Below are 144,179 nucleotides of genomic sequence, written 5' to 3' on the forward strand. Positions count from 1 at the left end.
TTGCCTCATTTTCCTTAACAGTAAAATGGAGATAATAACAGTATCTACTTCACAGAGTTGTTGTGAGGTTCAAATGACAGAATATTTATAAAATATTTAGTACAATGTCTGGCATGTAGTAGGCACTAACTAAATGCCTATTAACCCTTTCCTCCCCCTTCCCTTTAGAATACCTTGAACCTTGAATAGTTATCACTGGGGCCCTAGGTATAAGAGGGGGATGCCTCAACTGCTGCACTAATAGGAACCCATTCTGAAACCTGCATAGCTTTGTGCTCTTTCATGGGAATTGGTCCACATGAAAGGCTACCAAAGTGTAGAAAGAACATCTTTGGAGTATGCTGAAAATTATATTATACAGATTTTATGCCATGATGAGAACACATTTCAGGGCAGTAAAGTATTGACCTGGAATGTGGGAAAAGAGGAACAACAATGGTGTTAAAGACACTGTCTGGAACAGGGCTGCGTTTTGCATTCCCAAAGTAATAATTGTTAATGGGACTGCCTGGGAGTTAATCAGCAAGTCCCTTAATGATGACAATAATTGGGAACCAGTGAGAAAGTCTGGAGCCTTCCTGGCAAAAGTAGAAATGTCTGAAGGCAAAGTGAGTAGCATGCTAGTAGACAGGGAGGGCCTCACTTAGAGCAGCTCCCAAACCATCTTCGTTGGGTCATGATGTAGTAAGGGCATTGACCTGAGACTCCAAATGCAGCAGAACTACTAAAGGGGAGAGGGCAGGTTGTTAGCCCTAGGGCTTGTTGGCTACTACCCTGTTTGCCTCAGTTTCCTCATCTGTAAAATAAGCTGGAGAGACAATATAGGGGAGGCAATATAGAAAGAAGAATTCCTTTTTGGGTGCAATCTCATCCATCAAATGAGGATCTCTGAAGCCTGGCTGGACGAGGCCTGAAATAACAATCATCATCTTGATGACCAATCTGCTCGTGTCACAGAAAATCTGGGTTTTAGTCATTACTCTGCTGCTTACTCTGTGTGACACTGGGCTGGTATCATATACTTGAGCCAATATAATAATGATAATGATAATATTGGCCCACAGTGTAGACTAGAGCCCAGATCTTCTGAGAGTTGAGCAGATTGTTATTTATATCTATACAGACATAGAAATCGATATATTTATATCTGCATGTATATTGCTTTAAGATTTACAAGGCTTTTACGTAAATTATCTCTCTTCCCCTTTCTGGGCCTCAGTTTCCTCTTTTGAGGGAATTGCACTCAATGGTCTTTAAAGTCCCTTCCAGATCAAATAATCTATTGCCTTGTGGTTTGTTGTGTGCTTAATCCTCCATATTCCCAGAGACTTTGGAAATGCCCTCTCCCAAGCTCCATCCCTAAGAATATAATGGAAAGAATGAAGCAACCAGCAGCACCTACTGGATCATAGAGTTTAGAGCAGGGAAGTTCTTTAGAAACCATCTAGTAACTAGTTCAAAGACTTTGTTTCACAAATAAGGAAACTGACACTAGAGAGGGAAAGTGACTTTCCCAGAGTTACACAGATTGTAAATGTCAGAGACAGGATTCAAACCCAGATTCTTAGATTTCAAATCTGGATCTCTTACTAACACGTTCCTTAATTCTTGAGAACAAAGCTAGGTGGGGTCACATTACATCTTTCTGTCTCTCTCTCTGGCTCTCTCTGGCTCTCTGTCTCTCTCTCTCTCTGTTTTGGTCTCTCTGTCTCTGTCTCTGTCTCTTTCTCTCTCTCTCTTTCTGTCTCTGTCTTTTCTCCCTCTCCCTTACCTCAGTCTCTCTGTCTCTGCCTCTCCAGGAGAAGTACAGACTTGAAGGTGCAGGTCAAATGATGAGAAGTAGCTAAAAGTGGGTTTTTACTCTCACCAGCTGACATGCTGTCCTCTCTCTACAATTTCCTCAGAGGTAATTAATCTGTAATAAGAACTAGCTGCAGGCACTCAGCATACTCTGCCACTTGATCTGATCTGGCTCTTTGCTTATGCTTTGGCCAGATAGGAAATTATTTAATGAAACATTGTTGGGTTCCATGATTGGAATGCTCACAGCTCCTGTGACCTGGAGGGGTATGCATCTTATCAGCTCAAGCATTGGGCTACTACCCCTTATTGTCCGCACAGTAGTGGGGGTTGACATGTTTCCCTGGAACCGGCCCATTTGGGTTTGAATTTCAGTGGGAGCAGTGTCTTGTCTATATGTTCTCAGAGGAATGGAAACCTCTGAGAAGGGGGCCTGCTGATTTCTGTCTTTCTGTGGGCTGGCCTGAGCTCGTCAAATCATTAGGGAATTGCTGCTGCTGCTGCCAAGACTAGGCTCCACAGTAGGCTCTTGCTTGAGAGTTTAGCTCTCAGGCTTTCTGCTCTTGCCATCCTCTCTCTCCCCAAATGCTTTTAGTATAGGATGTGGGATAGAAGAAAATACTCTCATGAAATTCAAAATGTAGAATGAGAGCCAGTTTGATCTCTCCTCTCCTGGGCCCCTGTTTTCAATAGGAAAGGCAGAGACAGAGAAGAAAGTCTTTTGCTACTTTTAACAGCTTCCTGGATGACCTCTCTGACTCTACTCTCTCCTTCCATCCTTTGGTATTTTACTCCATCCCCCAGTTTCTTTGCCCACCTACCAGCCCATTAGTACTACAGGGAGAACGGTTCAGAGGTAGAGGAAAGAATGGAGAAAGCCTTGCGTGGCATTTAGGAGATTCCACTAGGACTCCCTAACTGTATGAATGGGGTTGCTACCATCAGCTGAATCAAGAGGAGGTTACCCAACAAAACTTCCATCAGGGTATTGAGGAGATCCAGAAAATGGGAAGGGAGCTGGTATCATGGTGGTGAATGACATAGTGTAGCTGTCTTATTCATGATATTGGGTCCTGCCTCTTTCTCCATTTGTGATTTCATTGTAGTAAGTGGAGGGATTCATGCATATCTGCTATTGCATGGGATCGTGCCATGGGACCATGGCATCGTGCCATGGGACCATGGCATGGATTTCTTCAGAGACGCATAGACAGCAGGTACCAGAATTAGAGATCCAGCGTAGCGCTACCTATTAGGAATGGTATCATTAGAGATTATTCCTGATTACCTTTCTCTCTAGAAAGAGGTCTGGTGATTGTCATCAGGCTTTTAAAAGATCAGTTTGCTTAGATCACCAGGTTAAACATCCCTTCCTTCTTAAACCAAATCTCATGTGACATGATGTCAAGGCCCTTTACTATCTAGCTGTCCTATTCTGGTCACAATTTCTGGCTTATCATTTCCTTCCTAAACTGTAGGGCTCATAATTGAACACAATAATTCAGTTTGTGATCTGACTAGGGCAGAGTAAGTATTATTACCTGTTTATTCCTTAGACCACCCCCAATGTAGATAGCCTAGGACCCCTGAATCCAAGAGTCTTAGGAATAGCAGTACCCTCCTCCCACCCCCAGACCATCAACCCTGTCTCCAGTCTGGCCCCCATAGCCATTGTTGAGAGGAGCAATCCCTATGGAGAAGGGGCCCACCTTCCTCACTATCACCAACACTAACCACTGATCAACTGCCACCAGCAGTTAGGCAAGTCCAAGAGCCTGGAGGATGTCAATACCTCTAGATCTCTTTCCAGACTAGCCCTTACATCCATTATCCTTAGAAGCTGTTTATATGGAAATACAATCTGGCAACTGCTTGTGCAGGTGCTGCCACCCCACCTCACTGAAACCATACCTACTGAAGACCAACAAAAGGAAGTTTTTGACACTACAGTTCTTGGTTAGTCAGTCAGTCACCAAGCATTTATGAAGTATTTAGTATGTGCCAGGCATTATGCTTAGCACCGTCAAATAGTTCAAAATTAGAATTAGATGTGATTTTTATCAGTGGAATCAACATTAAAGATTCATTACCATCCACTTTGCCATCGTACCCCAAGCACTATGGGACCTTTCCATCTGACATACAGCTGAAATCTTGTATATGTGCTATCTCCCCCATTAGAATGTAAGCCCCTTGAGAGCAGGGCCTGCCTGTGCTTGTCTATTTATATCACCAGAGCTTAGTACAATGCTTTGAACATAATAAGACAAATAGTTTTTAATTTTTCATTCATTCATTTATTATTACTGGAAGTATGTCTTTCTTAATCCAGCCAAGATTACATTAGGTTTTTGGCTGCCACATCATCCTGATAATTTATATTAACCTTGAAATTCACTAAAACCCCCAGGTATTTTTCAGAAAGACTAATTTTTAGTTATGACTTCCTTATCTTGAAAGTGTGAACTTGATTTTTTTCCCAAGTTAAAGATGTTATGTTTAATGAATTTCCTCATTTCAAGCTCTTTTAGGATCTTGACTCCCTCATCCATTGTATTAACTATCCCTCCAAGCTTTATGCCCTCTTCAGATCTGATCAGTACAATCATCTATGTCCTTATCCAAATCACTGATAAAAATTTTAAAGAGCTCAGGGCCAAAGACAGATATCTGGGTCACTCCTCTGAAGACTTCTTACCAAGGTGATATTGAACCATTAATGATCACTCTTTGAGTTTGTCCATTCAGCCAGTTCCAAATCAATCTAATTGTATTTTTTGTTTAGTCCACATAACTCTATCTTTTGCACAAGAATAGTATGAGATACTATATGAAATGCTTTGCTAAACAGCATCAACTTGATCTATCAGTTTAGTAACTATGAAAAAAGGAAATAAGATTAGTATGGAGTGATCTGTTCTTGATAAAGCCGTGCTGCCTTTTTGTAATCATTGCTTACTTTTCTACAGGTTTACAACCATTCTTTTAATGATCTATTCTTGAATTTCCTCAGGAGTCAAGTCAATCTCACTGACTTATAGGTTACAGACTTCATTTGAGGGAGAGGGGGTGGAGATTGAGACAAAAGTGTCCTTTTTCAGGCATGCAGTGATTCTCCTTTTCTGTATCATCTTTCTGATATCACTGACAACGGCCCAGAAATCACATCCACCACTTCTTTCAGGTACCTATCCTGTTTCTTTTTAACAAAATATACCCATCTAGAATCATATTCCAGTTTGAGTTTTTATTCTATCAAGCTTCAGTGAAGACTTTGTGATCACACTTTTTTTTTCCTTTTCCCACCTTAATTTTGGGCATTTGGGGTATTTTTAATATAGATGTTTGAGGCTGTGGTTTTTTTATTTGCTCCTTTTTGTCAACTTAGTGTCCTGTGAACTTCTGGTGTCTCATCTACTGTTCTTTCATCGCCACTACTTTCTGTGGTATTTAGTTTGGTGGATATTCATAGGTAGTTTTGTCCCTCCCTCACTCATTTTATTTCCTAGATCTTTAGATTAGATTTGCAAGACAACAGGTAAAATATATTCTTTTCTATGCTAGGTACACTCCATCCCTGACTGGTGATCTGTCATTCCTATATTATAAATAGTGCTCTTGAAATCCAAATTCCATTCTCAGATACCATTTTCATAGCCAGTTAATCACTTCTTAATTTTTTTTCCTCTTCTGCATCAAAACTACAATGCGTAGTTTTGAGGAAAGCACAGCCTTGGTCCTTCTGGTCTTATTTCTTGCCCAATACTTCATGATCTTTGGCAATACTTTCTAGGTTCATTTAATACTGCCTTTTTTTTTTTAACTGATGTGACTCACCAGAAGCAGATTTTGACACATCTTGGGAGATTCTCTGTTATGTCTTGGCCACATTTCCCTGAAAGATAACTTTCTCAATTATTATCACATTGACAAAGAGCTGCCTCAGTAACCTGGACTGGAAAGTGACCAACCATCACCACTCTCCTATTCTTTCATCCTTGTTGTTTCATCCCTCACTTGATAGTTTCTGTGGTTCTACTGTATCATTTCTTGGAGGATAAATAGCTGCTTCTTCCTCAGATCATCCATCTCTCTCCCTTTCAGGCAGTCTCAAATTTATTTTTTAGTTCCAAGTGTGTAATTGTCCTTTCCTCCCACTTCCTTCTCCATGTGACAGTTTTCCAATATCCAACTTCCTGACAAAGGTCAACTTTCTCCTTTGCCTGTTCAGATCCTTTTTTTACCCATTAAAGTCTCATTTCCTATTTCTTTTTAAAAGGAACACACTATTATCCCTGTTTAATTGGAATTTGGAGAGGTGTTCGTCAAGCTCCTCTCTTCCAGAGGAGAAACCAACCTATATTTGGAATAAAGATAGCAGTCATTTGTCTGTGGCACTAATACAAAAGCTGACTGTCTATACTTACTAAGAAATTCAGTCTTCCTTTTATACTGCTTGTGGGTGTTTAAATCTCACTTCCCAAGAACTTAATTAAAACCTTCACAACATTTTAATCACACAATAACTTGAAAGCCACACAACTTCTTTTCCTTTCCTACAACCTCCTTTAATTTGCCGTAACAACTTTATAGCCAAATCCAAGTTGTTTTATTTACTATTTGCTTTACTAAGTTTTATTTACCTTTAAAAAAAAGCTTGTCTTGCTATGCAAAGTGCCTTTTCCCATTCCTTTTCCATTAGTCCTTCTCCCCAAATTCTTTCTTCTTAGTCCTTTTCTTCCTTCAGATTGAGCCTTTCTTTTCCTGCAGCTGGAAATATTCTTCAGTTTATCCTCAAATTCTCACAAATTTCTCCTCCTCCTCTCCCACCTCTGACTTTTCACAAATCCAGATCACATCAGAAGTTCATTCTCCTTTATCAGGTTAAGTCCTGGTCTCCCCTTCCTTCTTGCAACTTTTTCTTACTGAAGCTAGAAGTAGAATCTGACCATGGACTTTGTTCTCCTTAAACTCTTACCTGGTTTCTCCCAGTATTCTCAATCTCTGGCCCAGATTCAATCTCCAATCTTTTTTTTTCTCTCATAATTCTAGGTCCCTCAAAACCACCTTCACAATTCCTTTTTTTTTATTCTTCTCAAATTCTTCTCTCTCCTCTTGATTCTTCTCCCACAACATTTTCCCATGGAGAGTGAAATGAGTACCCTCAACATTCTCCACATGTAACTTGCCTCCACATCTTCGCTCATGTGCATCCTCTTGCCTGTCAGGGTCTTCAGCCTTCATTTCCACCTGTTGTTATTCCACCCAACCTGTAAGTGCATGTTGAATGCTACCTCCACCATGAAGCCTTTCATGATTTCCCCTGGATGGATCTGACCATTCCCTTCTCCAAATGCTCATAGCACCTTGTATCTTTCTACTGTCACTTGCCACACTGTGCTTTAGGTTATGATCATTTGTGCATCTTATCTCCCTGTTAGACCCCAGCAGGGCAGGAACCTTATCTTCCATCTAGCATTTGGTGTCAAATAATAAATGTTTGTTGAATTGAACTGTATCCAGAGTCTATGTAGTTGCTGGGGCCCAGAGAAATTTTATTACCAACTTCTACAGTCATTTTCTGAGGGTCTTGAATAAGCCCTTTGAGCAAAGAGAATTTGGAGAAGTGAATTTGGAGTGAGAATGACTTGGTTCAAATCCCTCTTACTGCCTATGTAACCTTAGGTAAGTTCTTTTAGTCAGTCAATAGCCATTTATTAAACACTATATGGCAAGCATGGTGTGAAGCTCTCCCTGTGTGTACAAAGAAGAGCAAAAACATTGTCTCTATTCTCAAAGTCATATCATAATAGCAGAGAAAACATGCAAATGTGTAAATGCTAGATAATCTCAGAGGGAAGGCACTGGTTGCTTCCTTCTCAGAGCATCCATCTCCCTTACTTTCAGGCAGTCTTAAATTTATTTTTCAGCTCCAAGTGTATAATTGTCCTTTCCCCTCACTTCCTTCTCCATGTGCCAGTTTTCCGACATCTAAACTTCCTGACAAAAGTCAAAGTTCAGGAAAGAGGTAGAGACCAGGAAAGGCTTCCTGTAGAAGGTCAGATTTTAGCTAGGACTTGAAGGAAGCCAAAGAAGCCAGGAGATGGAGATGAGGAGTGAGAGAGTTCCAGGCATGGGAATATACAGTACAAAAGCAGTTGGGGGTGAAGTGTCAAGCTCAAGGAACTGCAAGAGCTCCAGTGTTGCTAAACACCCCAGTTTTCTCCTCTGTAACATAGAGGGTTGCATTAGATGACCTCTATAGTCTCTTCCAGATCTATGAGTCTTATAGAATCATAGTGTCTTGCCCAAGGTGAGATAGTGATGAAGCCACAACTCGAACTCAGATTTAGGTTCCTCACCTCCTGCCCTTCCCACTATTCCACCCTCTCCCTAGGGAGGGAAGAGGAGAAATTATCTGCTGTGACATGATCAACTTGCTTCTTGCTTTCATAGAAGTAATTCCATAATAGCTTATCAGGACAACTGCCAGGTGTGAACCCAAAGCAGCCCAGAGTGGGAGACAGCTGCTGCTGGACAGCATTGTATCACTCAGTCTCTATCACATCAGATGTGATTCTAGTGTCACTGGAACCTGCACTTGGACAAGCATGGAAATGTTAGCCCACGGCATCTGGGAGCTGGTCTTCACTGCAGATAGCCCCAAGAGCAGAGATGAAAGGGGATGTCACATGCTGCATGACATGGCAGAGCCTTGGATACAAGTGATGCTTTGTGGAGTCCTGCTGCCAAAAGTCAGCCATAATTGAAATGTAATCTAGACCCTGTCAAGTTCCTAGTGGGTATTGAGGGGAATCATATATAATAGCAAATATAAAAGGATCATGAGAACTGTAAAATGCAACAGAAATCAGAGACTCTTTGACCTGGAAATCACATTAAAGGTCATCTGGTCCAAATCACACATTATATAGGATTCTTTTTTATAGTATGTCTGAGTTTCAACCTCTGTGTAAATACTTTCATTGCTGAGGGGCATATTATATAGACAGTGGGATGTGGTAGAAAAAATATTGGATTTAAAGTCAAAGGGGCCAACTAGGTGGTGCAGTGGATAAAGCACTGGGCCTGGAGTTGGGAAGACCTCAGTTAAAACCTGGCCTTGGAAATTTACTAAGCTGTGTGACCCTGGGCAAGTCACTTGACCCTGTTTGCCTCCATTTCCTCACCTGTGAAATGATCTGGAGAAGAAAATGGCAAACCACTCCAGTGTCTTTGCCAAGAAAACCCCAAATGGAGTCATGAGGAACTGTGTGTGACTGAAGTCACTGAACAGTAACAATAACAAAGTCAAAGGATCTTCATCTTCAACATACATTTATGAGGCCTCTGATATAGGAAAGGCACTGTGCTGAGCACTGAGGCTATGGAAATAAAAGGGAAGCAAGGCCTGTCCTCAAGGAGCATACTTTCTATTGGAAGGATATAGCATGAACTCAAATTAGAAATACAAGGTAATACAAATTAAGTTAGGAATCACTAACAACAGGGGAAACCAAGTAAGGACTCCTTCGGAGGCGACATCTGCATCTTGAAGGAAAGCAGAGATTTTATAGGGGAGAGGTGAGGGTTCAGAGAATTCCATACAGGGGGTCAACCTGTGTAAGACAGTGATAAAGGAGAATAAATGCTGGGAGTAGTGACCAAGCTCAAATGAAGATTACACGAGGGCAAATAAATGACCTGGGTTTGAACCTCAACACTGTTATTTACTATTGGTGTGACCTTGAACAAGTCATTTCTCTCTAAGTCTGTAATCTGTAAAATCTATAGGTCCTAATCTGTAAAATAAGGCAGTTGGAACAAATGATCTTTAAGGTCTCTTCTGCTTCTGGATCCTGTGATTTCCTTCCATTTTGAATCAGCTCGTCATTAGGAAATTCTTCCTTACACAGTTCCCAAATCTGTCTCCTTCCCAGTGATCTCCTCTCTGAGGATAAAGGAATAGATCTAATCCCTCTTGCCCATGATAGCCCTTCAAATACTTTGATAGCTATTACGTGTCCCTTTATTCTTCCCTAGGCTAAAATGTCCCCACATCTGTCAACCCCATCTCTTGTGAGATGGTTTTGAGCCCCTTCTCTGGATTCTCAGAAGTTTGTCAATGTCTTTCTTAAAGCATGGTAGTCAGAACTGAATACAATATTCCATACGATGTCATCTAACCTAATTTTACTATTGAAAAAACTGAGGCTGGAACTAGGGGAGTAATTTAAAATCATATAGCTAGTAAGTGGAAGATCCAAGACTGGAAAACTAGGACCTCCTAACTTCCCAGTACAGTGCTCTCTCTGTTATAATATACTTCTTTCCCATTTTCTCACTAATTTTTTATTTGGACTAGTCAGCACAGAGATTAAGTCTGTATGAGTTGCTGGCTTGGGTTTTCTGGGTTGCTTTCATTTTGTGGTATGTTCTATAAAGTAGTCTAAACCTAATTTCCTTCAGACTGCTTCCCAGTTTTTGTTTGTTTTTTGGGTTTTTTTTTGAGTAGTTTTGTCACATAGTGAATCCCTTTTCCAGAAGTTGGGGTCTTTGGGTCTATTGAACATGATTTTGTTACTATTTGTTACTTGTTTCTTTATGTTGTGTACCTAATTTATTCCATTGATAGACTTTTCTGTTTTTTAAATGGTAATAAATAACTTTGATGATTATTGCCTTGTCATATAATTTGAGATATGATATTGCTAGGCCCCTTCACTTTTTAAAAAATTAGTTCCCTTGAGAATATTCCTCCAGATGAATTCTATTATTTTTAGCTTGCTAAAGTAATTATTTGGTTGTTTAGTTGGTATAGTACTGAATACGTAAGTTATTTTAGGTAGCACTGTCATTTTTACCAAAATGACATGGCCCAAACATTAACAATTAATATCTTTCCATTTATTTGGGTCTGTCTTTATTTCTGCAAAGCCTGTTTTGTGGTTATGTTCAGAAAATTCCTCCATGTCTCAGTAGGTGGATTCCTTAATATTTCATGCATTCCGTTGTTATTTTGAATGGAATTTTCCTTTCTCTCTATTCCTAGGTTTGTTGGTAATATATAGAAAGTTTGATGATTTGTATGGGTTTATTGTATTTCCTGTTACTTTGCTGAACTTATCATTTCAATTTTTTAAATAGATTCTCAAGGGTTCTCTATACAGACCATCATATCATTTGCAAAAAATTTTTTCCCATGCTTATTCTCAATTTTTTTTACCTTATCTTATTGTTATCACTAGTATTTCTAGAACTGTCAAATAATCATGTGATAATGGACATATTGCTTTGAGATTTTGATAGATGTTCCCACTCATGTTGTCTGATGCTTAGAGAGTAGAGTATTAAACCTTGGGTATTCTCCATGATTCTGATTGGAGCTCCACCTCCAAACAACAAGGGCAGGGATTGTTCTTAATTTGTGGAGCATTCTGTGACATCTGATGCAGGATTCTAATATGCCAGTAATGAGAGAAATTCGTGGTTGGAGAGTAAGGGTAATCCTCATGGGGATAAGTCAAGGCTTGAGATGGGGGGAAGTTGATATAATCCAAAGGTTGAGTGTTCTATTATCAAAGTGACTATTAGATATTGATAGCCAAGGAACTGAGATAAGGAAGCAAATCAGTTACCAGTCTGATTTCAAAGCAGAGGGGAATTTGTCAAAGATGGGGGAGCTGATATGCAGGAAGCACAGAAAGCTAACTCTTTGTCTCAACTTGAACTGCTTCGAGAAAACGTAGGTCTTTTTATTCAGGAAGACGGTGTGCCTTGCAAAAACCGATTCTGATGCCCTGTATGGCCGATGGCAAACTATTCCCTTTTTCTGACTTGGCTACCTCCCACAGAATTGAGGATCTGTGTATTAGGGATATTCATAGGCCATAACATAAATATTTGTCTCTGAAAATGTGTAAAGTATTTGGAATTACCTGTAGGAAGGGGCTCTGCCTGTCCTATGGATAATGATGTGAGTATTTGAAATCTGGTCTTTTGTACTGGGCTGGAATTAGGATGAAGGCATGATGGCCATAGGGCTGTGTGTGTGTGTGTGTTGTATGTGTGTTTATAAAAAATATCTATTTGTGTGTTTGTATATATGAATATGAATGTACATGAGTGTGAGTATATTTGTGCATATATGAGTGCATAAGCAGGTGTGCTTATGTATGACTTTTTCATATATGTGTGTGTATGTATGTGTGTGTTTAAATGACTGTTGGTAAGTCTATCTATTGTACATGTAAGCATAAATGTGCATGAGTAGAAGTAGGTTTGTATGTATATTAGTATGTGTGTGCATGTGGGCAGTGAAGAAGGGTCTTAGACTTAGAGGAATACAGCTACCTGTGTATCATATTTGACATCTGTTTCTCTTTCCTCCCTCCTCAAGCCTAGTTATAATTTGGGGTGGGGGGAAAGGTGGGGAGGGAGCATAAAAGCAATGGTTTGTCAAAGAGAAATGTGACAGGCAAAGGAACATCTTGTTAGCCAACTCATATCAAGTCAATCCTGGTCAAGAAGAGGGGCCTTCCTTGATGAGGTGAATTATTTAAAAAAAAAAAAAAGGACTGGGAAGGGGAAGAAGAAGGCTAATTGGCCTCTTGGGACTCTAGCTGTTCTGACTGGTCATTTTAATTAACATCTATCTTTAGCAGAAATTCCTTTGTAGGTTTCCTTCACCCAGGCAAGATTGACCATTGATTAGGCCATTTGCAGGCAGTCATGGACTGGCAGGATGACTCCTTTGAGTGTCTTGAATCAATCTTTTATGAAGATTGTTTGTCTCTGCTCTAAGTCCTTGGGAAAGAGCTTCTCAGAGTGAAAATCTATTCATTAGAATCTAGCTTGACTAGGTTCAGAATTTATTACTATATATATTTAAGGCTTCCACAAAAGGACTTTTTTTTTTTTACAAACTTTAATTCAACTCAACAAAGTTTTGAGCTTCTTATGCACCGAGTCCTGTGCTGTGCTACAATATAGCTTGAAATACAGTCTCTATTCTTGATGGGACATCTTGATGTATGGAATAAACCTTGTATTCAGGGCCAGAAGTCCTGGATTTGAGTGCCAATTCTGCCGCTTACTACTTGGACAAGTGACACCATCTCCCTGGACTTAGTTTCCTCCTCCATAAGATAAGGGGTTTAGACTAGATTAGTGGTTTTTATCCTTATTTTGTGTCATAATAATAGTAAGCATTTATACAGCATTTTAGTATTTACTAAGCACTTTACATATGTCATCTCATTTGATACCTTGTTATTTCATCAACCTCCTTGGCATTCTGTTAATGCCTACAAACTCCCTTCTTATGATAATATTTTTAAATGCATAAAATAAAATACATAGGATTACAAAGGAAATAAATTATATTGAAACAGTTATCAAATATTTTTAAAAATACAAGTACTAAGACTCCTGGTTAAGATTACCTGGACTAGATGATTTCCAAGGACCTGTCCAGCTCTGAAATTCTGTGATCCTAATCTACTTATACAGATAGTATATATATCAGAAACGACACACTTGTTCCAACTACATGTTGCCTTGATATTTCTGGAGCCCTCATTGGGAACTGCCTTCAGATACTGTGTTAAAAATGGCTCTTCCGATTTGGCAGTGGGAAAAAATAATAATTCCCATTTCTGTTGCATGTTATGGTTCACAAAGTATTTTCTTTACTGCAACCTCATAAGGAAGATTGTGCAAGCATTATATCCTCATTTCATAGATGAGATTACCTGAAGTAATGTTTCTAGGAAATCCTAAATAAATGAAACTATTCCATCGTATCGTTGTAATAAAAACATTATTAGGATGTAAATAAAAGTTTATGAGACACAGTAATTAAAATTAACCACTGAAAGTAACATTATTGCTGTATACAGAAATTAGTTTTTCTACCATAATGATGCAAATAAAAGGAGTAAGTATATTTCCATTTATTTGGCATTTTTTCCTTATGAATTTACTTCAGGCAAACATAATTGTCAAATTGTGTTAATAATAATCATCATCATCTTACATCATATAACTCTAATTTGCATCCTAATACATTTACTTAATTACAAAACACAGTCATCTTGTCCACCTATACAATAGTCCTAGCTGAGGTTCTGCCTTTGACACATTCTGGTTATGTGACCTTGTGTACATCATTAATCTCTCACTTCCCAAGGTGACCTTCTAAGATCATCAATTGCAAAGTAAGTTTCAACTTATAGTGGTAAAGAGAATCTCCCCACCAGGAGCTCCACACAGGAGTGAAATCCTAGGTTTGGTTCAAAAAAAGGATTTCTTATATTTATATATATATATATATATATATATATATATATATATATATATATATATATATATATATATATATATATATTTTGCTTTTAGGCAATTGGAGTTAAGTGACTTGCCCAGGGTCACACAGCTAGTAAGTGTCAAGTGTTTGGTCTGAGGCCAGATTTGAACTCAGGTCCTTCAGGGCCGGTGCTCTATCCACTGTGCCACCTCGCTGCCCCCAAAAAGGATTATATTTTAATAGTTCTTTAAGGTATAAAGGGAGTCTGATATATGTTCAAACCCCATCGGCTTGCTAAGATGGCATCTCCATCTGTAGGAGAGTTCCTTCACATGGAGACATCATCTTAGCAATCTGATAGGATCTGTACCTGTGCCAGACCCTCATTATGCTGTTGGCCTCTGAGAAACAGGCCTGGGTTCTTGGTATTTTTGTTGATGCTATTCTAGGTGCAGGGCACATAGTTTCTGACCTTAGGAGTTTCAAAGACTGGGAGCATGAGTTACAAGAATCTGGGAATCCATGAATATAGTTTAGGTGTTACAGCCAGTCTAGCATGGAGTGATCATCTATCTGGAGGGACCTTCAAGACTCCAGTCCAGCAGAAGCAGGCAGTGATACTTTCTTTGGATAGGATCTTGGCAGTGCCAACTCTATGTAGGAACTGAGATAAATCATGAATGTAATCTTACATCTCTGAGGCATCAGGGAAAATGTTTGTTCTTGATATATCTGTGAAGTAAATATATCTTTGCAAAAGCTCCTGACCTGCCAGTCTCTTGGCCCATAAAATATAAGGAACACAATTGTTGGGAAGATCAAGCCAATGGCAGAGAACAGAGGCAGCCCCCCCCCCCAATAACTTATGGTACCCAAGAATTCTGAGGGAAACGGGCCTGACTCTGAGAATGGGCCAGAGCATACATATTACAGAGGTTTACAAAGTGATTTTATATGCTTGCTTGGTTTCCCTTATGGGGAAGGATTTGATTCTAATCCAAAGAAAAGAAGTAGAATGGTGTAATGGATAGGGCACTCAATTTCAATTCACGAAGACTTCAGAGGAAGACTGGGATTCAGGTTCTGCCTTTGATAATTACTGGCTATGTAAACCAGTCACTTTACCTTTGTTCCTCAGTTTCCTCATCTGTAAAATGAAAGTGCTGGCTTATCTCAAAGGTCCCTTAATATCCTAAATCTACTATCCTGTGGTCCTAAATGGAGCCATGTTAAGGTGGAAAATTATGGATCTATTCTTTATGGGATCATAGATTTAGAATTGGAAGGTTAATTCAAGGTAATTAAGCCCAATTCCCTTTATCTTATTAAAAATATTGCATTTCCTCTTTTATAAGAATTCTTCTTATAGGTGGCAATATGATATGAATTGAAATTCTCCATTGATCTTGAATGAAGAAGAGAATTGGATTTAAAAATATTGTTTCCTAGTTCTAATATACCATCCCTTTAGATTAAAATAGAGCTATCCCATTGATTAAGAAAAATATAAACTCAGTAGGAGGCAAGTTGGAGGACTGAAGATCATTTATTTTGCTCCAGTTAGGTACCACATTACTAGTTCTTTATCACTGGCTCTAATTATAGTGTGTGTTATTTGCTGGATTTTCTGGAATTCTGTAGGCCAGGGGTGGGGAACCCATGGCCTTGAGGCCACATGTGGCCTTCTTGGTCCTTTGGTACTGCCTTTTAACTGAGTCCAAGTTTTACAGAACAAATCCTTTTATTAAGAGAATTTGTTCTGAGAAATTTGGATTCAGTCAAAGGGCTGTACTTGAGCACCTAGAGGGCCACATGTGGCCTTGAGGCCACAGGTTCCCCATCCCTTCTATAGTCAGTACTCTGACAGCAGGGAAGATTTCATTCTCTTTGATTTATTCTCTTCGTTTTATAAATAAGTAAGCTTAGGCTTAAAGAGGGGAAATACCTTGCTTAGACTTAGATGGGGCACATGTGACAGAGCCCAGATTCTCTGTCTACAGGTTATCTGTCTTCTTTCCATCCAATAAACTGAAATCTTACTTAGGTAGTAGTGGGCATGAAGATTAGTTGATTTTTCTAACATGTATTTGAACAGTGACACCTGTGAGAAATCCCTGAGGCTTATTCAAAGATTATTAGGGTTGAAGAATGATAGGAAAGAGAAGGAGAAATCCTGAGATAGGAAGAGGAATTCCAAAAGGAATTATTGATTATATAGGTAATGAACAAAGATCCCAGGATCCATTCTTTTAGTTAAAACATGAGTCAAATTCTATTTCAATTATCTCCAAGAGACTGGTACTTTGATTGCATTCTAATTTTGTTATATTTAATATTGGTTAATATAAGGAGTGATTAAGCAAAAGTTTGGTAGTGTGGACCTCTTTATAAAATGAGGTGATTTATAAGGTTCTTCCTGGTTCTAGATAATTTGATCCCATGACTCATGAGAGAATCTTGACATCATGGTGGTCTTGGAGCATTTGGGGATCCTGGCCCTAAAGATTGGCTAGAAGAGCTAGAATTTATCCAATGTTTTATGGGAAACCATGGGTTTCCAGGAACTGGATGGTAATTAAGCTACTGGACATATTCTGTCATCTCTCCTGAGATAGAATGGTTGCCACATATGAGCACTGAACTGGATTATAGGAACATAGATTTAAAGTTGGAAGGGGCCTCAGAGACCATCTAGTTGCATGCCCCCTCATTTTATAGATGAGGAAACTGAGGGCCGGAGAGGTTAAGTGATTTTTTTATGGTGATGCAGCTTGGAAATGTCACGGACAAGATTTTAACTCAAATGTTCCTGACTCTAAGTCTAGAACTCTATCCATTATGTCATTCTGGGGAGGCAAGGTGACATAGAGGCAGATGTGCTAGACTTGGGAATCAGGGATACTTAGACTGTACTGCTGCCCCTGACCCTTACTGTATGAGTTGGGTAAGTCACTCAACTTCTTAACTTCAGTTTCTTTATCTGTAAAATGGAAATAGTAATAACACTCACCTCACAGGTTTGTAGTGAGGATCAAAGGTGACAATGTTTATAAAATGCTTTATGAATCTTAAATCACTTTAAAAATGCAAACTGTTATTTTTACTGTTGTTATTGCTGCTGTTGTTTGTTCAAAAGCAAAGGCAGGATATGACCCTTTGAAACTCTGGCACTGAATCTCAGGTCAGAATGGAGTCTAACCCATCTAGAGGCCTGACTGAGGTGTTCATTTTCTCACACAGCTTATGGTCTATGCTTTTAATATACTCAGTGATAATAAATTCATTCCTTGAGAGTAGAGTTGATTTTTGGAAACAACCAAAAGTAATTCAGCTTTATATATGTTAAGTGAGGTGAGGAGGGTAAAGATGAGCAAACTAAACCTACAAATTTCATTTATGGCTTAAAAAATGAAGCATACCTCTAATGTAATAAAATTTATTCACTTCTGTAACTTCTAATGAGGAAGTTTCCAAAGTGGTCCAGATGTCAGCACCATGGCCAGGGGCAACAGAGCCTCTCAGAACAGTGCGAGGAATCAGCATTGTAAAGCAGGGACAGTTCTAAACTACTTACTGGGGAGCTGACTTGTGTCCCTGTTAAGGACATGTAGGGGAAGTGAGCAGTATAGGATTTCAGATGGAGGAAGAGTAGGCTTTACTATTGGCAATGGCAGATTGCCTTTTGTTCTGCATCTTTGTTGCAGAGATAAGCCACATCACAGGGTTTAGGAAGGTTTTGGTTTTGTTGCCAAGATCACCAGTAGCATTTCCTGATGTGGTGGCATCTCTCCTGGTATGTCAATCCTCGGAAAGTCAGTTGGGGAAGCCTTGTATGTGTGGATGTTTTCTATCTCTCTTGGGCATCTTATATACTCTGGCTGTCCTTGAACTTCCCTGTTAGCTGGGCAAGTGCCATCTCCTTCAAGAAGCTTATCCTGATTCTAGTTGTTAGTGTCCTTATTGCTTATTTATTTTGTGTATATTACTTATCTTTACACATGTTATATTCTGTTATTGGGAAGGAAGGAAATACACTTTTATATAGCACCTATTGCATACCAGGCACTGTGATAAGCACTTTATAAATATTATCTCATTTGATCCTCACAACAACCCTGGGAGATAGGTGCTATTATTATCCTCATTTTAGAGAGGAGGAAACTGAGGCAGATAGAAGTCAAGTGACTTGTTCACGGTCATACCTAATAAGTATTTGAGGCTGGATTTGAACTCAGGTCTTCTGACTCTAGGCCTAGCATTCTATTCACTATACTGTCCAGCTGCCTTGCATAACATAAGTTCTTTGAGGGCAAGGATTTTCTCAGTTTTGCGCTTGTATCTCCAACGCCAAGCCACTTAGCTTGGCATTGGGGAAATATTGACCCCTGAGGTAATGGTACAGTGAATGAGCACTGGCTCTAAGAGTCAGAAAACCTGGGTTCTAATCCCACCTCACTTGACTACCACCTGTGTGACCTTGAGCAAACTACTGAACTCCCTGGATCTTTGTTTTCTCATTTTTAAAATGAGGGAGTTGATTGGATGTCCTTGGAGATTCTTCCCAACCCCATATGCTTTTAGCTGTGCCTGCCATGTAGTAGGTGTCCATTGTACTGCTCAGCTTTTTTTCCCTTGGATGTGTAGTTAAGGAAATCAGAATCAAGGAATTCAAGAACTGGAAGGGATCCCAGCAGTCATCTCACCTGACCTATATAATGAGTATGAGTATGTATGCCCAGGAATGCCTATATTTATGCACATATGTATATATTATATATAAAATATATATTATGTATGTATATTATATATATATATATATATATATATATATATATATATATATGAAAGCTACTCCCTTTCCTCTCACCCAGAGATGCTGCCCAGTGAAGCAGGCATTACAGAATTTCACTAGTAGGCACAGTGGACATTTTGCTGACTTTAGTTCTGTGCTTCTGAACCTGCTCAATAAGTTTTTCCCTAATTTTGACAGGTTTATTTTTTTAATTTTGAACTTAAGAAACACCAATTACAACGAGCATTTCATATACAAAATAGAACAGAAAAAGAATGTTGAATATAAAACTGTGAATCTCCTTTCCCCTTTAAGTTGCACAGTAGACATTAATCAATAATAAATTGATGGTGTTCTGTTTCCTTGTCAAGGGATGAATAAGTAGTGGCCATGATCAAATTGTTGAAAGTTGTTTTCTTGTCTAGGGAATATTTTTTCAGGCTCTGTGGTTTAGGAAAATCCGGCTAGTACCATAGTTGTGAAAACAAACTTGGAACAATGTTATTATATACCAACCCTTCTCCCTCCCTGAAAGGCTAGTAAACCCATTCAAGCAGCTTGTTATTGGTGATAGTACAACATTCCTTAAGATAAAAAGCTAAATGAGGGCAGCTGGTGGTGCAGTGGATAGAGTTCTGGGCCTGGAATCAGGAAGACCTGAGTTCAGATATGGTCTCAGACACTAGCTATGTGACCCTAGGCAAGGCACTTAACCTTTGATTTCCTCATTTTCTCAACTACTGTCTCAACTTCTCGCTCTTCCTTGCAGAGTTGTTATGAACAACACATGAGATAATACTTGCAAAAGCATTTTAGCACAGTGCCTGGCCCAGAGTAGGCACTATATAAAGCTTATCCAACCCCTTCTCTCTTGATATGTAAGTCATTTGATAATTGATATAATTTTATCAGCTGCTGAGGGAGCTAGGTGGTACAGTGGATAGAGTGCCAGGCCTGGAGTTAGGAAGAGCTAAATCCGGACTCAGGTACTTACTAGCTGTGTGACCCTAGGCAAGTCACTTCACCCTGTTTGCCTCATTTTCCTCATCTGCAAAATGAGGTGGAGAAGGAAATGGCAAACCACTCTAGTATTTTTGCCAAGAAAACTCCGAATGGGTCACAAAGAGTCAAACATGATTGAGCAACAATAATAATTTATTGAAAGAGGTTTGAGAGCCCTTCTACCCTTAGGAATAGGAAACAGAAAGTGGTGTGGTAGAAAATAGACTCCTACCCCACCCTAGTCTTTCTAACTTTGGTATCCAGAATGATATGGTGGAGAGAAGAGGGGATTTGAAGTCTGAGGATCTGGATTCAAATCCTAGCTGTGCCATTTATTTCCTTTACCTCGGGGGTAAGTCACTTAACCTCTCTGGGCCTCAGTTTCTCTACCTGTACAATGACATTGGACTTAATGACTTCTAAGGTCACTTCTAGATCTAAATCTATGAGCCCATGAGTCAGTGCAGTGGAGAGGAAATTGTAGGAGTTGGAAAATCTGAGTCTGAGTTCTAGATCCAACACTTAGTTGTGTAGTTCTGGCCAAAGCACTTAAGTGCCCTGAGCTTCAAAGTCCTCCTGTGCTAACTGATATCATAATGCTGGTCCCCTCACATAATCACTATGAGCAAAACACTATGAGTAAACCTATTACCCAGAATATAAATGTAAGCCACGGGCTTTACTTCCAGGGCCCACCTTCTTCTACTATACCAGACTGACTGTTCACCTGTAGAGGAGCAGAGGGAATACTGTAGCCAAACTCAGTGCCACTAATCAATGGTTCTTATCATTTTTCTTCTGCATTATAGAACCCACTGGCAGTATGAGGAACCCCATGAACTCTGTCTCAGAATAATATTTTTATATTCCTATATTAAATTCCTATATTAAATATATAGGACTACAAAGAGATCATGTTATAAAGAAACAGTTATCAAAATATTAAAAATAAAGGAAATTCTTGGGCATCAGGTTAAGAACCAATAGGTTCATTTTTGGGTCAATGTGGCTGGAAGTTTCTGGATTAAAGTCAAGCACCTTTGGTTCAAATGCCTGCCCTGTTACTTATTAGTTTATGTGAACAGCAACAAGTCAATGAACTTCTCAACTTTAGTTTCCTCTTCTATAAAATAGGGATAAATCCACTTGCAGTGCTTGACTCCCCAAACACGGTCATGATGAAAGCGTTTCATAAACTTTAAAGTGATATGTGAGTGTTATTAATATTACACAATCTGCTTATAGTGTGGCCATATCTGGCCTTATATCTGGATAAATTGCTGTAGGATAGCAGGGGGCAGGGAAGATTTCTCCCTGACCAGGGAGACATTCCTACCATAGGGTCTAAAATTTGGCCCTTAATCCTTTCTTTGAATGAAGTTTTGAAGGTCCTGATTAAAATGCATGTCTATTAGGGAAGGGTTACTATTTTCAGGTATTAACAATAACAATTAACAATAACAATTCATGAAGCAGAATTTTGGTGGTGTAGGGTAAAGGACAGATCAGCCTGTGGGAAGGGGGTTGAAAAAATTTTGTTTGTCATGATTATTTGATTTTAACCTTATCTTTCAAAAAACAAAAGAAAACAAACAGTTTTGGCATTTCTGATATGGAAGGAGCACTGGCCTGGGAGTTGGAATATATGGGTTTTTATCCCAGAATTTTAAGTAACCTGCTAGGTGACCTTAGACAAGTCATGTACTTTCTCTGGGTCTCAGTTTCTTACTCTATAAAAGGAAGGGATTGGACTAAGCAATCTCAGAGGCTCCCCTTCAGCTCTAAGATCTATGATTATAAACCAGATGCACTGAACAGCTATATCTGGTATATTCTCCCCTTTCTTATTGTGAATGCCCCTGGAGGAGAGAGCCAAGAGAACCCAAAATCCACTTCCGTCTTCCCTCAGGGCTGCTGCAGCATACAACTGCCTCCTCCTCAGCCAACAAAAGGCTTGGTAGAAAGATCAATCTGAAGCTAATTTTAATTACTGACAACTGCAGCCTGAGTTGTCATAGAAACCAAGAGAGAGCTGCTCTGTTTATGGGATTGAATCAGTCACACATTAACAACGAGAGGAAACTGCATACTTTTTCCACATGCCAAAACCTGGCTTTTCAGCCATTCCCTAGTGATGTCCCCGAGAGTCACTTTTTTTTTCTTCCTTTTTGGAAGGTAGTCAACAAAACAAGACCACAAGCTGAGTTATTTGTAAATGGAAGGAAACTAGGGACCCTGTAAGACAAAGAAATCTTTGTCTACTTCCAAATATTTGTCTGTAATCTATAGTTTTCATGAAATTATGTGAATGCCTGTTGAGTAAGATCATTGCTACTAAGGACATGATGGATGACCTCTTTGGCAGAGATCCTGTATGTTCAGTATGTCTAGGTAGTGCCCACTATTTCATTATTACTGAGTTGTTTCAGTCATGTCCAACTCTCCATGGCCCCATTTTGGGGTTTTCTTGGCAAAGATAATGGAGTGGTTCACCATTTCCTTCTCCAGCTCATTTTATAGATGAAAAACGGAGGCAAACAGAGTTAAATGATTTGCCCAGGGTCATACAACAAATAAGTGAGTAAGGGTGATTTTGAACTCAGGTCCTCCTGACTCCAGGGCCAGTGCTCTATCCACCGTGCCACCTAGCTGCCACTAAATGGTGCAGTGGAAAGAGTATTCAACTTGCAATTAGGAGAGTTGTTGTTGTGTATTGTTCAACTCTCTGTGACCTCATTTTGGGATTTTCTTGGCAAGGATACCATCATGGTTTGCCATTTCCTTTTCAAGCTCATTTTACAGATAGGAAACTGAGGCAAACAGGGTTAAGTGGTTTACCCAGGGTCACATAGCTAGAACATGTATGAGGCCAGATTTGTACTCATGAAGATGAGTCCTCCTGATTCTAAGCCCAGTACTCTATCCACTGTGCCACCTTGCTGCCCCCACTATCACGTGGCATAATGCAAAGAGCACCAAATTTGGGGTAAAAGGCCTGAACTTTTAGTCTCCACTTTCTGACAGTGTCCATTATTCTGTTTAAGAAGCTTCCAATAATGCCATTACTACCTCTAGGCCAAAATACAAGCTGTTAAAACTCTTCACATTCCAACCTCAATTTCCAGATTGTTTTCATTTGATGCCACCTTTTTATACTAGTCCCGTAGAACCCACACATGACACTCTAGCTCCTCACTCCAGGACTTTGCTCAGGCTATCTCCTTTATCTAGAATGCTCTCCTTCCTCACTTCTGCCTCTGGGAATCACTATTTCCTTTCAAAGCTCAAGTTAGATGCCATTTTCTACTCACGATCTTTCCCAGTTGCTTGTGCTCTCTTCCCTCCCCAAGTAACTTTTATTTATGTATTTGCATACATGTCTATATCTGTGTACATCTGTCCTAGTAGAATGTAAGCTTCTTGAGGCCAGGGACACTTTTGTTTTTAAGTTTTACCACCCCCCTCCCCGCCCAGGGCCTTGCACAGTTCCTTCTCCATAATAGGAGCTTAATAAATGCTTGTTGAATTGAATTTAATTGAATTAAAATACAATGGATGATATTGAACATGACATGCTGTGGGAAGAGTATCTAGTCAATAAAAATGACAAAAATGAATAGCGCAGTCATGACAAAATGAATAAAATATCTTTATTTAAGTGGAAGAAAATGTAAGACAAACTTTCGCGGAACATTTTTTAAAAAAATACTGTGCTTAATTACTACTTCAAGGCTCAGTGATTTCATTAAGTGGGCACTCCCTCCATCAACGCAGATTTCAACTCCTTCTTCTCATAAGAAGGACATTAGAAGTCATTTAGTCCAACTCTCTTTTTTCAGAGAAGGAAATTGAGCCCTTAGGCACAAGCAACATGCTACCTGTGTAACCTTGGACCAATCACTTTCTCTCTGCTTCAATTTCCTCTGTAAAATAAGGGGTTTGGATTAGATAATCTCTAAGGTCCTTTCCAGTTTAACAGAGTGTGAAATGAGATAGTGTAGAGTTCTATTCTTACTCCCAGGTTGCTGTGGAAATTATTAACTCTGGGCCCATGACTAAGGATGAAGTCTTGTGTGCTGACCTAAAGCAGATGCTTTTTTAGGATTGCTTTCCACAGCTTGACTCAGTGCTACTAATTTCTCTACTGATCTATGGATAAAATGGCTTGTTAAGCAGTAGGCTTTTTGTTTCAGACAAGAAAGAGCATAAATTCTTTATCTGTTGTCCTGGCATCCTTCTGGATATGCAGCATCCAATTCCACCTCTTATAGGTATAATGATAGTGCCCTAGGGGCTTCAAAACCCAGTCACATTTCTCTAAGGCTCTATCTTTCTCTAAGCAATTGCTAAGATAGGTCTGGTTCTCATATCATACTCTTATTAATCTATCTGGTACCTCGGTTTCCTCTGCATTCCCCTGGTTCCTCTAAATGTTTTCTCAACTCACTCTGACTAGTTGGCCTTTGAATCTTTTCTCCTGACTCCAAGCCCAGCATCTGGTTTGATTTATTTTATTGTTTCAAAGTAGTGAAACTGACATGAAAAAAATTCCCATAAATCTAGCATTTTTCTCATTCCTGCCTTGTCTCTAGTTTGTGCAGTTGCTATCCAGTGAGCATGTAAAAATTCATGCATCAGTGCCAAAGCTTATGTGGAGATCCTATTGGGACTGGATTGACACCCTTGAGTAAGTAACTCACTAGCACTGTTATTGGAAAAGTCATCATGATGGTCAGGCACTGTGTGAAATGCTAAGAGTACAAATGGAAGCAAAAAAAAAAATCCTACCTTCCTTCAAAGAGCTTACATTCTAATTGGGAAGGCAATATATAAAAAGGAAGTAGAAAAGCATGGGTAGGAGGGGGAAATTTAGGAGTGGAGCCCAAAGAAGAGTGGAGGCCATGGCTGGCCTGGGTCTTTTCTTAAAATGGAGATTCTGTAAGGAACTGATGAAGGAAACCATTACAGAGGTGCATCTTTCAGAGAGAGAGAAGGCTGCCGAAGAATGCTGGCAAATGAATCTTTCAGGGCAAGGAGTTAGCTGCGGGATTATAGAGAAATGACTCCAGAGAGTCAGGAGCAGAGCCTCAGGAAGAAAGAAATGAGAAGAGTTAGTAAGTTAGTTTGGGTTTTTTAAGGAGAAGGAAGGCTTTTTTATATATGCTGATTAATTTAGTAGGCTGACCAACTTTTATGCCTTTAGAATTGTTTGCACATTGCAAAGTAGATACAGATGAGTTTCTGGGGGCTCAGGAGGCCTAATTTCTAGAGGAGAGACTCCTTTGACTTGGATATCTCTTTCCTGATGCACCGATCAGTAGGGAAGTACTTGGGAAAGAATACATGTGTCTGTGTGTTCTTTCTTGAGCATCTCATGCCCCATAACAATGTTTACTACATCTCCTTGTGCTGCTGGTGGTAGGGGCATCATTTTTCTAACATAGGCTGAGTCTATGATGAGATCCAGTTGCACTTCTAATACAGTAAATTATTCTGAGATTCTGCCATATGACAGTAAGGACATGTTTAAGAGACCCCTGCAAATGCATGGTGCAAGCTAAATATTCTCTGATCCAGTAGGATTATCAGTGAGCATTGGCCTGTATTTATTGCTGACTCAGCATCTCCACTGCATTTACTGACTAATGATGTAGGACCCTTCTGGTTTTGATATCAGGCTCTTCCTGCTGGATTTCTGCCAGGTTGCCTCTTAGCATTTCCTCATTAGTGGCCCTGTACTGGACATTATTGATCCGGGTTCAAATCCTAATTCTGCTACCTGTGTAATCTTAAGCAAGTTACTTAATTTCTTTAGGTCTCAGTTTCCTTCTTTGTAAAATGAGAAGATTGGGCTTGATGATATCTAAGTTTTTATTTAGTGCTAAATCCTGTGCTCCTATTATCTCACACTCCAGAACAGCTTGGAAACCTGAAGCCTAAAAGGTCTTTTGTGACTCTGAGTATGTCCTTAATTCTAAATGGATAGTTGCCTAAATTTCAATCAATACTCAGAAAAATATAAAATGGGAAGTAAATTTGATAACATTTCTTACATAATTACAAAGTCTTCAACCTAATGAAGACTCCTAGGAGCATCTTTTGGCCTTCTAATGTAAAAAGGTTCCTTATCTATGGTTTTACATTTGATTTATTACATACTTCTGTAGTCTTTGATGTGCTTGTCTCCTAAGGCCCTTATGCTTATTTTGAATTACTGAGGTCTAGCTCTTTTGAGTTATATTTATCCATGATCTCTTTCTGGCCTCTGAACCAGGAAGACCTAGGTTCAAGTCTTGTCTCTGACAAATATTGGCTGTGACTCTGGGCAAGTCAGTTAATCTCTGTGATCTAGGCCAGCAATTTTAAATCTTTTTTAATGGAACACTCTTAACAGTAAGATTTCTTTTGTCCTGGTATGTATGTGGGGTGAGGTGGGAGGGGAGGGAATGATTTTTTGAATGGCATTTTCATAGCTGTTATGATAGGGCTGATTGCCTTGAGGGACAGATGTCTAGCTCAGAAGGGGAAAAGTTGGGAGCTTGCACAACTGTGGAAGGGGTTGTCTTAGGGAAACATTGGGCTCTAATAAGTGATGAGTAAGTGTGGTTATGACAGAGACAGACCCAAAAATTGGCCATCTCAGGAAAGGTAGTATACAGCTCATCTTTCCATCTTCTGATTGGTCAATCACATAGCCTTTGGGGTCAAGCCACGGCACTCACCTTGGAGACCATCACTTTAGCTAATGCTGGAGATAACTACAGCATACTGGAGCTAACTATAACATTTAATAATATGAGTTACAGAGAAGGTGCTGACCTGGATATGAAGAGGACATTTTCTTTTCTAATAGTTCCCTATCTCAATGAAATCACAGGTTCAGTCCCAATCTCCATTATTGCTTGACTCTTCCCAACTTTATTATGGAAAATTGAGAGAGAAATCTAGTATTATTTGGGATTTGGCCTATTAAAGTAGGTCAGAAGTTGAACTTCTGTTGGAGAAAATTGGAAAATATTTTGAGAAATTGAAAAAAAATGTGAAGAACAATCTCCAGGCCAAGTACTGATCCAAATACTTTTTCCTGGTTTTAAGAGAAGTAGGATCAGGGACAATTAATGATATGAAAGAATTAAGTAGGATTTAGAAGGATTAGGGAATAGAATATGAGGTAGACTCAAGAAGGATAAAGAGAAAGTAATTGGCATGACAAGGCAAGTAAGGAAAGGTAAGTGGAACAATTAGAAGGTTAAAAAATAGAGTGGGTTGATGGGTGGGGAAAATTGTCAGACAGGGAAGTTGGTAGAGGGCTGAAGGAGAAGTGAGTGCAGCTGTGGTTTTAATATTGTTCTTGAGATAAGGAGAAAAAAGTTGGAGTAGAGTTGTCAAGTTATTAAGGAGTTATTTAGAATTCTCTGTCAAAAGTTTGAACCACTTGTTTAGGTTTGAGGTATAAACATTCAGAAGTAGTTTCAATGAATAAGACTGAAAATTGCAGCCATTTTAATAGAATAAAAAAAATTGTACAGTAACTTGCATTGAGTGTGTATGTATTTCTGCTAAAGCCAAATGACTATTATCTGTGTTTTAGGTGTAAGCTAATCTCCCCCAGGAGGAGAAGATGAGGGAACTCAAAGAAAGCTCCCTGCACTCCAGCTATTTAGGGAAAATGAAGGATTCCTAAAGGAAATGGAAACCAGACTTCAATGGAAAAAAAAAAGGGATCTGAGATGGAGGAAAGGAGATTTGAACTTTGTCAGTATAATGTAGAATGGAAGTGTAACAAAGAGAATGGAAGGGAAAAGAGTAGCTGTCCAATTAGAGCTTAAAACAAATTTAAGGCTCTTCCAGAAGAGCTGGATGCTCTGAGAAGGAAGAAGCCTTTTGTCCTCTCAAAAATGTTAAAGCAGAGCCACAGGAACTATTTGGTGAGAGATCACCTAGGAAGGGCAAGAGGAAGAAAAGAGCAATAGTGACTGGTGATTGATTTCCCTACTCAGGGACACTGAGGCAGCTGTTTGTTGACATAATAATAACAACAATAAAGATTACCATTGTCTTTCTGAGGCACACATCCAAGACATAACAGCAAACCTCCCAAGATGTATCAAAGCTGATGACAACTATAATCTTTTGTTTATTCATGGGGGAACAAATGGCATTACCAGAAAGAAATTAAATAGTGTTGCCAATGGTTATGAAATCTTGTGAAAGAAATTGAAAACCAGAGGAACAGGAGTTTTGTTTTTTTCGCTATTATCCATTGAAGGCAAGAGCTGCAGAATAGAAAATTAATTTGGGGAGTAAACAGTTGGCTATGAAGCATTTGACTGAAAATAGGATTTGGATTTCTGGATCATGGCTTACAATATAGGGTTGAGAGATACCTGGCCAAAGATGGAGTACATGTCTAACAGAGGCTGGTAAGAATTCATTTGCTAGGTGTCTTGCAAACTTAATCAAAAGGGCTTTAAACTAGAACAATGGGAAAGAGAGGTGATTCCTTATGTATGATCTGCATCCCCTCCCAATTAGACGCTATAGAGCATAGCCACAAAGAAAGAAGGATAGCAGCTAAGATACAGAGAAATACAGACAAAATGCAAAAAAGAATCCAGTAGCAAAAATGAGGATCTCAAGTGTCTCTGTATAAATGCCCAAAATTTAGGCAGCAAAAAAGAGGAACTAGAGGCCTTAATTCAAAGAGACAAATTTGATCTCATAAGAATCAATGAGACTTGGCATGATATAACCCACGACTTGACTCTGGATCTGGACGAGCATAAATTATTAAAAAGAAACATGATAGTTAAAAGATGGAGGTGGGATAGCATTGTATATTGAAAAGGTATACTCCAATTAGGAAATTCAGGAACCAGAGATAGTAAGGGGGAGGGTGTAGAAGTATGGTGCAGAGTACTGCGGTAAAGGTCAATAAGTGATTTTGTTATTGGAGTATACTAGAGATCCCCTGGACAGAAAGAAAAAATTGATAAGCAGTTTGGGAAACAAATCACAAACCTGTCAGAGGAACATGAAATAATAGTGTTGAGGGACTTCAGTTAACCAGATTCTTCGCTATCTTGGGATTAAAAAAGAGGATCAAATAAGGGAAAGGACATTTGCTTGGCATAGATTGGATGATAATAACTGACAATAGAAAGCCATGCTGGCCAATTCTTATTTTCTTTCTATTTTCTCTGTAAAGGAGAATGACTCTTACACTAGAAATGATAGAACAATAATGATTAACAGGGAGTTGGTATGCAAGAAAGGAGTAAGAAGATGCTGAGCTATCCTTGATGAATTCAAGTCACCTGGCCCAGATGAACTGCATCCTACTGTCATGATAAAGCTAGGCAGTGTGATTGTTGAACTGCTATCAGTAATATTTGAAAGCTATCTACTAGAGCTGTCTCAGTTAAAAGCAGAGCAGCCAATAAATTCTTGATAATTGTATCTTTCAGAAAATGTCGCAACCCACAAAAGAACATCTTATTCTGGATTTGATTCTCACAAACAGGGCAAAACTAACTACTGGGGTGGAAATGATGGGAAACTTGGGGGAAAGTACCTACTCTATACTAATTTGTGATAAAAGAGAGATAATATAGACATAGTGTGACATTCACCTTAGATTCTGGGAAAACAGATTTTAAAGGCTGAAAGGAAAAAGGGGTAAGACTCTATGAACTAAAATGCTTAAGGGAAGTCAATACAAGATGATGGGAAACACTCAAGAATGAAATTCTAGAGACACAAAGGGAAACAGTTTCAAAGCAGATGAAAAATTGAATTGGTCTGAAGATACTGATGTGGATGGACAAAGAACTCACCAACCAACTTAGGTTTAAAAAAAGGAATGTATGGAAGATATCAAGGTCACATAATAATAGAAATGAATAATAGGGTCCTGTAAAAAGTAGTGTAAAGAATGAGAAGGCTCAGAATGAATTGAGGTTGGAGTGTGTATGTGTGTGTGTGTGTGTGTGTGTGTCTGTGTCTGTGTGTAGCTAAAGGCTACAAAAAAATTCTTAGCTATCTTGAGATTAAAAAAGAGGATCAAATGAGGGAAAGGGCATTTGCTTGGCATAGATTGGATGATAATAACTGACAATAGAAAGCCATGTTGGCCAATTCTTATTTTCTTTCTATTTTCTCTGTAAAGGAGAATGACTCTAACACTAGAAATGATAGAACAATAATGATTAACAGGGAGTTGATACACAAGAAAGGAATGAGTAAGAAGGTGCTGAGCTATCCTTGATGAATTCAAGTCACCTGGCCCAGATGAACTACATCCTACTGTCATGATAAAGCTAGGCAATATGATTGTTAAACTGCTATCAGTAATATTTGAAAGACAATGAAATATGGAAGAGATACCACAAGACTGGAGGAGGAAAAATGTGGTTCTATTTTTTAAAAAAGGGAAGAGAAGAGTTTACAAACTATGGGCCCTTGAGCTTGACTTTGATTGCTGGGAAAGTTCCAAAATAAATAATTAAAGAGATGGTTGGCAAATATCTAGAAAGGGAAGCAGTGATCACAAAGAGTTAGTATGGCTTCATCAAGAACAGATTCCACCAGACTAACATAATTTCCTTTTTTACAAAATTGCTAGTAGATGAGGAGAATTCTGTGGCTATGGTTTACTCATATTTTGGCAAAGCTTTTGATAGAGTAGCCCATCCTATTCTTGTGAAAAAGAGGAAGAGATGGATTAGATGAGAATACATTCAGATGGATTCAGAACTGGCTGGTTGGTTCAATGTCAACATGGCAGGAGGACTCCAGTGGACTACTCCAAAATTTTTGCTTGTCCCTGTGCTATTTAATATTTTTATCAATGCTTTTTTCCATTCAGCATTCAAAGCCCTTCATAACCTTCCCTGCTTCACATTTATAGTCTTCTTACACTCCCTCTTTCCCTCAGTCCCACCCTCATTCCCACCATATACTCTTTGGTACAGCAACACTGACCTCCTTCTTTTTCCTGAAACGTAACAATCCATCTCCTGACTCCAGGCATTTTTACTGGCTGTCTCATTGTGCCTAGAATACCCTCCCTCCTGATCTCCCTCTCCTGGCTGCCTAGTTCAGCTAAAACCTTTCCTTCTGCAAAAAGCCTTTCCTAGTCCTCCTTAATTCTAGTAGCTTCCCTTTGAGACTATCACCAATATCTCCTGTCTATATCTTGTCTGTGCATAGTTGTTTGCATGTTTTATCCCCATTAGAATAGGTGCTCCTTGAGGGGAGGAACCGTGTTTTGCCTTTCTTTGCATCCCTAGTGCTTTACACAATGCTTGGTGCACAGTAGATGTTTGATCTATGTTTATTGACTGACTGACTGAGGCACAGATAATACGCTTATCAAATTGTCAATGAACGTAAAGCTGAGAGTGCTGACTGTACGAGCTCCATATAACTCTACAAAATACCTTCCTCCCCATGGCCCTGTGAAGGACATGTGAATCAAAGTGATTGAGTGGCAGGTAGCAAAATAGACCTAGTAGACTAAAAAGTGAGGAGGTGTCCTGGAGGAGAGGGGAATGATTCACCTTTCAGGAAAAACTAATTTGGAGATTTTTATTGAGGGCAAAACATACACTGCGTGATATTACCTTAAAAAATCTCTTCAGACAAAAGCAAGGATTCTCAATGTAGGGCCCACAGACACCCAAGTGATCCATTTGCAGACTTTAGGGAGTCTTTGAACTTGGGCAAAATTACATCTTTATTTTCAGCAACCTGTAAAATGAAATTCAACATTTCTTTCTATTACAAGTTTCTAAATGGACTATTTTGAGATAGGATCAATAGACTTCACTAAACTGCCAAAGAGTTCCATGACACATATACAAATGTTAAGACCCCCTGGACTAGGCCATTGGACTAAATTTAATAAGGTGAAATTAAAGAGGAATAAATGCAAAGTCTTGTCTTTGGTACAAAAAATCAACTTCAGAAGTGCCAGATGAGAGAGGCATGCATAGACAATGATCATTCTGGAAAGGCCCTGAGTGCTTTGGTGGATTGCCAACCTAATATGAGTCAGCATTGTGATACGGCAACCAGAAAAGGTAATGTGATCTTGGGCTTCACTAAGAGGGGTACAGCTTCCAGAAACAGAGAGGTAATGGTCCTGCTGCACTCTTCCCTCATGAGACTGATCAGCAGTAGTGCTGATGACTGTAGTGAATCATCTGGAGTACTGTGCTCAGTACTGGCAACCATGGTTGAAGAAGGACCATTGACAAACTATTGATTGTTGACATAGGAAAGTGTCTATGGGCATGCAAGTAGGATGGTGAAGGCTTTTGAGACCGTGATAAAGAAGAATTGATTGAAGGAACAAGGTGTGGTTAACCTAGATAAAGAAGACTCATGGAGGATATGATAGCTGCCTTCAAGTATGTGAAGGGCTGTCATGTAGAGGAATTCAATCTCTTTTGATCCAGAAGGGAACAATGGGTAGAAGTTTCAGAGAAGCAAATTTTGGCTTGATGTCAAAGGGAAATTCCTAACAAATCGATCTGATCAAAAGTAGAAGGGGCTGCCTAGAGGTGTGGTAGGGTTCTTCTCCTTGGAAGTCATCAAGAAAAGGTGGAACAGGGGACAGCTAGGTGGCACAGTGGATAGAGCACTGGCCCTGGAGTCAGGAGGACCTGGGTTCAAATCCAGCCTCAGATGCATAACACTCACTAGCTGTGTGACTCTGGGCAAGTCACTTAATGCCAATTGCCTCACCAAAAAACAAAACAAACAAAAAAAGAGGTCGAATGACCATTTGTTAGGTATGTTATAGTGGGGCTTCATTTCATGTATGGGCTGAACTAGATGTCTGTTACGGTCCCATCTATCCCTCAGTTTCTATGATTCTGTGCTCAACTATGTATTCGTATGAAAAATCATGATAATTCAAAAATCTAATAGGTCTCACTTCTATAATACCATAAATCCTACAAAGTACTTTTCTCATCAGAATGCTATAAAGGATATAGTTTTGTATTCTCATTTTACAGATAAGAAAACTGAGATTCAGAGAGGTTTGGTGTCCTGCTTGTGCATTTTAGTTTAACAACATTTCTTAAGCATCTTCTGCTTATGCGCTAGATATTTTGCTACTAACTGAACACATAACTAATGTATAACAAGTGGGATTTAAATCTAGTTTTTTCTTAACTCCAAGGCAGCACTCTTTCCACTATGTCAACTATATCCCTGTTTTCTTTTATTCCTCATGGCCATCCTCACTGGACAACTCTGCATATTAAAAAATGTTTTATGTGAAGAATAGGAACCTCAGTGCTAGAGTTGGTTATAGAAAATAATGCATGAGATCCAGAGGAATCAGAGAGATTGTTATTTGCTCAGGATCACACAGTAGCAAATACTCTAACTCAGGGCCTCAGTTTCCAAATTTAGAACCTTTTCCTTTGTGCCATGAAGACACTAGATATGATTGAAGGTGACTAAATGGTAGGCAGAAAAATAAGCCTAGTAGAACTAGAAAATGAGGAGGTGTCCTAGAGGAGAGAGGAATGGTTCATCTTTCAGGAAAAAACTAATTTGGAGACTTGCTATTAAAGGCAAAAATGTTTTGAAGGGAAAGAAGAAAATAATGAGAAGGAGTTGAATTTATAATTTAAACTAGCACTTTTCCCAACTTGTCAGCTCTGGCAAAAGGTTTAATTAAATTATCGAACTCGTCTGACATACCCTTACAGCAGTTACCAGGGAGCAGAGTCAATTGATGCCAACACCAAAATCCCAATGGAGACACTAGGAAAAGCATTCAGTATCTGGCTTCAGCACACCATGGACTAGAGTCTAAGGTCTTTCATGAACTGCACCCAGCTAACCTTTCTAGAATCTTGTCCAACTATGCTTGTTCGTAGACCCTATACTCCAGCGCCAACTGGATGATTTAGTGTTTTCTGAACATGCCCTGCATTTTCCCCTCTTTGTGTCCTTCTCTGGTTCCATTGCAACACCAACACGTCAGAGCGAGGAGATGGTATCTTTCACATTCTGCTGTCCATAAATGAGAGCTTTCTTGAATTCAGAATTTGAAAGAGACAGACTGTTACTTGACTAATGCCTAGAAATACCCAGCCCCTATAGTCATACTATTCCATTTCCCATTTTTTTTCTTGCTGAAACACTGTATACTGTTCCCTAGAAGTCTCATCAGATTAATTTTAAAAACTGGAAGTGAAAACCCTACTTGTCCCTTCTTTTATATGATGTCTAGAGGCATCCCTAGGATGGAAAAGTGACCAGTGCCCACCTATTGACTGAAGCTGCTATCTTGCCACCTTCCTAGATCAGTTGCCTTGCATTCCAGCCTTCCACGATCATTCCAAGTGGATATGAGTACTTTGCTTTCATATTCTACCCCTAAGTCCTCCCACCCTGGCTTCTTTTCAACTCTGATACAGGTCTGGGGGTTGAGGCTTATAGTACAGAACATTTACAAGTTTATCATGGCATTGGCTGAGGTCTCACAAGATGTGGCTCTGTGGATCTGGGAAGAAGTTTCTGGCTGGAATAAAGGATGAATTGGAGCAGAGGTAGAGAATGAGGGAGGACCAATTGGCTTTGCATTATAATAGCCTAGGTAGGTGGTAACAAAGTCCTCTGTGTGGTTGTAGCAGTGAGAATAGCCAGAAGGGTACAGACATGAGAGATACTGCAAAGGTAAAATAGACAGAGAATTGAGGGAGGAGAAGAGTCAAAAATAACTGCAAGATTTAGAATATAGAAGAAAGGCTGGATGGTGGTGTAGCGTTTGTTTTGTTGTTCATCCTTCATTCTTGAAGAGGACCAATGACATCAGAAGGGTAATGTCTTGACTTGTGAATGAACTGGATTTAAGTAAGCCAGAGTTGCACAAAGTTGTCAGCCTTACTCTCTCCTCCAGAGTCCTCGGTGTAAATAAGAGAGAAGGAACCAATTTAGAGCTAGTTTTTAGAGTTCAGTTTTAGACATGTTGAGTTTGAGATGCAAGGGGGACCTCAAAATTTGTTACAACTTGTTGCATTTACTGAGTTGGGGTATGTGTCTATGGGGGTTTTATAAAGGGTGTGCAGGGAAAACCTCCCCCTTTTGATCTCCCAGAAGTACCCTTACTAGGATAAGTGGGGGCGGAGAATTTGGTTCATCTTTGCATTCTCCTGAATGGGAGATAGTTGCATAAGGAATATTAATGGACACCCCATAGAAGTTTGCCCATCACTTATGGACATTATTCTACTCTGCTTCATGCATTAAAGTGATTTGGGTGTACCATTGCCCCTATGAGATCATGTGCTCCTTGGTATCAGGAAATTATTACATCCTGCTCATTTTTATGTCTCAGTGTCTAGTTCAACTCCAAACACAGAGTAAGCCCTTGATAAATGGCTGAATGAATGGCTGAATGACTCAAACTCAGTTAAATCCAATCCAAGTTAACAAGAATTTATTAAGTGCCTACCATGAGTAAGGTATTGTGCAAGGTGTGAGGGTGGCAAAAGCATAAATGAAATAACCCTACCCCCAAGAAGCTTAGGGACCCAACATGTAAATGTATAAATATGGGTGTGGAGGGAGCTGGGTATCTCAGTGGTTAGAGCGTTGGGCCTGGAGTCAGGAAGATGAGTTGAAATCCAGCCTCAGACACTTAACTAGTCATGTGACCCTGGGCAAGTCACTTAACCTGTTCTTAATTTAGTGGAGGAACAAATAGCAAACCACTCCAATGTCTTTGGGAGAAAACTCCATGGACAGCATTGGAGTGTTATCGTCTGCAGGGTCATGAGGAGTTGGACGCAAGTGAACAACAAAATGCGTGTGTGTATACATATGCATATATACACATGTAATGTATGTTTTATGCTTTTCCCTATATGTGCATATAATCTGAGGAGGTGGAAGAAAGCACTAGCAACTAGGGGTAGAGTGAAGGCAATGGGGAAGAGAATAAGCATTATTAGACCTCTAATATGTGTCAGACACTTTACATATATTATCACATTTGATTCTCATAACAACCCTGTGAGGTGTGTACCCTTTTAATCTCCATTTACAATTGAGGAAACTGAGGCAGACAGAGGTTAAGTGACTTGCCCAAGGTCACATAGCTAATAAGTAACTGAGACTAGATTTGAACTCAGGTCTTCCTGGATCCAGGTCAATCACTCTATCCACTGTACCACTGGACTGCCCTTAGACAGAAAAGATCTCCCCCTTTCTACATGAATTGATCTTTAAAGGAAACTGAGGATTCTAAGAGACAGGGATGAAGAGGGAGTATATTCCAGGCATCACTTGCCCTGTGCCCAGTCTTAGCAGAGCCAATTCTCTGCATAATTATTTTTTTCTTGATCCAAATGAACTTTTTGAGGCTCTCTTACAATGTGTCTTGGTGCTATGGTCAACGATAGCCTACTGACTGGATGAGCTGTGGGAGCCCCTGAATTCTACTGGGTATGAACATATGTTATATATATATATATATACACACATATACATATATACATATATGAAATATATGTATATGTATATGTATAATATATATACACACATATACATATATACATATATGAAATATATGTATATGTATATGTATATGCCTTCTGTTCCTTATCCCCCTAATCACTGCAATATTTAGGTAATTTCTTATGAAAACAATGAAAAAGAAAGAGGAAATTGGGTTTGAAGGCATGTAGTATGTTCTATCATGCTCATGAAATCTTTGAAAAGTTTAGAATTCTAATTGCCAGGTAGGTGTGGGTATAGAAAGTCTGACCCTGTTACCTACTAACTTTGTGGCCTTGGGTGTCACTTCCCATCTCTGGACCTTTGCTTCCTCCTCTATAAAATGAGATTAAACTAGATTAGAGACTCAATGTTTTTTGCTCATGGAGCCATTTAGCAGTCTGATAAAGAAACCTATGGAACTCCTTTCAGAATTTTTTTTTGTATTTTTAAAATTTTAATCTTAAATACAAGAGGAGAAAAGAAAACATTGCCATGTATGCAGCAATATAAATTCAATATAAAACAATAAATTTCCAGTTCCAGAAAACCTATACAATAAACATTACATATTATTTTCAAAGCTGCCCAGCTTTTCTTTGCTCCCTTGGGACCATTTGAAGTTTCTCATTGAAAAAGGAGAGGCTTTTTTAGCTCCATTATCTTCCTCTGAATATGAACCCAGATCTTTTCTATTCCCATAGTGACTATCCATGATTGGGTCCTTTCTTCTTTGCTTACTTATTTTTATGTATTCATTTTTGTTTTATTTTGTTTTCAGCAGCTATTAGTGTAATCAAGTTATCGTTCCTAGGTATGGAGGATGATGCTCCAAGCCTCAGATCCTTCCTACTGTTATTTTCTGAGGTCTATCTTGGGGTCCAACCTTGGGCTTTCCTATCCATTCCCAAACCACAACTAGAGCCCCCAGCCACACTGTCCCACAAATGATCTTGCTCTCTTCTTTCTTTTCAATCAGATCCTTGCCTTGGTCTTCTATGGCCAAAGTTGTCATTACTGTTCATTCTTTCTCTAGTGCACTCTTCTTAAACATAGTACTGGGAGGTATAGACTGGAGTGTGGGTGGCATTAACAAGAGCATGGAGCTCAGAAGGAAGAAGATAATAGTTTCACTGTACTGAACAATGGGTAGAAGTTTCAGAGAGACAGATTGAGGCTTAACATAATTAATGATTATGACAGTTATTGTTGCCCAACAATGAAATGAACTGTCTTGTGCAGTGGTGAGCTCCCTGCTGCTGTAATTGTTTAAGCAGAGAATGGATAACATTTCTGGTGTTTCTTTTTTTTAAATTTAATTAAATTATTTTGATTTATCAACAATCACTTCCATATGCTTTTGAGTTTAAAATTTTTCTCCCCTTCCTCCCCACCACCCTCCCCAAGATGGCGCACAATCTGATAAAGACTATACATGTATATTTCTATTAAACATGTTTTCATATTAGTGATGTAAGTAAGAATTAGAATCAATAGGAGGAACCACCAGAAAGAGGAAACAAAACTCAATAGAAGAAAAAAAAATAGCAAATAGCATGCTTTGATCTGTGCTCAAACTCCATAGTTCTTTCTTTGGATGTGGATAGCATTTTCCATCATGAAGCTTTTGGAGATGTCTTGGATCCTTGTATTGCCAAGAAGAGTTAAGTTTATCAATATTAATCATCGCACAACATGGCTGTTATTGTGTACAACATTCTCCGGATTCTGCCCATTTCACTCAGCATCAGACCATATAAGTCTTTCCAGGTTTTTCTGAAGTCAACCTGTTCATCATTTCTTATAGCAAATAGTATTCCATTACATTCATATACCACAACTTGTTTAGCCATTCCCCCAACTGATGGGCATCCTCTCAATTTCCAATTCTTTGCACCACAAAAAGAGCTGCTATAAATATTTTTGTACATGTGGGTCCTTTCCCCATTTGTATGATCTCTTTGGGATATAGCCCTAGAAGTGCTATTGCTGGGTCAAAGGGTATGCAGATTTTTATAGCCCTTTGGGCATAGTTCCAAATTGTTCTCCAAAATGGTTGGATCATTTCACAACTCCACCAACAACGCATTAGTGTTCCAATTTTCCCACATCTTCTCCAACATTTGTCATTTTCTTGTTTTGTCATCTTGGCCAATCTGATAGGTGTGATATGGCACCTCAGAGTTGTTTTGATTAGCATTTCTCTAATCAATAGTGATTTAGATCATTTTTTCATATGACTATAGATGGCTTTAATTTCTTCATCTGAGAACTGTCTGTTCATATCCTTTGACCATTTATCAATTGAGGAATGACTTGTATTCTTATAAATTTGACTTAATTCTCTGTATATTCTAGAAATGAGGCTCTTATTAGAGAGACTGGTTGTAAAAATTCTTTCCCAATTTTCTATTTGCATTGGTTTTGTTTGTGCAAAAACTTTTCAGTGTAATGTAATCAAAGTTATCCATTTTGCTTTTTGTAATGTTCTCTATCTCCTGTTCTGTCATGAATTCTTCTATTCTCCATAAATCTGATAGGTAAACTATTCCTTGCTCTCCCAGTTTGCTTACAGTATCAGTCTTTATATCTAAATTATGAACACATTTTGACTTTATTTTGGTATATGGTGTGAGATTTTGATCTATGCCTAGTTTCTGCCATACTCTTTTTCTGGTGTTTCTTGTAGAGCAGTCTTAACAACTGCACAGGAAGTTGGACTGAATAATAGAAAGAATGAATGACTTAGGTCCAGCAGCATTTTGTAATGAAGCATTGGAATAGAATGTACATCCAAGTTATAAAAATAATGACAGCATATCATATTAAAAATGTACATTTATGGTTACAAAGCATTTTCATGTAAAAAAACCAAACTGTGAAGTTATAAATGCTCATTCTACGGAAACCAGACTGTTTGTAGATTAGAATTGTTAATGGGCTTAGATCCAGTGCTGAGCAAAGTTTAATTTCAGATTTCGAAAGCAATATATTTAATTTTAAAGCTTTTAAAAAATTGAGCTGCACAACATTGAGTTAAAAATACCAATCAAGTTAATTAAAAGCAAACCTGATGTTAATTTAAAAGTCACTGTGATTGAGTGCTTTTTAAAAAAGTGATATTGTTTTGTTAACATAAATGATTTTTTATCTTTTGATTTCAACTCAAAAATGGTTTTTTAATTAGCACAAAAATTCATTTCTGCCCTGGGAGAATATGCTGTCTACCAATTTGCAGATGTATTGTACTCTCCAAATGATTTTCGGTGAATGTGATGGATTGCATGATAGTCTTGAAAACAAAAATATAGGTTAAGATTTTGCTTCTGATACTGCTTAAAGGGTAAGTCACAGCCTCTCTGAGTTTCATTTTCCTCATGTATAAAATGGGAATAATAATACCTGGAGTATGTCTCACAGAAGCATTGTTCACACATGACAATGTCCATAAAACATCTTGTATGTTTTAAAGTGCAACATTTACTCCCTCTCAAAATTTGCCTATTGATGATATGTATGTATATATATGTAATGATTACTAACAATAATAATTAACATTTCTATAGTGTCTGCTATGTGCTTTACAAGTATTATCTTCTTTTATCCTCACAACAACATGAACAGAAACGTGCTATTTGTATCGCCATTTTACAGTGGAAAAAACGAGGCAAACAGTGGTTGAGTGACTTGTCCTGGATCACACAGCGAGTAAATGTCTAAGGCTGGATTTGAACTCAGATCTTCCTGATTCCAGATTCCTGTGCTCCAACCACTGCACCACCTAGGATTTTATCTACTTGAGGACAACAGAGTTTCACTTTTATGTTTGTTTCCCAGGCACTTAGCATAGTACCTGGTACATAGTAGTAGATTAATAGTGTTTAGTGATTGGTTGATCAACAGATTGCCTATTAGCACATGTATGAGGCAAAAATTGACCCTGAGTCTTCTGATTCTAGAGCTCTTTCCTGAGGTTGCTAAGTTACTTTGATCCCTTGGCTCCCAAAGTGGGGTAGGCAGAGAGTTAACACCTATTTCACAGTGTCAACTAAGTCAAATCAAATCCACAAGAATCTGTTAAGTACCTACTATCACCTAGGCTATTGCAATAGCCTACTGGTTGGTGTGTCTGCCTCATCTCTCTCCCCCCACTCCAATCCATCTTCTGCTCAGTTGTCAAATTGACCTTCCTTAAATTCAGATCTGACCATATCACAATGTTCCTCACCCCCCCCCCCCCGTGTGATCATTTACATCTTGGAAATTCACAAACTGCAAATCAAGGCTTGATTTATTGTTTTGTTGATGGTCTAGACTTAAGGAAATGATAGACCAAATATTATTATTGAAGATCAAACTTAAAAGTATGTCATGCATTTTTCTTAATTTTTGGAGAGCTAGTTGTTAAGCATTTACCAGCACTCCCCCATGTAGCACTATTTCTGTCCCACTTATTTTATGCTTGAAGCATCTCTTGTATTTTATATTTTTTTACAACATTACTTAGCAATAGCTATAATATCATCCATCACAGGAGATCATAGACTCTTTCAATTGAACATACCTTAGAACAAAGACTTTTAGAATATAGAGTGTTAGGGAAATGGGAGAACCTCAGACCACAGGATAAGAGAAGTATAAAGGAGCTTAGAACACAAAGTGTCAGAGCCAGAAGGGATATAAGGTAAAAAAAAAATGTTAAGATGAGAAATCTTAGAGATCCCTTTACCCAAGAGAGAAGTAAAGTGATTTACCCAAGGTCATACAGCTAACTCTAGATATAATGCTCTTTCCCCTACCCCATTCTACCTTCCATTTTCCTTTAACTGATCATAGGGATTTGTCTTGTCATCCCTAATTAGATTGTAACTGACCTAAATGTATTTTGATTTTCCCATAAAGTTTTAAGAAGAAAGTGTGGTACATTGCAAAGAACAATGACTGGAGTCAGAAGACCTGGGTTCTAATCTTACCTTTGATACTTGCTGCCTTCGTGACCTTGGACAAATTACATAAGTTCCCTAGACTGTAGTTTCTTCATCTGCATGATGAAGATTAGATTAGATGGACTCTGAGGTCTCTTCTAGATCAAGATCTGTGATACCAGCACAAAGTAAGTTCAACAACTTTTGTCGAGTTAAAATTACTGTGCCTAGAAATTAGGAAAAAAAAACGTCTTGACAACTGCCTGAGGAGGTCCTTTTGTGTTCTGGCCAGATGTTACTATGGCTGACTGACAAAAGAGCTGAAACTGTGATTAGCCCTAAGTATATTTGGCAGACTCAAAAAAGAGCAATAGCACTCCCTGTGAGGAAGAAGAAGCTGCAATAAATGACAGGTTCAGAGTAGGACTGCTTCAACTCAGAGGAGAAACTGAACAGCAGCTTTGGAGGCAGAGTGAAGTAGCAATGAGTCACAGACAAGTCCTGGGAGATGAAATCTGCAAAGTGTCCAAGTGAAATGGTACAAGTGTGCAGTGTCTAGGGATTGGTCTTTCCCCTCATGGAATTGGAATGTGTGAGATTATATCCCTTTTTATGTATTTGTGATTAGAAATTTTAATTTTTTTGGACAGAAAGTGTGTCATACAAGAAAAAACATTGGATTTGGAGTCTGAGGACCTGAGTTCAAATCATGGTTCTGCAAGGGCAAGTCATATAACCTATCTTGGTTTCCATTACTCATATGTAAAAGAAGAAGATTGGCCTACATGTCCTCTCAGGTCCCCTGTCTGTGACTAGATGATCTATGAGTAAAGACAGGAAGACCTAATCCTAGTCATAACCTCTAAAAGGCTCAGAGAGAACTGGGCAAAAACAGTTCTAAACAGCCAGTTTCATCATTTATAAAAGTGAAAGAGTAGGATTAGATAATCTTCAAGGTCCCTTCCAATTCTAAATTTAATCTTCTGTGCTTTTGTCCCCAAATGGTCCTTCTGACATTCCTGAGGAAATGAAGAACTTTCTTAAAGGCTGTTCTTTAGTCATTCTTCATGTTTCAGGAGAGGAGAGGCAGGTCAATTTTTCTCACTGACTTCATTTCCAGAAGCAGAGAGGTCTCTGGCATATAGCAAATGAGGACAAGGCCCAATGGTCCTCAGCACCAGACAGCTGAATTCAGGGACAGAAGCTACTTGGGCCAGCTGATACTGAAAAAAACCTGAGGCTCAGAGGCAAACAAAAAGCTTATATACCACCGTAGGAAGCTGGAGGGAGCTGTCTGGTCCTTCTAACTTAGTAATAATTATTAATAATTCATATTTATTTTACCGTATCACAGAATTTTAGAAGTGAAAGGGACTCCAGAGGTCATGTGGTCCAAAAAAGGTGTATTGGAGCCTGCTCATACCAGATTGCAAGAGCTGGTTGTTAAATTTTCAGCATGAACATTTATTTATATCTCGGAAATCAGCAAATGCTACAAATCAGAGTCTGATTTATTGTTTTGCTGATTATCTAAACTTAAGGAAGTGATGCATAAAATGTTAATAATGTAAAAATGCATTATATATACATTTGGGGGGGAGGTAACAGGTTTATAAACATTCATCAGCACATCACTCTAACTTACACCTGAACAGGAGTCTCCTCTAGAAGACTCCTACCAAGTGGGCATTCATCTCCTTGAAGGTCTCCAGTGATGCAGAGCTCACTATCTCCTGGAACCTTTCATTCTACTTTCAGACAACTCTAATTGCATCATTCTCCCTCGGATGATTGTTATGGACCTATTCCCACCCATGCTCCAACCCCTACTATGTATGATACCATTAAAATACTTCTGGACAACCATCACATGCCGCATAAATCTTCTCCAAGCTAAACATCCTCAGTTCCCTCAAAGGTTTTTTTTCCTCACTTTTTTTTCTCTACAGTTATTATTTCATCTGATCCTCACAAAAAGCAACAGTTAGGGCAGATATTATTAGCTCCATTTTACAGATAAAGAAATCAAAACTCAGAGGCCTAGACACTTGCCCATCTCTGCATACAAAAGTAAGCAGTAGAATTAATACTTGAACCCAAGTCTTCTGATATCAACACCAGGGCTCTCTTCCTTATACTACAATGCTAAGGTTTTCTTCTTTTTAACTTCTTTTTCCTTGGTATTCATTGCAACCGGAATTCACAGGGATGCAAATGCTAAGAAGTAGGGGAAGGAGGTGGAGGAGGGGGTGGAAGCACACAGTGAGATCTGCACCACTGGCTTAGGTTTGGTAGCTGCCTAGAATCCATACCTTTGGGTCACAGTTTTCATGAATTCCCCCCTTGTTCCACTCTTCAATGAGCCCAGGCTGTTCCACAGAGTACAGCTGGTTACCACAGAAACCCACCAAGGTAACCTGGCTCTGCTTCTTTGCTACTGCACCATCAATCATACACCTTCCCCTGCTTCACTGTGCTTGAAAATGAAGTTTGTGCTTATGAAAGAGCTGGTCTAAGGAATTGGAAGGAAAGGGAGAACATGGATTCTCTATCAGATTAGATTGTCTCCTTTAAGTGTATATGCTCAGTGCCAAGAAACCACCCCTTCCTTCACCCCAAAAGCCACTTGGCTGGATCTGAATAGAATGGTGAGACTAATGAAATTTCCCCTTGGCATCTGCTCATCTTCCTTTCATTCTGTTCCTGCCCCAGATGCCTGTCCTGTGCCCAAATCATTGTAGAGTATGATAGCCATTTTGAATTTTAGAGGCGTGAGGAAACTGAGAAACTGAGGTGTGAGAAGTTCAATGACTTGGACAAGTTCATAGTGTCAGCCAATGCTAATTGTGCTGCACCTACCAGGTATCATGTCCTGGAGAGAGACAATCCTCTTTAGGGATAAGGGAGTGAGGTCCACTGGTGAATTTCAGAATCTCAGCCCTCAAGCTGGAATTTTTGTGTGCTCTGTTGCCAAATTCTGGAAAAGTATAGCACCCAGCCTCTGACTCAACTTAGTTCAACTAAGCAGGTGGGTGGTATGGTAGATGGAGTACCAGGCCTGAAGTCAGGAAGACCCGAATTAAAATTTGGCCTCAGACACTTACTACCTGGGCAAGTCATCTAACCTTTATTTGCCTCAGTTTCTTCATCTGTAGAATGGGGTTAATAATAGCACATACCTGCCAGGGTTCTGAGAATCAAATGAGATAATTATAAGTGAAAAATAGTTATTGTAAAGCACTTAGCCAGGTGCGTGGCACGTAGTAAGTACTATGTAAAGGTTAGCTATTATTTTTATTTATCAAGTGCCTAGTATGTATCAAGAATGTGTTCAGCATACTCAGGGAACACCCACATGCCCCAATAGTCTTTGGATCATAGCTATAGATCATTTATATACACATTATATTATTATAGATCATAGATTTAGAGCTAGAAAAAATCTTGAAGGTCATTTAGTCCAACCTTCTCATTTTACAGATGAGGCAACTGAGTCTCGGGTGGTACAGTAACCTGACTACAATCACACAGGTAAGAGATGAGAAGAACTGGTATTTGAACCCAGATCCTCTGACTGTAACAGGCAACTCTTTCCCACTGTATCATAGTGCTTCTCTGAACTTCTGACCTCCTTTTCCTCCAGGGTATTGACAATAAAGATAGGAGGGGGGGCAAATGCCCAGGAGCCCCAGGCCACTATCACTGGCTCATTCATTCCCCAACACTTCTCTGAGTCTTTTACCTTTGCTTCTGAATGTTCCCGGATGCTGCAGGGACTCCTTCCAAGGGCAGGGCTGATTTGAGGGCTTCAAGCGCTGTTCTTCAGCACTGACCCTGCCAAAGGTCTCTGTCTGCTCAGGCATAGGTCTGAGCAGATGTCAGGTTTCATATTTGGTGGGGAGCCCAGATTCTCTACAATAGCACCAGGAGCATTTGCATTTTATTATGCAAATTACTTTTAAAGATAAAGATTTTCATGATTAAAGAAAAAAATATATAGTAGTGGACTTCCAGCCAGATAGAGTAAATGGGGAAAATTCATTTTTTTCCTTTCCTTTTTCTTTTCTTTTCCTTCTGTGTGTGTGTGTGTGTGTGTGTGTGTGTGTGTGTGTGTGTGTGTGTGAGCACCCACGCAGGGTGATGGGAGACTTCTAAATATCCTTCAGATTGTATGATATAGGTGGCTCATTGCTCTGTGTGAGACCAGTCAAGCTGATGTCATCACACAGGTATTATGGAGACTTTTGAATACTCTTTCCCCGCTTCCTGCCTGACCTATGTGAAGGTGCTAGATAATGCATTTTCAGGGTGACTAACCAGATGGATGGGAAGATGTATGCATCCTTTGTGACCTACCACCACTACACATTAGAGCAGAATTGTCTTGCAACTGGGGAATTTGAAAAAGAACATTCATTTTGACTTCTTTCTTAAATATATGACAGTGTAAATAATGCTGGATATGTAGTCAGAGGACCCAGGTTTGAATTCCAGCTCTTCTATTCACTCTGTGTGACCTCATGCACATCACCTCCCCTCTAGGCCTCAGTTGCTTCATCTGTAAAATGAGGAGATTGTACTAGGTGACCTCTAAGTTTCTCTTGAACTATAAGTCTTATGATCCCACACTGAAATAGGAAAACTACAATATCTGTCATACAGCTGTTTCTATTGAAAGTGTTACTAAAAAGAGTCTTGTGGAGCCAGACTTGCAGAGCCTTCATAGTACATAGCAAATTCTCAGGCCCCATTTAATGAGGCTAAGGGATCTCTGGGGACCCTTCCAGTTTGGACACTGTGAATCTGTGAATGAATTATAGAAAATTAGAGCTAAATGAGACCTCCGAGGTTATTGAGACCAAGCTTGCCATTTTGTGGAGGGTTGGGGAGAGAAACCCAGAGAAGGGAAGAGACTTACTCAAGGTCACACAGTAAGTCAATGGTAGAGCTATGTTTAGCATCCATGTCTCCATAGCTTCCTGGGAAGTGTTCTAGTCCCTAAATTGAGCTGCATATGACCTTTGCATATTATGTGCAATTCCTCTGATGTCTATTCATGGCATGGAGGTGAGTCTGGGTTCTTGGGCAGATCCTACCAAGTTAGAAAGGCTTCAGGCATGGGTTAGATAATGAATGGACTGTGCTCTTCATCCAAGAGATATACTAGCTAGGTGTAGAGAGGCTGATTCTCAGAGGGTTGGCTAGCTGCCAATGGGTTTGGGTGTTTTGGCCACAGCAGTTCTTGAAGACTCTCTGCTAAAGTGTATAGGTGTGGGGGCTATGGTCTTTGTTCATGTGGGGAGCACCTGGAGCAGGAAATACCACAGTTTGATCTTTCTATCATAGCTCCTGCTCTTGTGAGCATTTCACATGGGTCTATGGGCTTGTCCTAATCCCCAGTCGCACTCTCAATTTAACACCCAATTGTTCCTTTGGGTCTCTTGAGTTGCTCTGTGGCCACCTCATAAGGATTGTTCAGATAACCAGAATTTGCTTGCTTTATCATTTGGGGTTAGGAAGATGGGACTGGGGTGAGCAAGCATTCCCAAAACATTGCTACATATGCCAAAGAGAATAAAATTTTGCAGTCCCCACTACACATTTTTTCCTATGTTTGTATTCTTGTTTCTAACTAGAGGGTAAGTGCCTTTAGGGCAGGGATTGAGTCTAATTTATCTTTGCATCTCTTATGACTCCCGGGTTAGGAGTTATGGTTTGTGATTTCATCAGGATGGTTCCTTCTTCCCTAATGAGTATCACAACTCTTCTATACATTTGTAGACTGTATTCATGAATTGATGATATTGAACAAATCATGAGCTGGCTACCATCCTTCTGGGGATACATTTAGCTAGGCTGGTCCTCATACATACAGTTTGAAGACTGCTAGACATGAAATCAAGAAGATGGGATCAAATTACTCATCTGACACTAGCTATATGATAACAGATAAGTCCTTCAACCAGTCTGAACCCCAGTTTCTTCATTTTAAAAATAGGTATAATAATACCTGCAGCATCTATCCCATAAGGCTGTTGTGAGGTTCGAATGACTGCATACATTTTCCAAAATGTAAAGCATTATAAGATGTTCATTATTCCTATGATAGTGACAGATGTTTCTAAATTGGTTGGCCCTTCCAAGACTTCCTTTCCACCAGCTTAGCCTTTGAGAATATAGGATCGCCTACAAGCCATGAAGAGTCACCAGAGAAGAATATCTGTGGAAGTGTATGAGTCAAGGTTGAATATATATGTAGATATCCCACTGATGCTGGGTGGGTAGAGTCATATTCAGACATTCAGACATGAAAGAGAGAGTGCCATTGTTATTATTGATGAGCTATGTTATATTCTAAGAAGAAGTAACATTTCTTTTGTAAAAAGGGCCCTGAAAGAAGAGCTGTGTTGAATGCAAGAGGAATAGGAGATGGTCCCTTCCCTAAGAGAGCGAGTATGGCAGAGGATAAAGAGTTGACATTGAAGCTTAGGATGACCTGTGTTCAAGTCCTACCTGACACTTACTGATTATGTGGGCAAGTCACTTAATCCTTAAATGCTCTAGGAAACTCTTTAAGACTGTAATTACAGTGAAGGTGCCAAACTTATTCCTATGCCAATGAAATCACAGATCTAGTCTCATCTTCAAGTCTAGAGGGAGGAAAAACCAAGCATTTTTTTTGCTGTAGGTTTTAATAAAAATCTAATTTTTAGAAGGCTAAGTAATGGGGTACATGTTTGACCAAATGGCCAATGAGGTTTCTTCCAACTCTGAAGATTCTTGTGTGTGTGTGTGTATGTATGTGTGTGTGTGTGTGTGTGTGTGTGCGTGTGTGAGTTTCTTTATGAAGAACTATAAATAAGGCACAATTTAAAAGTACAGAAAGGAAAAAAAAACCTCTAGGGGTTTAGAGAAGAGACTGATCATTTCTTGGTGGAGGAGGTGGGGCCAGTAGGCTTCATGAATCCAGTGGCATTTGAGTTAGGCCTCTAAAAGATGGGTGGGAACTGGACATGTGGAAGGAAGGATACTGTGGGAAGTAAGAACTTAGTGAACACAGGCACAGACATGGGAGTGGGGCACGTTCAATTCTATTCAATTTAAGAAACATTAAATGCCTACTGTGTGTAAGGCATATAAGAGGGTGAGTAGTTCAGTTTTTCTTGAGTTTGGTGTGACTGAAAAAACAGATTGGAGCCAGATTGTAGAAGGCTTTTAATATCAAGCTGAGGAGTGTGAACTTTATTCACTAGGAAATGGGGATCCATGAAAGGTTTGGATGCCAGGGAGTGCTTATGTGTATTTTAGGACAATTGATCTGGGAGTAGTAGGATGAAGGATAGATTGGAGAGTGGTGGGAGAGGATGGAGGCAGGAAGATAGTTTGAGTCCACAGTGATAATCTGGGAGAGAGATAATAAGCTTTGGAATAAGGTAGTGAGCAGTGGAAATGGAAATAACAGCATGGGACTGGGAAATGATGCATAGGATTCTAAGATTCTAGGACTCTCTGATTTCAGGCTAGGACATAGGTATTATTACTATTCTGATGGGACACAGTAATCTGAAATTGTCTAAATTCCCCTGAAATAAGGATAAAAATAATTTTAACTTCTGAGAAGCTGGGTTCCCCACCCCAAGTGTGAAAGAATAGACAGGTGGTAGAAACAGAGACAAATTCACATCCAAGGAAGAAGTATCCAAAAAGGCACTGCAAAGGTTTCTACCAGAATTATTCCAAGAAGAGAGCAGAGAGCACAAGTGGGGATAGAGACCACAGGCACAATTAATGGAGAAAATATGGCTGGCTAGAGTGTCTAATATCCTGAGGGAGCAGAAGAAGACAAAGGGCCAAACTTTGATGATGGAGAGGAGATAGAAACAATTGGCCATGGAGTTGGGGATTGCATTTGCGGGAAGATGAAGAGGAGAGGAGGTCAGAGGTTAGGGCTGCTGAGATTTGCAAGTTCCCGATGCCAAGAAGTAGATGAAGAATTAGGGAAGGATAAGTGCAGTGATTAACTCTTCAGAGGCCCTGAAAAGCTGCTCTTTCTCAGATATTTATTTCAAAGTGATGCCCTTGATTACGATCACCGGATTTGCCCTTGAGTTCCAAACACAGACAGTAGAATGCTCTCATGACATTTATTTTTAAGATTTCTGCAACTGAACATTTTGTAGCAGAAAGAAAATTAGATTAGGAAATTAGAAACCAGTGGCCATTAGGATGTACAGCATAATGGAAAGGACGGTAAATTTGCAGTCAGAAGATCTTGCTTCTAGTTTCAGCTTGGCTAGACTACTTACTTCCTGTGTGATCTTGGATGAGTCTCCTTCCTCTCTGCCTTCTCTGTAAAATGAGAGGGTTGATGGAAGTGATCTCTAAGACTCATTCAGGTCTAGCATCCTGTGATTCTGTGACAGGGCTAAAAAGTGAGATAGCAGGAGACTTTATTAGTGAGGAGTTTTATAAGAGAATGCTATAGATCTGGTCCCTTTATGTGCATTAGCTTGTGTGATCCCTGGTGTAATGAAAGAGGTTTGCCTCTAATGTCAGAGGAACTGGGTTCCAATCTTCCTGTGGATGCTTACTGTCCATGTGACTTTGTACAAATCACTTGATTTCCCAGTGCTTTAGTTACCCCACCTGTAAAATGAGGGAGTAGGACTTAATGGCCTCCCAGATCCCTTCTAGCTATGAACCAAAACCTTCCTGTGATTCCCCTGTGCCATCGTCCCTTATGAATAGTTTGCTATGGGCAGCTAGGTGGTACCATAGTGCATAGAGGGCCGGGCCTGGAGTCAGGAAGACTTACCTTCTTGAGTTCAAATCTGGCCTTAGACACTTACTAGCTGTATGACCCTGGCCAAGTCACTTAATCTTCTTTGTCTCCGTTTTCTTGGAGAAGGAAATAGCAAACCATTCTAGTATCTTTGCTAAGAAAACCCAAACGGAGTCACGAAGAGTAGGAAACGACTGAACAATAACAACAATCGCATCAAACACCAACAAAGTATATAAAATGTGTGAAAAACTAAATTTTAAAAATCCACTTGCATTTATAGACTAATTTATCATTTATAAGGCACTTTCATACCCACGATCTCATTTGCTCTTTGAAATATACATGAGGAAATTGAGGCCTATAGAAGTGAAGGTATCTGCCCATAGAACCATGGCTAGAAACCAAGGGTGTGCTGATAAATGTTTAACAATTGGCTCTCTGGGGGAAAAATGTATGCAGGCCACACTTTAAAGTTTAATCAGTAATATTAACATTTTCACCATTACTTTCTTAAGTCTGGATAATCAACAAGACAATTTGTAGCGTTTGCCAATTTGGGAGGTGCATATGCTAATACTGAAAAATTAACAATAGGCTGTTGCTAGCTGGTTCAAGCTGGCTCCAGAACATCCCTGCTGGTTGGTAAGTGGCAAAGCCAGGATTTGAATTGAACACAGGGTCCCCTGACTCTAAGTGTATTCTTTCTACTATGTAACCCTGCCTGATAGGCTGGTTGTGAGGAAAGTTCTTTGTAAACCTTTAAGCACCATAGAAATGAGATAATGTTGTACCACATTGCCCCTCAACTAATATCCAGGAAGGAGTATAGTGTAGTGGAAAGAAGACTGGTTTGGGAATCAGAGGACCTGGGTTATAGTTCTGGCTCTTCTACTAATTAGCAGCGTGACCCTGAACAAATCCTTTCCCCTCTACTAACTCTAGATCCTAGAATAAAGCCCAGTTCAGATTCCTCCTCCACTATGAAGCCTTCAAGTCCATTCATTTTTCAGACTGCATGGCATAATGAGAAAACACTGGATTTGGGGTCAGAGCACCTGGATTCAGATTCTGATTCTACTTCTTAGTTATATTGAATCTCAGTATCTTTACCTGCAAAACTGAGGAAAGTTGGAATAAGAAATTTCTAAAATCTCTTCCAGCTCTGTAAATCTATGACTTACTGCTGAAACCAAAGCAAATATTTTAAGGAAATTTTCCGGAAAGCTTCCAAAAGAAAACATCAAATTTGCAAATGACTTAAAGTTGGATAGAATACCTACCATGTTGGATGATAGAATCAGGATAAAAAAAGAGTGCAACAGTGTAGAACATGGGGCCAAATCTAATAAAAATGAAATCCAATAGGGATAAATGTAAAGTTTTACGTAGGTTCAAACATTCATCTTCATAAGTTGAAATATGAAGAAGCTAGGTGGCTCAGTGGATAGAGTTTCTAGGCCTGGAGTCAGCCTCAGACACTTATAAGCTGTGTGACCCTGGGCAAGTCACTTAAACTCTGTTTGCCTTAATCCACCAGAGAAGGAAATGACAAATCAGTCTGCTCTCTTTATCAAGAAAAATGCACAGACAGTATGATCCATGAGGTCATGAAGAGTCAGACACATACAAACAACTGAACAACAACAACAAAGTTTAAATAGTTAGGGGAAAGGGTAGAGTGGATAATAAGCAATGAAAAAAACCTATTGAACATTTTAGTGAATCTCCAGCTCAATATGAATCAAAGAGTATGATACAACAGCTAAGAAAGCTAATGTGATCTTAGGCTTCATTAAGAAAGGAGTATATGCAATGTATAGGAATAAGGAGGTGATAATACTGTTCTACTCTGTCCAGGACATACTATATCCAGGATATTATGTTCAGCTCTATGTACCTCATTTTAGGTTGGGGAGAGTCTAGATCAGCAGTTCTTACTATTTTTTTGCATCTTGGACTCATTTGGAAGTCTGATTGATGCCTATGTCCCCTTTCTCAGAATAATTTTTTTTCAATGCATAGAATAAAATACATAGAATTACAGAAGAAACCAATTCTTTTGAAATAAAGATGTATTTTTCCCCGTCCAAGTTCATAGACCAACTCTCTTGTGGACCTCAGGTTAAGAAATGCTGGTCTAGAAGAGGGAGGCCAAAATGATAAAAGGCCTCCAGATAATGGCATATGAAGTTGGGTTGAAAAAAATGGGAATTTTGAGCCTGGAGAATACTTGGAGGGACAGAAAAGCTATACTCAAATATTTGAAGAGCTATCATGGAGAAGATGGATTACAGAGAGGCAGACTTAGATTTGACTTAAGGAAAATTTCCTACCATTAGAACTACCCCAAAGTGAAATGGACTGCCTGGAGTTTCTCTTCAATAGAGATCTTGAAGCAATGTCTATATTGCTTCTTGTCGAGATTTTTGGTCGAGTATAGGTGGGGCTCAGATTACAGGATCATAGCACTGAAATAAAACTGAGAACTGGGATTTGCCAATGAGAGGACAGTCTTTATGAGTATGTCCAAGGAGCTGTGCTGTGGTGAACTGCAGGGTATGACCAAATATTGTTTCTGGTCTGTATAGCATGTGAAAATCTTTTGAGTGGCTGCCAGAACTGAGAATATTTGCACAAGCACTCACATCCATTGATATCACTACTAGCTGACCCTCCAAAGAGATCAAAGAAACAGGAAAAGAATCCATATATGCCAAAATATCTATAGCAGTTATTTTTGTAGTAGCAAAGAAATGGAAACTAAGGGGGTTCCCATCAGCTGGAGAATGGATGGACCAATATAATTGAATACATTATGTCATAAGAAATGAAGAAAAGGACGGTTTTAATAAAACCTGAGACTTCTATAAACTGACATAGAGTGAAGTGAGCACAAGTAGGAGAACAACTTATAAAATAACAATACAGTAAAAGCAACTTTGAAAGTCTTAACAACTCTGATCAGTGCAATGATCAACCATGATTCCAGAAGCATACTGCCCACTTTCTGACAGAGAGGTGATGAACTCAAGATGAGGAATAAGATATATATTTTCTGGTTATGGTCAATGCAGGAATCTATTTTGCTTAAATTTGAATATTTGTCATAAGGGTTTTGTTTCATTTTTCGGTGGTGGGTGGTAGGGTGGGAAGGAGAGAAAATCAGCTTTTGTTAATTGGGAAAAAAAAGTAAAATTTAAGATTTAAAAATGACTCTAACCCAAAGATTCAGCTTTCTTTTTTGCCTGATTGCATTCAGGTGAGGAGTATTGTAAGCTTCTGGTTGGGGAGAAAGGCCTCAGGCTTTTAGCTCCCCACCTGAGCCATATGGCTATGTGGCCTGTGAGTATGTGGCCTTTTTATTCCTTCTATCTGTTGCTCAATTCTTTTTTGCTCTTAGGTAAAGGAGTATTGGACAATACTGTACCCTTTTGAATGTTGAAAGGTCAAGAGAGCAAGCTGCCAGAGTTCTAGGAGCTGGAATTCATGTCAGATTTTGTGGATGGAGCAGCCCAGCAAGTAGCAAATTCCTAATGACCACCATGACCTAGCAGAGAAGTGGATCAGAAACTTCCAGGAAGGAGAAATAGCTGCTCATCCCTCAGCTCTACCACATTCAGAAATGAGCTTGCTGTGATGAATGCTATGCAGAAAATACTTTAAGTTTGAACCCACTGTCTCCAGGGCCTGAAATTTTTTGTAGGGAAGAATTTGCTTCCAGATGTTGAGGGAAAATTACATTTCTGTTCTCACTATATCATCTCAGTAAAAATCACTTTTAAAAAGCTAACTGATATTAATTGGTTAAATGAAACTAGTACAGTAGTTACTGGTAATTAATACTGGAGATAATAAACCAGAATAGGGACTCAAGTTGATGGCATTAGGAAGACATCCCAACCTCTCAGGGATATCCTGGTATCTTGAAGGGAGAAAATGTAGCTAGCCTAGCCTCTGAGGACTTGACTTATCAGTCGGACTAGGAGTTGGGATAAAGACCTTCAGGGCTTATTAGAGCCACAATAGATTTAAAGATGAAAGGGATGTTAGAAACCTTCTGGTCCAAACTACTCATTTTACAGATGTGGAAACTGAGGATCAGAGAGAGGAAATGCCTGTCTTATAGTCACATAGCTTTGCTTCTGATTCTGAAATTTTGTAATTTTGTGAACAAGTAAGAAAGCATATACTTTGTCTTATCCTCTTGAGCTACTGTAGGCAGCATTGCTGACTAATTTTGCAATTCTGATGTGAACTGAGGTGGGAAGTGGCAATACCTTCTGAATACATTCTGGAGAAAAGCAGAGAAATGCAGAACCAAGTCATCTGAAGCCTCCTTCCCACCCAACTCTAGGGCTCCATTTCTATACTTCAACAAGCAATTACAACATGAAAACTGGTGCCATCCAATCAATCAGAGAGAAAGACAGCTCATATTGTTTAGCCCAAAGGGAATGGGATTTGGTTTTAAAATTTCAAGGCATTAATATGGTAGTGATGTCCTCATATGGAGGCTGGAATGGAGATGTTCCACAAATTAAGATAAATACTTGCAACCCTCTGCCTATTTTGATGTTTAATGAAGAACATCAACATTTTAAAGTAATTTCAGAGTCCGGAGGAGTTTGAATAATTCAACCTCTACCATCAGTTACTGCAAAATGCCTCATTTCATCTTATGACTCATCTGAGGAGGGAAGGGAATAGGGAAATGCACCAAGAAGCATAAAGCAGAATTAAATGTAAATTGAGAGAAATATAGATGTCACAAGGAGGAAAAAAGGATGGACTGTTCAGGAAAACAATTATATTTTGAAGAATACTCATTGCCCACATTGAGACCTCTGTGCTCTGGACTGATGAGAAGTCACCAGGGACCCATTATAGAATATGGCCTTTGGGTTCTCTGGGAAACTCTCCTGTGACTGAAAATCAGAGAATAATTGAATGTCAGAGCAGGAAGGGACTTAAGAGATCATCTAGTCTATTGCTTTCATTTTATAGAGGGTTAAATAAAATCCAAACTCCTTGGGCTAGCATTCAAGGCCACAATCTTTTCAGTCTTATTAACTTTTTTAATCGATTATTAACTTTTATCAACTTATTAATTTTTTAATCTTATTTTGTTGTATTCTGAATCTAATACTTCATAGTCCAACAAAATGGGACTCCTTGTAGTTCTCTGAGTTCATTCTCTTCTCTCCCACTTCCATGCCATTGCTCATGCCATCTTCCATGCCTGAAATGAACTTTTTCTCCCCCCATTCAACTTTTGAAATCTCCTATTTCAAAATCCAGCTTAGATGCTACCCCTCCCCTTAGTGCCTTCCTTGATTCTTATAATTAATCAATCAAAAAGCACTAATTAAGCCCCTATTATGTGCTAGGCACACAATGAGAAGAGCTTCCTTCTTTGAATCTCTCATGCCTTTCTGACCTCTTCTATGAACACCAAGATGGTAGGATAGAAAAAGACCTGGGGTAGGTTTTATGACATTCAGATTTGAGACCAGGTCCAGCTATTAATTTGTTGTGTGACCTTTGACAAGTCATCAACAAGACATCTCTGCATCTCAGTTTTATTATCTGTAAAATGAAGAGGTTGGATTAGGTGATCCCTAAAGTCTCTTTGAGCTCTAAGATGCTGTGATTGTCTATGTTAGCTCTTTTACCAGAGTGTAAGCACTTTGAGGGCAGGGGCTGTTTGGTTTTTCATCTTTGTAATATAAGCACGTAGCTCAATTTCTTATACATAATATATGCCTAATAAATGTTTGTGGAATGGAATTGAATTGAATACATTCTTCGAACGCCCTTGCTCTTTAGCTCCCCTCTCAGAATCTTTATCTTCCTTCAAGACTCAGCTCTAGTGTCCCCTTCTCCTAAAAATCTTCCTTGATTCCCCAGTCCTTAATGTTCTCTCTTCTTCCTCAAATTACGTTGTATTTACTCACCTATGAACACATCAATTCTCCCAAGAAGACTATAAGTTTCTTGAGGGTAGAGCCTATTTCATTTGTGTCTTTGTATCCTCAGGGTCTAAGGTATCATCAGGGCTTTGCATATAGCATATAGCAGACACAATAAATGCCTAAAAAAAGTGAAATCAGAGAATAAAGGAAGGAGGTAGTTTTGAAGCTGTTGAAATAATCCATACGTGAGGCAATGAGGGCTTGTTTTGGGGTAACAGCAGGGAGACAAGGGGATAAATCCAAGAGTTATTAGAGAAGAGGAATGAATATAACTTGTTCCATGATTGGATATGAAGATGATGCAGTGGATAGAGCACTATGGACTCAGTGAACTCTGGAAGACTCAGCCTCAGACACTCACTAACTATGTGACTCTGGGCAAGTCACTTAACCTCTGCCTGCCTTGGTTTTCTCATCTATAAAGTGGATATGATGATAGCATATAACCCCCAGGATTATTATGGGGATAAAATGAGATAACATTTATAAAGCACTTTGTAAACCTAAAAGCACTATATAAATGCTAATTGTTATTATTAGTGTGGGAGAAGAAAATACTTAGCGACTTTTCTTTCCTAATACGGTATGATTTTTTTTAAACTGAGAGACAAAGAGATGCACTAGATGGGCAGCCTGGTTTCACTGGTACTTTCAGATTATAATAAAAAACAAACAAATTTCTTGGAGGCCTTATGAGAAAACATAGATGATAGTGACACAGTATGGGAAGGCATTGAGAGGCCACTATCTGTCAGAGTCAAAGGAATCACAGCTCTTTCCAAGTATTAAAGTGAATTATGAGAGGCAGTGTGGTACAGTGGTTAAACAGCTGGCTTTAGAGTCAGGAAGATCTGGATTCAAATCTTGCCTCTGATAACTATTGACTTTTGATCCTGAATCTCTCTGATGTTTTATTTGATTTTGATTGATTTGATTTAAGTCTCTCTGAGGCTATAAGTTGTAGAGCAGGCACTGACCAGCCTTGGTAGGGAAAGTTCCAAGAATTCTTTACACTCACAAAATCACGGGAATGGTCCAAAAACACATAAAGTAAGCTAGGCATAATTTAAATGGGCTTTTAAGAATTAAGGTCTGACATAGGGAGGACTTCTAATTCCCTGTCCTCTTTGCAAGTTGCATACTGCCGATTTGCTGTTTTTCCACTTAGCTGTCAGACTGTAAAGGAACCCTTCAAGCTCTGTCCATGGTTCCTGTTCCAGTCCCAACCCTCAGTATCTCATCCCTGGTTGGTACACTAACCTCTTGACTGGTCTCCCTGCCTCCATTTTGCATTCCCTATTCCTCATTCAGTGCATGCTGCCAGACTAATCCCTCAGCCCTCCACAGAAAAGCATCATCATGCTCCCCTACTCTAAAGACTACAGTGACTCAGGTTAATCATAGGCTGTTAGAACGTGAAGGGACCTTGAAGATTATCTTTCATTTTATGGAAGAGGAAACTGAGGCCAAGGGGAGAATTGACTACACAGCAAATTACTGGCAGGATCAGGACTTTTTAGTCCAGGTTTCCTGACACCTGGACAGTGTTCTTTTCCATACAAATCTCCTTCCCTACTTAAGAAGTCATATGGGCTTTATAGTGGGTTAAGTTATACTTCTTTGGAAGGGTATCATATTGAGTAGCTGACCCATTAATTTAGTTTGAATGGTTAATCTCTTCCCACTAATTGTTCTGTGTGTAGGAAATTGGAATTTCTCAGTGTATCTGGGAGAGAGAAAGGAGGTTGGCATGGAATAGGTGAATTTAGATGGAGGAGTCAGCTGGGCCATAAGACTGTGCCTGTTAGTACTGGAGCTCCAGGAAGTTAAGGAGTATTGCTGTTCAGTTGTTTCGATCACGACCCACTTTTCATGATCCCATTTTGGGTCTTCTTGGCAAAGATCCTGGAGTGCTTTGCCATTTCCTTCTCCAGCATTTTTTTTTTTTGGCTGATGAAGAAACTGAGGCAATCAGGGTTAAGGGACTTGCCCAGGGTCACACAACTAGTAAGTATCTGAGGCTGGATTTGAACTCACAAAGATGAGTCTTCGTGACTTCAGGCCTGGTACTCTATCCACTGTGCCAGCTAGCTGCCCTAAGTTAAAGAGTAGGAAGGTCCTAAAATCCCATTAAGGGCTAGAGTGATCAAAGGAAATGGCATTGGATTAAGAATCAGACTATTTGGACTCAAATCCCAGCTTTGCTGCTTGCTACCTATGGGACTTTAAAGAAGTTACTTTATCTCTCTGGATGTCAGCTTCCTCCTCAGTAAAATGAGAGAGCTGGAGCAGACCGGTTCTAATGTTTCTTCTAGTTTTAAGTCTGTCATCCAGTGAATAGCAGAAGAAATCAGATAAAAGTCTGTTTGTTTCCCAGCTTTGCCCCCAGCTGTCAATCTCCGATCTAGATCTGCCTATCTTTTCTTATAATGCTGAATTTCCTAATCATACTTCACCTAAAATCTTTTAACGTCCTGCTTCTGTTTTCTACGGTGGTATAGTAGAAAGGATACTGGCTCTGGAGTGAAAGGATCTGGATTCAAATCCTGTGTGTGACACTTATTTACTAGCTGTATGGTCTTGGGCAAATAGCTTAACCTTCTATACTCTACTGGCAAAAGCTTTGGAAACTGAGAGTCAGTTCCATGATGAGGTACTTTAGTAGGTAGGACTTGATGCTGGGGACCCAAAGTGAAAAATGAAACAGTACTTTCCCTCAAGAATTTTATATTTCATGGTTCTCCATCTTCATGCTGCTGCCGCCCATATTAGTAACACAAAGAATTTAAGGGACCTGCCTATTGCAAATGACCGAGCCAGAATCTATATCTTTTGGGTCTTTCCACAATACTCGCCTACTCGTATTCATAGGAGGAAGGTTGCTTACTTCTGCTAATAGTCCATCCCAACGAAGTCAGGGAATTTTTGTTTTTGGAGACAATTGAGGTTAAGTGATTTGCCCAGGGTCACACAGCTAGTAAGTGTCTGAGGCCAGACTTGAACTCAGTTCCTCCTGACTCAAGAGCTGGTGCTCTATCCACTGCACCGCTTAGCTACTCTGAAGTCCAGGGCATGTTAATCAACATTCCAGTAAAATTAAAGGAGTAAAATTGAGGTGATTGGAAGCAGAGAATCCATCTGACAGTGATGTTGCTGCAGTCTTTACCTTTGAAATGAGTTTTGGAGCAACAAATCCATATGGTAGTTTCCTATAGGGACTAACAATCCTTTCTACTGTTATCTTACGTGTAATAGAGAAACCCATCATTTTGCTCTTTGTAATTAAATGTCATCATCAGACTGCCTTTCACAGCCCTTTATGTTAAAGCCTGAATGAATTCCCCAGAAGCTCAAGAGAGAACATGCACTAGAGAGAACCCATGCCCAATGAGGGATCCGCACTGAGCAAATTCAACATATACTAAGTGGGCCCAGATCTACTGTAGTCGAATTCTCCAGGTGTGAAACTGAAAAAAGAACACACCTACCAGAATCAGAAGAATGTATGTTGTGAATGCATTAAGACTAGAGTCTGGGAACAAACTCACAGGTTCATTCTTTTCCCTTGGACCAGCACCCTGGTTCAGAGGCTCTGTATCACCCTGCATTTATCCTAGCCCCAGTAAATATACACACAGAACTCTGGCACCCCAGTCTATGCTCACCAGGGCTTATCTCTAATCATTCACCTTTTCATGGTGCTACATAGAGTACAAAGCACTTTCCTCATGATAGTCATCTGATGCCAGTAGTTAAACAGTCATTGTCCCACTTTACAAATGAGATAACGGAGAGAGGGGGTGGCTTGCCCAGAGGAGAATATAATAGAACTGATCCTCAAACCCATGTGTATGAGGGAGCACAGTGTAGTGAGGACTACACTGGGCTTAGAGTCAGGTCTGAATTCAAGTCCTGCACCAGACACTTACTAGGTGTGTGACCCTAGGCAAATTGCCTAACCTTCCTGAGCCTCAGTTTCCTCATCTTTAAAATGGGAGAGTTGGACTTAATGACCACCTTCTGGCTCAAAGTCTCTGATCTAATTCTGATGCCAGGCCCTGTGGTCTTTCCACTGGACTATTCAGCCTCTCTCAATGTCTAGAGGTTATAGAAATAAGTCTCTGCCCTCAAGAAGATCATACTATTCTCTCTTTATGCAAATCTTTCCCATTCTTAAAAAGACAGCAATTTTGAACTCGTCCAACTCATTCAACAAATATTTATTATAGCCTCTTCCAGACATAAAAGTATAAAGGTGAAATTAGACACAGTCCCTCCCTTTCAAAGATCTTTCAGTTAAATGGGAGGGCTAAGACATATACCAAAAACCACAGTACGGGGTTGAATGAAATCAATAGAAAGGAGAGGCCAAAGTAGTGTGAGAAATTTGGGGAAAGAGAAATCATTTTCAGCAGTAGGAGTTGGGGGAGAGATTGAGGAACATGGAAGGGATAGCATCTGAGATGAGCCTTGAAGGGAGGGAAGGAATTCAACAGGATAATGCAGGAGAGGTGAGAGTCTATTCTAAAGTTGAGGTAAGCAAAGTTAGATAGAAAATAGCATAGGCATAGAGGTGAAAGTAAGCAGAATGAGAACAGGGGGTGATGATTGAACCATTTTGGTTGTAGTGGAGAGTACATAAAAGGGAGTAAAAAGAGATAAGATTAGAAAGGTAGGATAGAGACTGATTATACCAGGATAAGAGGTTTTAATTTTTTTATATAGGCAATAGGGAACCAGTGAAGGTTCTTGAGCAGGTAAGGGATAAAATCAAGGTGGTGCACTGAGAAGATTACTATGGCACTTGTCTAGAGGATGAATTGAAGCAGTGAAAAAGGAGGCTTCTAGCCTGGGCCTTGGGAGGATAGTAGTACCATAAGAAAACTAATGAAAGAAGAAAGGAAAAAAAGAATGAAGGAAAGAATGAGTGAAGGAAGCTGTGTGACCCTGGGCAAGTCACTTAACCCCATTGCCTAACCAAAAAAAAAAAGAATGAGTGAAGGAATGAAGGAGCAAAGGAAAGAATGTTCTTGTTTGTCCTTCATGCTTGAAGAGGACCAAAAGGGCATCACAATGTCAGGGTCAATATATAATGTGTCTAACTATGGCTGATTAGACCAAAATGAGCTGTGAAGGCTCTATCGCAGGGCAGGCACAAATAATCCATACGACCATTTGGGAGGGAGAGGTCTCTACATTTGTGCATCTCATGTTTCTTTTGAGCTACTGCAGTTCTGCTTTGCTCATAAAACACAGTGCCTTCTTTGATGTGGGCACATCATGCTGGATGATGGTGTGTCAGTATCTCCCATGTCTCACAATCAATACTAATGTTCTTCAGAAAGACCTTGAAAGTGTCCTTCTATCACTTCTTCTGACCTCTGGGTGAGTGCTTACCTTGTGTGAGTTCTTTGTAAAATAGTCTTTAAGGGCAAACATACATGTGGCATTTGAACAATATGGCCAGCCCATTGGAGTTGTACTCTCTGCAGTACAGTTTGAATGCTTGGCAGTTTAGTTTGAGAAAGGACCTCAGTGTTTGGTACCTTATCTACCTGGTGATCTTCAGAATCTTCCTAAGACAACAAAATGGAAATTATTCAAAGGAATAAAGGAAGCATTTATTAATTACTTTGTGCTGGCACTAGGGCACGCAAATTGAAATAAAAAGAAGCAGTCCCCAAGGAGCTTATATTCTAGTGGCAGAAAACAACACACAAAAGAGACCTGGGAAGTGGGGAAGGAGGGGAAAAGAAGGTTGAAAGGAGCCAGCTCATGGGATGGTTTTGAAGTTTGGAAGCCAGAACACAGCTGAGAGAGGAATGAAGGCTAGCCCAGCGTCTCCATGAAATGGAGGTTCCAAAAGGAACTCTCCAATGGGAGAAGGGGACAGGCCTTACAGAGGGATGTTACAGAGAGAATTAGAAAGAATAACAAGTTTTGGGGAGAAGGTCATAGGTTCAGTGTTGGAAATGTTGAGTTTGAAGCATCAATGAAACATCCAAGTGAAGCTATCTGTTAGGCTTTTGGAAATGAAGGGCTCTTTCTCAAGAGAAAAGTCAGGACTGGAGGTATAGATTTGGAAAACGTTTTTGCATTGAGATAATAATGGAAGTTATGCAAGCTGATGGGATTGTGAAAGGAGAGGCTATAGAGGGAAGAAAAAAGCAAGGGATAATTACAAAGCCATTAAAGGGGACCAAAAAAGAGCAAAGAGCTACCATAAGTGTAGAGCATCATAGAAACTAAAGGAGAAGAGAAATTACAGAAGGAGGAGATAACAGGAACCTAGTAGAGTAGAAAGACTATAGGTCTCTGGAGGATAAGAGAACTGGGGGGAAAGCCATAATATATGATGATAAAAAGATCATTAATGACAGTGAGAAGAGTAGTTGTAGTACTGGGGATGAGGGAGGAAATCAGCCTGAAGGGCTGAGGAGTGAATGGATAGTTGAGGATGAGTTTGTCAGGGAAGGGGAATAGAGAGATAGGATACCTTGGTGGAAGTGGGGTGGGGGGGGAGGAGAGGGAGCAGTGTCCCAGGATTAAAGGAAAGTCTTCTTAATATAGTCAAGATTTAAGCATGTTTATAGGCAGCAGAGGAGGAGTCCATAGAAAGGAAGAGATTGAAGATATTTGAAAGTAGAGGCATAAGTGGTTGGGTTAACACTACCGTAATAATACTGAAGGTCTCACTTTCTGTAGAAGGCCTGCTAATGCCTTGCTCTCCAAGATTACCTCCCACCTACTCTGTGTATATCTCACATATCCTTTGTTATTTACATGTTTTCTCCCTCCCCATTCCCCATTAGGATATGAGCTCCTTGGTGGCAGGGACTGTTTTTTTTCTTTACTGTATTTTGTATCCACAGAATTTAGCACAATGCCTGATGCATCATAAACATTTAATAATTGCTTTCCTAACTAAATGACTGACTAGGGATTAAACACATAGCTAGAGGAATCTTTCCCCCTGTTCCTAGCACTGGATTTATCCAAAGACCTAGGTTTATAGGAATGAATGAAGGAAAAAGCATTTATTAAATGTTTACTATGTGCCGAACACAATGCTAGGCACTGGGGATACAAATATGGAAGGAAAGACAGTGCTAGCCCTTAAGAAGTTTACATTCTGATAGGGGAGACAGCATACATAAGGAAGCGGTGGCCAGAGGAGGCACTTTAGTCCTGAAAGGCTCAGCTGTCATGCCTGTCCTATCCACATCACAGGGCAGCTTATACTGAAAGATCAAGTAAGAGAATGCATGTTGATCACACTTTGGGATCTGCAAGAGAACTCAGGCTAGATCATACTTATTTCTGAGTCTTCCCCATAATACTAGGGATCAGTTGCCTGGCTCATCAAAATCCACCTATACTGGCATTCTATTATAGTAGTCCACTCATCCACCCACAGTGAGCTTCATATGTGAACTATGGTTTCTACTCATAGTTTCTTCCTCACTCAGCCCACACGCTGCAGTTCCTACAGTCAATGACTACTTGGAAAAGTTAGAAGCCTTCAGGCTGAATTGTAGCAACCTATGTAAATAGCCAAAGTTATATACTGACAGCCCTTAAGTGTAGGGGCCAGGTCAGGCTATCTTCTGGCAACTTTTGTACCAGGAGACTTTTCTAGAAACTGGTAGAAAGGACCATAGGCCTCTTCCCAATCAGTTGGGTTGGTAGCCTCCTGGCTGAGATGACTCTTCTCACTTTATAACTACCTCGTGCTGCAACTGTCTTTGTTATAAGGACCCAATCTAATTCCTATCTCTATCCTCCAAATCATCTCTATTGCTGCTAATTGTAGATGTGTAGGAAAAAACTATTGTTTAGTAAATTATACATTGATTCATAGAAGTAATAGATTTTGAGTTGGAAAGGCCATTAAAGGTCATCTATTCTAACCCTTCTTTTTATAGATATATGGATAGATGGTTAGATACATAGATGGATGGGTGGTTTGATAGATTGATAGATAGACAGATGGATGGATAGATTGATGGATGGACGGATGGATGGATGGATAGATGGATGGATAGATGGATAGATAGATACATAGAAAGATAGATATGTAGAAAAATAATTTATTAAGTACCCACTATTTTTCAGGTAATGTGCTAAGTGCTGGGGATACAAATGTAAACAAAAAAGGCAGCCTCTACCCTCAAGTAATCTACATTCTACTTGGGGTGGTGGTGGTGGTGAAGAATACAACACATAAAGGAGAGTTAAAAAGGGAAATTTAGCATGATAAAGCTGGAGATGTTTTGGAAATTCTGTGGAGGCCTGGAACCAAGTAAGATGAGGCCAAAGCTGGCCTATCAAAGCCCATGGTAGTTTCAGAAGCAGAGTTCATTTTCCAATGGGAGATTCTGATTTGAATTGAGATGGAATAGCTGGGGTGTCTTGGAAACTGAGACCTAGTGAAGTGAAGTGATTTACCCAAGGTCAGACAAGTAGGATGTAGCAGAACTGCGATACAAACTAGTGAACACTGACTTCAAATCCAGTACTCTTTACCAATTGATAAAAACTGCTCAGAGATGAAGTTATGAAAAGGAACTGGATTCACAAATAATAGCCTCACATAAACTTTTTTTATGATCTATGATTTCACTGGTGTCAGGAGCTAATGGTGTGGAACTCCTATCATTACAGATTGGCACTTGCTTGAAACTTACAGTTTCATAGAATTGCCTAGGGCATTGAGAAGTTAAGTGGGTTCCTCTTTGGGGCTGCCTATGATATCTAGTAGAGTGGAAAGGAGTTCAGCCCCATGAAGAAGACCTGGGTGCCAGTATTGTAAGAAGCCCCAGAGGACTTCTACATCTCTGCTCAGCAATTAATCATCCTGATCATCTCAACCACTTGAATACCTGCCCCATAAATACTGCCATGATATTAACCCAGTGTGGCTTTTGGATTTCCTCTTTCTGTTTCCCCCATCTCAGATCCTGCCTCATTAGATGTAGGTAGGAATTACCCCATTCCCTTATCTCCCTGGAATTTGCTTGATTACTAACACTCAGCTTTGACCCAGATGAAAATAATTACTTTAGATATTAGAGATGCCATGATCAAAGGCAAAGAGTAGGAGAGGGCAGAATGAGATGGTGAATAATCCAGTTGGGCTGGTGCTCAGAGCACATGAAGGCATCTTTGCTTTCTATCTGGGCAATTGTTTCCAAGTGCAATCAACGACACCATCAGAATTAAGCGGCCAATCAACAAGCATTTATCAAGAAACTGCCATGTTCTAGGTATTGTGCTAAGTGCTAGGGGTGTATGATGGCAACCATGAATCTGAAAATGATCAATATAACTATTGTTTGATCTATAATTTTTAAACGGTTCTATGACTGCAGAAAACTTGGAAATCCCTGACTTACAATGCCAGCCATTTCCTAACCAAATCCAAGCATTTACTATGTGCCAAACACAATGCTAGGTACTGAGGATCCAAATACAGAAGGAAAGACAGTGCCAGCTCTTAAGGAATTTACATTCTAATAGGGAAGATAGTATCCATAAGGAAGTGATGGCCAGAGGTGGCACTTTGGTCCTGAAAGTTCTCAGCTGTCATTCCTGTGCAGTCTATATTACAGGGCAGCTTAGGCTGAAAGATAAAGTGAGAGAATGTATGTTGATAACACTTTGTAAATTGTAAAATACCAAAATTTGACTAGGTAGCTAGGTAACTGACAGAACCCTGGACTTGGAGTCTGGAAGACTTGGGTTCAAATCCTGCCTCATTCCTTCTAGCTGTGTGACCCTTGCACCTGTGTGACCTATAACCTCTTAGATTCTCAATTTCCTTATCTGTAAAATGAAATTTGACAAGATGGCCTTTTTAAAGTCCCTTCTAGCTCTCAATCTATGATCCTATGATTATCCTTTAATATCTAGGTTGAGTGTATTTTTTTTGGAGGCACCTAAATGGTAAGGTTTGATTTACCAGGTATTGTTAGAGTTGTTTTCTCCAAGGGAAATTTTAGGGAGAGGCTGGAGGAAGGAGAGGCCAAGTGTACGTACTGGCCAAATTGTGTATAGACCAAGAATCTGGTCTACATTTTGCTGGAGAAAGAACTGAAAAGGTTTAATATTATCTGAACAAAGCATTTCAATTCTGAGAATTGAGGTATGGTTGGGAAAACAAAAACAAATAAATAAACAGACTAGGTGGCACAGTAGATGGAGTACCAAGCCTAGAGTCAGGAAGACCTGAGTTTGAATCTGGCCTCAAACACTTACTAGCTGTATGACCCTGGGCAAGTCACTTAACCTGGTTTGCCTCAGTTCTCTCATCTAAAAAATGGGCTAGAGAAGTAAATGGCAAACTACTCTAGTATCTTTGCTAAGAAAACCCCAAATGGGGTCACAAAGAGTCAGATACAACCGAAAATGAGTGAACAACAACAATAAGGAGATGGAGGGGGAAGGAGGAAGAAAGAAAAGGATCACTCCAATCAGAGAGGCAGTTGAGCTGTGGGTTCATCAAGACAGCAGTTGCTGCCAATATCATTAATGCAACAACAGCCTTTCTCCCACTCTTCAAGAAGCCTTCAGTATACAAGGAAAATTAAATCTCTTTGTTCTTTAACTGGTCTTTTTACTATGGGAAGGGAAAGGAATAAGCATTTATATAGTACCTACTATGTGCTAGGCACTGTGCTAAGCACTTTTACAAATATTATCTCATTTGATCCTTATGATAACCTTTCTAGGCAGGTGCTGTTATTAACCCCATTTTCTCCAAGAGAGGAAACTGAAGCAAACAGAGGTTAAGTGACTTGCCCAGCATCACACAGCTAATAAGTATCTGAGGTTGGATTTGAATTCAGGTCCTTCTGATTCCAGGCCCAGTACTCTATCCACAATGCAACCAGCTGCTTCTCTGGTTATGGCCATTGAAATGGTTTTTTTGGATGGGATGATAAACAAGAGAGCCAATTGGATCCTCATTGTGGGGGAATCTAGTGTTTCCTTATATGCCTTTGTACTTCCCTGTGCTTTGTACGTTCTTAGAAGTCTTGTACATTGGGCTGGGTTGTGAGCTACTGACATTTTGCCCAAAGAAATTGCGTGTGCATTCTGACTTCAAATCCAGTAATCTTTTTCACTGTATAATGTTTTGTTCTTTGTTTTTGAAGAGGACTAATGACATCACAAGGTAATGTCTTGACTTGCAAGTCAATCATATTTAAGTGAGGTGGAGCTGCAAAAAGTCACCAGCTTCACTCTGTCTTCCAGAGTCATTGAAGTCCAGTGAGTATGGAGTGGATGGCCTTGGCATTTTCCATGTCTAACCAAGCTCTCAGTGCTCTGAAGCACCTGCTTCAACCACCTTCATGGCCTTTGGAACAAATTGTTTTTATCTTCACATTCCACCAGAAGTCTTCACATGCTTGGGGTAGACATCACCTTGACTCACCAATGGGTTTGAGGCCTCTCAGTTCCCTCCAACCTGGTTTAGCCCATTTGCTGAGATGGGTTACTGAGATGTGACCATTGTACATGCTACAGCTTCTTGGAGCCAGAGGTAAGAGTTGGGTGACAGGTGGACACCAAAGGTGAGCAAAGGTGTGAGCAGCCCTCACACCAGAGATGTTAGTCCTCTCTTAACACTCCATACACTCCCACTTTATCATGACACTTTATTGAACCCCATCTCCCTCTTTCCACTCCCTGTCCCATTACATCCACAACTGAGGCAGAAGTCATCATTAAAATGAATTGTATTTGATGATGATAGTAACTACCACAGGGCTTTTGAAGCAGGAAGGGGGAAAATGCCGTTTAACAAATATTTATTAAGCAGTGATTATGTACAAAGTCCTAAATGCCAATTAGGCTTTCTAAATTGTTAGACCATACCCAGTTTTGTAGTTTTGGCATTTTTCATATGTGTGTATGTTTGGGGCAGGATGTCCTTTTGGTATTCATACTTTATTTTAGTTTCAATATGTTTCAAAGATTCACTTCTCTCTTCACTCCCTTTTTGGCTTAAATAAACCTTTTCCATGCAAGGGATTAGAAAGCACAATTGTAGAGTCTGAGATGATGTAGAGATGATATTGTTATCTGCCCCCCCCATACTGTGGAGATGATTAACAATCAGCAAGTATTTCTCAAGTCCCTATTGTGTGCCAGAGACAAAGCTAGGAGCTGTGGTATACACACATAATGAATGAAACAATCCTTTCTGTTTCCCACACAGACAAGCCAGTTATGGGATTTACAGAGCAAGTAGGGGGCTTCTCAACCCCCACCCTAGCCTCTTTTTCCTTGGGGAACCAGTGGGTGGATGGAGGTTTCTGTGCACAACTCTGTGGGATCTTTCAGCTTTCTCCTGTGATGAGCAACAGATTATGACAATTTTGGAGTCTTTCCCTTCAACAGGTACTTTCCTTTCCCAAATCCCACCACCTATTCTGGTTTCATTTATGTAGATCTAATATCCATCCATCCTTTCCTGATATATTCAGACCAAAAAACGCTTGGCTGATATTCAAATCATATTTCATGGATAGCAACAACAGCAACAATAATGTCTAGCACTTACATAACATCTTCAGGTTCACAAAGTGCTTTGCTGCTTCTGTTCAATCCTTTTTCAGTTATGTCCAGCTGTCTGTAAACCCATTTGGGGTTTTCTTGGCAAAGATATTGGAATGGTTTGCCATTTCCTTCTCTAGCTCTTTTTACAGTTGAGAAGACTGAGATGAACAGGGTTAAGTGACTTGCCTAGGGTCACATAACAAATAAGTATTTGAGACAAGGGTCTAACTCAGGTCCTCCTGACTATAAGTCCAATACTTCACCCCATTCCATCACCTCATCTTCTTTTCTTTGCCTTCTTTCTCTGTGCCAGAGTCCCATATCCTTAGACATGAGCACAACAGACAGAATAGAAAAGGGATCAGAGGATATTGCCAAGGGTACAGCTGTCACAAAGCTAGTGTCACAAGGGCATCACTGTCTAGCCCTTTGGTGTGTGCTATGACTTTATTCTACCACATTCTCAAAAAGTGTCCATGATCACAACTTTCTGTGAACCAACTATTCTTTCCCCAATTATACTTTAATAATATATTCTAGAATTTTGCTAGGAATTGAAGTAAAACTCACTATCTTCTAGCTTAATATTTCTACCCTCTTATATTTTTGAAAATTGGGATCATGTTCGCTCATTTCCAGGATTGTGGCACCTCTCTCTTTCAACATTATTTCTGACAGATCATCTACCACAGCTTCCGCAAAGTTCAATATTCCACGTTCGTTGTCTTAACGTTCCTTACTAGCCTAAGCTCATTCTGAGCATTAGCACTTTTGATGCTGAGGTTGTTCAGTGTTTCAAATAGTGCCCAGGCTTTCCCTTTTTCTACTGAAGATAATGTAGTTGTTTCCTTGTACAGTTCCCAGTATGACTTCAGAGACCATCTTCATAGCTCCCCTCCATTGAGATGCTGCCGTGCTTCCTTCTTGCTCATCTGAAACTCGATTTTATCTCCCAGCTCTCCTTTTAACTACCTGCATGTCCTTGGGCTTGTCTCTTCATCTCCCTGGGCCTCAGTTTCCCAGAATCCTAGAGTTTGAGAGCTGTAAGGGACCTTAGCAGCTATCTTCTACAACATCATACCCAAGAAGTGGCCATCTGGTCCCTGCTTCACGACTTCCAAAGAGGAGAAACCCATACCATCTCTAGGTAGTCCATTCCTCTTTTGAACAGCTGTAATGATTGGGAATGATTTTGCAGACCAAGCCTGAATTTGTCTCTAGAACTTCCACCCGTTACTCCTGGTTCTGCCTTTTGGCCAAACAGATCAAGTCTAATCCTTCCTTCAAATACTTGAAGATAGCCATTATTCCTCCTGAATCTTCTCTTCTCCAGGCTAAACATCTTCCCTTGTTCCTCCAATGGATCCTCATGTGTTGTGGACTCCAGAGCCTCCACCACCCTGGTTACCCTCCTTTGGACACTCTAGCTTGTCAATGTCCTTTTAAACCTGCGATGCCCAGACCTGAACACACTATTCCAGGTAGTCCAAGAAGAGCAAAGCACAGAGGGGCTATCACCTCCCTATTCCTGAAAGCTAGGATCCTCTTAAGGGTAGCTAGGTGGTGCAGTGGATAGAGTGCTAGGTCTGGAGTCAGGAAGAATCATCTTTGTGAGTTCAAATCCAGTCTCAGACATTTACTAGATATGTAATCCTGGTCAAGTCACTTCACCCTGTTTGTCTTTGTTTTCTCATCTGTAAAATGAGCTTGAGAAGGAAATAGCACACACCCCTCTAACATCTTTGCTAAGAAAACCCCCATAGTGGTCACTAGCAGTCAGACTCAACTAAACAATACCAACAGGATTGTCTTAATGCAGCTCAGATTGCATCAGCTTTTTACTGACTCATATTGAGCTTATGTTCCACTAAAACTCCCAGATCTTTTTCTGCAACTAGGTGGCACAATGAAAGAACACCCAGCCTAGAGTCCAGAAGATGAGTTTAAATCTGGCTTAAAGATATTTACTAGTTGAGTAACCCTGGGCAAGTCACTTAAATCTCTGTTTGCCTCAGTTTCCTCATCTGTAAAATGAGGATAATAATAGCACCTGTCTCCCAGGGTTGTTGTGAGGATCAAATGAAATAATGCTGATAATGATAATAATAATAATGAAATGCTTAGCACAGTGTCTGGCACATAGGAAGCACTATATAAATGTTAGCTATTATTTTTCCCTGAATAACTGCTGTCTAATCATGTCTCCCCCATCTTCTACTTATGAAATTGATTTTTTTACACCTAAATGCAAGGCTTTACATTTATTCCTATTGAATTTCATCTAATTAGATTCAGCTCATTGCTCGTCCTCAGATATAAAACAAAGAAAAGGTTGAACTAGGGAAAAAATCTAACATTATTATTATTTTTAAAGTAAAACCTAATTCAAATTCTTCTTTCCATGACTGCTGTACTCTACTCATCTTTCAAGCTAAATGGTATATTGGGATAGCTCTGGATTTGGGTGTCAAAGAACCTGGCTTGAAATCCTGTCTATGCAACTACTTACTTGTATGACCTTGAGAAAGTCTCATCTCAGCTTTGGGACTCAGCTTCTTTACCTGTACAACATAGGTATTGGACAACATGCTCTTTAAGATCCTTTTCAGTTCTATGACTTACTGTCTTGTGAACTCATAAGACTTCTTTCCTCTCTTTACTGCTGATGTGTTACTAATTACATGTGACCTTATGCTATCACTTCTATTTAATCTTTTGGATATTTATATCTCATCTCCCCAATAATGTTTTAAGTTCTCTTATGGCAGGAATCATGGGCTATTGTTCTCAGTACACTAATCCACAGCACTTAGTAAAATGAAGGGATGATCTTTACAATCCCTTCCAACTTGCAATCTTTGATGGAATGATCATACCATGCTGTACACATTGTGGTCACTTAAATATGCCATATATTTTGAATCAATGAGAGGCAGAGAAAAAAATTAATGGAGTCAAAAAAGCAAATTTTACATTTTGGTTGAGTCTAATACCTGCCAAGTAATTCAGGCAGATGCCTGGAGAAAAGTCCTACACTATACCTATGCCCACGGGTAGAATGAGGAAGCTACAGCTGGAAATATTAGCTTATTAAGATGGGCAGGGACTAATAGCATCCCACCTGCTTTGACTTCATGGGTATTATAAGATTTTAGAATTAAAAGGACCTGGGGCTTGTATCATTCACAACAGATATAAGGCTACCTTATAACTTGATTAATCAAAAGAATTCTCCCCAGGATATGGAACATGCAATCCATGTAGTTCTATAGAATCTTAGAATCATAAAATGCCAGCTTAGAATCATGCAATGATAGAAACTCAGAATCTCAGAATTGTAGAATTTTGGGGTCATGAAATCACAGACTCTCAAAATCTCCCTTGCCAAAGTGCACACGTGCACACAGACACAGACACAGACACAGACACACACACACACACACACACACACACACACACACACACACACAGAGTTCAAAGTATACCCTGTGGGTCTGAGTTCCTACCTCATGAGCTCCCACCAGTGTGCTTTTGATTAACAGTAGACACAATTAGCTCTTAGCAAAGTCATTTAGTAAGATGGAATAGTTAGAATAGTATTTGCAAAAAATCCCCTTCCCAAAAAATAAACTTGGGGACTTTCTTACAAATATACATAATGTCTTCAGGAAATAAATTTAGTTTAGAATGGTAGTGAGGCACACATATGGAGTATATATATAAAGCCAAAGCTACTCATTCCTTCAATACTGTCAAGCCTAGAAGTCCTTTCTCCTCTATGGAGAATTCACAGAGGTCTCCACCTCCCTACATCTCTGCTGGGCGGGTTGCATAGCTGGGTTCCCAGGATCTGATCTTCTCTGCATCTCAATATTTAATTCCTCAGGCTTGCTTTTTCTTCAGTGAATTCTCTTTTTTGTTCTTTTTTAGCCATACTCCTTGAAGCCTCTTAGGCCTCAAGCCAGTACATTATCTGTATCTATATCTTCCTGGATTGTTGAGTCTATGCTTCTTCAACAGTGCCTTGAATTCTTTCAAAGGACTCTACAGCTGCTAGATAAGAGTGTCTCCTCCTGGCTAAATAGCTCTGCTGCCTAAAGTCATGGCTAATGGGTTTGGGGAGAGAAAGAGAAATCTCCTCCTTCACCTTCCCCAAGAATAATTCCCTAGACTGAGCTAACAATTCAGTCTTTTAACAGCCCTCAGTGTTGTGAACACATTTTAACTGAGTTAAACACCAATCCAGGTGACTCTATGCATTATCAAAGTCAATTCTTAATATACCACAAAAGTAACCAAGAAAACAACTACCAACCACTCTAAAGGTCTAGGCCAGGAGTGGGGAACCTGCAGCCTTGAGGCCACATGTGGCCCTCTAGGTCCTCAAGGATTTGTTCTGTGAAGTTTAGATTCAGTCAGAAGGCCTCACTAAGTGACCTAGAGTTCCCCATCCTTGGTCTAGGCTAACAAGTCCTTAATCAATTTAGGAAGAATGGGGTGCTTTGGACCCATTGGATAAAATCAGATGTAACTACACAGGACTTATATTAAGATTAGCAGGACTATAGGCACATATATATATATATATATATGTGTGTGTGTGTGTGTGTGTGTGTGTGTGTGTGTGTATGTATACACAGAGTATACATATGTGTATGCATGTATATATATATATATATACATACACAATGCATATACACATATATACATTCAAACATGTGTGTGTGTGTGTGTGTGTGTGTGTGTGTGTGAAGTTCTAGCACCAGAAAAAGTAAGTGGATATGATGGGGATGGGATCTGAACCCTGAAAAGGAAAAGACCATGTCTTTGGGATCTGGACTTTCCCATCTGGTCAAATCTCTGGTGTTCACCTGAGGCTATAATCCTATCAACTGGCCTTTCATTGTGGCTACACCAATCTCCCAATTCTGTTCTGTCACCTCCCAATTGTCCCTGGCCACTTCCCATCCTTAATCCTATCAAGACTGTATTCTCCCTTGGCCACGTGGTCCAGGTCCCTGGCATTCTGTTCAACCCCAGTTTACTGGCCACTCCCATCCAGATCCTCTTTAGACCCCTCTTCCAGTCACCTCAAACTACTTGGCCACTCCTAGATCTCTCTCATGGCCTTTCTGCATATAAGGTCCATCTTGTCTCTATCAAGGTGCTCAGATTCTTATAATCTAGCCAAGGGCTCAAATTCTTAAGATCTGGCCTGCTTGCATTAGTGATACAAATGCTTAGATTCCCTAAGAGTCTGGCCAATATGACATGTTATAATAAACCTTGTCTTTGTCTGAAAGAAGGCTTGAGTTGAATTCTTTGAGACAGGACCTGTGTGTTGTGATTTTGGGGTCCCAGCACCCCTAGCATCTAAACCTCAATAGATACAGGGTAATTATTATCCAAACTCTCTGAGTTGTATTTAGATGTATAAACTATAACATTTATACACACACACATACACACACACACACACACACACACATATTAAATGGACTCTAAAAATAAACAGAGAGCTAGCTCAGAATTGAACAGGAGGAGCAAAATAGATTGGATTGTGATTGGGAGATCTCAAGAGTTCTTTTAATTACTAAATTTCTTGACATGAAGGGCCATATTTTTAATTCCATTAGTAATGCTGTACAACTGAAAGTCATAGAACACTGCAGCCACCAAAAATGACAATTGAATGTCACCCAGAGGGTAAGGGAGAGGTGCATGATGAGTGTAAGTGGGCTGTAACATGTAACAAATAAGGAACTATAAAGAATTATTGTAAAAAAGTCACTAAAAAAGTATGATAAAACAGATGGGCCACTCATGTGGATTGAAGGAGGGACAAATATTTGAATGATTCATGAGTTCCACTGATAACTTCATGATATCAAGGAAAAATGGGAAATTGAAGAAGGTCTTTAGCATAACAGGTGAATCCCCTGGGATGACTTTATAGGAGAACATAGAAGAGGTATACAGGATGGACAGACATGCACGAGTTGTGATCTGCATCATTGGAGGGGACATTGATGCCAATGAGATCACACTTCCAGGCACATAATAAATGCTTGATATAACTGTTGGTCAGTTGATTCCATGTGATGGTCCTTCTATCTGGAGGCATTCTGGTATTGTCGATTGAGCACTGGATCTGGAATTGGGAAGACCTGGCTTTGAATCTTATCTCAAACACTGTGATATCTAAGGCAAGTAATTTACCATCTCTATTTCTCTTTCCTCATATGTCACATGAGGACTTGATAGGCTCTTGGATACATTAGCTTTAAATGTATAATCCTGTAAATACTTGAAAATAGTTTTCATGTCTTCTTTTCTGCAGGCTTGACAATTTCAGTTGCTTATCTTTAGGGTCCTTGCCATCCTTGGCACCACCTCTAGACACACTTCAATTTGGCAGTATCTGTTCTCAGATGCACAAAATGCCCTACATATGTATGTTCTTAGAACATAACTGGCCTCTCACCTCCTAGTTCCTGGAAGAAATTTGTCTTTTAATGCAGCCTAAGTTCATATTAGTATTTCTGGCTGCCATATCATACTGTTAACTCATATTGAAAACTACTGTCTGGTTATAACACCACTATCTTGTACTTGTGTAGTTGATTTTTTCTAAAAAAAATTGCAAATACAAAATGTTCCAAAAGTCTTACTGCATTTCAAGCTATTAAAGCTTGAACTAAATTTCATCTGATAAGATGAAATTTAAAAGAGATAAATGTAAAATTTTATATAGGGTGTTCTAAAAGTCAATATGGTTTCAAGCCTTAATAGCTTAATAGTTAATAGCTTCAATAGTTAAATTTCATCTTACTAAATTCAATCTGAAATTCTAGGCTGTTGAGACCTTTTTAGGTCCATATTTGTCTTCCAGTGTATTAACTAACCCTCCTCATTTTATTTTAGCTGAAAATTGGATAAGTATGCCATCTATGCCTTCATCCAAGTCACTAAGAAAAATATTAAACTGAATAGGGAGGGCCAGGCACAAATCCTGGGACCCTCTATTGGAGACATTATTTCAGGTTAACCATGACTTCTTATTGGCCATTCAACCAGTTGCAAATTTACTAAGCTGTCCTATTACCTGTTTCCCATCTTTTTCATAAGGATGATAAGGGAGACTTTGCCAGATGTTTTGCTAAAATCCAAATAAATGATACTACATCATTCCCTGATCTACCAGTCTGGGTACCCTATTAAAAAAACACAATAAAAAAGCTATTCTGACATGACCAGTTGTTCTTGACTTGTTCTTTTAATCACTGTTTACTTTCTATAGGTTTACTAATCATTTGTTTAATAATGTTTTACAGAAATTTACTTTGAACTAGTCAAACTCATTGACCTGTATGAGTTTGAATTGAATTTGAAGGTTTTGCTTCTTTCATTCTCTCTAAAAAAAAAGAAAAATTGGGGCATTTGCCCAACTCCAATCCTGGAATGCTGAACCAGTCTCCATGAATTTGGATTTTTCCCCCTGTATGCAATGGGAGTTGTTATAGGAGTGGTACCTATTTCCAGGGTAGGTAGATCAGGGAATGATGTAGTATCATTTATTTGGATTTTAACAAAACATCTGGCAAAGTCTCCCATATCATCCTTATGGAAAAGATGAGAAATAGGCAATAGGACAGTTTGGTATATTTGCAACTAGTTGAATAGAAAGTGAGAAGTCATGATTAACCTAGAATAATGTCTCCAATGGAGGGTCCCAGGATTTGTGCCTGGCCCTCCCTGTTCAGTTTAATATTTTTCTCAGTGACTTGGATGAAGGTATAGGTGGCGTACTTATCCAATTTTCAGCTAACATAAAGTGCTGGTCCTTTAAGGGGATGGAGAGTGGGGTGTCATTTAGCTCCCTTGCCACCTGAGACACGAAAATTCCAAACTATGATGGGTTGGCATGAGAGGTTTTAATGGAATTCCCTATGCTCTGTAGGAACACCCTTATGATTGAGTGTGGCTAGTTGTCATGGTTAACGTGGAGGCTGACAAGAATAGCCATTTTATCTGAATTGCTTTTTAACTCTAGGAATTATATCCTTTTTTATCATTTATTATTAGTAAATTTAATCCCATGGTCCATGAGCATCTCATTGCATTCTAATACTGAGCTTGAATCACTGCACTGGCTTGAATAGACCTGGCCCAAAAAAAAGGTTATTGAAGTTTTTTGAGCAGACACAAAACAACATGCAGTATGGATAGAGGCAACCTCTTCCCCTCCCTGGCCCTTATCCATACCCAAAGAGGTTGGTAGAGGTCATTTTTAAGATCTCTTCTTTCTTTAATACTCTGTGATACCAGGTGGCACACACAGTAATTGCTATTGGAGTTCTAGGACCTGGAGAGAGATGCTCTGTTCTGCTCCATTATCAAAGCCAACATAGAAAATAGACCCTTTCATTGACACACTTAGAGCACAATCATAGTGTTGGAGCTGGAAAAGACTTGTCCTAGGTCTCCTTATTTCTTGAGGTTTTAAACCATTTCCCAACTAAAGAATAACATAAGGATGACAGATGGATAGACAGAGACAGTGAGACAGAGAAAGGGAGACAGTGAGACAGAGAAAGAGAAAGAGAGAGAGAGAGAGAGAGAGAGAGAGAGAGAGAGAGAGAGAGAGAGAGAGAGAGAGAATCATAATTTAATTTACAAAGAAAGCAAAGAGGCCAAGTTTATTAAAATTCTGAGATCAAAAGTTTCCAGGGCGCTTGGGAGCTGTGGAAGCTATAGTTCCCTGAAACACTCCCACTTGCCCCCAGGTTGGTGAGAATGAATACTTTCCTTTCAGGTTTTTCTGTCCATTGCTTTTATGGTTTTCTATAATAATAAAAACAGTGACTACACTTTTATAAGTGCTTTAATACATACTAAGTATTTTTCTTACAACAACCCTGTGAGACTGATGGCAAAAGTATTTGTATATGATTTGACAGATGAAGAAACTGGGATTCCCTCAGGTTGAGTGACCTGCGCAGTATTGCGTAGCTAGTGAGTGTCAGAGCTAGGTTTTAAACCCAGCTATCCTGGCCCCAAGTCCAAAGGGATTTCCACCACATCCTGTTGCTTCTAATGACAAACTTCTGAAAACAAATACCCTGTCACCTCATGACCTTAGCACAACCAGTGTGGTAGGTATATCTCTAGCTCTTAAAGTATTTCTGGTCACCCAAAGTAAGGAAGGAAACAAGCATTTATTAAGTACTTACCATGTGCCAAGTATTGAACTAAGCATTCTATAAATGTTATCTTATTTGATCCTCATAACAACCCAGGGAGTTGGTATTATTATTATTATTATTAATTATCCCCATTGTACAGTTGAGGAAACTGAGGCAGGCAGAAGTTACAGGGTCACATAGCTAGTAAGTATCTCAGATCAGATTTGAACTCAGGTCTTCCTGACTCCAGGCTTAGCACTCCATCCACTGCCCCACCTGGCTGCCACCTCTAGAATAATGGCCTCCCACAATGGTGTGATTATGAGGTTGAGCTCTCCATAGATGGGGTTAGTAAAAGAGTAATTCTTATTTGATTATGTATTGGGTATGCAAATGTCTTTAACCAGAGTGTGGGGCCTTATCCCTTTCATAGAGGGCCAGTAGACACACTCTCTGGAATGGCTCATCCACCCCAAACCTAACACACTAGTAGGTTTAGATTCCCAGGGAAGGACTACTACCACATGGTTATATTCAAACTCTCTCAGGGTCCTAAGAGTACCTCTCTTATTGTGGAACATACTCCACTAATTACGCTATTAGTTCTTGAGCCCCCACTGATGTGGGGTCGTAATGACACAACCAGATCTTTAAAATGACTGCATAATTAGAAATAAGTCAAAAGAAATAGGGGCAGTTAGGAGGCACAGTGCATAGAGTGCAAGGCCTGGAGTCAGGAAAACTCATCTTCATGAGTTTAAATCTGGCCTCAGACACTTAATAGCAACATGACCCTGGGCAAGTCACTTTCCCCTGTTTGCCTCAGTTACTCATCTGTAAAATTAGCATGGAAAAGGAAATGGCAAACCACTCCAGTATCTTTGCCAAGAAAACTCTAAAAGGGTCACAAAGAGTTGGGCATCACCACTGAAACATGACTGAACAGCAACAGAATCAACAGATTCTTTCCACTGCTAAACTGAATTGCTTGACCCTAGACTTGAATAACTCCTCATTGGGCACAGTATCTTAGCCAAGCTAGTAGTTCCATTAGCTAGTTTTTCTGCTTCCTTCTAAGTTGTTTCCCTGCTCTCTTAGACTTACTCTTCAACAGCAATAAGTGACTGTACATGGAGAGGATTACAGTATCTGATATTATTTGAAATTTATCCTGTACATCAGAACCAGAGGGAAATAGAATGGGAAGAAGGGATTGTGACCCAGACAAGTAATAGATACACAAAGATTTCCATTTGCTTCATCTTTCCCGATGCTTTTCTTTGGCTCAAACTGTGGGCTTCAGAAATGGTTTGAAGTGATTTTTTTTTTAATCATGGCAGGTTCACAAGGAAGACTGTGAACCTGTGGGGGAAAGAGGTGGGTAGGGAAGAAAGGGCAAAGAATATAATTGCTGCTGTCCTGACAGGCATGCCTCCCAGTCTTAGCTAGTCTGAAATATCACCTGTCTATCAGAGCAGGCAAAAGAACCCAGCAGCAGCCCACATTGCCGTGGGAGCCAAGAGCCACTCACTCTGGCTGACCAAAGGGAGAGGGGGGCTCTGGATTGTTGTGGTCCTGGTAGGAATCTGTGACAAGAAGATGAGTCTGGTTTGGAAAGCTTGTCTTGCTGCCTGAAATTGGGGAACCTATGCTCCCCTCAGATCCTTTGAACTGATGGGGTTGGTTGTTGTTTATATCTAATGGTATGTTCTACATAGCCTAGACAGTACTCCTCAGAGGTGCAAGAGCTTTTTATTGGAGGTGGCGTGGGAGAGTAGGCCAGCGTGCTGGCCTTGGAGCTGGGAACACTGGGGTTCAAATCCCTCTTTGACACTTCCCAGCCATGGGCTTCTGATTTCAGGTCTTGAGCCTTTTCAACTATCCTATGATACCTCTAGACAGAGGTGAAATAGCCGATAGAGCACTGGGCTTGGATCTGGAAGACTTGAGTTCAAATCTGTCCTCTGCTGTTTATTATGTGTATGATCTTGGAAAAATCACTTGACCTCTGGAGCTTCAGTTTCCTAATCTGTAAAATAGAAATCATAATACTTGCCTAACCCATTTCACAAAGCTGCCGTGATGATTAAGTGTGTATGTACAGCACTTTGTAAATCTACAAGTATGAATTATAAAAGCCATGTTGTGGAGGGACTCTTGTGAGCAAACAATGGAGAGCTTTGAATGGTAGACCAAAGGACTTTGGCCTAAGCCAACATTGGGTTCTTAGAAGTACCAAACAATCAGAACATTGAGAGGTATACATGGAATGCAGGCCAAATACAGTTTCTGGGGCTTAACCATTAAACCACAATAATGAAGCAGGAAGACAATGTAGAGAATGGAACATATTTTTTTTCCCCTTGAAAACACTCCTTTTTTTAATAGGCTTTTTTTTGTTTCCTAATTCTATTCCTCTGAAAAAAAATCTCTCCTTACAAATTGACACCTTGGTATTCTGTGGGATGGTAAGGCTTAGAAACTGTGGCTAAGGATAGAACTAGCACTGAGTTAGTGGGGAAAGTGGAGAGGAACATGGTGGGTTGGAAATGGGTAGGAGTAAAGGGCACTCTGGATCTTTGAGGGTTTTAATTTTGTTCTTACGGCAGAATGCTCCCAAAGCCCCCTCCCCATCTGTCTTAACCCTCCTTTCTTCTTCCTTCTGTCTTTAACCTTTCCTGTTACTTCTCTTCTTCCCTTCCCCTTATTCCCCAGTGTCCAAATGGCAGACAGATGGAGGGTGGAGAAGAAACTACAGAGAAGGCCCTCTTGGAGAGTGTTGGAGAATGTCTGTTTTTACTCCCAGCAGAAGATCTGTGTTGTAGAAGCCTATTGTTCTAGGAATCAGAAGACCTGTGCTCTATCTCAGCTCCCACATTTACTGGTTATATAATGTCAGACCTGTCTATCCAATTCTTTGAAGTCAGTTTCCTAATCTGTAAAGTGCGCATAATACTACCATTCACCCTGCCTATATCACCAGGCTATTGTAAAGGTTAGGGCAGGTAGGTGGCACGGTGAATAGAATGCTAGGCTTAGAGGCAAGAAGACTCACCTTCATGAGTTCATATCTGAACTCAGACATGTATTAGCTGTGAGATCCTGGGCAAATCACTTAACCCTGTTTGCCTCAGTGTCCTCATCTGTTCAAATGAGCTAGAGAAGGAAATAGCAAACTATTCCAGTATCTTTGCCAAGAAAACCCCAAATGGGGTCATGAAGAGTTGGACTCAGCTGAACAACAACAGCTTAATGAAATAATGAAATAACATATCTGAAAGTGGTTTGGGAATTTTCAAGCACTACTAATGTAGTGCTTGTAGTCTTCCTCTCCTGCTATCTCAGCAATCACCATGCCTTCACATACACTCCCAGGTCATATCTTGGGACTGAAATCCAAAGTTCTTGTCTACATAGATCATATTCATCTAGGGGTAGAGGGGCTTCAGACAAAATAAGTTTATCTGGCTCAAGTCTCCACCTGGAAGTTTCCCTAGGAACATCAGAATTTGGCTTATATCCAGGCCTCCTGAACAAAAGGAAAGATTACCTATAGCTCTGATAGAAGTGGTCAGGCTAACAATATGTGAATATAAATTAGTCTTTATTTCACTCAACAAACCCCACAAAACACAAAGGACTCATATCCCAAATCATAAATTTTCAAAATCACTCTCTTGTAGGCCTCCTCCCCCAGAGACATGTAGTCCTTCAGACTTATAGTATTACTCTGGAAGTTTTTACCTTCCCTTCCATCCCAGAAGAAAATACTTATGGTGGCTAGAAAGTTTGCAAAGAAAACCAATTATTTTGAAATATAGTTATCAAAACAGTAAAAACTAACAACAACAGCAACATCAAGTCCATAGATCCTAGGTTAAGAATACCTGATCTAGTCCAGGGGTTCTCATAGTAATGCTATAGTTCCACACTTTCCCCTCAGATGAGGATCTCTCTCTCTGTCTCTCTCTCTCTCTGTCTCTCTATCCCTCCCTCTCGCTCTCTCTGCCTCTGTCTCTCTGTCTCTCTATCCCTCCCTCTCTGTCATCTCTGACCATCTTAGCTCTGAGACAGAGACAACTAACTCTCTGCTCTGACTTTAAAGGTAAAGTCTAAGAGTTTTATGAGCTGGTAAAGGAGAAATAAGAGTGTCCAGGGTGATGTGAGTTCACATTTAATAAAGGAAACATCACCTCTGCCTTAATAAGCTAACTTCAATAAGGGCTTAACCTTGTCAAAGAACTTTTATAGGATAGCCCATAGCACTGGAAGCCAAATGACCTCCCCTGCCCTCAAGGAGCTCATAGTCTAATGTTAGGAAGACTTGAGTTCAAATCCTTTTTGGGACATGTACTATAAGCTGTGTGACTCTGGGCAAGTCACTTAACCATCTCAGCCTCAATTTCCTCACCTGTAAAATGGGGATAATAACAGTATCTAACTCACAGGGTTGTTATGAGGATCAAATGATATATGTAAAGTACTTTGCATATCTTAAAGCACATATAAATGTTAACTATTTTATTGTTGTTATTAGTTGATGTCAGAAGAACTGGGCTAAAATACAGCTCTCCTCCTTACCATGTGACCTCAAATATGGTATTTGTTTTTGATTGGTTCCAGGACCCTCTCAAGTAAAGGGGTTGGACTGAATGACCTCTAAGGTCCTTTCTAGGAGCAGATCTATGACCCTATGCTTCTCTGTCTTCTGGGCCTCAGTTTCCTTTTCTATACAATAGAGAGAGTGACTTACTGCTCATTCATTTTCAGTTATTACCAACTATTCATGACTCCCTTTGGGGTTTTCTTGGCAAAGACACTGGAGTGGTTTGCCATTTCCTTGACTGCACGATCTCTATAAGCGCTACTCTAAAGCCTATGAAGGGTCCATATGAAAAACTCAGACCTCTGCACTCCAGGAACAAATAAATACCAGTGTTAACAAAGCCCTGTTAACTGATAGCAGCCATTGTAGCGGCTGCACCGCACAGTCAGGGCTGCAAACAAAAGGAGAGAATATTTCCTGTGTGCTCCTGTTTATGCCAGTGAACCCCAGCTGTGCTCTCTGCTGCTTAGCTGCAAAAGCACGACGTCTTATTTGACCCTTGAATGTGAGCCTCTCTTCAGATGAGAAGGATGTTGTTGTCATCTAGCAATGCAGGGTGTGTTTTATTAGATGGGATTCTACCTGTGTGTGTTTGTTTCTCCAGAAAGAAAAGGGACATTGGGCGAAGATTAGATAGTTTCCGTGCGTGTCTCTATCTCTTTGTCTTCTCCTGGTCTGTCTCTGTCTCTCAATCTCTTTCTATTTATTTGTCTCTACCTGTATTTCTGTTTTACTTTCTATCTCTCACTCTCTGTCTCTCTCTTTGTCTGTCTCTCTATATTTCTTTCTTACCTTGTCTTTCTCTGTCTCTCTGATTTTCTATTGCTGTCTCTGTTCCTCTCTGTCTTGTCTTTCTGCCTTTCTATGTCTTTGTCTTTATATCTCTTACTCAGTCTCTCTTTCTCCCCTCCCTAACCTCTCATGATAGTTATTCCAATGTCTCATCACAGTGTGTGGCACTAACCCAGAATTCTTGAAGGTTCAATGGGTCAAAAGTTCTCATAGAGCTTACCAAGCTGGAAATGCTTCAAGTAAGGGCTAGGGACTGATTGTGTATGTGTGTGTGTGTGTGTGTGTGTGTGTGTGTGTGTGTGTGTGTGTGCGCTTGTGTGTGTGTATCATTAGAGGACCAGCCTGGCTGAGTTCAGAAAACCCAAATACCAGAGGGTCAGCCCCCATTAGAAAAATTTGTTCTATCCCAGTAATTCATAAAGTCTCTCCATTACAGCTTAGAGGTGTTGGGATTGGCTTTCACAGCTGGAAATGACAGATCCCTAAAATATTGAAGTAAATATTTGAGTTAATAATCTTGTAAATTTTTATAATACTTCACTATTTACAAAGCACTTCCAACATCTACCATCTCATTTGATCCTCTTAATAGTTCTATGAGTTATGTAGGGCAGTCAAAACCCAACAAATCAGTGAATCAACCTGTCCGCTATGTGTTCTACCTCTCCAATCTTCTTATACCTTGCACCTTACCCCTCTCCTCTGTGAACCAATGATTGTTATTCTTTGGGAAAGACATCTCCCAACTCTGGCCATGGCTGGACCCCATGCCTGGAATTCTCTTGCTCCTCATCTCCATCTCTTGGTTTCCTTGGCTTCCTTGGCTTCTTTGAAGTCTCAGCTAAAATACCACATTCTACAGGAAGCCTTTCTGGATCTCCCTTACTTCTAGCATCCTCTCTTTGTTAACTGTCTCCAACCTATTCTGTGTATAGCTTCTTTGCATATAGTTGTTTGCAGGCTGTCTCCCTCATTCAATTGTGATATCCTTGAGAACAGAGACTTTTTGCTTTTCTTTATATGCCCAGCGATTAACACAGTGCCCAGCACATAAAAGGCACTTGCATGTTTATTAAATGAGTGATTATTGACTGACTGGGGATGCTAAATAAAAGACAGATAGTTCCTGTCTTGAAAGAGCTTATAGAACAGGATCACAGAATCAGACATTTGGAGCTGGAAGGAAACGTAGAAGCCATAGATTCAAACCCTTTCATTTTACAGATGATGAGACTGAGGCACAGAGTGATTAAATGACTTACTTAGAGTCATTCCGCTACTAAGTATATGAAGTGGGGCTTGTACCAACATCTTCCAGATTCCAAGTCCATTGCTCTATCCATTATATAATGCTGCCTCTCTATCTCACATAGAAGTAAATGCAGGAGATATTAAAAATAAGTACCTCTCCTGTGACCTTAGGCAAGTCTCTTAACCTCTCTAGGGCTCCATTTCATCATCTATAAAATGACAGAGTCAAATTAAAAGGCCCCTAAGGTCTCTTCCAGGTCCAAAGCTATGACCCAATGACTGTTGGTGGTGGTGGGGGGCAGTCATTTTTATTTCCATTTAAAAGATGAAGCAACTGGTCTCCTAAGAGTATAAGCTTCTTACTTTACCAAGGTCACATGACCATGCAATAACAGTTCTTAGAGCTAGAACGGCACTCAAGAGATCATCTGGCCCAACCCTTTGCTTTCAGTCTTTCAGGGAAGGTCTTAGTGGCAGATCAACCACAGGATTCCTGACATTCAGTCTACTTACTCTTTCTCCCTAGATGCCTCTGAAATATAAAACGGAGAGAGAGTATGGAGAGAACTCACTGCAGATCTGTGACTGATCTAGCCAGCATTAGAAAGGGAATAATGTTCTGATGCATCTGAGTGGTTCTTAGGATGTTTCTCCAAATATTTAGCTTTGTGATGAATTTTGAGCACCCTTGCTTTCTCTCCCTTCACAGTTCCTGTCAACCTCCCCAGCTCCTGTTGTGTTAATACCATCTGGAGTGAAGTCTGTAAGTCTGTACTGTGTTTATCCTCAGAAACAAGGCGTCTGGCTCAGGGACTGGCAATTACAGCCATTAGATCCAAGATGTCAATTCAGTGCATCATGTGAGTCGCTGCATTCATTCCTCCAGGTTGGCAATTTTTATACAAGTCTGCCTTGACTAATTATCTTAATTACTTCTTGCCTCATTTATTCCAAATTGCCCTATAAGTATGTTGTCTTTCCTCAGAAACCAACTGTCCTCATCCACCCATCCATTCATTCATTCAACCAACAATGCAGGGATCCCCTGGCCTCCATGCAGAAATCTCCGAGAAGGACAGAAAGATGGCCAAGGTATGGGATTTCCTTTTGCTTCAACTTCCAATGAGCTTAAGGTCTAGTATTATTTCAGTGATTCAACAAATTGCTCAGAAAACCCCAGAGCTTCTCTATTACTTCTAGAACCAAATGCAAACTCCTCTGTTTGGCACTGAAAGCCCTTCCTTGCCCTTTCATCCTATGGAAGATTTTGCCCTTCCAAACCCAGCAGAGATTACTGGGATTATGTTATATAATCTTAACTAGCCCCTCACCGTGGTGAGGCAATCCTTTTATACTTTGCTAGTTGATTTATGATCCCAATTGACACAAGGGTTTTCCAAACCTTTTCAGCTCTCCTCAAACCTCTTATAGATCTTCCCCTCTCCATCCTCTCACTTTAGAATCTTGCCTCTTATTTCACTGAAAAAATTAAGGCTATACGAAGAGAGCTCCCTCTTCTCCCCGTTCCTCATTTCATTTCACTCAGATGCCTTCTGCCACTATTTTCTCCTTTCCCATATCAAGAGGTGATCCTCATCCTTGCTAAGGTAAACCTCTCCATATAATCCCATTCCCTCCTGTCTTCTCCAACAGATTTCTTCCTCTATTACCCCTACTGTCTCACTAATCTTCAATTGATCCCTGTCTCCTGGCTACCTATCCACTACTTACAAACATATCCATGGCTCCACCATCCTCAAAAAAACCCTCACTTGATCCATCCGTCCCTGCTAGCTATTGTCCTCTGTCTCTCCTCTCTTTTGTCTTGAGAAGGTTGTCTTCAATAGGTGGCTACACTGACTCTTCTCTCACTCTTTCTCACCTCTCTACAATCTGGCTTCTGCCTTCATGATTCAACCTAAATGGACCTCTCCAAAATTAATTTTAAAATCTCTTAATTAGCATATTTGATGACCTTTCCCTAATCTTCATCCTTCCTGGTCTCTCTGCAGCCTCTGATGCGGTCAATCATCCTCTTCTCCTTGATATTCCCCTCTCTGTAGGGTTTTGTGACACTACTCTCTCCTGGTTCTCCTACCTATCTAACTGCTCTTTTTCTGTCTCTTTTGCTGGATCTTCATCTAGGTCGTGCCTACTAACTGTGGAGATCCCCAAAAGCTTTGCCCTGGATCTTCTTTTCTCCCTTTCTAGTATTTCATTTGGTGATCTCAATAGCTCTCATGGTTTCAAGATCATTTCTATGTAGATAATTCTCAGATCTACTTTGTCTAGCCCTAACCTGTCTCCTGACCTTCAGTCTCATATCTCCACTTCTCAAACTGCACATCCTGCACCCATTTTAAATTTAATATATTCAAAATGGAACTCATTATCTTTCCCCACCAAAACCTCCCCTTTTACTGTTACTGGTCAAGGGTGCCGCCATTCTCTCAGTCACCTAGGATACCAGCCTAAGTGTCATCCTCAACTCCTCACTCTGTCCCATCTCCCATAGCCTATATAGATCTATCAAGTCCAATCATTTTTACCTTTGTATGTCTTTCATATATTCCCCCTTCTCTCCTCTGACACTGCCACCAACCTGATGCAGGCCCACATCACTTCACATCTGGACTATTACAATAGCCTGCTGGTTGTTTTCCCTGCCAAAAGCCTTTCTTCCAATCCACTCTCCACTCAGCTGTAAAACCTACTTTCCTAAAATTCAGATCTGACCATATCATCTCATCCATTCTATAAACTCCAATGGCTCTCTGTTATCTCCAGAGCAAATATAAAATCTTCTGTTTTGCTTTTAGAGCCCTTCACAACCTGTACCATTCCTACTTTTCCAGCCTTCTTACACCTTACTCCCCTCCACATATTCTATGATCCAGTGACATTGGCCCCCTTGTTATTCCCCTCTCTTTCTCCCACCTTGAAGCATTTTCAATGGCTTTCCTGTAGACCTGGAATTCTCTCCCTCCTCATCTCTTCCTCTGCTTTCTTTGGTTTCCTTCAAGTCTCAGATACAGTCATCATTCTGCAAGAAGCTTTCTTTTCCCACTCCCCCTTAATCTTAGTGTCTTTCCTTAGATTACCTCCAATTGTTCCTGTTTATATCTTTTTAAAAAATAATATTTAATTTTCTCCAGTTATGTGTAAAGACAAATTTTAACATTCATCTTTAAAAATTAAAAAATTATATTTTTAAATTTGTGGGATAAAGCAAGCATTTCTATAGCATAGTGTAACATAAAATGATTGCACATGAAACTGCAAATCTATTATGTAAAACTCGCTATTCTTTTAAAATATATAATACAATTATCATGTAAATTTCTTTTTTTTCTTCTTCCTCCACTAGAAATAGCTACCATTAGACACACACATACATGTATATGTATATATGTAAAATCATTCTGTATATACTTCTATTTATCAGTTCTTTCTCTCAATGCAGATAGTGTCTTCATATATATCTTTTGTAGTTGCCTCGTTTGCACATAGTTGCTGGCATGTTTTCTTCCTCGTTAGACTGAGCTCTTTGAGATTAAGAACTGTTTTTTTTTTTATCCCTAGCTAAGGTTTAACAGAGTTTGTGGCATACAGGAGATGCTTAATAAATGCTAGTTGACTGACTGACATATTTGGGAGATGTTGTGGAAAAAGAAAGAATAAAATTTGTTAACTATTTGGATGTATATATAAATTTGGATGTAAACAAGAGTGAGAAGTAGAGCTTGTCCCCAATGCTGTCAACCTGCATATACTTGAAAAGGCTTGAATCCTTCCCCTAACACCAAGGATGTGGAAACTACCCCCAACAGTGAGAAGACTTGGAGTAGAGAGAGAAAATGTGATGACATATTTATTTGAACTCTTTTGAACCAGAAGGGTTAAACTTTTTTTCTGCTTCTTTCCAGAGGGCTGTTCAATAAATGCAAAGTTACAAGATGGCAGATTTTTATTACATAGAAAAGGAAAAAAAATCCTAACTGAGATTTCTTAAAGTGGAATGGGATACCTTGAGTTGGAGAGGGTAAGCCCCACTGTAGGCCTTCAATCAGAAGTTAAATATCTGGGGCTTTTTTTTTTAGGACTTCAAATGCTGGTTGAATCACATGATTTCCTTGTGACAGCCCCTCCAATTCCGAGATTCTGTGATTTTGTGAACTGACCAAATGAGCAGGATGAGAAATTAAAGGTAGGCTCCAAAGATGACATGGAGATACAGACCCTAAATGACTAGGAGAATGGGGGTACCATCAACAGAAGTATGGAAGTCAGGATGAGGTGCTGGATTTTGAGGGAAGTGATGAGCTCAGTTTATATGGGATTGAGTTTGAGGTTCCATGAATATAGAGTTATTGTTGTTAGCTCTAGAAATTTGGACTGAACTCATGAAGGGATGTAACATGGTACAATGGAAAACATATGGGCTCTGGAATCTGAGGGCATTGGTTCAAATCCTATCCATGATATTTATTCCCTGGTGACTTTGGGCAAGTTATTTAACTACCATGGGGCTTAGTTTACTGATCTGTAAAATAACAGGGTTGGATTAGATGACCTCTGGGGTCCTTCTAAATCTATGATCCTATAACCTTGGTCTTTTATGACAATCTAGTACAGGAATTCTCAGCATTTTTGTGTGTGTCATGGACCCCTTTGATAGTGTATGAATTCCTCATGAAATGGTTTTAAATATATAAAATAAAATACATGGAGGATCGTGAAAGAAATAAATTATATCAAAATCTAGTTACCAAAATATATTGTATTATTATAATATATTATACAATGTAACTATATATTATATTATATTATATGGATGTCAGAGGGTCTGCTTATCATTTAATTCCCTCCTCCTTCATTATTCACCCTCACATAAAGCATCCTGCTGAATGTTTTAGTGAATAAGAGTCCACTCCAAGTTCCAGTGAAACCTTCTTAGAATTGTGATTTGGACTAAGTGGCTTCTCAAAAAACAGCTTGTGATACCTTTATCAGAAGAAGACAAGCTTGGAGTCCTCACCAGCTAGAGTTATGGGTGAGGAACCTTCTGCCCCATCTGTAACTGGTGGCTCAGCCTCTGATGAGAATCAGAGAAACATCTCACGGCTCTGTTCACTGTAATGGGTCAATGCTATGTAGTTCATGGCCCACAAAAGATTTCCCAAGTTTCCCATTATTCTTTTTCCTTTTTTGTCTCTTTGCTGTACCTTTCTGGAAAAGGGGTTCCTGGGTCAAGAATGGTGATTATGTGACAAGGAAGAAAGATGGGGGTTAGGGGAGTGGGCCCACACAAAGAACACTAACTTGAAAATTGCTTGAGGATAATAGTCTCAGCTTAAACTAGATTTCTCCATTAGGTGCATTTCTGAAAATCTGTGTAAATAAAAACACTATGTAGAATCCTCTCTTTCATTTGATTTTTCATTTTGATTTCAGGACTGCATTCTAATTGGAGAAAAAAATAGTTCCAATATCAAAAGTAGTATGGTATAGTGGAAAGATTCCTGGGCTAGGAGTCAGAGGATGTGGGTTTAGTTGCCACCCCTTCACCCCAGCCTCCCAGATGCTTGTCCATGGTCAAGTCTTTTAGCCTCTCTGAACCTCAGTTTCCTCATCAGTAAAATGATGAGATTGGGCTAGACCATAAGTTCCCCAACTTATTTGGCATATTGCCCCCTTTAAAAAAATTACTCAGCACCCCCCCCGAAATCTACTTTCTTTAATCCTTTAACTTTTTTTAAAAAATTGTGTCATTTCAAAACAACATATTTTTAAAAATGACACATCTTAAATTTAATAATTTAATGTAAGTTTGTGTTTTTTTCCTACATTGAAATTTTGATGATGCAATATTGCATCATGTAACCATATAGTATAGTATTGTAAATTGTAAATTATGCACACATATTCCTGCTGATGCTGCTGGACTTGCTGACAATGTGCTATAGGCTAGCCTCCCAACACTTGCTTGTTAAGATCTGTCAGTGAACTTGACCACTGATATACAGTGTGTGTGTTTGGAAAATAATGTAATCACTAAGACTTTAACTCTATTACACAACTGATGAAACATGTATGAATGTTTTTTCAAAATTTTCTTATCTTCTTTTCTTTCCTTACGATTCTACCACCCCCTTATTTTTATTCAATGTCCTCCAATTGCACCCGAGGCTACTACTGCTCCCCTGGATCATTCTAGCACCCCCAATGGGGTGGTATCACCCACTTTGGAAACCTCCAAATCTCTAAAGTCTCTTTCAGCTATAAAGTTCTATGCTTCTGTGTTGAAAATCTTAATGTTCACTTCCAGGAATGTTTTGCCTTGCTCCATGGCCAGAGAGCATTTAATTTTCCCACATCCCTCATGCAAGGAGTTAGGCATATGGACAATCCATTTGCTTTGCTCACTTATCAAAAGCACATCCATATTAAAATTCTCCACTGAGGTAATTTCCATTTCATTGGAATTAATTGGTTCCGGGGGACTTTATCATTTCAGCAGTCACATTGGCTTGTGCCGGTTGGTATCCATCAGAACTCCTCTGGTGTAGCTGTAGGAGCGTATTGTAGATGTTTTTTCAAATAATAATAGCTCACACTTATATGGTGCTTTTACATTTGCAAAGCACTTCTTAGAGCCTCCCAACAACCCTGTGACATAGGTGCTACAGAGATCATTATCCCTATTTTTATAAATAAGGCAAATACAGTTCAGAGAGATAAAATAATTTGCCTGGGATCACATGACTAGTAATTGTGAGAGGCACAATTTGAACTTAATAGAATGTGAGGTCGTTGAGGATGTGCAGCCCTTGTAATTGATTGGTTACCACAAGCATTTATTAACTGCCTACTATATGCCAGGCACTGGGGAAACAAGAATAAAAATCAGTCTCTAATTGCAATAAGTAATCAAATGCCTGTTGCAATAATTCAACAAACACTTATTACGTTCTTACTATGTGCCAAGTAGTGTCCTAGGCACTGGGAATGCAAATACAAAAGTTAAGACAGTTTTTACCATTGGGGGGCCAATGCTATGGAAACCAAGTATCTCCTGACACCACATTCAACACTTTTTTTTGGTTATATCATAATATTAGAATTTTCTTTTTATTTCTTAACAATATTTTATTTTTCCCCAATTACATGTTAAAACAATTTTAAAACTTTTTTTAAAGGTTTTGAGTTCCAAATTCTATCCCTTTGTCCCTCCCTGCCCTCCCCCCTCCCTGAGATGGTAAGCTATCTGATATAGGTTATACATGTTATAATTATATAAAACATTTCCATGTTATTCATTTCAGACAAGAAGACTTAAATTTAAAAAAAAGAAAGAAGGTGAGAAATAGCATGCTTCAGTCTGTATTCAGACAACATCAGTTCCTTCTCTGGAGGTGGATAGCATGTTTCATCATGAGTCATTTGGGATTATCTTGGATCATTGTATTGCTAAGAATAGCTAATTCCTTCATGGTTCTTCATCATGCAATATTGCTGTTGCTGTGTACAGTGTTCCCCTGGTTCTGCTCACTTCACCGCATCAGTTCATGTAAGCTTTTCCAGATTTTTCTGAAATCATTCTGCTTGTCATTTCTTATAGCACAATAATATTCCATCACAATCATATACCACAGCTTATTTATCCATTCCCCAATTGATGGGCATCCCTTTGCACATCCAACAATTTCAACACCATGCTGTCTCATCAGTCCATAAAGCCTTGCCAGCCATGGGCAACAGGTAGTCAGTTGGCACAGGTCATTGAGCCAGAACCAGGAGAAACCAATGCATCGGCAGCCAGGCAGGAGAGGGGAATATCAAGAACCAGAAGCTTAAAGAACCCTGCAAAGAAAGAATCCAGTAGACAACAAAGGATAGAAATAGAGAAGTTCCCAAAAAAGGGCCAAGCATGAGATTACTAGTGCCTAGACAAAGGAATCAACCTACAGATATAGGGTAGCAGCTACCTTTGGAGGCAGAGGCTCTAATAGTCAGAACTGCTCAGAATCCTGGTGTGCCTGGTTTTATATAAATGTTTTGCTTTATTTAACTTGTCAGAGATGACCCTAATGTCAAACTGTAATTGGAAAAGGGGTGTGTGTGTGTGTGTGTGTGTGTGTGTGTGTGTGTGTGTGTGTGTTTGGAGACCACATGTAATCTATATTGTCCATTCTCAGAGGGTATACACTAGCTTGTGTGAAGGAGCTAGGCATTTCTTGAAAGCCTTATACTTTTCCTTAAATTTATAAGTGGAGTATAAAAGGGATATTGTCCCTTTAAAACACAAACATACAAGCCACTTAGGGGCATTCACATGGGTACTCCTAATAGTCCAGTTGACAGAATGCTTACCAGTTATTACCAGAACTTCAATCTCTATTAGTCAAGTGGCCATTAAGTGACTAATCAGGTGAGTGACCTCCAGGAAGTGGGGTGTGTGTGGGCGTGGGTGTGTTTTAAACCCACTTTTATAACTTCTTTGACACTTTAAGACCTGAAAAATTAATTTAATTAAATGCAAAAATAAAATTCAGAAAATGACTGTGCCCTTAGCAAGATAGACCCACGCACTGATGATATCAACCATATTTCCATGACCCTTGGGAATAATATTAACTGAAATCAATTCTTTTAACTATGGAAGTAGAGAGTTAGGTTTTCTCCTAGGATTTACTTACAGAACTGTTGGTGATTCAGGCTTTTGTTATAAATTGTTGGAACTGCAGGAGAACAGTAGTGCTGAGCTGGCCTATTTCTTGGCTGTCTGCAGTGCTGGTCATGATTTGTGTTAACCAGGAATGGGAGCTTATGGAGAGGGGAAGGAACAAGGCTTTAATCTAAACTGGACTTCAAAGAAATTAGAAGGCAGGAAAGAGGATGGAGGCCTGTGGATATAGGACCAGTAGATGTAGGAATTAGGCTAGTATCCCTCATTTCTGTTCATATACATCATTTGACATTTTTGTTTCCTTGGTTTTCTTATCCAGAAAAAGCAGTGTATAGCAATTTTCTGCCTGAGGAAAGCTGGTGTTTAGGAACATGCTGGGGTAGATTAAGAACAGGAGTCCCTGCCCTTGGAAAGTTTATATTCTAACAAGGGAAGACAACATATATAGAAGAGTGGTGGTCAGAGAAAGATGTTTTGGTCAGGGGATTAACAAGGATGGTGAATTGATAAATAGGGCAATTGATTGACATGCTCTTCCCGGAAGCAATAGCAATATTGATTTGATTATTATTCATAGAGTAAGAGGTAGGTCTGAAATAAGATGGCTGGAGTGTATTGTGGTTGGTCAGGTGGAGGAGGACACTTAAACATGATGAACTCTCACCGATCAGGAGTACAAAGCACTAGAGCAGGTGCTGTAGTGTCTAGTTAAAAGCAGAGAGCAAAAGGAAGAAGCATGGCATGAAATTCATTAAAGTGAATAAGAATCACTCTATATTGTGCCATAAAAAAGTCTAAAGAACAAGAAGTACAAAGCTTGCAGATTAAACAGGAGCCTCATGCCTATAAATCATTTTGTGGCAGAGTTCACTGTTAAGGAGAAAGTAGAAAGTTGCTGGATATAAAGACTAAACAACATTTTAAAAACAAAATTGAATATACCTCAACAGACAGGAAATGGCTGGTTACCAATATGTAAGTAATTTCAAATCAGCTGTCAGTGTATATCAATTTGTTAGATTAGAGATTAAAGTCAATATCCAATTATAAGAAATCAGAAAAATGAGGAAGAAATGGCATGTAGTTAAAACAACTCCAACCTGATCTATTTGAACAAGCAATTGATGTAAAAAAAAATGGATAATCAGTAAAGGAACTGACATTGACAAAGACCAAAACTATTTCTAAGGACCTTTAACCAACCTAAATCAATTTCTATAATGAGAACAAAAAAGCCCAGGAACCATCTTTACTAGGAAACATTTAATCTGTTTCCTAAGTGAAGAGATAGAGCATTCAAGGGTAACATTCTTTTATAATGCAAACTTGTTCAGAAAATCTTATGGAAAAAGATAATGAAAGAAAATGAGCAGTATTGCACCATAAAATATTGAAAAATAGTAGTAGAAGGAAAAACATATGTACAGAAAACTTGGCAAGGGGCCCAATTTAGCCAGACCATTCCAAGAGCCCTTATGGATGTAACTGGAAAGAGAGGAAAATAAACAAGAGAAAAACTTTTATCAAAATATCTATACACACTATTTTCTTCACCGTTAATAGTAGAGATACAACATTTGAACTCTAACAGCACAGTCCCCTAGTGAGATGAAAGGTAAATGAAGTAAAAACTACAGGAAAAAAAATGAGAAATATTTGCTAGATTAGAGCAGGTACCCGAAGAAGAGGTCCATGATGGAGGCAACACAATTTTGAGGCCAAAAAGAGATCAACTCTCACATTATCTGAAATTAGGTAGAATACCAGATGCTTCACAGACATTATTACTATCTTGAAAAAAGTGACTAAGGAAATCTCACTTTCTACCTTTATGCCTACTTTCCTTTTTCTACAAATCTTTATGAATTTGGTACTCATATGATGTTAAGAGATCTAGAGGAAAACATATAGCATTTTAGGTAGACAACCTCTGAAGGATTTATAAGAGGACATGGACAAGGGTTATGGAGAATGAGAAAGCCCAGATGGTTTGGACTCTGTCATTTGAGGGGCCAGACCAGCTAAAAGTGGAAGGAAACTCATCAACAGGAGTATGGTCAACAGATTTTTTTGGAGGGCGGGGTGTACTGTGGCACAGAAACTCAGAAATAATGTCTACTAATCTGAGTTTTATAGCTGTTTTGATGAAGGGGAACTACACTAATAAAAGCATGGATTTTTCAAAGCATTGACCTATAAATGGGCGAGAGAGAGAGAGAGAGAGAGAGAGAGAGAGAGAGAGAGAGAGAGAGAGAGAGAATTGATCCAGTCAATGAAGCAAGAATGAGATCTGAGCTGGAGAGTGTAGATGGTGCTGATAATTCTAGGGTACTACATGAATGAGAAGAAATAGTCTAGTATGTTGGATAAATCCTTTTTTGAAATTCATGAAAAATCTTTAAAAGTTGTACCCACACTATGAAAAGGATTCACAATTTGTATTGGCAAAGGAAATAATAATAATAGTAGCAGCAGTAGTAGTAGTAGAAGCTCATATTTATAAATTGCTTTAAGGATGACAAAGTGATTTCCTCACATAAATAAAATTCTCATTTTATAGATGAAGAGACTGAGGTTTAAAGATGAAATGATTAGCTCAAGGTAAAAAAAAAAACTAGTGAGTATCAGAGTTCCTTTGTCCCAGAAGTGAAAACAACAGCAATGATAATCCCCCCTTAGCCTTCCAAAGCTTTTCCCCACAATAAACCTGTGAGATAGTTATTGCATTTTGCATATGAGGAAACTGAGGTTCACAGGAGTGAAGTGTACATACTGATGAAGTCATGCATGACTCCAATGCAGTTTTAAGGAGTTCAGGGTCCCTCAAAGACTGAGGTACAGGACAGGATCATCTGGAAAGAATTCATGAACTCAAGCAATCTTTAAGTCAAGTTGACAAAAGTTTATTGTAATGCTATTCAGCAGGCAAGAGTTCTTAAGGAATCTGTGACTTTACAGGGGTACAGGTAAAGTTTATGTAGGAAAAACTACAGTGAAATATGTGCCAAATATGCTAATTAGGTGATTCAAGGCAGGGTTAGGGAATGGTTAGTAAGGGGTTTTTTTTTAAGCAATTGGAGTTAAGTGACTTGCCCAGGGTCACACAGCTAGTAAGTGTCAAGTGTTTGGTCTGAGGCTAGATTTGAACTCAGGTCCTCCTGACTTCAGGGCTGGTGCTCTATCCACTGTGCCACCCACCTGCCCAAAGGGAATGGTTGGTTCTTAAAGGAACATGTACTTTTTGTATCTACTCCACAGGCATTTTACCCAAAGTTCACCAGGGCGGCTTTTCCTGGTTAAAACTGGGGCAGGGGTGGGGGGAAAGGAGCACACAGAGAGGTGTGGATACCAGTCAATGTCCTGTTTGACAAGATAGATGTAGGGAGTGTATGTGTGTCCTGAGTCTGGGATATATATAATGAGGTAGGGAGTTGATATAGATATACCGGTCGATATTGACTATCTTTATGAGTCAGTACAAAGCCAGTGTAAACTAGTAATTCTTACAGGGTTGGCTTGTTACTGTACCAAGGAAAGAGATAAGTGTTTCACTGGGGCCCATGAGTGATTGCTAGGGATAGTGTGCTTGGGCTGGGGAGAAACTGCCTGAGATAGTGTTTTGGGGGCTAGGGAGAAATAATGTCTTGGAATTGGGTCCGAGCACAAGTACCCAAGCACTTCATCAACTCTATCAAAATATCAGAGTAAGCATTAATTTATTGTCTGACAGCCTTATTAGGGAGTCCATAGGTGGGAAGCTGTTGAGATACTAATTCTACAAGCAGAAAAACTCAACCTCCTGAAGATTCTATTTCCCCTTCATCGATTAAAGCCAAATCCAATGCCTTCCTCTTCTTCATTTTCAATCTTTTCAGTCAGTTCAATCCACGACTTTCATGATTTAAGAAAAACATTTTCGAAAGATGTCCATTTCATTCCTCCAAATCCAAGGAGACTATATTTCCTAATGAATTCTTACATTCTGTTGAATCTTTCCCAGAATTCACTTGCTGTATTCATTCATTCATCCAACACACATTAATTGAACACCCACTCCCTATTTGACACTGCACTAGGAGCTGGGGTTATAAAGACAAATGGTAATTATTAGAACAGTGATCCTGTCTGAATCATACTTCCACAGCCTTCTTCCCACCTTGTTCCTTAATTGTGGGGAAGTAATTAAGTTCTGTGGCATCTGTCCCCAAGTGACAAAGCTGTCGAGGTTTAGGCACTTAGGGGTGTTGGGACCCCAAAGTCACAACATGAGGGTCCTATCCAAACAAATTCGACCCAAGCCTTTTTTCAGCTAAATACAAGGTTTATTAGAACATTAGTCATATTGGGCAGACTCTTAAGGAGTCTGAACATTAGTGAGCTATTGGCCAGATTATAAGAATCTGAGCAGTGACTAGATTTTAAGAATCTAAGCACCTTAATGGAAGTAAGATGAACCCTATATACAGAAAGACTGTGGGAGGGATCTAGGAGTGACCAAGTAGTTTGGGGTGACTGGAGAAGGGGTCTAAAGAAGATCTGAATGGGAGTGGCCAGTAAGCTGGGGTGAACAGAACTCCTGGAACCTGGACCACGTGGCCAACGGAGAATGGAGCCTACCTAGGATTAAGGGTATGAAATGACTGGGGACCATAGGGACTAGGCTAGGTTAAGGGTAACAGAGAATTGTAGCCATAATGAAAGGCCAGTTGATGGGATTATAGCCTCTGGTGAAAAGCCAGAGATTTGGCCATGTGGGAAAATCCAGGGTTTTTCCTTTCTGGGGTCCAGATCTGAACCCCATCAAAGCAAGAGTCTTGCTCTAGGCTGAAGTCAGGGTCCTCTGAAGGAACTCTGGAGTGAAAGGGTTGTTTGCTGCTGTTTGTCCTTTGTTCTTGAAGAGGACCATGACATCAGGGAGGTGATGCCATGACATGCAAGTGAATTGGATTTGAGTGAGGAAGGGCCATACAAAGCCACCAGCCTCACTTTCACCTCCAGAGCCATCTGGGTCCAGTGGCAAGATACAGATCAGGACCACTGGAGATGGCCCTGGATGCAGTGGGGGACCTTGGCCTTTTCAAGCTAAGGTCTTTTAACAGGTCTCAGTTTGACATTGATTAAGCCTTAATAAGAAATGAGGCAAAGAATGGCCTCTTTTAAAAAAAAATAGATCTGGGAGAGGAAGACCTTCAGGATTTCTGTCCAAAACAGAAACAATTGCTATTTACACTCATTCTGAGCCAATCGGGGCCCAAACGATGACCAAGTAGGGCTTGGCCTGAACAAGCATGAAGACAGCCAGTGGCCTAACAACTGGTGGGATAGGGTTAGGGAGAGAGAGGGATCATTCATGGAGGAGATAGTATATGAACTGAGCTGTAAAAGAAGATAGATAATGCTTATTGTGGAGTAGACATGAGGAAGTAGTTCACATCAGTCAGGAGGACAGCCTATATGTACCCTCAGAGAGAGGAGACAGCATGATGAGCTATGGAAACAGCTAATAGTCCAATTTGGCTGAAATACTGCCTGCCTTAAACAGAAATACGGTGAACTAGACTGAGAAAGTAGGTTGGAGAAAGATTGTAGAGAGCCTTAAGAGACAGACTAAGGGATTTATGTTATATTCTAGAGGCCATAGGAAGCCACAGAAAGTTTTTTAGCAGAGGATTGACATGGCTGGACTCCTGTTTTTGCTGTGAAAATGTAGTATGAATTTTCTCTCCCTAGAGGCAAAGAGAACAGTTAAGAAATAATTGTTCCAAAGAGAGGTAATGAGGACCTGCAACCCTAGCACTTCAGCAAGTGCTGTGCATTCTTTTCTAATTGTTTCCTGCATGAGTTTTGTCTTCTCTCCTAGACTGAGCTTTGTGAGGGCAGGGGCCCAATCACATTATTTCTTCGTATCCTCATTCGTTCTTGTTCATAAAAGTAGCTCAGTCAATATTTGTCGAACAAACAAAAGAATGAACAAAGGCCGTGGCGAATCCAAATTGCTCCATAGCTAATAACAACACAAAGCAGGTATCTATGCATTTAAAAATGTTTCCAGAGTTGGCATTGTGGTATGAAAAAAGCAGTGGGTTTGGAGTCACTTCTCAGCTGTGACTAGATGAATCATTTGCCTTTTCCAAGCATCAATTTTCTCTTCTACAAAATGGGAGGGTGGTATCAACTAGTTAGTCTTTAACATTACTTCCATCTCTAAGATTCATGACTGTGTAACAGTCCAATTGGGCCTCACCTTCCTCACAGATGGAATTAAAGGGGTGATACTAGATGACCTCTAAGGGCCTTTCCATCTGTGAAGGTCTATGATTCTAAGAGCAGTACCATTCTCTGCCTTGCTAGTTCTCCCCATTAATGCCCTCCCCCATTCTGCATCACAACCACCCCATGGTCTCTGAGCCCATATGCTATCTTTGTAATTGGCACCAGGAGGGCTTGAGAAGCATGCTTATGCTCCCTGATGTCAGCACTAATACATCCTTGGTCACCTTTAATAACCTATTACAAAGCTGTCAACCATGTCATGTGCTCATGCAGATGTGCCTGTATCCCTATCAATTTCCTCATCTGTAAGATAGGGATGATAGTGTATGCTCTGCCAACCTCATAGAATTTTGAGAATTAAATGAGATAATGGAGTGGAATGTGTTTTAGAAGCAGACCAGATAGCAGAAAGACTGATCTTGCAGTCAGAAGATTATGGCTTGGGTTCTGGATCTGCTGCTAAGTACACCTGTGACTCTAGGCAGATCATTTCATTTTCTTGCCCACAGTGTTGCCACAAGTATCAAAAGAGATGATGGGCATGTGAGGCAGTTTGGAAGCTGTAAATCCATCTCCCATAATGCCTGTCTGACATGCCTGGAACACACTTCCTCCTCATCTCTTCCTCCTAGCTTCCCTGGCTTTCTTCAAGACTCAGCTAAATTCTGACCTTCCACGTGGTCCTAACTTAATGTAAAGTGTCTTTCCTCTGAGAATATCTCCAATTTTCCTTAGATAGCTTGTTTGTGTATTATTGCTTATGTCTTCTCCCATTAGATTGTAAGCTCCTTGATAGCAGGAAATTAGCATAGTGCTTGGCACATAGCTGGCACTTCATAAACACTTGTGGTTATATCTATTTTTGTGTAGCTATGTATGTAGTTTCTCCTGATTAGAATGTAAATTCCTTGAGGACAGTATCAAAAGGCGGCCCTTAATAAATTCTTGTTGCTCTTTGATCTATTTTTATAACTATTTGTGCATGTATTGTCTCCTTATATATAAGTGCTAAGGGCTTCAGGTCCTCATCATCTCTCTCCTGAATAATTATTTCCTAATTGGTTTGCTTGCCTCTAGGAAGAGAAAACTCATACTTCATATTCACCGCCAAAATAATGGTCCTATGGCAGAGGTCCAACCATATCAGTCCTCTGCTCAAAAACCTTCTGTGGCTCCCTATGGCCTCTAAAATAAAATATTAATTCTTTAGTCTGTGACAGTGCCATACACATACAAATTATAATATGATCATAAATCATAAAACATAGAGTTGTAGAATCACAACATTTAGAACTAAAAGAGATCTCAGAGATCATCTAATCAAACCCCCCTTATTTCATAGAAGGGGAAGTTTAGTCCTAGATAGTAAGTATTTTGTTCAAGGTCATATACCTAGGATTTGAACCCAGGTTGTCCGGATTCCAAATTTAGTACTTTTTTCACTTATACTTTGATAGAACTATGAGCTCATAGATGTAGGAATTTCCTCCCTCACTGTAAGTTATAATCCACTTACAGCTTTTCATCCTTTTCAATTTTTGTCTATGTTTTCCCACAGATTCTCCAAAGAGGACATATCCACCATGATGGAAGCCATCCTTTGGGGCAGTGATATAATGGTACCCACAAAACATAAAGATTTAGGGCAAAGTCAGTAAACATTTGTTAAGCCACTGCTGTGTTCCAGGCACTGTACTAAGGATTGGAGCAGAGGTGTCAAATACAGGCCCATAACATTCCCAAGTGCAGCCTGAGCCATATTAAAATATAATTGGAAAATATTTAACAAAATAAATAAAAATAACAATAGGATATAGAAAATGTTAATATGTGGTTTTCTGACTCAGTATGTAACCTGCAGGGACCCTTATATGTGGTTTAGGGGCCCCCTTTTCTATTTATATTTTTGTGAGTATATCGCTCAGGCTGTCTACCTGCCCAAGCCTATGATCTCACTACATGACCAGGTCACATATTGTTTCTGAACACATATTGACTGAGTGATGTTCCTTGCTGTACTTCTTGCATATTGTAGCTGTGCACATCATGTGTATCTCTTTTGACCCTTGGGTCACCAACAATTTTGAGTTTTTGGAAATTGTAATATTTCAAGATTTGTGACCACACAGCATCACTATAACAATGTGTGGGGTGTGTGTGTGTGTGTGTGTGTGTGTGTGTGTGTGTGTGTGTTGTTTTCTTAAAATGGGCTTTTGTGAAGGGAGGCAGCTTGGGATCATGAAAAGCACTGCACAGTTTCCCAAATATGGTTGAGCTCACTGTCTTACCTCATTCTAATTCAGGGCCCAAGTCATTGTCTTTCTTCAGTTCCTGTCCCAATTATATACAGTGATAGACTCAGTGGACTACCCACTTAATCTCGTGTCAAGAACTGGACAGTAGGCACTTTTCATCCATTCAGTTTTTCCTGGGATGTATCATTGAAACGATCTTTCAGATATGGAGATCCTATAATATTCTGGTGCTTGGTAATATCAACACATTATCCATAAACAGAAGCATCTGAAGAATCTTACCATCTCTAGGGAATTTCTTCTCAATTTTCACTCGGCATAGGACGTTCTCTAGGACAGTGGCACATACTCTTGACAACCACACATCTCCTTCCCTATTCTATGTCTGTCTGGATGCTAATTATCAGAAGGCTGCTCACCAAACCTACTTCTGTCATTGCATCTTTCAAGGAATCTTTCATGATCTTAACATGTATAGAAGATAGCTTGTTAGAGGAGAATCTTTAAGACTTTCGGTTTTTTGCCAAATCAAATGCTTGTGTTCTATTATAGAAAATTGCTTATGAATGCCTGTCTGTTCCCCTCTCAGTTTTTCATCAAGGCTACCACCTATATGTGAAATACCCATAAGTCATTATTGTTGCTTAGAAGATGTCTTTTTATAAAGCAGTGATTCTCCTTGTTATGTAAATGTTTCTTCCCCTTCTCCAGATCTTCACTGTTCTAGAAATGTTGGGTTTAATATATTGGGTTTTTTAAAAGTGAGGCCCACCTGTAGTTCCTTATAGCCTTCTCTCCTTGTACTTGCTCTGAAATTAAGTGAACCCTTTCATCTAATTCTGTTGCCAATATTAACCAGTCTTTCTATATTTTGACACAATGAATCATTGTATACAATTTGTTCTATTATTTATTATAGTTGATATTCTGTGCTGATGAATCACTGTGTCTTCTAGAGCTCCTGCCTCCTAGTGAGTAGCTCTTAATCCACAGGGGATGGTGCCTTTGGAACCAAGAGGCCCTGGAGCTCAAGGAGGGAAGGAGGTCAGAGCTGGGAGCTGGGATCACAGCTGGGGGTAGAAAATCCTTTGAAAGGCAGATTTGAGTCTCCCAGGCCTGCTAAGATGCAAATTCCCTCTCAGCAAAGAAATGGCAGAGAAAATTGCAATGTAGCCAGAACTCTTAAGTGGGAAAAAGAAAATAAATTCCCATCCCAACTCATGGGAATATCTGTTGGTTTGGTGTGTAAATAAACACCTTTGGTATCATAACCCAGTGGGGAAACAGGTTCAGGAAGGTACAGTAAGGTATTTTAGACCCCCTAGGTACACTCTTCTGGGCTGATAAAATGCTTCACCAGCCTTACTCTCTTCCAGTTTATGAGCCACCCTTAGGAAAGACAGTCCTGTCCAGTCAGCATACTAGTTTTGGAATTAAAAGACTTAAATTCCAGCCATTCTCTCCTCCATCTCCTTTCAGTAGTGGGAGACAGCATGGTACATCAGTCAAAGGACCTTGGATCAAAATCTACCTCTGTTACTTGCCGCCTATATGCCTGTGTAAGAGGCCTGTCTTCTCTGTGTCTTAGTTACCTCACCTATTAAATGAGGGGGTTGGATGGTAGACATACTATTTATATAACTTACATATTTAATAATAATAATAATATACTTCTAATAATATATTAGTATGTGCAGTATAACATGTTAATAATAAATAGTACATTTCTATGAAAATATTTTAGATATTAAATATGTTAATGCTAATTTGATCTTGCTTGCAAGCTATGTGACGTTAGGTATGTTATTTAACCCAATTAAGCCCAAGTTTCCTCATCAGTGCAACAAGGTTGATAATACTGGTTGCACCCAAAGTCTTAGTGCTTATATTACATTTATATTATTATATGCTTATATTAAAGTGCTATTCAGAGGTGAGCTATTATAATTCTGTCCAACTTTAAACTCCAGACAAACTATACTACTCACCTCTGAGCTTAGCACATAGTAGGTGCTTAATAAATGTTTATTGATCAATTGTACCTTTGTTTGCACTGTATCCTCTTCCAGGAAGACCTTTGCCCCCATTCCTGATCTGTTCCTTTTGAAATCCTACCAATCTTTCAAAGTACAACTCAGATGTGCTCTTTTCTGTGAAAGCTTCTCACATCTTTCAGAAATTTTTTTCCTTCCTCTGATCTCTCATAGCACTTCATATCTCTTGCTATGCACTTATTTCTGTACTGTTATGCATTAATTACTGTGTACTTAACTGCCTACAAATGTAAATTAGTGTATGTGTCATATTGCATCTGCCTGGATAGATGGCGAGCTCTAGGAGGGCCAGGATATACTTTTTTTTTTTGGTCTTTTATTTCCCTCCAGTGCAGAGCACACAGTAGGCACTTTATACATGACTGTCAATTGAATTCACTGCTCACAGTATGTGGTCATTAAACATTTGTTGATGATAGCACATTTGGGATTTCTCTTAGGCACTGCTGAGCCTGAATTTGATCCATGCCACTATTACAAGCTCAGCTGGAATAACCCAATCTTTTTATATAGTTATAGTTAGTAGTTTTTATATAGTTATAGTTAGTTAGAGATAGTTGGTTAGAGAATATTAGCATCCTCTTCTAGTCCTAAGCTGCTTCTTTTCCTGCAACAGCTTCTGATAGTGACCTCCCTTCAAAACTGTTGGCAGGAAAAGGATCATATCCTTCAGAACAGCACAAAATTTTCAAACAGAAAATTAACTAATTTACTGACATCATCACACTTGCCATGGGTGTTCTCCCTCCTCCTTAAGATTCATTAGCTCCCAGTGGATGATGGGCTTTGTCTCTGCTGTGGCTACTCAACATAGAGAAAGCATGTTGCTGATGGAAAAGAGCCATGAAGTGGATTCAGAAGACATGGGTTTGAATCTTTGCTCTGCAATTGACTAGTTGTGTAATCATGGACAACTAACTTCATTCCTCCAAGATTCAGATTTCTCATCTAAAAAATGGGTATCATCTTCTTTTATGCGATCAAATATTATTAGATGCAAATGTTATAGGTGCGTGTAGATGTTATGCAAACCCACACAAATATACCTCAATGAAAATATTAGTATATGCAGGGTGTTCCAAAAGTCTAAGTGAAGTTTTTAACTTTCATAGCTGAAAACTTCACAAAGACTTTTGGTGTTTGTACTTCCTACTTCACAGGGTTGTGGCTTAGAAAGTACTTTGTACACTATCAGGATTTTTAGATAGGACCCATCATCATCCTTATAGCTCACATTAATATCTTGCTTTAAATTTTGCAAGATATTTTACATACATTCTCAGCCTCTTGACATCCCAATAAGGTAAGTGTTATTACTGTCATTGAAGAAATAAAAATAGCAAGTGTCCAAGACAGGATTCTAACTCAGGTCCTCCTGAGTCCAATCTTCTATTGCTGGGGGTTCTAAACCTGGGGTCCATGGAGTCCCAAGGGGTCCATTAATAGATTTCAGAGGGTCTGTGAACTTGAATAGGAAAATAATGTATTTTAATTTTCACTAATCTCTACTTGAAATGTATCATTTACCTCAATTGCTTAAAAATTACTTCAATTACTTAAAAAAAAGAAAGGTCCATAGGCTTCACCAGGTTGCCAAAGGTGTTCATCATATACATAAAAAGGTTAAGAATTCCTGTTCAAAACCCTCTGCCAAGCTGATTTTAATCATCATCATCATCATCATCATCATCATCACCATTATCCTTGTACCATCACACCTAACCACCATCACTATCAGCCAGTACTCTTGTGGTCATATTATATGACTTCCCTCCTACCCCACTCTCTGGCTTTAGGCTGCTGTGGTCTTGGATCTCTATTTTAACGGAGCATCCAGTGGTCTCACCCCAAAATTCCTAGAGAGAAATGGTGGGCTTCTTGAACTTAAAGGATGGATTGACCATTTGTTGGGTACATTATAACAGAGATTCCTTTCAGGTATAGGTGGGGCTCTTAGATGGCTGCTGAGGTCTCTTCCTGCTCTCAGATTCTGTGATCTCATGGGTCATGAGAGGGAGCCATTAGAGTTCTCCCTTTCATTTTCATTCAGTTCATTTCTTCCTAGTCTACATTAGTGGTTTCCAACCCTTTTTTGATTATGAGGTAGAGCCTTAACTAGACAAGGTGATTAGAACTTCACCAAAGGGTGTCGTAATTAAAGGGAACCAAATGTGGAAGACATTGTTAGCACTACAGACCTTTGGCAGCAGAAAAGCAACAGAACTTAGGTCCTGGCTACTAGACGATATGCTGGGTCTTAAAGTTCACAAAACCCATTCCTCACAACAACCAAGTAAGGTGAGGTATATATAAACATTATTGTTCCTATTTTGCAGATCAGGAAACTGAAGCTCAGAGAGATGAAGTGATTTGCCCAACTAGCAAGTAGAAGAACTAGGACTGTAATCCAGGTCCCTGGACTCTAGCAGCCGTGTTTTATGGTATGGTAGTGTTTGGAGTGTTAGGTCAGTCTGGAATTCCCTTTCTTGTCTCTTCTATTTGTCCAAATCCTTCTCACTCTTCAAGGCCTAACTCAATTCTTTCCTCCTGCATAAAACTTTCTGTAACTACTCTAAAACCACTCTGAAACCACCGAGAACTACCCTGGGAACCATAGTTCTCCTGGGAAATCTTGCAGCAATTATGTTTTTTATGAGTCATTTTAGCCCTTGACATATTTTGCTCAGTGTTATTGAAAGAAATATTGTAGTGCAAAGAAGATTGGAATAAAAATTTAGAAGGCCTTGACCTTGGCTCTGTCATTTTCTAACTGTGTGACTTTGGGCAATCAGCTTTATTTTTCCAAGTCTCATTTTCTCACCTATAAAATGGTAACAAGAATCTCCCACCCTTCCCTTCCCTTCTTTATAGGACCATTTTAAGGATCAAATGAGACAATGACTTTGAATGTGCTCTGCAACTGGAAAGCACTATGCAGGCAAACCTTGTTTTATTGCATGTCACTTATTTGTGCTTCACAGATATTGTATTTTTTACAAATTGAAGTTTTGTGTTAACCCTGCATAGAACAAGTCTATCAGCCCAATTTTTCTAACAGCATGTTCTCACATCATAGCTCTGTCACATTTTGGTAATTCCTCACAATATTTCAACCTTTTTCATTATTATTACGTCTGTTATGGTGATCTGTGATCAGTGATCTTTGATGTTACTATTGTATTTGTTTTGGGTCACCATGAACCATGCTCATATAGGACGGGGAACTTAAAAGTTGTATATGTTCTGACTGTTCCACCCACCAGTGGTTCTCCCATCTCTTTCCCTCTCCTTGCCCTTCCCTATTCCTTGAGACACAACAATATTGAAATTAAGCCAATTAATAATCCTACAATGGTCTCTAAATGTTCAAGTAAAAGGAAGAGTCAATTGATTAGGCAAACTTCATTGTTGTCTTTATTTTAAGAAATTGCCTATGGCCATCCCAGATTTCAGAAACCACCACACTGATCAGTCAGCAGCCATCAACATTGAGGAAAAATTCTCCACCAGTAAAAAAGATTATGAGTTGCTGAAGACTCAGGGGATGGTTAACAGTTTTTGGCAATAAATTATTTTTTAAATAAAGTATGTACATTGTTTTTTAGACATAATACTTTTTTGTGTTGTTTGGTTGTATCAGTTGTATCTGACTCTTTGTGACCCTATTTGGGGTTTTCTTGGCAAAGATACTGGAGTTGTTTGCCATTTCCTTCTCCAGCTCATCTAACAGATGAGGAAACTGAGGCAAAGGGGTAAATGACTTACCTAGGGTCACATAGCTAGTAAGTGTCTGAGGCCAGATTTGAACTCAGGAAGATAAATGAGTCTTCTTGACTTCAGGCCTGGCGCTCTATCCATCGTGCCACCTAGCTGCCCCAGACATAATACTATTGCACACTTAATAGATTACGATATAGTGTAAATATAGCTTTTCTATGCACTGGGAAACCAAAAAATTTGGATGACTTGCTTTATTGTGGCATTTGTTTTATTGTGGGTGGTCTGGAAACAAGCCAGCAATATCTCTGAGGTATGCTTGTACAAAGAAAAAGAAGGATAATCACAGATTTTTAGATTGCTAAAGCTAGAAGGGCATCTAGAGATCAAGCTAAATGCTGTCCTTTTCTACTGGGGAAACTGAGGCCCAGAAAAGGGAAGTAACACACAACTAGTTAGTGGCAGAGCAGGGACCACATCCCAGGTCTTCTAAATCCTTGTCCAGGAAAATCGATATTGTCATTTAGGCACCCATAAGGATTCCTTCCCTGGACTATGACTATGGGAGGCCATGATAGAGGTGGGACTGGTAGTCTGGGAGAGGGTGGATGCTGCTGTTTCCAGAGATCTTGGGCTTACCTGCCTACCAGTGGTTGGTGGTTTGGTATATTTGGGCTTTTCAATGAAGCCCTTTCTCTTTGGTCTCCAAAAGGCTGCTGCAAAAGCGGTGTTTTAGTGAGGATGGTAATGAGTATGGCCTTTCTGCGTCAGTGCCAGGGAAGTGTTGGGTAAAAGTAATTAAGACTGATGAGACTTTCTCACTTGTGTTCCTATTAACTCATTGTTAAAAACTGGGATGAGTCCTAGGGCTTTGTGCTAATTACTGGGTTTGCAGATCAGCAAAGTGTGAATTAAATTCTGCTGTTAGTAAACAACATGACAATCTGAGGAAGGAAATTGTGGGTTGTTGAAGAATAGATAATGTATTTCTTTTACTGTCAAGACAGAACAGAAAAGCAAAACAAGAGACTGGCAATTGTAATGGAAAAGTGTTACCCTATTTGGAGAGGAAGAGTACTTGAGCTGTGAAGTAGGGAAGCAGTAGCTGTTGGCAATACACCCAAGTAGGGCACTAGTTTTTTTCCTACACTTAGATTGTGGATAGGCAAAAAAGTAGGTGGAACCTTATAGGTTGGTGTTCAGTTGGCCCAATCGTACTGTTATGACAGAGTTGTACATGTTAGAAAAGGATAGAACAAGAAAGCAGGTGAAACATCTTGGTGTACTTTACACATAGCAGATGCTTAATCAATGTTGAAGTGAACTGAATTGCATCAGAACAGTGTAGATCTAAGAAGTCTAATACCACAGTGGCTTTTCCTGTGTTTCTGTGTTGCTATGTGGTTACTTGTGTTTATGTGTGTCCATGTGTATGCATGTATGTGTTTATGTTTCTTTTGGAAAGTCTTGAGCATTGGACCAGGATGTGAACAGCTTGAGTTTTGGGGTTCAGAGACATGCCTGATAACTGGGCAATGATAACTCTGTGTCACAACATCAGAGTTTGCTGTATCCTTACCAGTGCTTTCACAAGACACTTAAAGAAAGAAAGGAGTCTGTTCCAGGAAACAATATGGAACTTTAAGTGTGGTCTCAACAACGGGAAAAAATGAGAAAAATATACTTAAAGGATTGTAATCCTAGAGGGGAAAGGGATGTTAGAAATCATTTGGTCCAACTTCCTACACTGTTTAGGAATTCTCTGTCTAGTATCCTTAATATTTAGCTTCGATTTGGGCACTTCCAATGGTGGGACCCTCACTATCTCAGAAAACAAACTCAGTCAATCTACAACTATTTTAGGTGCTTATTGCATATCAGGCACTGTTAGGTGGTAGACATACAAAGACAAAAATGAAATAACCAGTGCTTTTGAGGAACCTACGTTCTATTTTTAAAGATATGCCCATATTTAGATACACACAAAGTGTAAACAAAATACATCATAGTTCAATAGATAAAACAAGGTGATTGAGTAAAAGGTTTGAGAGATCAGGAAAGAGTTCATGTGGAAGGTAGCTCTTGAGTTGAACAGAACAGAAATGTGTTCTAGGCATGGAGGAAGGCCAGTGCAAAACCTTAGAGATAAGAGATGGAATGTTATGGATGAGTAACAGAGAGTAGGTCAGGTTGGTTGGAATGGATATATGAGCTGAGGGAGAGTGAAGAGTTGAGGAAGACACAGAAGTTGCAAACCTGGATGACTAGGGATTCCAAGAGGCAGAGGTGCAGGGGAGTTCGTTCTGCATGTGTGGGAGGGCTAGTGCAATGGCATTTGAAGCAGGAAGTGAAGTATCTTGTATAAGGAACATAAAGATCAGGTTGAGAAAGTGGGAAAGGGAATAGTATATAATGAGTCTGGAAATGAAGGTTGGAGCCAAGTTTTGAAAGGTTTTAAATGCTTAAGCAGAAGAGTTTATATTTGTTCTTGGAGGTAATTGTGAGTTAATGGAGTTTGTTGAGTAGGGAAGTAGAGTGATCAGACCTGTGCTTTAGGAAAATTGTTTGGTAGCTATATGGAAGATGGATTGACATGAACAGAAACTCGAAAAGGGGAGATAAAATAGAAAACTGTCACAATAGCCCCGAGGAGAGGTAATGAGGGCCTGAACTAGAATGGTGGCTATGTGGGTAGAGGGAAGGGTATATATGTGTAAGAAGCTGTAGAGGTAGAAATGCAAAGATTTGGCATCTGATTAGATCAATTAATCAATCAACAACCACTTAAGTGGCTGCTATGTGTCAGGCACTGTTCTAGGTGCTGAAGAGACAAAGAATGACTTCTTTTTTAAAAATTTTATTAATTCATTTTGATTTATCAACAATCACTTCCATATGCTTTTGAGTTTAAAATTTTTCTCCCCTTCATCCCCCCACACCCTCCCCAAGACGGCACACAATCTGATATAGGCTTTACATTTACATTCCTATTAAATATATTTTCACATTAGTGAAGTTGTAAGTAAAAATTAAAACCAATAGGAGGAACCATCAGAAAGATGAAACAAAACTCAACAGGAAGTAAAAATAAGTTATAGTGATTCGACTTCCATAGTTCTTTCTTTGGATGTGGACAGCATTTTCCATCCTGAGGCCTCTGGAGATGTCTTAGATCCTTATAATTCTGAGAAGGGTTCAGTTTAACAATCTTAGTCATTGCATAACATGGCTGTTATTATGTACAAAGTCCTCTTGGTTCTGCTCACTTCACTCAGCATCATACCATATAAGTCTTTCCAGGTTTTTCTGAAGTCAGCCTGTTCGTCTTTTCTTATAGCACAATAGTATTCCATTACATTCATATACCACAACTTGCTCAGCCATTCCCCAATTGATGGGCATCCTCTCAATTTCCAATTCTTTGCCACCACAAAAAGAGCTGCTGTAAATATTTTTGTTCATGTGGGTCCTTTTCACATTTGTTTGATCTCTTTGGGACATAGCCCTAGAAGTGCTATTGCTGGATCAAAGGGTATGCACATTTTTGTAGCCCTTTGGGCATAGTTCCAGACTGTTCTCCATAATGGTTGGATCATTTCACAACTCCACCAACAATGTATTAGTGTTCCAATTTTCCCACATCTTCTCCAACATTTATCATTTTCCTGTTTTTTTTTTTTATGTTGGCCAATCTGATAGGTGTGATGTGGTACCTCAGAGTTGTTGTGATTTGCATTTCTCTAATCAATAATGATTTAGAGCATTCTTTCATATGACTATAGATGGCTTTAATTTCTTCATCTGAGAACTCTCTGTTCATATCCTTTGACCATTTGTCAATTGGGGAATGGCTTGTGTTCTTATAAATTTGTCTTAATTCTCTATATAGTTTAGATATGAGGCCTTTGTCAGAGAGACTGGTTGTAAAAATTCTTTTCCAATTTTCCACCTTCCTTCTAATCAAAGAATGACTCTTAAGGAGCTTATATGCTCCTAGGGGAGACAATAGGTACACACATAAGTATATACTGAATAAATATCAAGATAAAATATTAACACAAAATAGTTAAATACAAAGCTATTGAGAGGGAGGACCCTAGTAGTTGGAGGTGGAAATGTAGAATCAGGAAAGGTTTCATGTAGAGGATGGAAGATAGTGCTTAAGTTGAGTCTTGAAGGAAGATGAGTGGCTCTATGAAGCATAGGTGAGAAGGAAACACGTTCTAGGCATGGAGGAAGGCCAGTGAAAAACCTTAGAGGTAAGAGATGGAGTGTTATGGATGAGGAACAGAGCAGGCCAGGTTGGTTGGAATGGATATATGAGCTGAGGGAGAGTAAAGAGTTGAGGAAGACACTGAAGTTGCAAACCTGGATGACTGCTAGGGCAGTGGTATCCTTGACCAGTAATAAGAAAATTTGGAAGGTAGTGAAGGAAAATAATAACTCTATCATTCTACAACTATAATTGTTAGTAAGCTCTTTCTTATACTGAACTGAAATCTGCCTTGATATACATAACACCTATTGGTCTTAGGTTTGTCTAAGCACCAAGATAGGTGAGCAACCTTTCAGTAGCATTGTCATGTCAAGGTTTTATGTAATAATATTGTCACCAGTGGGTAGTGGGAACACTGTGGCCAATATGGGTTACCCCATGCAGGAGGACACCAAATTCCTGTTATGAGTGCTACAGTGTCGATAGAACGTAGAGAGCTGGGAGGACAGTAGTGTTGAATTTTTTCCCTCCTCTTCATCCACCTTTTCAAATGTACACAACTTTGTGGACTGGATCACATGCCTTTAACAATTATTCACTGCTTACAATAACCCCTTGTTAAAGACTAGTTGAAGCTTAAAGAGTTGGACACAGGAATGATTCCTGGGAATGAAATGGATCACTAAAAGAGAAGAAACAGATGTTTAAAAAAAAGTCACCTGTGTTACATCTTTTTTTTTTCTTCAAAGAAATCCATTTACCTAAGTAGATACCAAAACAGGAAGCAGAGAAAGCATAAATATGAAAATATATACTAGACAATACAGAAAGAAGAAGCTCTCCCACTGGGAACGAATTAGCTCAACCCAGCAAGAGAGTCCCAAGGGGGAAAATTCCACAGTCTCTAATGCAGCAAGCTGGGAATAGGGAGATTACTTTCTCCTTTTATGTCAACTTCTTCCCAGAGACTTTTTCTCCCTTTAGCAACATGAAGTGGAGTTAGCATTGTCCATCTTCTCTCTCAAAACTGAAAGCCAGAACAGCCTGAAGAAACTAAAAAGACTGAATACCTCTTCTATCCTGCTCTTGCCAACTTTGCCTAGCCCTTCAAAGAAGTACAGGACATTGATCTCCACCAATGAGAAGAGAGTCCCAACCAACGGGCTTTGGGGCTTCCCTGGACTGAAACTCTTTTGCAGTCCATTTCATGCAGCATGCAGCAAATATCAACTGTGGCAATATCTAAAACATGTAACTCTATAAGAAAAAGACAAATATCAGCCATTTAAAACAATAGGGTGTTTCCTGGTGTCCCAGGCAACCAGCCTTCAGTACTACTGAAACTAAAATAAAACAAATGCACATAAACAGTACACGCAGTACAGAGCATTACCTGGAAGGATGGTCAGTGACAACATACATAACTACAGGCAGGACATAACACATGCACATTTTGAAAATACATGAATGTCATAGTATACAGCAATCAATCATGAGCAATAAGCATGTCAAACAAAACAGAGCTGGCTAGCTGCAAAACCAACACTATCAATAGGTCTAGATACAAAATATAACTTAACTGTATGCAGTAGCATATTTAACCAGAGCTAGTCCTGGCTATGAAAATCATCTCTTTTGTACAAGGCAGCGTGTTCTAGTGGAAAGACCATGATGGATTTAGAGGCAGCTAGACAGCACAGTGGATAAAGTGCTGGACCTGGAGGCAGAAGACCTGAGTTCTAAATCAGCCTCAAACACTTGCTAGCTATGTGACCATGGGCAAATCTCTTAACCTCTGTCTGCCTCAGTTTCCTCAGGGGATAAAAACAGCAGCTACCTAGGGTTGTTGTGTGCATAAAATGAAGTAATATATGTAAAGTGCTTTGCAAACCTTACAATACTATATAAATGCTGCCTATTATTATAAGAGTCAAATCTTGATCTGCCACTTAATGAGTGAGAAACTATTCATTAAGCAATTACTATGTGCCAGGAACTGTGTTAAGTGATAGGGATAGAAAGATGTAAGTGAGACCACACATAAAGAAATGGTGATCAGGGAACAGAGTTTTGGTCTGGGTATGGTGGAGCCATAGGGTGATCAATTAGATTACTATAGGCAGATGGGTGATAGAGATTTATACATGGAACCGAGAGGACCAGAGTTCAAATCTGGCCTCAGACACTTGTTAGCTGAGTGACCCTGGTGAAGTCACTTAACCATTGTCCCTCTCAGTTTTGACATCTGGAAAATGGGGCTAATAATAGTATTTACTTTCTAGGGTTAATATTTGTAAATTTTCGTATTATTTGTAAAAGAGTTAATGTTTGTAAAGTTCTTTGCAATCCTCAAAACTTTCTTTATAAATGCTAGCTATTACATTATTTTTGATCCCAGAGTGAAAGGTAGAAACAGAGGGAAGTGTGTGTGTGTGTGTGTGTGTGTGTGTGTGTGTGTGTGTGTGTGTGTGTGTGTGCGCACATACAGAGAAAAAACCATGTGACAAGATGGCTGGATAGGATACGAAGCATGATCTGGTCTGGGACTGGTTATGTGCTTACAATGCATTGGCTGATCAGGCCGTTTGAGCTCCAGGTGGGGAGTTAACAGGATGAGTGGATTATCTCCCAAGGGATTGACAGGCAAGGTTTCTAGAGGTTCAATTAGGAGAAGGCTGTTTCAGGTGGAGAAAAGCAGAACAATAGCATTGCAGATGATAAGATGCCTGGGGCAAAGAGCTGGAATAGATGGGAGGAATGCTCTGGTTTGGGGCTGGTGAGATGTACTTGAAATCTATTTGACTTTGAGAAAAACCCTTTTTCTCTAGGTCTCATTTCCTTTCACTCTAAAAAGAGACAGTTTGCCTATGATTTGTAATCCTTCTTACTTTAAATCCTATGATCCCTGCCTTAGATGCAGCAAGCCAGGCTGGGAGGGAGTTAGGAGAGAGCAATGTGGTCAGACAGGCTAGGGCCTAGGCAGGCTAAAGATAATAGTAATAAATTCTAATTCCAATGTCTCATGTGGTAGCTGACCTAGGTTTTTTTATTTTGAGAGCTATATTATAAAATACAAGCTCTGTCAAGTCCCACCCAGTGAGTATTGGCCCCTTCATGAGCTGTACTTGTCATTTGAGGACCAGCCTGGCTAAATTCAAAGAAATTTAGCACCAGAAGGTGTACTATCTGCTGCTAGATTTATTTGGCCCCAGAAACTCACCTAAGCTCAAATATAAAGGTGTAAGTAACACCAACATTAGTGAAGTCACATAGATCTTTGACGTATTGAAGTATTATATGAGTTTACATCTCAAATTATAAAGGTCTTGACAGACATTAGTTCACTTGAGTTTCATCATAAATAACACTGTGACATGAGAAGCCCAAGTCCTCTTATGACATTTCATACACAGAGAAACTGAATTCTATGAAGATAAAGGGACTTGTCATAGGTCAAATGGCCAGTTTGTCTCAGAACCCAAATTAGAATTTAAGGCAAGTTAACAAGCATTAATTAAGTGCTAACAATGTGCCAGGCACTATACAAAGAAAGGTAAAAACACTGCCCTTACCCTCAAGGAGCTTACAGTCTAATGGGAGGGAGACAACATGAAAAGAACTCTGTACATACAAGGGTAAATGTGGATGTAATCTCAGAGGGAAAGAACTAGCAGTATGTGTAAGGATTTGGTGCAGAGTGGAGGCTGTATCAGCAAAGGCCTCTGGAAGAAGGATTTGAGTTCTGTCTTAAAGGAAGCTGGGGAAGCCGGGGGTAGAGATAAGGAGGGAGATGTCCATCATCTCATAGAATCGTAAACTCAGTGCTTGAAGGGATTGTAAAGGTAATGCTAATGATTTCTCTGGATTTGTATTATATCTGAAACTTTGCTAAATTATTAATTATTTCAACTAGTTTTTTTAAAAAATTGATTCTCTAGGGTTGTCTAAGTACATCTGCAAATAGTGATCGTTTTGTTTCCTCCTTGACTATTTCCATCTTTCAATTTTTTTTGGTCATTGCTATAGCTAGCATTTCTAGTACAATATTGAATAATAGTCTTGATAATGAACATCCTTGCTTCTCTCCCGACGTTTTGGTAAGGCTTCAAATTTACCCTTGTTACATATAATGTTTGTTCTTGGTTTTAGATAATTATTTGTTAGTTTAAGAAAAGCTACATTGATTCCTGTGCTTTCAGTGTTTTTAATAGGCATGGGTGCTGTATTTTGTCAAAGGCTTTTTCTGCATCCAATTATATAACCGTATGATTTTTGTTGTTTTGTTATAGATCAATGGTCAATTATGATGGTAGTTTTCCTAATATTGAACTACTCCTGCATTCCTGGCATGAATCCCACATGATCAGTGTTTGATCTTTGTGATACATTGTAGTATTTTATAAAAATTTATGCATTGATATTCATTAAGGAAATTGATCCACGGTTTTCCTTCTCTGTTTATGCTCTCCCTGGTGTAGGTATCAAAACTATATTTGTGCCATAGAAAGAATTTGGTAGGACGCCTTCTTTATCTATTTTTTCAAATAGTTTATATAGTATAGAGATTAATTGTTCCTTAAATGTTTGGTAGAATTTGCTTGTAAATCCATCTGGTTTGGGAGATTTTTTTCTTAGGAAACTCATCGATGGCTTGTTCAATTTCTTTTTCTAAAATAGGGTTACTTAAGGATGATATTTCCTCTTGTGTTAATCTGGGCAATTTATATTTTTGTAAACATTCATTCCTCTTAGATTGTCAGTTTTACTGGCATATAATTGGGCAAAATAACTTTTACTAATTGCCTTAATTTCATCTTCATTGGTGGCACATTCACCCTTTTCATTTTTGATACTGGTAATTTGGCTTTTTTCTTTCTTTTTAAAAATCAAATTAACCAATGGTCTATTTATTTTATTGGGTTTTTTCCCCCATAAAATCAACTCCTAGTTTCATTTACTATTTTTATTTTACTTTCAATTTTATTAATCTCTCCTTTGATTTTCAATATTTCTATTTTGGTGTTTATTCGGGGATTTTTAATTTGTTCTTTTTCTAGTTTATTTTTGTTGTTGCATGCCCAATTCATTGATGTGCATTTTCTGTCTTTTACTGATATAACCATTTAAAGATATAAAATTTCCCATAAGTATTGCTTTTGTCTGTATCACACAAATTTTGGAAAGTCATCTCATTGTTGTCATTCTCTTTAATAAAATTATTGGTTGTTTCTATAATTAGTTCTTTGACCCACTTATTCTTTAGGATTAGATTATTTAGTTTCCAATTAATTTTTAATCTATGTTTTCAGAGCCCTTTATTAAATGTAATTTTTATTGCATTATGGTCTGGAAAAAGTGCATTTAATAGTTCTGTTTTTCTGAATTTAGTTATGAGGTTTATTTATGTCTCATGGTCAGTTATTGTGAACATGCCATGTAAAGCTGAGAAAAAGGGATACTCTTTTCTATTCAGTTTTCTCCAGATGTCTGTCATATCTAACTTTCTAATATTCTATTCATCTCCTTGATTTCTTTCTTATTTATTTTATAGTTAGCTTACCTAGCTCTGAGAAGGGAAAGCTGAGGTCCCCCACTAATACAGTTTCATTGTTAATTTCCTCCTGAATTGATTTATTTTTAAAGAATTTGGGTGCTATGCCATTTGGTGCATATATATTTAGTATTGATATTACTTTACCATATATGGTTCCTTTTTTAGAAAGATTTAGTTTCCCTGATGAATTAAAATTCATCTTAATTGGGCCTATTTTTGCTTTTGCTTTGTCTGAGATTATGATTGCTATACCTGCCTTTTTAACTTCAGCTGAATTATACATAAACACATGTATATATTTATATATACACACATGTATACATTTATACACACATACATGTATATATGTATATCCATATGTGTGTGTATATTCCCCCTTTGAACCAGTTTAGATATCAATAAGGTTCAAGTGTTACCCCCTTTCCTCCCTCTTTTGTAAAAGTTCTTTCTTGAATACCTCTTGTATTTGAAATAATTCCCCCCATTCTTTCTCTGCCTTCCCCCTTCTCCCAGAGCATCCTTTTTTCTTGACTTTCTGTTTTTTTTAATATCGCCTAACATAATTGACTCACTCCTGTAACCTCTTTCTATGTAGAATCCTTCTAACTGTCCTGATATTTTTAAACATTTTTTTAAGCAATTGGGGTTAAGTGACTTGCCCAGGGTCACAGCTAGTAAGTGTCAAGTGTTTGGTCTAAGGCTGGATTTGAACTCAGGTCCTCTTGACTTCAGGGCTGGTGCTCTAACCACTGTGCAACCTAGCTGCCCCTAACAGCCCTGATATTACTAAGTTCTTAGAAATTACATGTGTCATCTTCTCACATAGAAAGTAAAGAGTTTAACTTATTGAGTCTTTTATGATTCCTCTTTTATGTTTACCTTTTAATGCTTCTCTTGAGTCTTCTGTTTAGATGTCAAATTTTCTATTCACCTCTGTTTTTTTTCATCAGAAATGCTTGAAAGTCTTCTATTTCATTACATGACTATTTTCCTACTGAAGGATCACACTCGGTTTTTCTGGGTAGGTTATTCTTGGTTGTAATCCCAGTTGTTTTGCCTTCCAGAATATCATATCCCAAACCCTGGGGCACAGGATGATCAGGGAAGACTAGTACCTTTGATGTGAGGGCTTCCAAACCCTTTTCAGAGCTGCTTTTCACCTTTGGTGTCCACCTGAATCACTCAACTCTCACCTATGGCTCCTAGAAGCTGTAGCATGTGCAGGAGCCACACCCTGGTAAACCATTATAGCAGAAAGGCTAAATCAGGTTGAGGGTAACCAAGGGGTCTCAAACCCATTGGTGAATTAGGGAAGTTTGTATCCCAAGAGAGTAAAGATTTCCCCTGAAAGAATGGGTGGATGAGAACAGTTTGTTCCAATGACCACGAAAGCAGCTGAAGCAGGTGCTGTGTAGTACTTAAAGTTTGGTTAGACACTGAAGACACCAAGATTATCCATTGCATCCTAAGCCATTCCCTATCCTCTTGAATTTTGTCTTGCCATTGTGCTCCAATGACTCTGGAAGAAAGAGTAAGGCCAATGATGCAACTCTGTCTCACTAAAATCCAATTTATGTGTGAATCAAAAAGACATCATCAATAGCATTTTACCATTTTTACTCATGTCAAAGTCCTGTGACAACAGGCAAGTGATGAAGCAGCATGTGCAGATACACTGGGAGCTGTAATCACAACTCTGCACATAGGTGGCCCAAGCCATAGGGTCATCTTTTCACTGGACTGAAGCAGCAGTGGGAATCGGCAGCCCTCTGGGAGTCTGGGCGGTCTTTTTTAAGGGACCACAATGCTCACCTCCTGATGTGATGAAGGGGCTAGAAAAGGTACCCTAAAAAATGATTTGTTTCACCCACTCCTGGCCTGTTTGCTGCAACAGGAAGGAATCCTATGTTGTGGTTGAAACACACAAAAAAATTTACCAAACTTTTGCAAAGATGATTCCACTCACCATTGGTACATGTGTGGCTGGACTGATCATAGACTTATCCTCTTCAAGCTAAACATTCACATTCAACAAAATAGCAGTCCCAATGCAAGATGACTACCAGAAGACTTAATGTCAGCAGATTAGAGCACTTGGAGGGAAAGCTGAGCCAACACACAGTTGCCAAAAGTGGAGCAGAAAAGGAGCAGGCAGCTTTCAGAGATTTGGTGTACAGTGCCTCATTTACTCATCTGTGCCAGGACACTGATGAAAATGAGGGGGAAATTCACAACCTGCCCAATGAAAAATGAGAAATCTGAAGGGTTTTTCCAGCAGGATAGTTCATCCATCTCTATAAAGGTAGCATCTAATTCCATCGAAAGTAAAGTGCAAGAAAAAGGTAGAAAGATACAGGATTCTTGGCTCAGTAAAAAGGCAGATGAAATTCAGCTTTACACTGACAGTAACAATCCAAAGCACTTTAATGATGCTCTGAAGGTTATTTATGAGCCAAAGACCTATCCTATATCTTAACTACTCAGTGCTGATGGAGCCACATTAATTAGTGAGAAGGACATGATTGATCCTAGAGAGAAGGGCTGAACACTTCCATAGTGTTCTCAATAGATCATCATCAATCGATGCTGAAGCCACTGACTGTTTATCTCAGGTTGAAGTCAATCTCATTCCAGTGAGTTGGAAACCAAACTTCCAATGGAAGAAGAGGTTTTGAATACCATTACGCTCCTCTTGTGTGGCAAAGTGCCTGGTGATGATTCTATTCCAGCTGAGCTTTACAAAGCAAGGGATCTACTGCTCATACAAAAGCCGGCTGAAATTTTCTCGGTTATAGGGAAATAGGTTGTCCTATGGCAATCACAAAGGAGTTTCTTTCACAGTCATTGCTGGCAACATTTTTGCCAGAGTCCTACTTAATAGGCTAATTCTGGAAGATGGTAATCTACCTGAGAGCCAGTGTGGCTTCAGAAAGGGCCAAGGAAAGGTCAATATTTGCTGCTTGACAACTCCAGGAGAAATGCCAGGAGCAGAACAGAGGTCTGTACACAATGTTCATAGATCTAACAAAAGCCTTTGACACTGTCAGTCATGAGAGCTTGTGGAAAATTTTGGTGCAATTTGTTGGTTGGAGAAGTTCATTAATATTATATGTTAGTTTCAAAATGGCGTGCTTGCCTGGGTTCTAGATAATGCTTTTGTACTTTCCCAGTCACCAATGGAATAAAGCAGGACAATGTGCTTGCTCCCGTGCTTTTTAACATGACATTTTCTGTGATGTTGTCAGACACCTTCAATGAGGATGAAAACTGAATCAAGGTCAGCTACCTCACTGATAGTAAATTATTTAACTTGAAAAAACTACAAGCCAAGACTAAAGTGGGGAGAGAGTTGGTGCACGACTTTTTGTTTGCAGATGATTGCACTCTCAATACAGCCTCTGAGGCTGAGATGCAATGAAGTATGGATTAATTCTCTGCCACTTGTGCTAATTTTGGCCTGATAACACCAAGAAAACAGAGGTCCTCCACCAATCAGCACCACACCATGCATACATGGAACCATCAGTTACAGAAAATAGAGAAATTTTGAATGCTATGGATAAGTTCACTTACCTTGACGGTATGCTTTCCAGGGCTGTACACATAGATGATGAGGTTGATGCAGGCATTGTCAGAGCTAGCTGAGTGTTGGGGAGGCTTTGAAGGAAAGTGTGGGAGAGAAGAAGTCTACAGAGCCATTGTGCTAACCTCATTGTTGTATGTCTGTGAAAGCTGGACGGTATACCAGCACTGTGCCAGGAAACTGAATTACTTCCATTTGAATTGTCTTAGGAAAATTCTGAAGATCACCTGGCAAGATAAGGTGCCAGACACTGAGGCCCTTTGTCAAGCTGAACTGCTATTCGTTTAAACTCTACTACAGAAAGTGCAACTCCAATGGACTGGTCATGTTGTTTGAATGCCAAGAGTGCATTTGCCTGAAAGATCATTTTACAGAGAACTTACACAAGGCAAATGCCTACGTGGAAGTCAGAAGAAGAGATACAAAGAAACTCTCAAGGTCTCTCAGGACTTTGGAATCAATTGTGAGACATGGGAGACACTGGCACAGGACCATCCAGCATGACATGATCACATCAAAGAAGGCCCTGTGATCTCTGAGCAAAGGAGAATTGCAGTAGCTCAAAAGAAAGGTGAGTTGTGCAAATTTAGAGACATCTCCACTCCAAATGTTCATATGAAGTATTTGTGCCTGACCTGTGGTAGATTCTAAGATCATATTGTTCTGCTCAGCCAGTTGGACACACTGTACTTTGACCCCAACATAGTGATATCATTTTGATATTCCTTGAGAACAAAGGACAACCATCCCAAGCCCTCTACTCCTTTGACATGGCAGCTGCAAACTAAGATTAGGAGGGAAGCAGAAAATCAGGAAAGAATTTTTACAACCAATGTCTCTGACAAAGGCTTCATTTCTAAAACATATAGAAAACTGAGTCAAATTTATCAAAATACAAGTCATTCCCCAATTGATAAATGGTCAAAGGATATGAACAGGAAATTTTCAGATGAAGAAATTAAAGCTATCTATAGTCATATGAAAAAATGCTCTAAGTCACTATTGATTAGAGAAATGCAAATCAAAACAACTCTGAGGTACCACATCACACCTCCCAGATTGGCTAACATGACAAAACAGGAAAATAATAAATGCTGGAGAAGATGACGGAAAATTGGAACACTAATACATTGTTGGTGGAGTTGTGAACTGGTCCAACCATTCTGGAGAGCAATTTGAAACTATGCCCAAAGGGCTACAAAAATGTGCATACCCTTTGACCCAGCAATACCACTTCCAGGTCTGTATCCCAAAGAGATCATACAAATGGGAAAAGGACCCACATGTACAAAAATATTTATAGCAGCTCTTTTTGTGGTGGCAAAGAATTGGAGATTGAGCAGATGCCCATCAATTGAGGAATGGCTGAACAAGTTGTGGTATATGAATGTAATGGAATACTGTTGTGCTATAAGAAGTGATGAGCAGGCAGACTTCAGAAAAACCTGAAAAGACTTAAATGAACTGATACTGAGTGAAGTAAGCAGAACCAGAAGAACACTGTACCCAGTAACAGCCACTATGTGCGATGACTAACTTTGATAGACTTATCTCTTCTTAGCAATGCAAGGATCTAAGAAAATGCCAAAGAACTCATTATGGAAAATGCCGTCCACATCCAGAAAAAGACCTATGGAATCTGAATGCAGATCAAAGCACATTATTTGATCTTTCTCTTTTTTCCTTTTGTTTCTTCTTTCTCGTGGTTTCTTCCATTGGTACTAATTCTTCTTTACATGACTAATGTGAAAATAGGTTCAATGTATATGTAGAATGTATGTGTAGAACCCATATCAGATTGCATGCTATCTTGGGGTCAGAGCAGGGGAGAGATGAGGAAAAAATTTGGAACTCAAAATCTCATGGAAGTGAATGTTGAAAACTAAAAATAAATAAATAATTTTTTAAATGGCAGCTGCAAAATCTTTCGTGATCCTGACTGCTTCAAGTATTTTCTTTTTGACCTGGGAACTTGGCTATACTATTCCTGGGAGTTTTCATTTTGGGGGGATCTCTTTCAGGAGGTGATTGGTGGGTTTTCTCAATTTCTATTTTACTCTTTGGATCTAGGATATCAGGGTAGGTACCCTTGATAATTTGTTGAAATATGATGTCTCTAGGCCCTTTCTTTGATCATAGTTTTCAGGTAACCCAATAATTCTCAAATTATCTCACTTCAATCTGTTTCCTGGGTCTGTTGTTTTTCCAATGAGATATTTTACATTTTCTTCTATATTTTCATTCTCGTCACTTTGTTTTATTGTTTCTTGGTGTCCTATAAAGTCATTAGCTTCCTCTTGAAGAACTATAATTTTTAATGAATTTTTTTTAGTGAGCTTTTGTATCTTTTTCCATTTGGCCAATTCTATTTTTTAAGGTATTACTTTCTGCAGTATTTTTTGTGCCTCTTTTACCAAGTTATCAGTTATCTTTTTATAATTTTCTTCCTTTGCTTTCATTTCTTTGTCTAATTTTCCCTCTACCACTCTTATTTGATTTTGAAAATAATTTTTTAGTTTTTCTAGGAATTTTTGTTAGGTTTGTGTCCAATTAATACTTTTTCTTTGAGGCTTTGCTTATAGGTAGTTTGACTTCTTTGCCTTCTGAATTTGTGTGTTGATCAAAAGATATGATAACATACTGTTATTATAGAACTATTTATGGTTGGGTTCTTTTTTTTTTCTGCCTTCATACTCATTTTTCAACCTAATTTCTAGATTTGAATTTTTATATTAATGTTGGGCTCTGTTCCCAGCACAGAAGGCAGAAGGGGCACTGTCTGAAACTTCAGACTTGTTTATACTGTTGTTTTCAGAGCTAGTTCTGAGAAGACGAAGGTTTTGGTGCTTCCAAGGTGGTATGATCTGGTAAGAGGTGTAGTCACTGCTTTCTTGGCCTCCACTCTAATACTCAGAAAGGGCCTCTGATATCTTGTGATTGCAATCGTTAGTGCTCCTCAAGGTTCCTGCTCCCTTGGGATTGGAAATGATATTGTTCTTTAGGGTCCCTGATACCTTGAGACTAGAAGAGATACTGTTCTTCAGGGTCCCTGATTTCTTTGTGACCAAAAGTGATACTGCCTGTGAAGGCTTCCACTCCCCCTTTATCAAGTGCTCCTGTCTGCCCTTGAACTATGACCCAGAAGTGTATATGGGCAATGGAGTTGCCAGGCAGTGTCTGGTCCTGTATCTAGTGGTCCCCTGTAATTCCAGGTCCCATTATCATCTCCGGCTTGAGAGTTCCCAAAACTGCTGCTGTTTCTGTCACCACCACCTGGTCCCACCACCGGCATTTCATCCATGTGAGGTTTGGGTCAACTTCTTCCCCTGTCTTGGGCTGGAAGAATATTTCACCCTGTCCCTTTATTGGCTCTGCCACTCCAAAATTTGATTTGTTGTGTATTTTGAAGTTGTCTGGAGGGGAATTTGGGGACAGTTCAACTAAGTACTTTCTCTACCCTGCCATCTTAGTTCTGCCCCTGAAAGTGCCATTTATACCCTTAAAAATTATCCTTGACCCATCACAAAAAGGTTTTTTATGTAGGTTACATTTGTTGGTATTTACCATATTAGAAATTAAAACCAATAAAATTCTAAAATATTTATTTGAAATAACTATAAACCCATTACATGTTAACAAAATGCATCTTGATGAAAAATAACTCTATTTTCCAAAGCAAAAAAAATATAGTGAGAATAGTGGCATTGTTTTACTATTTTTTTTTCAAATAGATTTAATGTATGGCTTAATAGAAGACAGCTGGATTCTCATATCTGCTTTTGCATTCAATCTGTTGTAATATATTGTTTTGGTTGAAGCATATTGAGAAAGTCTGACCTTATATATATGTGTAGTAGTGGCAAAAGGGAATATTTTAATAAGCAAATAACGTTATTACTTATATACCATTATATATGGTATATATAATATATAATATTATTATATTGTGCTATGTTATACTATATTGTATTATATTAATTATATTATGTTATATTATAGTATAGTATAGCATAGTATAGTATAGTATAGTATAGTATAGTATAGTATAGTATAGTATAGTATAGTAAAATTATTATGAAAATAGTTTTGACCTTGTAAACCTCCTGAACAGGTTTCAGGGATGCTTAGAAGTCTGTGGACTACACTATGAGAACCCCTGATATAGCCCAACCTTCTCACCCCTAGTTTTACACATGAGGAAACTCAGGCTCAGAGAGACAAAATAGCTAGCCCAAGATCATTTAAGTAGTCAATTCCAACTCCTGACTCCCAGGCCATGTGCTCTTTCCAAAGGGAAGGACCAGAAACACTCACAGATTAGTCACTGCAAGAGGCAGAGACAGAAGGCTGGTGTCTGGATAGCACCAAGTGAGCCTGCTTGTTCATGCAGGATCTTAGAACCCATATAAGGGTTCTCTTATGGAGAACAAGCAGTGTAAATCAACCCTTCTCTGGTGTCCTTAAAGGATGAGAGTCCTAATCCTCCATGAAGGAACTTCTGCCTTCCCCTTCTCTTCATCCATTCAGGAGCCTTCTTTCACTGGGGCTCAGGAACAGATCCTGACAGTTATTAACAATAATAATAAGGTTTTTTTCCTCTAAGAAAAATGAGAGGCTCAGAACTTGTGGAAGGAATGAGGTAGGTGACCAAAAGTATCTGACTAGACTTCTCCCTGTACAGCCACCCTCACCCCCCATAAATAGCCCTCAGTCCCTTATAAGGATACATCTTGAGATGCCTGTGAGCCTCAGACTCCATGAGTGTGTTTTCAATTTTAAAATTTCTCAGAGAAGTTCCTAGGGCTCTATGTAACCTAGGGCTACCTTGAAAAGGTCTCCTGACTCACTTGACATTCAGTGATTCCATTACTCACTTCTCTGACCTTTTATAAGATTTCATACCTAACTCAAGGAGCTTGTGGGAGGCAAAGCTGTGCTTATAGCTTACTTGTGGTGGGTTGTGAATGAATTCTAGTCACAGAATGTATCAAGCCATAGCCTCATTTGTAGAAAGGATCTCCTTGGATCTTAATTAGCTTGACTTTCCCCTTCAGCTAGTATAATGAGTGGCAAAGATATCACTAGTGTGTGGCAACTGGAATTATGATCAACCAACATGGTAGGGGATGGGGATGGGGGTGGGGAGAAGACTTCCTCTCTATGATGAACCTCTGGCCTGCTATCTAGCTAACCACACAAGGTGACTGCCCCTGATTTAGTCCCAGACCATGCCCCCCTTCCAGTCAGTCACTGTCATACCCCTCTCCTATGGTCCATTTCCCCCCATTGCCATCCGTCTCCAATTATTTCCAGGGGTTGGGACAATCAGTCACAGGAACATAGGTACTACTGTCTGGTGAATGGCCTATCTCATTTCCCTCCAGGGCTAGAGCAAGAGTGGGCTATCTTTTGTACCATCTCCCAACCTGCCAATGAATTTCCCCTGGGCAAAAAGAATTCCAAGTGCTTTATTTTTATATTTTAGAATTGGAAAAATAACTTTTTTTTTAGATTGTGGAGAACTAAGCATGTTTGTAGGTAAGGGAGAAGGACTCAGTGGAAGGGGAGATATTAAAGATATATGAGAGGGGAGTTAATCTAGAGTTTGGTATATAAAAAAATTGTAGGAAAAATGGCTGGAAAGAAACCAGGGACAAATGTCAAAAGATCTTGAATACCAGGCTACACACATAAATACCCATGAAAATATAGTATGGGTTGCCACTTGGTCCAGACTGACTTTAAGCAAAATTGTGAAGCCCACAAAGTTTTTTGTTGATGTCTTTTTCTGGCCTCACTGTAATAATCCTTTAGTGTTATCTTATCTTCTATCTGTCCTTTTTGGGGATCACTCACTGGGGGGGACTTACCCAGGTTAGTCTTCTAGTAGATTATGCTCTTGCCTATACTTTATCTTCCCTGCCTTAAAACTTGAGTCCCAGTGGGCCTACCAAGTAAATGTTTAGCTAATTTCAAGGGATTATTTGAAATGAAATATCGGTGGCTGCTAATCTTTTTCTTGTATTTTAATTTATATTTCCAACTCCCTACTGCCCATTACCTGGCTACGCATAAACATCTCAAACTCAATTTTCTAAACAGAGTTTATTCTCTCCCCACCAAAATAAATCCCTCCTCCAAACTTTCCTATCTCTATTGGGGTCTCCATCTCATCTCATTCTAGTTACCCAGGTTTACAATCTAGGAAGCATCCTTGAATTTTTTATTCTCCAGCACTCCACCAATAAGTTACCAAGTCTTATCAAATCTGCCTTTGTAATATCTCTCATTTCTGACTCCCTCTCCCCACTTACAAGGCCATCACCTTATTTTAGGCCTTTATAACTTCTATTACAATAGCTTCCTGATTATTCTCCCTAATTTTAGTTTCTGTCCTCTAATCTATCCTCTACACAACTGTCGAACTGATATTCCTGTCACAGATCTGGTCATGGCATTGCCATGGCATATGCCAGGAAGTTTTAGTGACTCCCTATTTCCTCCAGGATAAACCACTGACTCCTCTGGCATTTAAAGCCTTTCATAGTCCAACTCCAGTTCATCTTTCTAGATTTCCTCATCTCCATGCGTAGAATCCTCTCACTCTTCACCTCCAGAAGCCCAAGCTTCCTTCAAAGTACAGTTCACATACTTCATCCCAATGATGGACTTTTCTGCTCTCCCCAGGTCTTAGTGTTCTCCCTTTATCCCTAAAATGACTTTGCATTCACCCCATGAATATTTTGAGTATACTGATCTGTGCCTGTATCACCTAGCCTTACCGACCTCTGTGTCTCCACTCTAACCCAAGCACCTCCCTCCTCTCCCCAAGCTAAATTCCTTGATGGCAGAAATTGTTTCATTTTTTGTTTTTGAATCCCTAATGCCTAAATACAGACCACTCAACAAATATTGAAGTGAAATTAATGGATGACTTACTGCATAACAGAAAATATTGGCTTTTCAACAGTGGCTTTTGATGCCTCAATAATAATAAATATATGTGTGTGTGTGTGTGTGTGTGTGTGTATGTATACACACACATATGTTTTATGCATTTATGACGCAGGAACTTCATGGCACAATGATTTGCAAATGAAGAGATTTAGGTACCCTGAAGGCTTCATGGACGTCCTCACTTAAGATCTAGAGCTGGAAGGGACCTTAAAGCCCACCTAGTCCAATCCACTCATATTACAGGTAAGGAAACTAGAAGGTTAAATGACTGGTCCAAGTTCACACAGGTAGTAAGTATCAGAGACATGATTTGAATCCAGGTTCTGTTATACCAGAACCCATGATCTGTGCACTGTGCTCTGTGTTCATGGCCTCATCACACCACATAAGTGATCACATACTGGGTCAGTAGATAGGGTCAACACTGGGTTGGATTGAGAGAAAAAAAAATCAACATCTCTAAATGGCTTTCAATTTATCCCATGTATTTGTCAGATAATATTATGTATCTGTGTTCATGTCTATATCACCCACAAGACTAGAAGCTTCATGAGGGCAGAGACTGTCTAATCTAAACTTTGTACCTCTTCTAGCACCCAGCACACTAAATGTTGAAATATTTAATGATGAAATAAATGAACAAATGAATGAAACAGATACCACAGATAGCTTCAACAGTAAACCTTGCCTCATTCTTAATGATTTTTGCCTTTTTTTAAAAAAAATATAGCTTCATGTCAATAACAGATGTAATTTCAGATTTGGGTGAGAAGAATATGCTTAATCACCCGGTGGGCCCCCCAGACACTTATGTTCCATTTTTGTCTCAGACTCTAGAACAGCTGCAGAAGCCTTAGGTATAAGTTCTCAATTTTGAACTCATGGTTTGGGGCTTTTCCCCCTCCCACTGAAATCCAGACAAAAAATACAGTCAGTTAAAATTAAAAAAAAATACAGTCAGTGTGAAACATGCCCTGCATCATCTGGGTGACTTAAATTAGCAGTGCAATTTGGTGGACTATGGCCCAACTTTTCTCTAGATTGAGATGTAGATGCTCATGGCATGCTGAAACTCTGAAGTTAGGAGAGAGAGGTTCAAATCCAGGTTCTGACACTTATTAGTGGTATGACCTTGGGTAAGTTACTGTACTTCTTTATACCTTAGTTTCCCCATCTGTAAATGGGGATAATAACATTTCCACTAGAGAGACAGTACGACACCATGCATCCTTTGGAGTCAGAAAGACTTGAGTTCAAGTCCTGTATACTAGGAAGATGTGAGTAAGTCACTTAGATTCTTAGTACTCCAGGCTAGTCTCCAAGACTGTAATTCTTGTTAAGTGGAGGTAGAGGGCACCTTCTCATTGGAGGTCTTTTAGTAGAGGTGAGATGATCTCTTGTTGGCTATGTTATAGTAGAGATACCTTTGGGGTGTTGGTTAGGAAAGATGGCCACTGAGTTGTCTTCCAACTCTACATCCTGAAATTCCATTATTCTGCACAATTGCAGATGAGTTGCCAAATGGCACAAGCTATTGGAGTTTACACATATAGATTTCCCATTCAATAATATCACAAGTGTGGTCAAAATAATTTTTGCCTCACAGAAGCGTTGCAAGGATCCCCATTGTAAAACCCCATTGAGTTACGATTTCCTGAAGTAGATGGAACTTATGAGAACACCATCGGGGAGTACATAGTCTGAGCTGGTTTTTTAGTGATTGGAACTGATTTTCACTGAACCATACTTACCTTTTAGTCTCAATCTTTTATTGACCAACGTAATGAATTTGTGGAATGTTGGGCCACAATTAGAATTATGGCTAGATAACAGAGCAGATTTCACTGGTTCATCTGTGGCTTCATTATAATAATACAGTACAATGGAAATAATCCTGGACCAAAAAGGCATCAATAGCCAAGAATCTGAGTTCTGGCTTAGCCACTCAATGGACTCAAAGGTCCCTGTCATCTCTAAATCTGTGATCTCATGAAACTATGTGCTTATAAGATCAGTGGGCAGGAGGCAATGTAAATATACTTCTGGTCTCAGAGTCAGGAAAACCTGAGTTTAAGTTGTGGCTCTGAAACATACTGTGTTACCCTAGGTTAGTTACTTAACATATCAGTACCCCCAGACAACTCTCTAGGGCAGCTGGGTGGCACAGTTGCAGAATGCTGCAACTGGAGTCAGGAGGACTCATCTTTCTGAGTTCAGATATGGCCGCAGATACTTACGAGCTGTGTGATCCTGGGCAAGTCAATTAACCCTATTTGTCTCGGTTTCCTCATCTGTAGAATGAGCTGGAGAGGAATATGGCAAACCACTCCACTATCTTTGTCAAGAAAATCCCAAATGGGTCATGAAGAATTGGATGCAACTGAAAAATGATTGAACTGGAGACAACTCTCTAAGATGATAAGTTGAAGAAAAGCTGCATTGGGAGAGGGAGTATTTTTATCGTGTGAAACTCTGCACAGATGAAATTATAGACTGGCACAAAAAACATTCATAAATTCATAAATAAATAAAATGAGCAGGTTGTACTAGATGATCTCTAAGGTCATTGCCAGTGTTAAAATTTTATTACTACTAATAATAAGTGGTAGTAATTCTATTTAAGTTCATAAAGACTAACCATTTGAACTCACAGACAGTGATCCCAACAAATGTGGATTATTTCTCTGCCCTTTTGTCTTCAAACTCACGCCCATATATAAGTAGATAAACATTTTAGATGATTCTGTTGAAGGTAACAAAAAGCCAAATTACTTTTTTTATGACTCTTGACATACATGTTATCATGTGCTCCCTGTGGAAGTAGTGCAGGCTTCATTACCACCCTTTTATAGTAGAGGCAACTGCGTTGTGACACAGCCAGAACTCTTGCCCCGGCTTTCTGATTCCAAAGAATCCTCCAAGTGGCCCTTGGCAAGTCAGTTAACTTCTCAAAACTACAGTTTTCTCACTTCTAAAATGGCAATAAAAATACCTCTGAGAACATACTCTTTTCACATTTGCATATGTAAACAGCTGATATCATAGGTACTTTTTTACAAATCACTATCTCCCTTTCTATATGCTTGTAAACCATCCCTTTAAAAACACATCCTAGAAATTTACCAGGCATGACAGTCAAGCTAACTTTCAACTAGGGTTTAGAAAATGCACCTTCTTCTTTTTGAAAACTAGGATATCTCCTTGGATATAGAGAGTACCTAACCTGCCGAGAATCCTGGCCCTTCCTAAGTACCTGCCTTTCCCAAATACTGATTCTATCATCTGTTTCCTCATCTGTAAAATGGGGGGGGGGCGTTGGATGAGATGGCTCCTACCCCTCCATCTCTATATTTATGATCCTATGTACTTCCAACAAACCTTTGGGTGAGGTCCTTGTACTTTTTTTTTTTTTGGTTAGGCAATGGGGTTAAATGACTTGCCCATGGTCACACAGCTAGTAAGTGTTATGTATCTGCAGCTGGTTTAGAACTCAGGTCCTCCTGACTCCAAGGCTGGAGCTCTATCCACTGCACCATCTAGCTGCTCCATCTTATACTTCTTCCAATTACAGAAGGGTACTAATTTTAGAACCTTATCAACCAATCAATTAACAAGCATTCATTAAGTACCTACTATTTGCCAAACACTATGTTAGGCCCTGGGGATAGAAAGAGAAAAAAGAAACATTCCTGCTCTTAAGGAATTTACATTCTAATTAGGGGAGTCATACATAGAGGTGAGCAGTGACCTAGCTAAGGAGTTGTGCTGAGGGAGAAGACACAGGCCTTTTGATTGGAGCCTTTCCAGAGCCATGATAGCATAATTTGATTGTTCTTCCAATAGCAAGGCAGAAGGGCAGATGATAAGCTGCCCTAGCATGCCTACTAGGCCCTGGTATCCTGGTGGATGGCTAGGTGAGATATAAAGCATAGTTATGATGGATCTTCCAGGGACACTTTTATAGGTTTCAGAATATATTTACTTTTGTTTTCCATTATAACCTCACAACAGCCCTAGATGGTAGTTAAAACTGAGATTATTATTCCTAAATTACAGATAATGAGATTGTGGCACAAGGTAGTAAAATGCTAGGAAGTCAGAGATCATAGGATTTAAAGGTAGAAGGGACCTTAGTCACTCATGGCTTTGCTAGCTTTCTTCAAGTCTTAGCTAAAATCCTACCTTCTGTAAAGAAGCCTTTCCCAATTTCTCTTAAAGCAAGTGCCTTCCATCTGAGACTATATCCAATTTATCTTGTGTATGCCTCGTTTGTACATAGTGACTTACATATTGTCTCCCCCCCTTACACCATAAGCTCCTTGAGAGCAGGGACTATTTTTTTGTCTTTCCTGCTGCCACTCAACCCAGTCTCTTTCACACAGTAAGAGTTTAATAAATGCTTGTTGACTTGACTTAGCAACTCAATGCCCTCATTTTAAATAAGAGGAAACTAAGGACCAGAGAAGTTAAGAAATGTGTTCAACATCACACAGAGAATAAGCAGCAGAACTAGAATTTGATCCCAGGTCTTCTGAATCCAACTTCAACACTTTTTTTTAAAAATCATACCACATGTGTTATTATTTCAAATAGGCTACAGTACAAACTCCAATAATAATTTTTCCCCCTTCTAGATAAAACACTTTCTTTTCTACCCCGAGAGAGAATCCATCACCACTCCCCACTGCATTGTGTTATTAAAAATGTCAACAGAGGAAACTGGCAGTGTTCTAGACTCAGGAATGACGATAAAATGGTGAGTCAGTTTAAGGGAGCTGAAATGAAGAAACAAGGAAGGAAAACTAGTGATTTCTTCTAGGATGTAATCAAGCTCATTTCAGCCAAAGCCAATATCCCAGTGGGGTGCTTGGAGCAGTTATTATTGTAGGATGGCAATGAGGATCCCTTGGGAAAGATATGATAGCTGAATCACATAATAGCAAAAATGAAAGACAACAAAACCAGTTTGCTGGAATGTCTTGGTTTAATCAGTCAAGAGAACTTTTTGATCTGGAGAGTTCATGTGGTGGAGTAGAAAGGTCACTAGAGAATTGGGTTCCTATCTAGGTATTGCGGTAGGCCAACCATGGTACCTGGTGGACAACTGGCTAAAGGACAGTGTATGCATGCTAAATATGACAACAGCCACTGCCAAATCATGAACCTGTCTAGATCACAAGTTTGACCTTATATATGCCAACCAGGCATTTGTACATTGGTATATGGGTGGAGACATGGAAGGAGAATTCTTTGAAACCCTAGAGAAGGATTACGAGGAAGTAGGCACAGACTCTGTAGAGAAGGAACATTAGGGGAGCCAAAATGGCAGAGTAAAAGCAGTGACTTGCTTGAGCTCTCCCCTAAACCCCTCCAAATACCTGTGAAAAATGGCTCTAAACAATTCTGGAGCAGCAGAATCTACAAAAAGACAGAGTGAAACAAATTTCCAGCCAAGACAACCTGGATGGCTGATTGGAAAGGTCTATTGTGCTGGGCTGGGAAAGAAGCACAGTTCAGTGTGGGCCATGCAGGCAAAAACAGGGCCTCGGTGAACCTTGAGCAGTCCTCAGGGTATTGAATCAAGGGGAGCTGTGGCAGTTTCCAGACTTCTCAACTCACAAATGCCAAAGACAACTTAGGAGGTCAGTAATAAATGTCTGTCAGACCACAGTGATAAAGGAACTCAGGCCCAGCCCCAGTCTTAGTCTCAGAGCAGCCCTGGGGTGGCAGCTGCTTCTGAAGCTCTCCACTCACAGACTGAGGGGGAACAAGCAGATGATTAGAGAGGGATTGCAGGGATCTCTTTGCTGGCTGTAAGGCAGGATTCTCTTGCTTTGCCCTTGCTTGGATCTGGGTCACAGTTCTGATTGGCGGTCCTGGGGTGAGGAGGAGCCCTGGCTGGAGCTCATAGTGGCAGTGTAGGGAGAATCCTTCTCACAATTCCAAGGCAAAAAAGAGTGCTTGTAGTCACTCATGGACAAGAGCCTGGGCCTGGAAAGGAGTAAACACCTCGCCCTTGATCATACCACCATGGATGAACTGAAAATTTACAGGTCCCTACAAGTATCTCTGAAAACAGCTGTACAAACTCCCGAAGCTTGGGACAGTACGTTCTCCACACTGGAAACAGACCCTTACCTTAATAAAGAGTCTGTAACTCAAATAATTGGCCAGGATCATGAGCAAGCAGTGCAAAAAGAGTCAGACTATATTACCTTACTTTGGTGAAAAAGAAGATCAAAATATACAACCACAAAAAAACAAAGTCAAAGCTCCTACATCCAAAGTCTCCAAGAAAAATATGAATCAGTCCCAGGTCATGAAGAGCTCAAAAAGGATTTGAGAAGCAAGTAAGAGAAGCAGTGGAAAAACTGAGAAGAAAAATGAGAGTGATGCAAGAAAATCATGAAAAGCAAGTCAACACTTGCTAAAGGAGATCCAAAAAAATACTGAGAAAATAACACCTTAAAAAATAGACTAACCCAAATAACAAAAGAGGTCCAAAAAGCCAATGAGGAGAAGAATGCTTTAAAAAGCTGAATTGGCCAAATGGAAAAGGAAGTCCAAAAGCTCACTGAAGAAAATACTGTCTTAAAAGTTAGAATGGATCAAATGGAAGTTAGTGACTTTATGAGAAATCAAGACATTGTAAAACAAAACCAAAAGAATGAAAAAATAGAAGACAATGTGAAATATCTCATTGGAAAAAGAACTGACCTGGAAAATAGATACAGGAGAGATAATTTTAAAATTATTGCACTACCTGAAAGCCACGATCAAAAAAAGAGCTTAGACATCATCTTTCAAGAAATTATCAAGAAAAAACTGCCCTGATATCCTAGAATCAGAGGGTAAAATATAAATTGAAAGAATCCACTGATCACCTCCTGAAAGAGGTCCCCAAAGGAAAACTCCTAGAAATATTATAGCCAAATTCCAGAGTTCCCAGGTCAAGGAGAAAATATTGCAAGCAGCCAGAAGAAATAATTCAAGTATTATGGAAACACAGTCAGGATAACACAAGATTTAGCAGCTTCTACATTCAGGGACCAGAGGGCTTGGAATATAATATTCCAGAGGTCAAAGGAGATAGGATTACAACCAAGAATCACCTACCCAACAAAACTGAGTATTATCCTTCAAGGGAAAACAATGGACATTCAGTGAAATAGAGGACTTTCAAGCATTGCTGAAGAGAAGACCAGAGCTGAATAGAAAATTCAACTTTCAAATACAAGACCCAAGAGAAGCTTGAAAAGGTAAACAGGAAAGAGAAATCATAAGGGACTTATTAAAGTTGAACTGTTTACATTCCTACATGGAAAAATGATATTTGTAACTCATGAGACCTTTGTCAGTATTAGTATTACAGGGAAAAAAATTATATGTGTATATAGATAGATAGATAGATAGATAGATAGATAGATATAGATATAGATAGAGGGCACAGGGTGAGTTGAAGATGAAGGAGTGACATCTAAAAAACAAAATTAAGAGGTGAGAGAGGATTATACTGGGAGAAAGAGAAAGGGAGAGGTAGAATGAGGCAAATTATCTCACATAAAACAGACACAAAAAAGCTTTTACAATGGAGGGGAAGTGGGGGAAGGTGAGAGGGAATGAGTGAATCTAATTCTCATCAGATTTGGCTTTAGGAGGGAATAACATACACACTCAATTGGGTATGAAAATCTATTTTACCCTATTGGAAAATAGGGAGAAGGGGATAAGAGAAGGGGGGAGGGCAGATTGGGGGAGAGGGTAATCAGAAGCAAACACTTCTGAAGAGTAACAGAGTCAAAAGAGAGAATAGAATAAATGGAGGGTGGGATAGGATGAAGGGAAACATACAGGACTACTATGGAAGTGTTTTGCGTGAGTAGACATATATAACCTGTATGGAGTTGCTTGCCATCTCAATGAGGGTGTGTGGGGAGGGAGGAAGGGAGAGAATATGGAACCCAAGCTTTAAAAACAAATGTTAAAAATTGTTTTTACATGCAACTGGGAAATAAGACATACAGCCAATAGGGTGTGGAATCTATCCTGCTGTACAGGAAAATAGAAAGGGAAGCGGACGAGAGAAAGGGGGAGGTGATAGAAGGGAAGACAGCTTAGGGGAAGAGATATTCAGAATGTGTGCTGTCTTGGGGTGGGGTAACGGTGAGATGGGGAGAAAATTTGGAACTTAAAATCTTGTGGAAATGAATGTTGAAAACTAAAAATAAATAAATTAATTAATTTTTAAAAAGAGAATGAACATGAAAGTGAAGATGTGTCATATCTATCAGAAATGATAAATGCTGGAGAGGATGAGGGAAAATGGATACAAGAATGAACTGTTGTGGAGTAGTGAAATGGTCCAACCATTGGTGTGAACAGTCTGGAACTATGCCCAAAGGGCTATAAAATTGGACATACCCTTTGACCAAGCAATACTACTATTAGGTCTGTATTCCAAAGAGATCAAAAGAAAAGGAAAAGGACCTATATGTACAAAAACGTTTGTACCAGCCCTTTTTGTGGTGGAAAAGAATTGGAAATTGAGGAGTTTCTCATCAGTTAAAGAATGTCTGAACAAGTTGTGGCATATGATGTGATGGATTATCATTGTGCTGTAAGAAATGACAAGGGGGTGGTTTCAGAAAAACATGGCAAGACCTATATGAACTGATGCAAAGTGAAGTGAGAAGAACTGGAAGGTCACTGTGCACAATAACAGCAATGTGAGGATGATCAACTAGGAAAGATTTGGCTACTCTGATCAATACAATAATCCAAGATAATTCCATGTATAATTGATACCATATTGTTTTCCTTCTCAGTGGGTGAGGGAGAGCAGGAAAGAAGGTGGGGAGAGAATCTAGAACTCAAAACTTTAAAAGAAAAGAGTGTTTAAAACAAATAATCTTTCAAAAAGATGAAAGTGAGGAATTGTAGAAGGGATCCCGTGTCCAAGCTTATCTAGACAAACTGTCTTTTATATCTTTCTCTTTTCCTCCCACTCAAAATAAAACCTTTTCTTACTTTCAATAAAGAAAGCTATAGCTATCTATACAGCCTTACTATGTAACCTGTAGCTTGGTCAAGAAATTTAATCTCTTTGAGCCTCAGTTTTCTCACCTAAAACACAGGGACAATGATATTTGTACCGCCCATTTCATGAGCAGAATGCTTTGTAAACTATACAATGCTATAGAAACATGAGATGTTGTGACAACTGATCTGAATTTTTGGTTATCTTCTTCTGCAGTCATTTAAAAAAATCCAAACTGACCTCCTCTCCTACCTCTCCACCTCCCAGATTATATTCAGGTTGGTTTAGAAAGTTGTGTCCTATTCAAGACTAAGCTAAAACCAGGGGTAGAATAAAAAAAAGCAAAAGAGAGCTGTTAGAAGTTTAAGGAGCAATCTAAATATTTGTACTTCCCATATGTATTCAAATATACTTGATCCCATCTTTCATCATTTCCAGTAGATTGCCCTCCCCCCACTTAACATTTTGTTGTTGTTCAATAGTGTCTGATTTCATGACCCCATTTGGGGCTTTCATGGCAAAAATGCTGAAGTGCTTTGCCATTTCCTTCTCCAGATCATTTTACAGATGAGGAAACTGAGGCAAAAGAGGATTAAGTGACAGCTGGTAAGTGTCTGAGGCAGGCAAACCGTCCTGACTTCAGGCCTGGAACTCTACCTGCTGTATTACCTAGATACTCCTAATAGTCTTTGTCCCTATGTAATCTTCAGTTTCACCCCCTCTGCTGGATTCTTCCCAACTACCTACAAATATGCCTAGGTTTCCTCATCCTTATAATTCCCTCACTAGTTCCTATCACTAGCATTATCCTATGATTTCTCCTCCCTTTCTCAGTTATATTCCTTCAGAAAGTCACTTACCATAGAAACAACCATCCTTGGTAGCTGTTGTCCTAAAAGCTAATAAGGCAGTTAAACTCCATACTAAACTCCTGAACTCTTTCTCAGCTAAATTATCAAAAAGTCCTATATGCTTTGTACCTCTACTTCCTCCAGCATTCTTTTTCTTAAATTTCTGTGATTTATCTTCTTACCTCATCACTCAATAGAGATCAGTCTCTCTGAAGTTACTAACGATCTCTTAATTGCCAAATGTAATGACTTTTTCTTCTTAATGGCCTTCATTCCTCTCCAGGCTGTTCTGCTGACTCATATCCGCAGGACCATCTCTACCACGCCTGAGAAACCTCTTGACCCTCACTCCACCCTTGCACTACATCTCAAGATTGGAGGACTCTTAGCCTGGAGCATTTTTTCTTCGATTGGCTGGTTCCTCCCAGAACCTCCATTTTAAGAAAAAGGCCCAGGCCAACTACCTCTTCATTCTTTTCCAGGTTGCACCTGCCGACTTATCTCCATGGGACTTTCTCTACCATGGCCCCCAAACAAGTATCTTCACATATCCTTCCACCTCCCACCTACCTCTTTTCAGGTCTTTTTTTGTTTGTTGTTGTTCAATCATTTCAGACTATTTGTGACCCCATTTAGGGTTTTCTTGGCTGAGATATTAGAGTGGTTTACCATTGCCATCTCTAGCTCATTTTACAGATGAGGAAACTGAGGCAAATAGAGTTAAGTGACTTGTTCAGAATCACATAGCTGGTAAGTGTCGGAGGCCGCTAGAAGGAATTCCAAAGGAGGATGACAGGAGTCTTAGACACCTGGCACAGGTCATTTCCTTCTGAGAAGCTCTGCTTGATCTCAACTCTGGGAACAAGTTGCCCCTTCATAAGTTGCCCCTGATAAGCTCACCACCAAAAATCTCATCATGCTGTTTAACTTAACCTTGGACATATCCAACACCTTCCCAACTCCTTCAGCTTCCTCTCCTTTCTGATTGGGGGCTGGAGGGGAGAGCACTAAACTCTACCCAAAGCCTGCCTTTATAGAGGGCAGAACCTGGACTTTGTAGGTCACTCCATTTTGTGTCTGCTGTGCTTGCTCTCAACTCCATGAAATAAAATGCCCTAGTGCCAGGTAACCCCTAGTATTCCCCCCACCCCATTTCCAGATTCTTTTTGTGTATTGTCTTTCCCTATTAGGCTGTAAGTTCCTTATGGGCAGGGACTGTCTTTCTTATTTGTATTCCTAGCATTTAATACAGTGTCTGGCATATAGTAAGCATTTTAATAAATACTTATTGAATTGAATTGAACATGGGACCTCCTTTGATTCCTCTTAAGGAATCCCTGCCAGATGTGTCAGGCTCAGCATCTAGATATCCAGCTAGTCTCTGCTCAAATACTTCCAGTGTCAAAGAACTTACCACTTCAAGAAGCATCCTGCTTTATTTTGTACAATTTAAATTTTCAGAAAGTCCATTCAAGTAAAATTTGACTCCTCTTTCTCTACAGAGCCACATAAGGAATTTCATCTCATCTTTCACACGATAATAATAACAGAGCAGTGTAATGGGAACAGTGTAGAATTTACACAAAAGATCTGAGTTCAAATCCTAGCTCTTCCATTCACTACTTTTGTGACCCTGGAAAAGTCATCTCCTGTCTGGACTTTGGTTTCTTCATCTACAAGTATGAGGTGGTTGGATTTAATGACCTCTAAGGTTCTTTCCAGCTTTAAATCCTATGTCCACTCCATTTCTCTATGATTTAAGATTCACAAAGTAATTTTGTTCAAAACAACCCCCCTTTTTTTTTGAGTAGGCAAACTAGGCCATCTTTTGCCTCGCTTCTTACCTCGCTTTATAAATAACAGAATGGATGTTCTCTCAGACAAACTGAGACCTGAAAAAGACCTTAGTTTAAAAAGTCTGAGGTCTCCCACTCCATCTGTGGTCATCTCCAGTTGTCTCAACCTATGTCTTGACGCTAGATTCAGATGACCTTGGAGGACAGCGACATTGATGACAGCCCTGTCTCATTTAAATCCAATTCACTTGCAAGTCTAGACATAACTGTCCTGATGTCATAGGTCCTCTTTAACAATGAAGGACAAACAACAACAATAAAACAGGTACTGAAAATGTCATTGCTATTTTACAGATGAGAAGATTGAGGCTTAGAGAGGGAAAATGTTCTGTCCAGGGATAGAGAGTTTCTAAGTAAAGGAGCCAGAGTCTAAGCCCAGATTCCCTGACTCCAAGGTCAGTGGTCTCTCCATTACACAATGAATGCCTTTTCAAGCAATTCTATAGGCTTTATTTTTCATTTGATTTTGCAGCATGCAGATCATTCTGCTTCATGACTCAAGGGTACCCATTCTCTAGTATATCATAAGTGCACTAAAAAGTGATAAAAGAGTGTGAGGAGGAAGTAAATGCTGGGATAGGAGTTCAGCAGGTAAGAAGGGGGCAGGAGGATATGCAAAGTTTAGGCAAGAGAAATAGCTCAAGTGAAGTCATTGAGGCAAGAAATTGCAAGACATGTGCCTGGGACATGGAATAGAACAGTTTGACTGGAATGTTGAGTGCATAAATGGGCAGGTAGGCATTGCAGTGGATGGAGTGCCAGACCTGGACTCAAGAAGACTCATCTTCCTGAGTTCAAACCTGGCCTCAGACACTAGCTGCGTGACCCTGGGCAAGTCACTTAGCCCTGTTTGCCTCAGTTTCCTCATCTGTAAAATGAGCTGAAAAAGGAAACAGCAAACCACTCCAGTATCTTTGCCAAGAAAACCCCAAAAGGGGTCGCGAAGAGTCGGACGTGACTGAACAACAATAACAACTACTACAATAAATGCTAATTGATTGACTGACTGACTGGCTCCAAATGCCTTTTCTGATAGTTACTAACTGTGTGATCATGAGCAAGTCATCTAACTGATCTGTGCCTTAGTCTCCTCATCCATAAAATGAGAAGCTTGATAACCTCTAAAATCCTTTCCATCTCTAAATCTATGATCCTATGACCCGAGCCCAGGGCTTCTCTGATGTAACATGCCTGAGGCAGAGCACGCTGTGGGTGCGTTGCGATGTGCACCAGCAGAGGGAGTCCCAACATTAGCGATCTTACAACTCTCGTTAAAACATTGAAATTATCAACAGGAAATCGATAGAAAAAAGCTAGGATCTAAGGCCCAGGTAAACTGAGGCAAGAAGGGGAGTGCTTGAGTTAGAGATGAATAATTAGAAAGAGCTTCACAGCGTTGGAGGACTTGTGGCATGAAAGATTAAGCGAATAAAAGCTCCAGAAAATGAAGCTTCAATGTCTTTGTCAACCAAGGCCTATAGTTTTCCCATAAGTCTTTTCAGCCAGGGCTGTTACCCACTGATAATGACACCTTTGTCAACAAGGGACGCTGAACCCTCCTGAGACAATAGCTCAGATGAAGCAGGGCCTGGAGACAGAGGACAGGAAATAGTACTCAGAGATTAGCAATCTCTAGCCCACAGAGAGCTTTGATTTTTTATTAGGCAGATAATAGTGAGATTTCAGGACTGCAGCTGAATCAAAGCCATATTGTTAACTTTTTAGTCAACAGAGGTGCTTTTGTTTTGCTGAGTGGCTATATCAGGTGCATGACTTAAGTACCCCCAGTGCTTAGGATAGTGCCTGCTGGGCATATAGTAAGTGCTTAACAAATTCTTGTTCACTATCCATAAAGCATATTGGTTGAGGATTCAAAGGATCTGTCTGTGATGCTTGTTACCTATTTCGACAATTCACTAAACATTTCTGGGTCTCATTTTCCTCCTTTGCAAAATGGGAAGATTAGACCAAATGACCTTTTAAAGTCCCTCCCAATCCTAATTCTATGACGGGATGAAACTGTGAGTTCCTTGAGAGCCTGGACTGTCTTCTGCCTTTCTTTGAATACCCAGCCTGGCCCAGAGTGGGCACTTAATAAATGCTTCATAACTGACTGACTGAACATTCCTATTCCTCTTAGGCCCAAAAGTGAAAGAAAAGACAGATTCGTAATTCCATGCTTCCTTCAATGTCATAAAAGTTGAACAAATTTAGTTAAACAGTCATAATCTCATACATAAACATACCTAGTTAAACAGACTTTGTGTAAAACTAAGTCAGATTACAGATTAAACTACATTTACAGAGTTCGCAAATAAACTGTTTGAGGAGGAAGACTTACATGTCACCGGGGAGTTAGTGACAGTCTAGATTCTTCTTTGACTTCTTGTCTAAGGAAGACCTTAAGTAAATTTCCACATCCTGTGGAGCAGATTTTGGTCAGGTGAGGCTAATATTAATGGAAAACAGGCTTTTAGTTAACCAAAGTTGCAGAAAGAATGGTCCTGAGCCCCAAATAATAAAAATTAATAAATGGAAATAAAAAATGAAAAATTCCCATTACAATTCTCACAACAACCTTGTGAGGTAAGCACTATTATTATAGCCATTTTGCAGATGAGGAAAATAAGGCTTAGAGAAGATAAGTGATTTGCTCAGGATCACATAGCTGGTCGGTATCTGAGGCAAAATTAGAATTTGTGTCTTCCTGACTCCAAGTCTAACACTTTATCTATTGAGATACCTTTTTTCTAGTCACCATCTTTATATAAACCTTTTACATAGACCTTCTTTTCAAAGTACATGCAATAATAATAATAATTTCCATGTCTGTTGTGCTTTAAAATTCACAAGCTCCTTCCCCTACAACAATGACATAAGTCGGGCAAGTATTTGAATTCTCTTTTTACCATTTAAGAAACTGGGTCTCAGAAAAGTTAAGACCAGTTGGGCTACAAACTCAAATCTCTTACTTCCAGTCCATCCCTCTCTTTCCAAGTCACCATATTGCCTTACAATCCAATAAGGGAGAATTCACACATGGCTGTAATAAAAGGAAGAATATGATAAATGCTAAGAAAAAATCCAGGCAAAGTGCTCTTGGAAAATTTGAGAGGAGGGGTGACCTTTGCCCTATGGGCAAGGGGGAGGAGCCAGGGAAACCTTCCTAGAGGAGGAAGCTTTATTCAACCCAATTCCTCAAACTGAATATTGGAGGTCAAAGTGCCACAAATCCTTAGACCTTTAAGAGGCTTTGGGGAAGATCTACTTTACTCCAACCTAATAATAGTATCAGTAGACATCAAAGATTGCTCTATTTCTGGGCTCTTTGTCCTGTTTTTAGAAATGATGAAGTATGACTTCTCATGCAATCTTTCCCCCTGCCCATGCCCCTAGCTGACACCTACTTTGGTTTGCATCTTTATTGATTCTGAGCCTCTGTGGAAAATGTTTTTAAGTGACCCACTGTCTACGCGGAAGCCACTTTCCTGCTGTGCTCTGACACCTGGAGTGTCTGTTATCAGGCTTCAGCTGCACAGTCAGTAGTTTCAGGCAGCACAGCTCCGTGCATGGAAGGAGCAGGTGATAAATGAACAAGCTTGCTCAGTGACAGCAGGCTTCTTTGAATGTTTGGGAAATTTACACGATTCTACCACAATAATAGCTAGCACTGATAAAGTGATTTAAGGATTGCACAGTGCTAACTAGATCAGATTGACCAATCAATAGATAGATCTCATTTGACCCTCACAACAACCCTGTGAGGTAAGTACTATTATTATCTCTACTGTACAGGTGGGGAAACTGAGGCTAAGAGGGGTCAAGTGACTTGCCTAGGGTCACAAAGCTAGTAAACAAGTGAGTGAGGAGGGATTTGAACTTGTCTTCCTTCCTGAATTCAAGGTCCAGTACTTTTAACCCACCGTACCACCTAACTGCTCTTCTCTGCTTTCTGACTTTGACCTGAGATAACCTGTGCTTCTTGTACCTTGTTAAAGAAACATCATGGTGCAAAGAAAAGAGAACTGACTGGGAATAGGAGTTGGATACCTTGGTTGTAAACCTGCTTCTGAGACTCACAGGCTATGTGACCGTAAGAAGTCACTTAATTAGCTCTACCAGCCTCAAGGAATATCAGTTGGAAGGGACCTCTAAAGCCATCTAGTTCAACCTGAACAAGAATACCTTCTGTATAATATTTGCAACAGTAATCAGTCATTTTGCCTTGGCTTGAGACCAACTACGTAGTACAGTGGATAGAAGTCTGGACCTAGAGTCTGAAAGACCTGAGTTCAAAGTCTGCTACAGAAACCTAATCACTGTGTGATCCTGGGTAAGTCACTTAACCCCTGTATGCCTCAGTTTCCCTCACTAGCACCTACCTCCCGTGATTGTGAGGATAGAATAAGATGGTATTTGTAAAGTGCTTTGCAGGCCTTAAAGTGTTATACAAATACTAACTATTATTATTAGTGCCTTTAGGCACTAATTAGTGGCAGCTCCTCCTTCTTAGGAAAGTTTTCTGTTTTGTTTTGGTTTTGATATCAACCTAAAATTTCCTCTTTCCAAACTTTTCCTGTTGTTCTTAGTTTTGCCTTTCAGGGCCAAGAAGAAAAAAAATCAAATTCTTTT

Source organism: Phascolarctos cinereus, unplaced genomic scaffold (genome assembly GCF_003287225.1).
Source record: "Phascolarctos cinereus isolate Bilbo 61053 unplaced genomic scaffold, phaCin_HiC Scaffold_2;HRSCAF=192, whole genome shotgun sequence".
Taxonomy (NCBI): domain Eukaryota; kingdom Metazoa; phylum Chordata; class Mammalia; order Diprotodontia; family Phascolarctidae; genus Phascolarctos; species Phascolarctos cinereus.